Genomic DNA, 144,179 nt, shown 5'->3' on the forward strand with positions numbered 1-144,179 from the left:
AGCTGTAAATGTTGCCTTGTAGGTCCAGTAGAGTTCAGGAATGCCCCTGTTTAGACTGCTTTGTATTTTTTGTTTTAATTGTTCTCACAGCTCTGGATGAAAAAAATGAACAATAATAGAGCTGTGTGAGATTTGAAATATATGAATCCATAATAATTTCCCTTGGCGTTCAGGAAAGCTAAAGAGTAAATATCAAACCTCTCAGAATTAGTGAACTTTAAATCTTCTGCCTCATCTGACCCTTTTTAATTCTGGTCTTACATCATAGGTGCCACATTGCCACAAAGCAGCATTTAAAGTGATCTGAGAGCTGCTGTGGTGTTTTTGGGTCATGAGCTACTGAGAACTACTTTTAGGCCAGCGATTATTCACTCCCTCTGTCTCCCTCTCCTAGTTCCCTTTCATTTTTATACATAGTTACTGTCTTTTGTACAATATCTCCATGCTCAAGATATAGAACTTTAAGCTGTCTTCTCATTCACTCTCATTATTTCAACTTTAAATAAAAATCAAACAAAGAAATAGAAACAAAACCAAAATAAATAAGCTACTTCTGTCGTGAAAGTAACTCAAGTGACTCTAGTTTCACTGTTTCAGGTAATGATATAAACCCCAAACATTTTAATTCCTTTTAATGAAAACCCTTATTTTATGGGTCAGAATGTTTTTTAGAACAGGCATGTTAAAAACAAATGTGATTCAGGTAAGACTAAATGTTTTCTGCAATCACATTAATGACAAGCCTCCCTCTTAGGGCATTTTTAGAGCAGGTAAAGTAAAAACAAACAAACCCCTTGAAGGCTAAACATCCCCCTCCAAAACAACAACTCAACTTCTCCTCAGTTTAAATAATATTTATCCTGCTGTAGCTTCTGCATTTCAGGAAAGTCTACCTCTATTCCCTTCAGTGCAGTCAGCATCTCTTTAATTTTTCCAATAATATTGCAGTACTTCAGCTCTCATTTTAAAGATAGATGGATTTTTTTTCTTATAAAGAAGAACATTCGAGGGGGGGGGGGGACGACGCTGGATGTGATTTCAAAAAATGTCAAAATATGTCAAACGCAGATACCACTCAAGGGTTTCATTAACTGAAGCTTTGGTGATAAGTGTCATCTTGTCAAAGACCCACCCATCTCTCCCAATACATTACCAAATGTACTAATTTCCTTGCTGAGCTTGATGTTTATTGTATAGCTGAAATTGAAAATGGTCGGTAATGGAGTGAGCTTCAATCCAAGACCAATTCTGAATCTAAATTACTTGCTTCTTTCAATAGCATCGACAGAGGAGAGCTTTGTGCACCTTGTACCTAATCAACACTTACTGTGACCCTAAATTCAGCAGTCTTCGGAGATTAATAATAAAATCCTCAGTTCAAACAATTATTTGCCCTGAACAAGTTGCCCATTTTTTATGCTGAAAATGAAAGAATGCGACATTCTTTTTTTTTTTTAAAGGTCTGCATGTTGTGGGCCTTCACTTATTTTTGATCTTTGACCCGTAAATGCAGTTTTATGGCTATAAGATTAAACTATGTTTTCTGAAGGAAAACATCTTTTGGTGGGGGATGTAATTTTAATATACGTATTATGTCATTCTGTTTTACAATGAGAAGTAAACCAGGTGGATTTATATTCACAGATCAAATAGATCTGTGTAGTCTTCAGGGATGATAAAAATATTGTTGTCCTAGTGCAAAAGATTCTGCATTAGAAGTATGATTAATTAACAATAAACACGACAAAATAGTTTTCTAGGCCATTCCATTATAATTTCTTACCATTTCTTTTTTGAGACAATAAAAAACATTCAAATTAAAGATAAGCCTGAGCCCCAAAGTTTGCACCAGGATGCAAACTTTGCTAACATTTGGGGGTATTTGGACCTGTGCTTTTGGTTTGGTTCATCATACAAAGAGGGATCAATTGAAAAGTTAGGATCTGAATTGGAATTTCCCCAGACATAAGAGGTGAAATCTTGGCCCCACTGAAGTCAATGGCAACTCTCACTCACCCAAGGGGGGTTTCATTTTGGTCCCAGTTAGATCCCAGCAGCTTAGCAATGTACAGTTTCAGTGCAAGACCATGTCATAGGGAGAACCTCAGGACCTTGTGGAGTTGGTAGAATTTAGGCTGCAGTAGACTCTGGTGGGAAATTCAGGGAGTAGCCCAAAGAAGAATCAAGTACCAGCCATCTGAATATGTGTGAGATTAGGATGATGAATGGGCAGTGGTGGAAGAAGAGACAATATTAAGATATGTCTGTTAAGGGCAGGGCCGGCGCTTCCATTAGGCGACCCTAGGCGGTCGCCTAAGGCGCCAGGATTCGGGGGGTGGCATTTTGTGCGCTCCCCACGGGGCACACAGGAGCTTCCGGTTCTGCTCCAGTCGCGCCGCCGAAGAAACAGCGGCAGGCAATTGAGCAGCTCAATGATTGCCGCTGTCACCTGCGGCATTTCGGTGGAGGGTCCTTCTTCGGCGCGTGCGATGGGAGTGGAATCGGAAGCTCCCGCGCACCCCGTGGGGAGCGCACAAAATGCCGCCCCCCAAATTCTTCCTAGGGCGCCAGAAACCCTGGCGCCGCTACTGGTTAAGGGCTGGGAAGAGGAAGGTGGAGAGAGATCATATAGGCCCATGGCTAAAGCTGAAACCTCCCTGCACAGTCAGATGTTGCTTAGGGCCTGGACAAGGCTCTGCCATCCCTGTCTATCTTGGGCTGCTCTTTGCATGTCCTCTCTGTTGTTAAGGCCCATATCTCAGCAGTGTTCATAGGAGGGAGTCTTTCACTTGGCCCATTTTGCATGTTCCTCCAATTGCCGAATGGCGTGCCTACCATGGAATATTATGGGGAAATCCACTAAAGTCAATGAGGGTTTTGTCATCAGTTTCAGTGGGGCCAAGATTTCATCCTGTGTGCCTCCTTCCCTCCAAATAAATTCAAAACTCTGTTTTCTGTAATGTCTCCCTGAGGTTAAAAACAAAACAAAAAACCTATAGTATATCTTTAACTATATTTATGCTAAGAAATGGTAAACAATATACCATTGTTCCAAATTGCAGTTGGAGCATGAGGAAATATTTCCATTCAAATCTAACAACGTATTCACGCAACAAAAGTCTTTAATTTAAACTCTGTTGACTTATGGTACTATAGGAAGCAGTGGCGTCTACATTCCTCCGGCTCTCATGATGAGGTGCTGCTTGTCATCAATAAGTTGCAAAATGTATTTGGAGAAAATGGTTTTGAATCCAAATGTGCTTTTTAAAATCAACTTCTGGTGGTGAACATTTTTCTGGTAAATTTAAATCTTTCTTCCCAATCCAATTCTACCATGATGCCCATAGGAAATTGGCAGCTGCTTATGGCTAAAGGACCATTATGGGAAAGCTGATATTTATTTATATTTTTGAAAAATCTTTTAAATGACTTGCAATGAACAAGTTATGCACATAGGCCTTGATTCAACAAAGTTGTTTCGCATGTGCTTAAGTTGCGCTGATTTCAAAGAGATTTAAGCATGTACTTAAGTGTGTTGCTGATTTGGGGCCATGGGTAGCCTGTGTAACTACATGATCTTATTTAGTGTTTCCCTCATCCTTTCACTTTCTGTGTTTTGTCTTAAATTAGATTGTAAGCTCTTTAGGACAGGGATTGCATCATCCATCATATCAAATTCTTTTGGAGCAGTGCATGGTACAACATAAGTGCTGAACTTGGGAGGTGTGTGTGGGGGGTGCTGCTGCACCCCCTGGCTTGAAGTGGTTTCCATCATATACAGGGTATACTGTTTGGTTCAGTGGCTGTCAGAATCCCCACTATACAAATTGTTCCAGCACCCCTGTAGTACAATGAGGGAGGCCCTGAACCTTCTCTGAGCCTTTGGGTGTTCTCACAATACACATATATAATCATGATGCCAGCAGTAGAGGATTCCAGAAAACAATTTCTGTTCTGTTTTTATCAATCAGAAGAAGTTAACTGTGTAATATTAAACATGGATCTGGGTGAATAACAATGAGTAATTCAAGTGATGAGCTTTGTGTTCTTTGACTGTTCATGAAAGTGTCTACAAATTGGAATGTTTTCCTAAGTCAGGGTTCTAATTCAGGGCAGTACATGCTTAAGACCTATGGATGTCAAGCATGTGCTTAAAATTAAGCATGTCCTTGAATGCTGTCCTGAACGGAGTGGACAGAAGCATGTGCATGACTGCAGTGGAACTTAAGCATGTCCTTAAGAACTTTCCTGAATTGGTGCCTACATTGTAATTTAATCATATATATTCTCTTGAAAATATTCCTCAGAAAATGTTCACTTACTTGGTTTACTCTGTGGCTTGCTGTCCAGAAACAGAAATTCAAGCTTGGTTGCTAGTTGATTAAAGCTGGGCTGCAAACTGGTCACATGGGTATTGTTTCTGTTCCCTGCTTGGATGAGTGTATTTCTTTTTAAGTGTATGCACCTAGCTCTAATTAAACATTACATTTCTACTACTCATTGTTAAACAGAATGGAAATGGGTTCGGTCACCATTTGTACATGGCAACCATATGAGGGTCACACAGGATATCAGTTTTCCAGCGATGTGAGTGCTGCCATTTCTGGGATCAAAAGTCTCAAATTCCTTGGTCTTCACAGCCATAGGCTATGGAGGCAGGGCAGGGCTGGGGGAGCACCTGGACTGTGGCCTGACCACTTTTTGGCTGGCCCAAACCTGAGTGGTGCTGTGACCCTGCACGCCAGGTTGCAACACCACTCACTCAGATTTGAAGGGGGTGAGGATAGAGGCTCATGGGCCAGGAGCATCAGACTGCTGGAGGTGAAGGGGCTGAGAGGGCTGAGGAAGAGGGAGGGTGAGGCAGGAGAGGGGGAAAGAATCTATGCCCCCCACTTTAAATGGCGCTGTGCAGCCCCTGAGAGGGATCACTGGGATGCACAGCATGGCTACGGTGAACTTACCAGTTGCACTGGGGATAATTCCTGCTCTAAAAGCACAGCCCCCCATGCCTCTTGCACTGAAGAAGAATCTCCATTAACTGCAGTGTGGGACCTGACATGTAGTGTTAATTCCATCCAGCAGAGGGCAGTGATGTTGCATATTAGCCAAATCATTAATATTTATACATTTATAAATTGAAAATAAAATAAAAAATTGAGGTTAACAGTTCTTCATGCAACTGTCCCCTTCAGAGGCATCTGCTGCTGAGTGAGTTTGTGGGTTTGTGAAGGGAGAAAGCATTCAGCTCATCTCTGTGGAGCTCCTGAGGATGGGCCTCCCAACCCATGCCTCATTTGTGACCTCCATACTCCTGCCATGGTATGCAGCCTCCAGCCAGGAGGGCAAAATGCAGTGCTAACTCCTGTGGCTTGTGCTATTTAATTAATTGGCCAACAGTGATTGTTCATTTAGCACATTCCTAATTCCTTCTGGAGACCACTTGACTTACCTCATGATTTGCCTGATTTCAGCATGGTCACATCTCGCATGGACTGAGTTTAACCTTGCTGGACATGTTATTGAGTCTTGTGTTGCCATATTAAATGGACTGTTTCATTCAAATCAAGACACTAATAATAAATAGCATCAGGAGCTATTAGGCAGGTCCAGCAACTCTCTGCTGGATGTACCTGGCACATTAGGTAGCTGTGAAATAGCAAATGGAAATGACATCTAATGGCAGTTGCAGGATATGCTCCTGTTCTTTCACCTTACAAATGATAGTGGATAATGCTGTAATTGTGCTGGGTTGCAGACCTTTCATTGTGTACTCAATTGTCTCGTTTGTGACTGTTTTATCATGGGCTTATAAGTAGCTTTATTCAATAACTCAGCAAAAATCACAAGCTTGTTTCCCTTGTCATTTGTAGTAGCCATTTGACTAGTGATGTTTAGTCACTCTTGATCAAAGATAACGCCGACCCATCCTCTATCTAGAAGAGCAGTGATTGATCTTTATTGCTTGTCAGTTTCCTTCTCTTTTGAAATTCTCCTCTAAGATTTTTTGACCTGATTTTTTATTTTTTTATTTACACTGGTGCAAATCAGGAAGTAAATCTGTCCAAGTCGATGAAGGCACACTGGGATTATAACCGATATAAGTGCGGGAATAGTCAGGATCACTGAATCTTGTGCCATCTTGTTAAGCAAGGTGAAACACACAGGGCCTGTTTCTCCATTGCCAGTCATTTACACCTATAGGAAGTAGGTGCCAAATACTACCAAATCAGAGCCCCCACTTAATTACACTAGTGGTAGAGTGTTACTCTCACTTTATACAGGTGTAAATGATTAGACCATGTACAGGGCAGTGGAGGATCTGGCATAATTAACTACAAAATGAAAACTTCTTCAGTCCTGGGGCAATCTTAGAGGCTACCTGATGGGGTGACCCTTGAGTATTCCTTAACAAACAAACAAAAACAAAGAGACAGAGAGCGAGCGCGAACACCTTGTCTTTTTGCACACAGCTTTGAATATATATCTCAGTATATGTGCTTATTATTCATTTTTCTCATCTGTGAATTAGGGATTTACTTGTTTACCTCATCAGGATGGTGTCACACTTAATTCATTAATGCTTATAAAGCAGCATCAGATATTTGAGGGAGGAAGATGCTGTTCAAGTGTGAAACATGTTAATTATTTTATTATTAATAAAATATGTAAACCCCTTCCTTTTTACTGGATTATATAGTGTCTCTGAACTTCAACTCAGTACATGATCATACCTTTACAAAAATACTATGTAATAAAAAAACCACCCCCACAAAAGTACAAATGAGTCCCATTATCAACAGTAAATGGCTAACTTATTTTTCAAAGGTTCTGTGCACCTACAGCTCCTGTTGACTTCAACTGGCATTGTGTGTGCTCAGCACCTTTGAAAAGCAAATAATTTCTGCTCAGGGCCTTGCCAGTCTTTGTGACAAATTTGACAGATGTGGTGATGAGTTACTTGGGGGATCACTAGATGGCGCTGAAGTGCACCTATGTGTTTTAGTATGTCTTTGCTTGATGGTAGATGTTTCTATAGTACAGTAGACTGTTCAGATGTATGGAGCTATTACTCTGTCCTAATTACAGCATATAGCAATGTGGACACTCATTCTTTTCATGTGGCAAAATCTGTTTGTTTAACATTCAGGGGATCCTTGCCCCTTTGAAGGTTCTCTACTCACCATTCCTTTTTGAGGCGATGACAAGTCACTTAAGGCTCTTCTACCTTCCCTATCATGCGCTGAGATAAGTCTTTTCCTGACCTCTCAATCAGTGGTGGATTGGCCACTGGGCCAATGGGGCCCGTGCCCAGGGTTCCCGGCCAATTGGGAGGCCCCTGGAAAAATGGGCAAATCACAACCCACTCCACCTGCCCAGTGCTCCTGCAAGGAGCGGGGGAAGCCTGTGCACCCTTACCCTCCTCCCTGGCAGGAGTGCCGGGAGGGAGGGTGAGGGACTGCAGGCAGAAGGGGGTGGGAAGGAGCCCCCCACTTTCTCTGGCCCAGGGCCCCATAAACCCCTAATCCACCTCTGCTCTCAATTCTTCTTGATTTATTGGTGCTTCGGCCTTTCCCTGCTCTCCTATTGCTCTTTTGAATGATAAGTAGCTCAGGTAATCTATGCCTTCCTAAAACTGCTTCAAAACTCATGTCACATGCAAGACTAAACCCACACACTGTCTTCCATCACTGAGGTGACAGGACACTATGTATTCCAATAAGCCTACAGCACTATACATTAATCAGGCATCAGTACTCACTTCATAAAGAATAGTTATTAATACCTTTTTCCATGCATCAAATATCATGAGTTTATTATTTGCTTAATTTGTAGCTGCTCAATGTATCTGCTGAACATGAGAAGTATTTTGTTGTTGTTTAAATAGTAGTAGGGTATTTGGATATTAAGTGCTGCGTATTTCTCTGTGCTAAAACAGATTGCATGTAAATGATAATTACGTTGGGCCTCTTTAGGGTTATTCTCAAGGAATCAGAAAAATAAAAACATAATAGTATGTACAGAGCAGTGGTCGCCACTGAAGAGTCAAACATTTACCAAGAGTTGCCAAACAGTAGTATATGAGATGTTGTGTTATTTCCTTACATTTATAATGGTAAATAACTTCAGCACCTCAGATGTTAGTAACTGTTATCACTACTGGCAAATGTTGACTTTTTACGGTTACCAACACGAGTTATTGCATGACACATGAGTTAAAATAATTAGCAGTTAAAGGGTTTTCTGGGCTCCTTCCATTCAAAACATATTGGCTTGTCTACACATACAATGCTGCAGCAGTGCAACTGTGCTGCTGCAGCAGTGCAACTGTGCTACTGCAGCGTGTCTGGTGAAGACGCTCTATGCCGACAGGAGAGAGCTCTCTTGTCAGCATTATAAAATCACCTCCGTGATAGGCGGTAGCTATGTCAGCGAGAGAAGCTCTCCTTCTGACATAGCTCTGTCCATGCTGTCGCTTATGTTGGTATAACGTATGTTGTTCAGAGGGGTGGTTTATTCACACCCCAAGTGACATAAGTTATGCCGACATAACCTGTAGTGTAGACATAGCCTTAGTTTGGCTCCAGGTCCTGCTAGTTCATCCTTATAGAGTGAATATTTTTCTTTGTAATGTAAGAGTACAATACCCACCCAGATTAAGTAGGGGGATTTTTTGATGGAATTTAGGTGCTTTTGAAAATTTTACTCAGTCTCTCTGTTTCAGTTCCCTATCTGTAAATTGGGGATAATGTTTTGCCACCTCCCAGGGGTGTTGGGAGAATAAATACATTAAAAATTGTGAGGTGCCCAGATACTATGGTAAGTGGGGGAGTCATATAAGTACCAAAGACTAGACTAGGACCCCCCCCAACACACACAGAGTAAAAATACTTCAGATATGGTAGGTTTGCTGTTCTATTCTCTTGCTACTTCTGAAGCACTAGTACCGTAGAAATGATGACACATTCTGCAGCAACTTCAAATTAGGTCACTTTCCAAATCAGGACAAATATCTGATCTTTTGTATGGTATTACATCATTTATGTGCAGCGTGTTTAACCCAACTACTGTATGTTTAGATGGCACAAAACAAACTGTAGGTAATGTAAAGTGAATGAATACCTACAACTTTAGTACTGCTACTAGTAATACCTAGTTCTTTTCATCCATAGATTTCAAAGCACTTTACAGAGGAGGTAAATTGCATTATTCCTGTTCAACAGATGAGGAAACTGAGGGACAGGGAGGTGAACCACTTGTCCAAGGTGACGCAGAAGGCAAGTGGCAGAGGTAGGACTTAAACCCAATTATCCTGAGTCCCAATTCAGTGTTTCATCCACCTGTCTTAGCACATGAAGGATAAACACTTTTCATATGGGATTGGATTGGTTTTATCAGTTCCTGTGAATTTATTCTGAAATGTTGGTTGCTGCTACCTCTGCAAGTGCTTACAGATATTGTAATGATGGTTGTTCATGGGGGTAGCAGCACATTTTCATATAGAATGAAGGGGAGTAAGTACTGTCATTGTAGAGAGACCTGTGTGGAGTCCACTGATCCTTCCCTTCAAGGCTTCTAGAAAGTTGGAGAAAGTTTGGCATGTTGCAGAATCTTGTTTGGCAGTATCTGAATGTAACTGACTGTTTAATTTATACTCTAGCCTGGACTCCTGGTGCTTGGGTTACAGACTCCCCCTGTAAAGGACATTACTGTACAGCCTAATGTGGGTCTTGAAACCACAGTCTTGGGATTAAAGAACTAGATACTGTTTTGTCCTAATCTGTGGCGCAGAGAGGTATTCAAACTGCTGCCATGGACCACCCCAGAGGCAGCTGCATTTCCATGGTGCAGAAAGCAACTCCTTGCCTTTCTCAAGGATGTTGTGAAGCTTTAATTCACTGAAGCTTAATCAATATCTGTAAAGTGCTTTGAGAAATTATAAATCCTGTGTTCCATCTAGTGAGCTAAAATTTCTGTTGAACATAACGCTGCATGCCCTAAACAGTTTGTTAAGATATGCAATTAAATAAAATTCTGCACATCAACTTTACATACTGGCAAATGGGGCAATGTGCCATAATAGATCTGATTTCTAATCTATCTAATCACTTAACTAAGCATCCTCATGGACTGTACTGCCCAATAATTGATCATGATATCAATTGTGCTTCTAAGCTGAAGACATGGGTGGTTAGCAGATGTCATGGTCAATTTCCTTGTAACAAAACCCGTAACAAAACAGGGCTAGTGTGATTAGAATACAGTAGGGAAAAATGACATTGGATTAGATTCATCAAAGGGATAAATAACAGGTGGATATTTTACAATAGATAGAATATTGTACAAGTTCTTCTAGTTCTTTTTCTCAAATGTTATGGAATCATGGAAGGCTAAGAGATATCTTCTCGACATTGGAAAGATTTGGCTAAATCTTAGCTGTGTGCACTGGTGGAGGGCATTTCAGCCCATATATGCCAGCTCTTCTTATATGTTGTTTGCAGTGTTGTAGCTGTGTTGGTTCCAAGATATTAGAGAGACAAGGTGGGTGAAATAATATCTTTTATTGGACCAACATCTTGTAGCTCTTCTTGTACACAGCCATGTGTGCACTCATTTTTATATCACAAGGTGTTTGAAGAGTGATTTACATTCTAAATGAATATAAGGTTAGCCAGCATTAATGAAGAGTATCAGAATTGTACAAAAGCTTCAAAGAACTGTCTGTAACTAGACTAAATCTGGGGGAAATAGACCTGGATATGGGGCCAGATTGGATGATAGCTTTATTTTTCCTTTAATTTTCTGTTACCTATTGCATTTTGTGTGTTCATTTGATGTAGCATCTTTTAATAGTTTCAGAGTGGCATAAATGTACTTATTTTGGTCCATTTTAATGTATGAGACTTACATTTCCCCCCATATTATGTTTCATTGAGTGTCAAGCTGTTAGTGAATGTAATTAAAGAACAACAAATATTTATTTTTAAAAACCTTTCATTTTTAAGTAACAGGTTGTGAGCCCCTTATTCTTACTGCTAAGTATTTATTTGTTCATCCTACTAGTTTCATTGTACTTCATTTCAAGTAAATGAGATTTACTTGAGTGAACAACTCAGTATTATGGGTAAATGGCTTGTAATTTGGCCTTAAATCTTGCTTTTACTATGCCAGTGTCACTCCCAGCCAAGCAATGAGGCTGTTCAGGAACGGAATAAACTCTTAAACTATAGTAGAGGTAAAGCTGCAGAGAGGAGCTGAAAAAGTTACGGGTCCATCCAAGAGCCTAGGTTCACCTTCTAAAAAAAAGTATTGGTATTTATTATTTTTATTACAGAAGCATTAGAGACCCCACCCGAGAATGAGTCCCTGTGATGCTAGCCATTGTACAAACACATAGCAAGAGATGGTCCTTTCCCAGAAGAGAGGAAACCGGGGGACAGAGAGGTGAAGTGACTTGCCCAAGATCACACAGTTATAAACTGGGTATAGATCCATAGTCCCAGTGCAGTGTGCTAGCCAGTGGACACCAATGCTTTCCCAGACTGACTAAATTAATATTTGCCCTTGAAAAGGTTTTGATTGTCTTAGACCCTGATCTAGGAATTCCCGATAAACAGTGATGTTGTGAATGCTGAAGTGACGTTAGCCAAAACCGGAAGCAGTTTTAAAGTGATTAATTAACTTGCCTTGAGTCAATTCTCTCCTGCATCTGATTTTTAGTCCAATCACCAAATAATTACCTCAGATCTCACCTAATCTTAAACTGATGCAAAGCTGTGTTATTCTCTGTTGCTGGAATATGTAAAGAGATGACTTTATTTGTAGGTCCATATGGACAGGGGGAAGAATGGATTTAAAATTGTACCTTGGAGTTCTCTTTAATTTCTGTCTGTCAGGATTCTTAGTATTGATTGAACACATTTATTTTTGTGACTTTAAATGAAAATGTCTTGAATAAATAGGAACAGCAGTGGCTACATTTTGTGGTATTTGTGGTTCTTTACAGCTGTTCTAAAGATATTTACAACTGTTCAGCTAATGGTAATGTTTACAGATTCTGTCACACGCTTACCAGGACTTCACTTATTAAAAAGCCAAAAAACTTTAACAAGAGGTTGTACAATAAAAACTAACACAAAAAGTGTTCTTATTAGCGCAAGAGTATGCATTCTTGGTACAGTAATTCCTGGGAGAATAATTTAAACACAGGACTTTGCAATGAATTTAAGGCTCTGACTTGTAAATTTCTATTCATGCTGGTAATCTAGCACTTCAAATAACAACTAATGGAAATATCCTAAATTTTTCTTATTGCTGCCATTATAATGTAACTCGGTATTTTAAATACACTGAGTTAGATCCTCAGCTGGATGGAACTGATGTTCCATGAATTGGCATGGCTCTATTTACATCAAAGCCACAATGATGATTGGCTGATGATCTAGACCTTTGGGTCTAATTCAAAGCCAACTCAGGTTTCAGGTACAAACATGCAGTGTTGAAATACAGCATTAATGTGAGACTAATTTCTGTCATGGATGTGGCCACTTGCATAGTTCCTCAAAAGGAGGGCCAAATTTTCATTCCTTCTATAGCTCCTTTGCATTGCTTGAGTAGTGCAAAAGGACTATGAAGCTATCCTAACCTACGCACCCACAGCACCTAGGTAGGACATAGTACTCCCTTTGTCCAGCCTGTCTAAGCTGGGGTAGGCAAACTTTTTGGCCTGAGGGCCTCATCGGGTTTTGTAAATTGTATGGAGGGCTGGTTAGGGGAGGGGGTTGTGGCCTGGCCCCCACCTCCTATTTCCTCCCCCCCACGGGACTCCTGCCCCATCCAACACCCCCCATTCTCTGATGGCCCCCCTGGCTCCCCTGCCCCATCCACACACCCCTGCTCCCTGTCCCGTTACCGCCCCTGACCCCGCCACCCCATCCAACCCCTCCTCTCATTCCTGATGCCCATCCTGGGACCCCTACCCCATCCAACCACCCATTCTCCCTGTCCCCTGATTGCCCCCAGAAACTCTGCCCCTGACTGTCCCCTGCTGCCCCATCCAATCCCTCCTCCTTCCCAGGGGCGGCTCTAGACATTTCGCTGCCCCAAGCACGGCGGCATGCTGCGGGGGGTGCTCTGCTGCTCTCCCGGCGACCGGCAGAGCGCCCCCCGCGGCATGCCGCCCCAAGCACGCGCTTGGCATGCTGGGGTCTGGAGCCGCCCCTGCTCCTTCCTGACTGCCCCCCTGACCCCATTCAACGCCCTGTTCCCTCCCCCTGACCGCCACGACCTCTTATCCACACCCCTGCACCTCAAACTCCCGTGCCTTCTATCCAACCCCCACCTGCTCCATGCTCCCTTACCGCGCTGCCTGGAGCACTGGTGGCTGGCAGCGCTACAGCCGCACTGCCCGGCTGGAGCCCGACCATGCCGCCGCCACCACACAGCACAGAGACTGGGTCAGGCCGGGCTCTGCAGCTTCGTTGCCCCAGGAGCTCTCAGCCCCGCCGCCCAGATCATTGCGCCGGCAGCGGAGTGAGTGAGGGGAGGCTGCGGGGGAGGGGGACAGCAGCGGAGGGGCCGGGGTTAGCCTACTGGGCGAGGAGGTCGGGGCTGGGCAGGATGGTCCCGCAGGCCAGATGTGGCCCGTGGGCTGTAGTTTGCCCACCTCTGGTCTAAGCATTACTTTGGTGCTCATCACTGTGCGGTCTGGGCACCAAATACAAAAATAAGAGTTAATCCTAAAACCCCTTTCTCATGTAAATAGTGGTCTGATTGAGTCTGTCAATTCTTTGGTTTCTACTTATTTTCTCTTAGTTTATTGTTGTTCCGCATATTTTCTTGAAAACAGGATCTTTAAGAACTTATCCTTTTCTGTTGCTTACTCATTCCATATAAAGCCATAATAATCCTTTGCTGGTAATTGCAACAGCAACTATCTGTGATACTACAAATGGGAATATGATTATGGTTGGGGGGAAATACACAGATGATCTCTCTAATGATTTCTTGGAGTGTGCATGTGAGGGTTGGGATGGGTGAAGAAATGTTCTTACATGGTCTTACAGAATATTACTGTTTCTTTTTCCTGGAGTTTCTCAGTTGTTGTTTATCTCTTGCTAGGTAACATTGCTGAGCTTGAATGGTTAGGTACTTGAAGGTAAGATTCCACCCAAAAGAGTTGTTTGCCCAGCCTCTACTGAGGGAAGTGACGGATGTTATACCCTTCACTTCCATTAGTATCCGCTTCAAGGGCTTCTTTAGAATTAGTCTTGATTTCATACACAAATGATTAGATGGCACACAGGGATCCACAGAAACCATTGGAAGTACAGATTTGAGAACACTGGAGACAGTGGGCCAAATTAATCCCTGTTGGAAACTTCATTGACTTCAAAGGAATTTCAACAGGGGTGAATGTGGCCAAGTCTCTCTAGCAGTAACCATGACCTCAGGTCATACAGAGGTTATTAAAGGTTTATGCCTAGATAATAAATGGTTGACTAGCAAGATAGAGGAAATAAAAAATAAATCCAGGATTAAACACATGGGGATAATTGGAGTCTCTGAAAGTGGCAACCTCACTGATTTGCCCAGGGGTTGGGTTTTTTTTGGCAAAGATTGATAGACTTGCTGGCTAAGGCAACCTGGTAGATTCGTCTCATGTGATCTCTGCAAGGAGTCTTCAAAAGGGGGAAAATCCTGTCTGTGTACCAGCATCACGTGCTGGATTTGTAATTGGTAGGTAGGTTCCTGCCGTTCTAACACAGAGCATTAGAAGATGCCAATTTATGAACTACGATGACTTCAGAATAAAGCCATTCCTTCCCCTTCCCCAATCCCACACTGTCCTGTACTGAAGCTATGTTAAGATTTTGCACCAGCCACAGATCTGTTGAAAAAGGTTGGAGTGAAGACCCCTTGATTTCTTAAATACATTTTCTGTTCACTCATTTTAGTAGCTGCATTAATATCATGCTATTTAGGGTAAGCATTGGAGAAACAATAGTAACAGATACATCAGAAATATTAGTATTGATTTAAACGTTCCTAATCCTTGCAAGAGGTGTCCTTTTGGTACACTAAAGTCAGAGCATTACACAACTCGTGTGGCAGCTTTTCCTTGTAAAACACTTGTGTCTGTCAAGTGTTTGCACTTACGGATGCACTCATGTGGAAATGCCAAGAGAAATCTTAGCTATCTAGTATCCTCCAATAGGTATATTTTTAAAGTCTCAGCAGTTTTGTTGACTGATTTAATTGAGTCGCTTTTCCATGTTTTTGCATAGGGAGCATCTTTAAGATGCCTTCCAATCTGTCTGTCAGTGCTCCTAGAATACCAAGCCACATGCTGGATGGATGGCTCAGCTCTTCAGGGATGACCAGGGCCGCACTGCTCAAAATCTTTGGATGGGGCATTACCATTGGACTACCATGTTGAAAAACTTGGGATGTTTTTACCATACAATTTTTACTCTGTATTAGACTAATTTAATTATATGAGGCTCTCTTGATAATTAGCATGAAGATAATTTTGTTATGAAATAAAAGGACATAGAGAGTCTTCCTTTTGACATTATGTGACTCTGTGTGCATAGTCTAATTTTACAACTTGTCTTGAGCTGACATATCGGGACAGTTCTTTGCCTCAGTTCCCTTTACCCCCCCTCCCTCCCACATCCTCCTAGGCATTTCTACAGTGCCCAACACTGTAATATCTAGGTACTAAGCAGGTATATTGTTACAGTACGATTATGATAATTCCTGGCTTTTCTCCTGACTCTTCGGATATGTTGAGCTCAATTTTTAAAGCCTGGTTATGGTCCCTGGCATAGGGAGACTCTTGGCTGGTACAGCTGTACCACTGCTGTGCCCAGCACCTTAGTAACCACCCAGTGTGGAGACTGTCAGGGAGAGGGAGGCGATGTGATGGAGCTCTGCTCTGATTCACCAATCCTCCACAGGTGCAAGTTAGGACTGAATGTCAGTGACATATGTCAGAGCTGCCTGGCAGCAGCTCTAAATCGCACCAGAACCAGCTCCCAGACTCTGACTCCTCCTCTCCTGCACTGAGCAGTGTGCTGGGGCAGGAGAAAATCTGTTATCTTTTTGGATTCTAATTACGAGGGAAGGCTGTTGCAAAGAGGTAAGCCTCACATTGTGCACTGAACGTGGCAAGCCTTGAGTTCAGCCTGCTGTCTGGTTGCAGGATGTTCTGAAGCTGAGAGCTGTCCACCGGGACCCCTCTGTCCCCAGCCACTGGACTCTGTCATCTGCACTGTTCATGCTGAGTATACGGGTAGAGAGAGAGGTAGTTGGGTGCTACCCTACTGAAGATGAGGGCCAGGACCTTGAAGCCAGTGCAGAATTGGATGGAGAACAAAAGTAGATCTTGGAGTATCAATGTGGTAAATTAAAGAGAAGGGAAAGCACAGAGTCCTCTGATCAGAGTTCCCAAGAGGAACATGTTGAGACTTGTTCTTAGCTTGTAATCTTGCCTTCGCAGTGAAAGCAGATATAGGAGGGGAGCAATTTATGTAATTAAGACTGTGTTAAGCTGTTTGGAAAGCAAGAGAGTGAGAGGAAGATTCTCTTTAGGAAGCTCATTGTCAGTCTGATAGGTTTAGGCTTGAGATGGTTCCTATCGCCATCTACAACCTCAGGATCTTATTTTTAAAAAAATAATTAAAGAACAATATTAAACCTCATTTAGTTTAGGAAATTATTACATGTGTACAGATCCTCAAAACACCGAATCTTCTCTGGTGTAACAAGCTCTTTGCTTACGCACAGAGCCGTTAACATTCACCCCAAACCTGCACAGAGTGAGCTTTGGATTTGAGGTTTGTCACCTTTGTGAACCTCTGCCCATGATCAAAATTGTTTGGATTGATGGTATTCTCATTGCTGGAAAACTGGCAAACTTCCAGCTCCTACCAGCTGTCTTGTCACCCTCCAAAAATCCTGGGATCTCCTGAAGACATTTAAGGAATGGGGGAGGCTTGTGTAGGGAGAAAGAAGGTTGGGGAGAAGCTAGCTTAGTGATCCCCTTGGCAGCTGCGTTAAACTGTAACCAGATAGCAAATCCGCAGAAGTTGCTTCACTTTTGGCCTCTGAGAAACACATAGCAAGGTTCAGTTCATAAACCCATTCCATTCTAATAGCCCTTCTTGTGGGCTACAGAGGATAGAATCTTCCTAGCAACAAGAACATCATCTGAGTGTTCTCACATATACTGGGCCATCCTCCCATTTTCTCTCTGTCTTTCACTCTTTTGATTGGAATGTCACGGATATTTGGACTCACTATTTTGCTTATCACTGTGTACTCACTGTTCTGCCCGTGTTGCTCACCACCTGTCTTCCTGTTTAAAACACTGCTACCATTGTTTCCAGTGTGATGGACAAATTAATCAGGCATTTCCCATGGTCGAGGAACTGGCCATAAATGTTGGCCACTGTCCTCTTGGATACAACTATTACTCTGCCCCCCATTTCTAATCTGATTCCTAGCTTATAGGGCTTTTGCACATATGCTCCTATGGAGTATCAGACACCTGATGTCCAGTTTGAATCTATCAGGCAAAATGAAGCAAGAAGAACAGGAGAAATATAATCATGTTGTTTTCTATCTGGCAGGCCCTTTGTGTCTTGCTGTCAATGGGATGACTTTAGACTCTTTGATTATAGTTGTGCTGTTCCACGTTTTCATTATACACTCATATATTCAGAAACTGCTATATAAAATTTACTCCATGCTGATAATGGATTGTACAAAGTAGGGGCCTACAAGTATTTAAAAATAAATAAATGAATAAAATTCTCTGGACCACCACCCAATTGTTTTTAAGAGTTCAAAATAAATTAGTAGTTCAAGTATGGGTTTTTTCTTGTTTTGTTTTTGAGCTTCCATGATTAAAATGATTTGTTTCATATGTGGCAAATTTGCAGCCCTAGAGTCAGTAATATGGATTTAGTGCTGTTGGGAGACTTTGGACTAGAATGTGGTTATGGTTGACTTAGTTTTTTGAAAGGATTAGCAGTTTACTGTATAAATTTTTCAACCAAAAATTCTTACAGGGAATCTAGTCTCCTCTTAATGTATTGTGGAAATATCCTAGTTAAATCTTACAGTGTTAATAGGAATTAAGACTCCATAGGGTATATAGATGGTCACAATTGACACACAGACATTTGATGGGACCCCTGCCAAAGCAGCTCCATTGGTGTCACGCTGTCATGGATAGGAGGGTGTTGGAGCAAAAGAGTTGTCATGGAGGCACCAGGGTTTTGATGTAGATGGTCCTCCTCTCCCAGTGACCCCATGACAAGCTGCCCTTTTGATGGAACAACTGGGGACAAACCTCCATAAGGAACCTCATGGAGACTTCCTTCCATTTCATTTCTTCCAAAGGGTTTTACCATGAGAGGTGACAACTGGAGTACTCACAGGATATTCTGTAAAATCTGCATAGAAACTTTTGAGCAAAAATATGCATTAAAAGTAGAGATGGGGCTGAGCCACAAAATTCAGATCTAAATTTTCTCAAAGGCCGTGGGTCTTTGGATCTGGGGTTTTAATTCAGGCCACTCTCAAGTACATAATTACTCTAGTTAATGCATATGTTGATGATGCAATAGTATATATTTATACTATAGATCAGATAGAGGGTGATAGGGACTTAGAGAATTTTAGAGGTTTTTGCTGCCTATTAGGGCAAATACACTAATTTTTTAAACTTTTTTGTTTAAATATGGTGCTAAAAACAAAGCCACTTAAAGGTGACTTATACTTGGGCAATCAAAAATGGAGGCATCCAAAATCAATGGCCACTTTTGAAAAGGTTGGCTTAAATCTTGCTTTGTCCTAGTTTAACCATCTGAAATGCTTTGTCCTAGTTTAACCATCTGAAAAACAGGTAATATTTATCCACCTCCTAGGTCGGGGTTGTCAATTATTTTTGGTCAAGGTCTAAATTTCTTGGTCAAGGTCCAGACTCCAGAGAAACATTTTTCACATCTCTGTAACAATAATTATAATGATAAGTAAATAAAAAGATTTCACTGTCTGTTCAAAAGTGTTTGGTGGTCCAGATTTGGCCCGCAGTCGACCTATTGATTACCTCTGCCCGAGGGGCATCGTGAAACTCAGTTAATGTTGGTAAAGTACTTTGATGTTTTAAGATGAAAAGTGCAAAATATTATTCTTATTGTCTATTAGGAATAAACAGGTTAAACAAAAACCTGTCAGAATGGTCTAGATAATACTTAGTCCTACCTCAATGGACTAGATGACCTATCAAGGTCCTCTCCAGTCCTACATTTCTGTGATTCTATGATTAAGGATAGAATGTCTCACAATGTATAATATTAGTAGTCCATATTGTATTTGCTAAAGAATGAATGATTTGAGATGAAGCTAAACACTAGGTGGGACCTTTATGATTATCTCTTGCTGTTATGTCTTTTGTTCTTTTATTCTGTTTACCCAATACTGTATCTCTCAGGTCAAACTTTTGTTGTTAACTCTGATTTTTCTTGCTTTCTTAACATTCTCTGAATGTAGTCTTTTATGATCTACACTTCTTTGAGCCTGATTCTCCACTGATCTCCACAATATAGTAATGTACACCAATGCAAAGTAGATCTCTCAAAACTGGGTCACTGGGCAACAAAATGGCAGATGAAATTTAATGCTGATAAATGCAAAGTAATGTGCATTGGAAAGCATAATCCCAACTATAAATATAAAATCATAGGGTCTAAATTAGTTGTTACCACTCAAGAAAGAGATCTTGGAATCATTGTGGAGAGTTCTCTGAAAACATCCACTCAATGTGCAGAGGCAGTCAAAAACGTGAACAAAATGCTGAGAATAATTAAGAAAGGGATAGATAATATGACAGGAAATATCATGTTGCCTCTATATAAATCCATGGTACGCCCACATCTTGAATACTGCGTGCAAATGTGGTCGCCCCATCTCAAAAAAGATATATTGGAATTGGAAAAGGTTTAGAAAGGGCAACAAAAATGATTAGGGGTGTGGAACGGCTTCAGTTTAAGGAGAGATTAATAAGACTGGAACTTTTCGTCTTAGGCCTGGTCTACACTAGGCGTTTAAACCGGTTTTAGGAGCGTAAAACCGATTTAACGCCACACCCGTCCACACTAAGAGGCCCTTTATATCGGTATAAAGGGCTCTTTAAACCGGTTTCTGTACTCCTCCCTAACGAGAGGAGTAGCGCTAATATCGGTATTACCATGTCGGATTGGGGTTAGTGTGGCCGCAGATCGACGGTATTGGCCTCTGGGCGGTATCCCACAGTGCACCACTGACCGCTCTGGACAGCAATCTGAACTCGGATGCAGTGGCCAGGTAGACAGGAAAAGCCCCGCTAACTTTTGAATATTTCCTGTTTGCCCAGCGTGGAGCTCCGATCAGCACGTGTGGTGATGCAGTTAAAAATCAAAATAAAGAAAGAGCTCCCGCATGGACGATGCGGACATGATTGCTGTAAGGGCAGGCAAATCTGTTCTATCAGCGCTCCGTTACAGAAGACGAAATTCAAAATCATTTTAAAAAAATCTCCAGACAGATGCCATAGCAGGGACTCAGCGCACTGCTGTGTGACAAGCGTAACGGAAAGCCAAAGAATCAAATGGACGCTCATGGACTGGAGGACTCAAGCTATCCCACAGTTCCTGCAGTCTCTGAAAAGCATTTGCATTCTTGGCTGAGCTCCAAATGCTTCTAGGGTCAAAAACAGTGTCCGCGGTGGGTCAGGGCATAGCTAGGCAATTTACGCACCCCCCCCCACCCCAGAAGTGAAAGGGAAAACAATCCTCTCTTGACTCTTTTACATGTCACCCTATCTTTACTGAATGCTGCAGATAGACGCGATGGTGCAGCACTCAACACCAACATCCTTGCTCCCCCCACGCTATGGATGGCTGATGGTACAATATGGCTGGTATCCATCCTCATCATCAGCCTATTGGCACATGGGGCAGTGCAAAAGGACTGGTAACCATGCTGACTAGCATCGGTAAGGTCAATCAAGGGCGCCTGGTCCTAATTTTTCATGGTAGATGGTACAGTATGGCTGATAACCATCGTCATCATAGCAACAGGGGGCTGAGCTCCATCAGCCCCCACCCTTCATGTGTAAAGAAAAGATTCAATTGCCCCTGGACTAGCAGAGGGATGCTGGGCTCCTCTCCTACACACTCCTTACTGTCCTGTCTGGACTATCATAGCAGCTGGAGGCTGCCTTCCACTCATATCTCACTAACAAGTCACTGTGTCTTATTCCTGCATTCTTTATTACTTCATCACACAAGTGGGGGGACAATGCTACGGTAGCCCAGGAAGGCTGGGGGAAGAACGGAATCAACAGGTGGGGTTGTTGCAGGAGCACCCCCTGTGAATAGCATACAGCTCATAATTTCTGCAGGATCTGACACAGAGCAGCTGTGCTCTCTGGTTCTATGATACAGTGGTTCTCTAGTACACTTGCCCATATTCTAGGCAGGACTGATTCTATTTTTAGATACCAAAAAGGAGGGATTGACTCAGGGAGTCATTCCCAATTTTGGCTTTTGCGCCCCTGGCTAAGAGCAGCCAGGGGCACTTATGACAGCAACAGATGGTGCAGTGCAAAAGGACTGGTAGCCACGATCATCTTATTACCAATTTATGGCATGGTAGATGGTACAATATGGCTGGTAACCATCTCTGCTATCATGCAAAAGCAAAAGCATGCTGCTGTGTAGCGCTGCTGAATCGCCTCTGTGAGCGGCATCTAGTACACATATGGTGACAGTCACAAAAGGCTAAACAGGCTCCATGATTGCCATGCTATGGCATCTGCCAGGGCAATCCAGGGAAAAAAGGCACGAAATGCTTGTCTGCCGTTGCTTTCCCAGCGGAAGGAGTGACTGACGACATTTACCCAGAACCACCCGCGACAATGATTTTTGCCGCATCAGGCACTGGGATCTCAACCCGGAAATTCCAAGGGGCAGGGGAGGCTGCGGGAACTATGGGATAGCTACGGAATAGCTACCCACAGTGCAATGCTCCAGAAATCGACGCTAGCCTCAGACCGTGGACGCACACCACCGATTTAATGTGTTTAGTGTGGCCGCACACACTCGATTTTATACAATCTGTTTTGTTAAACCGGTTTATGTAAATTCGGAATAATCCCGTAGTGTAGACGTACCCTTAGAAAAGAGGCGGCTATGGGCTGATGTGATTGAGGTCTATAAACTCATGACTGGTGTAGAGAAAGTAGATAAGGAAGTGTTGTTTACTACTTCTCATAACACAAGAACTAGGGATCATCAAATGAAATTAATAGGCAGCAGGTTTAAAACAAATCAAAGGAAGTATTTTTTCACACAGTTCACAGTCAACCTGTGGAACTCCTTGTCAGAGGATGTTGTGAAGACCAAGATCATAACAGGGTTCAAAAAAGAACTAGATAAATGCATGGAGGATAGGTCCGTCAATGGCTATTAGCCAGTATGGGCAGGAATGGTGTCCCTAGCCTCTGTTTGCCAGAAGCTGGGAATGAGCGACAGGGGATGGATCACTTAGAATAATAGAATCATAGAATATCAGGGTTGGAAGAGACCTCAGGAGGTCACTTGATGATTACCTGTTCTGTTCATTCCCTCTGGGGCACCTGACACTGGCCACTGTTGGAAGACAGGATACTGGGCTAGATGGACCCTTGGTCTGACCCAGTAGGGCCATTCTTATGTTCTTATGGGTATAAAATGTTACCACTGATGTGACTAAATGGAGAATGCTGATTTTGATCCACTTTGCAATCATTTTGCACGTTTGTAAATGACTATGCAGGGTGCAAGGAAGTGGAAAATCAGGTTCAAATTCTACATCAGAAACTTTGTTTTAAACTGTTTTACAGAACTCTTAAATTGTTTAATTTTGTTGAGTGAACTCTGATAAATGAGGCAATTAATAGTCACTATAAGATCACTGGATTAATCACTTGTTGTTTTAATGGCCATGGGAAGTATGTAATAAACTGGCTCTTACGTGTGTTTCTCTGTGTCCTCCACTGGATAGAATTAGAACTGCCCAACTGTGTATCATGGATTATTTACTGCTAATAGTTAAAGGAGTCTCAAGTCTTAAGGGACCATTGCTTTGGGAGTAAGACGAGCTGAGTTCTGTTTCTGTGTTAGCTGTGAAGTTCTGTGTGGTCAAGCTGTGCAACATAGTGACAACTGTGAAACCTTACTTTCCTATATATTTGTTACAATATTCACCAGGTAGCAGCACAGGATACTTATTTTAGTATATTATGCAAGTTTCCTAAACTTTAGATAAAATTTGCAAATCATTTTGCACATGTTATATTCAGTCAGGCAATCAATTCAGATATTGGCTTGTATTTTCCAGCTGTCTGCAAAGAGGTGCACACACAGGTATCACCAATAATTGTCCTCAACTGCTGTCTAGACCAGTTGCTATTTGTAGATTTGGAAAATTGGCAATGAAATATCTCGGAAAATATTTGTAAAGGTAATGAACTAAACTTCACATTTTAGATGAGGAACTGACCCAAACTATTGCTTTGAGCATATCTAGTATTTTGTGCCCTCTACAGAAAAGTTAGTTCTTCAGGTAGCCTTATGAGATGCACTGATGGTGCAGCTTTGACAGTGGGAGCTTCTCTTACCAGTGCCCATGGGAATACTCCAGCACCTCAGTTCTTTACAGCCACAGTAGCAGACAGACCAGTAGCCACTCCAGGCTGATCTCACCCAGATCCTTCACTTCAAAGGCTCAGCGCCTTCGCTAGTTACTAGTTAGTTAGGATTAGGTTAGTTTAACTTCATTTTATTTGATTTGTTAAGAGTTATTTTATTCCATTTGATTTTGTTAGCTTTAGTGTTTTCTGGTCCTCGGTCAGGCACTCGGATCACGTGGTGGATATGAAGGGGAAAAGGACAGGGTTCAAGAGGTGGTTTGGATGCCAATAAGGGGTATCTGGCTTGCCTGGGAGAAGGGTGATCTCCCTCATGTTGTTCGATTTGCAGCACTTTCACACTGTGGGCTCATAACGAACACCTACATAAACAGGCTCCAAGCCTTTGCTGATTCAGGAGGTGCTTTTGGTCAAACCCTCTGTTTCTGTAACCTCTCAGAGGGTCCGTGAGTACTGTTAGACCTGTGTTAGCCTTTTAACACCATGGGTGATAAAATCGCCAATCTGTCAGACAGAGAAGGCAGAAAGATGGCTATTCCAGGCAGGAATATTTTCTTTTCAGCTTCACTGGGCATTATGGTGTACAATTATCAGGCTGTAATGTCCACATATCAGTACCATCTTTGGAAGAAAATGACTATATTTAGTAAATTCCTCCCCGAAGAGCAAAAGGAACTAGCCCAATACCTGATAGCGGAAGGACAATTGGTAGCTAAATATGGACTAAGAGAATCATTTGACTGCTCAGATGCAGCAGCAAGAACAGTAGCTTTATATCACATTAAAGCAACATGCATGACTCAGGTCATCTGGTCTTCCACCAGAAACAAAAGTATGGGTGAAATACCTTCCTTTCAAAGGTGATGGCTTGTTGAGCATCAGAACAAACAAGATCCTGGAAAAAATGATGGACAGCAGCTCCTTCAACTGCCTAGAGGAGGGTAGCAGTCTCTGCCTGTGACCACAGATCATTTGACTCTGCAGAACAGCTGGGTTTATCACTTGGACACTCCTCACTGCACTCAACAGCCTGGGCCATCGGATTCTGACACACCTAGAAAAATCCTGCTCACTGGAAGTGCAGCATGTCTTGACATATGCTAGAAAAGTCAATTGGCAAGTGGTGTGACCTCAAATGGAAGAGATTTCTGGTTTAGGAAACCAATGATAACATAACTCCAACCATGGCTCTTATCCAGTCTTTATTCAGTTTGAAACTTTCAGGTCTCTTTGTGGTCTGTAAAGGTTCATTTAATGGCTATATCAGCTCACCATTCTTTGTTTGAAAATAAGTCCGTATTTACTCATGACACACTAAAGAGCTTTTTGAAGGGGCAGTCGATATGTATCCACCAGTCAAAGATCTAACTCCATCTAGGGATTTCAATCATGAAGCTTATGAAGCCTCCCTTTAAGCTTATGAGGGAGTGTTCCTTGTTCTACCTCTCAATTAAAATGGCATTCATCAGAGCTGTAACATCTGCGAGAAGAGTGTGGGAGCTGAGAGCCCGCATGGTTGACTCACCTTTTTACAGTTTTCCACAAGGACAAATTAGTTCTCCATCATTGTTTTAAATTCCTGCCCAAGGTTATAACTGACTTTTACCTTAATCAATCAATTTTCCAATATGCTTTTCCAGACCTCATTCACATGCAAGTGAAGCAAAATTGCACGGGGCTATGTGCTAAATTGGCTTTAGACTATCACTTAAATTGGACCAGATAATTTAGAAAGTCACCAAATCTTTTTATCTCCAATACAGATAATAAAGGACAAGTAATTACATCACAAAGGCGGTCTAAGTGGGTTAGGCTATTTATAGAAGAGAGCCATAAACTAGCATCTGTCCCCGTCCCTGTAGGGATTAGGTCACATTCCAGAAGAGCAAAAGTGGCCTCCATAGCATGCCTTAGGCACATTCCTATTGCAGAAATTTGCAGAGCTGCAGCTTGGAGTTCTATGCATACATTGACAGAACACTACTCATTCGACCTAGCATCCTGGCTAGATGCTCAGTTTGGGATGCCAGTACTCCTTGGTAGGGTAATTAAGAGTCTGCATCTCATCTCCCGTAGATAACTAGCCCATGAATGGGAGTGTGCAGAGGCTACTCAAAGGAAAAATGAAGGTTATTCACCTGTAACTGGAGTTCTTCAAAGTGTACTTCACACATTCACACTTTCTGCTGACCTTCCCTTCTTCCTTGGAGTCCTACATTCAATCTTAGACCTGAGGAAAGAGTTGAAGGAAGTGAGGTGGCCATGCCATGCCCACTTTTAAAGCCACACTCTTAAAACATTTAGGTGCTGTGAGGGAAGGTGCAGGAGCACTGCAACGTTTACAGCTACAAGAAGGGTCCACCAGCAGAGCTGCACTATCAGCACATCCCATGAGTGTGGATGTGCTGAATCTGTCTTGAAGAACTCCAGTCACAGGTGAGTAACTGTTTTATCTCTGTAAAAGTGCAAGTTATTAATTTAAATGATCATGTTTGTTTTATGCAAACACTCCCTATTTAATAAAACATTTATTTTGATTTAACACAGATGTTATTGTGGGATACTCGGGAGAGTCTGTAAATCTGTAAAATCAAGAGATTCTATTCAGTTGAGACAGATTGTTATAGTACATTGGTTTGAACAAATGTCCATTGGGGTTTGATTGGTAGCTGCTAGATTAAAAAAAATTTTTTTGTATCATCGCAAACCTGCTCATCAACAAAAGGACTATGTAAAGAATACATTAAAAGTACACATTGCATTTACCATGAACATGATAACCTTATTGTTACTAGAACTACCACATACCATGAACATATACATCAGCAGCTACCTGATGATTTTGTTGAGCATATTATTTGACTGCAATTATATCCTACATCTGTCTCAGTGGTGCAACCATATTAAGAAGTTGGCAGAGAGGAGGGAGGGGAAACCAGGAGTAAGAATACACAAGCCCTGCAGATGCAGTGAGGAGAGTTAAAAGTTGGGGAATATAAATCAATCTTCTCCCCCTCCTGACGTTATCATCATGCTCAATCTACAACTATCAAAACTTCTCTTAAACCCATACAGACACATAGTGAATGTTGAGGGCGGGGGGTATAAAGGTTGCTTTAAGATCACCTTTGTTCTTCTCCAGTCTCGCTACCACTGCTTGCAGGGCTGGTCCCCATACAGTGAGTTAAAGCGCCCTGAAGGCTGCTCTAACTTACATCAGATGCTAATGGTTGATAAGAACCACAGAACCAGAACCACAGCTGGGGATCAGTGATGTGTCGGGATATCCTGGTCACACCTCCTTTCCTTTGCTGCACTGGCAGCAGGGAGGATGTGTGGTGTAAAATCCTCTCCATCAGCTCCATGCCATCTTACACTGGGATGATCCTTTTGGGGTCAGATGCATCAGTGTTAAGGTCACATTCCACCAACTGCGCTGCTCAAAGTGGCCACAATCACACGAGAACCCAACCCAGTGCTACAATTTGGCCTAATACTAGTAACTTCCTAATTGACAATGTTGTTATATTTGAAAAGTATGTAACACAGCACACATCTCACTAATTTTAAGCACTTCATTCGTTTTTAGTGTGAACATTTAAAAAGAAACTAGTCAATGTCTAAAATAAACTCTAAAGTCTAAATTCCATTACAATGGAGTTTTGCTTTATTTTGTCATGTGACAATAATCTGATTTAATTCAGTTAGTTGATCTACTCTAATGTAGTTTTACATAATATTTAGGGCCAGATCCTCAGCTGTTTTAAACTGGAGTTTAATGTTAACTTCAGTGCAGCTATGTTGATTTACCTCAGCCATTAATTTACTAAAATGTCTTTATATAACAGTACTCTGGATATGTGATGCAACATTTTGCTGTTAAAACCTGAAAAATCTCACGAAGAGACAGTACCTTGGTCAAATGTTCAAACCAAAACCAAGTTTACTGTACAAACTAAATATTTTCCAGTTTATCTCTAGTACACTAACAGTGCTAGGGTCAAAAGAAAAAAATATCTTGGAACATAAAATATTACCACCACTGTAAACATAACAATCAAGTTAATATACTGTACTATTATTTTCAGAATTGCTTTTGTAAACATTGCTTGGTGATGAGAATTAATTTTATATTTGTTAATTTTTTTTGACTGTCGTTTGGTTCTAATAACAATTTGAATGAGGTATTTTACAAAAAAGAAGTGAGGTTTGCCCAGTTCACCTCTTGGAGGTTACAGTATGTTTAAACAGATATATTTTCTTTTAGTCTAACCTTGTCTGGAAGATATAGGAAAACTAATTTGCCTTATTTACATATGGCACAATCTATCCAGTATTCAAGGGTTTGTCAGAAACAGGAACATTGTGCATTTCCATGGTAACAGATGGCATGCTGACAGTATCTGGCTCATTGCAGCTTCGTCTAGGCAGGCCAGCAATTAATCAGCCATCTACATGCACAAAATTCTTTGTGAGTGAATGGCACTGCTCCTCTGTAGTGCTGCCTATGCTTTTACAATTTTTGTATTCCTGCAGGGCGAAGTACTTTTTTGTCTCTGGTGCTCATTTTCTGTAGCTTCCAAAAAGCCCTGGTAAAGAATATGAAAATGGAAACAAATCTGCACGTAATTTAGAAATGACACTGTTTCTTCAGAGTATAAAATACGCCAGGGTCTGTTTTCATTACATTGCTTTCCTTGGCTTTTTCTTTCCCCCCCTTGTTGTTGGCTTTTTGTACCATGTGTTTTCTTCAACCTATTTAACATACACAGGCAAGATTTTCCCATAACAACTAAGTCTCTGAAGGTGTGCTGGAATTAAAGTTGTTCATCAGAATGGTTGGTCCAGGACTCAGTATGCCAGTGAGAGGCAGGTGGCTAAAGAAAGCATGGGGGTAATGTGCTCAGTGGTGCTTCTTGTTGCCCCTTTAAAGAACAACCCCTTGCATCTCCACTGCACCTCCTGCTGACAGCTGCATGCACACAGTAGGCCTGGGGATTTGCCCTTGTCCTCACATCAGGATTATGGGACAGTTAAATTAGCAGAGCTCTCTCTTTGTTCCTATGTGAACGTACGATGGGAGAGAACAGGCTCCTGATAATCTCTTTCCCCTTCCTAACATTCACGCAAGATAGGGCAGGATTTTCCCTTAGACCTTTGCTGCTGCCATACATGATTGCCCACTGACAGTACTTCATATATAGCTCATGACACACTTTTTTCTGTTCATCTCCTGGAGGCCATTCTGATGGCTCTTCCCTTTAAGGTTGGGATTTCATGACTGCTGTTCTACTTTATTAGGTTCTGAATTGAGCAGCATTTACCCCTATCTTGTCCTTCTGCTTTATGAAATATGAGATTTCATAGAGTCCTGTGAATGCATTTGGGATCCAATGGCCTCTGGAATGTTTTAAGAGGACTATATATATATCTATATATCTGTCTCAAATGTTTTATTTGTTCTTTCTAATCTGACTGATGTTTGCCAAAGTTTGATCCACGAAACAAGCTATCATAATGTTTATGGGACTGAAGCCCCATTGTATGTTTCATTTGTTCCTGATTGGGTATAAATTGATATCAGTTTTGTCTTTCATTACAGAATTCACCAACTCAGACTTCAGCAGATTTGAGAAGGATTTTATGATTCTCACACACAAAACTGTTTGTACAGTGCCTAATGTAATGGGTCCTCAATCTCTGTGCTACTTTAATACAAATAATAAATAGTCATCATCAGTGCGCAAAAGGGATGAGAATTTTTGTCTCGGTTGGAACAAAGTTCTGCCTGTATCACTTAAGAAGATGAAACAAATTAAAATTCAAGATTTCTTATATTTCACTTCCCACTGATTCTGTCTGGGCAGATTTGAGTTACAGGCTCTGAAGTAGTCCTGATTTCTCAATGGGAAAGTTTTCTTTGATGACAAACTTGGTGAGACTGCATTTAATCTATATCAGCTTGTCATGTCATAGGATGCTTATGGTCAGGTGAGGTTGGGCAGAGTATGTGTTTCTTATGGTGTTTATTTCTTTTCTTCATTGTAACTGTTGCCCAGAACCAGTGCTTAATTAATTAAATTAAAATGAAAATGATAATGAAAATGGTACCGGGGCTCAAGCAATTTTTTTACATTCATAAGTGATGCTCAGCTCTGGCACAAATTAAGCACTGCCTAGAACTTCAAGAAGAGTCCAAAGAAAATACAGTAGTTATTGAAACCCAAGTCCAGGCTTGTAAACCTTTTATTCTAAATATCTTTCATTTGAATAGGTAACTTGATGGCTACATTAGACAAGGGGAATCTGATTTCCTACCCAGTATCATCTTCTCTTCACTGTTAATGAAACAGGACTAAATCTTATGAGAAAGAAAACATGTAGTGTGGCCCAAAAATTAGCTTTATAACTGACTTATTTTGTGGGTAGTTATGTAAATCTGCATCAAGGAAACCTTTGGGTATATTTTCTAGTTGCATGATGGTCTGGATCCTGTAAAGTGTTGTGAGTCCTAAACTTCCACTCAAGCCCATGATAGTGAAGGGTGTAAACACTCTTGCAGGGTTGAGCCCCATGTGAAGAATGGAAAGTAAAGATGACCAATTCTTTGTCATCTTGATCATTTATTTGGCATAGAGATCCTAATTCAGCAAGGTTCTTAAGCACATGCCTAACTTTAAGCATAAAAATAGCCCCAATAGCCAATAGTTCAATGGGGCTACTCTCTTGCTTATTAAAGTTAAACATGTGTTAAGAACCTTGCTGAATTGGGGCCATAATACTTAGAGGAGCATTGTCAGTCTCATTCATTGTCCAGTACAACTGTTGCATACAGGACAATTCTTAGAATTCTAGACAAGGGATAATTGATGTGGGCAATATTATAATAGGGTGTTAAACACTAATCTCTTCATTACTGCAGTTGTATATCATTTGATGTCCCTCATTTATCATATAACTTATTAAAACAGACATTCTTTTCACTTACTAGCACTAATAGTTTGTTTGGGATATCTGATGGTGTATAATAAACAGCCAAAGAGCATTAAACTAAGTATGTTCACAGATAGTCATGCAGTAATCAGGAGAATGTTCATTACTTTTTTGTTGAAAGAATGTTCTTTATAGTAATTTGTTCATAGCTTATTGTTCATCTACCTCTAGTGTACAAAGGCACTAAGGTTTGGACAGACTACATATTTGCTCCCCTTACCGATAGCTTCCCAAATCACCTCAAAGAATATATTTAGTCTGGGATGATCTGCTTTTTCTAAAATCATGCTTGTTCCCATTTATAGCTCTTGTATCATCATCCATTTCTGCCATTTTGTCATTTAATTACCGTTTCCAGAATTTTAAATGGAACTGAAGTTAGACAATCCAACCCACGGTTTCTTGATTCATGCCTTTCCCCACTTATAGATTGAGTAACATAGCCACTCTCCAATCTACTGATCACAAGAACAAGTTGCCAGATCAGCAGAGTATTCTGGAGTGTATGAAACCATCTGGACATGGTTATTTACTTTTAGGTTTGCAAGGAAAATGCTACTGGCTTATTAAAGCTTCGTGTTGGTCAGATAGGCAGCATATTTCATTTGGACATCTTTGTTACCATCTAATGTGAATACTTAGAAAACTTTCTTCCACTCATTCATTCTCAGTCAAGCTCTCCTCCTTGCCTTTGGTTTACTGTGCTTCCAAAGCAACCTTTCCTCCCATTTCCCCTTGCTCTTTTCCATTTCCCCTTGCTCTTTTCACACGGTTTGCTTTAGCAAATGTGCTTTCTTTAATGGGCTCTAGAAAACACTAGGGTGAAATCCTGGCTCCATTTATATCAATGAGAGTTTAGCCATTGACTTCAATGAAGCCAGGTTTTTACCCACTGAATCTAGACATCTTCCCTCTGCTCTTCAGTTCATTTTATATAAAGCCTTTTTTTCCTGTTAACATACTCTTAATCTCTCTACTAATCCAGAATAGCTGTTTTCTACTTCTTCTTGGGTTAATTAATATTAGGATAGCTATACTTGGAGTGTTAATTAAGACCAACCAGAATATACTCAGCATGCTTTTACATAGCTGGCTTTAAAATAGTCACCTCAGTTAATCCTTATAAGCATAATCTGGTAGGAGAGAGAAAGGGGAAGATTGATTTTACACATACACACACATATGTGTGTGTTCAGAGGAATATTATATATATTTCTCTCTCCCTCTCTCTCTCTCACACACTCACACATTCTCTCTCTCTCTCTCTCTTTCACTCACACACACACACACACACACACACACACACACACACACACACACACACACACACACTCTGTGTTCAGAGGAATATTATATATATTTCTCCCATATATATATTTTTTCTGAGAATCTCAAAATGTTTTATAAAGCTTGGTAAATAGTCGTCCCACTTTATAGACTAGGAAACTGAGGTATTTTTCTCTTGGGTACACCAGAGGTCAATATCAGGGCCTCCTCTCAGGCCCATAGATAATGCTGCCTGAGTAGTAAATATTATTTCTGTTTGGCTCTTCTTAGCAAGAACAGTATCAACATCATCATCATGAGTTCTCATATCTAGAGATACCTTAACCTTCCTACGTGATTAACAGTTACAGGATCCCATAGGACCTTTCCTCTTGTGAGTGGTTCTACTAACATAATAACTCAGCAAAGTTCAAACTTTTAGGGTTTACCTCTGGATAGTTAGTTAAAGTGGCCTATGAAGATGACCTTCCCTCCTTAGCTACCCTTCTTATTCCAGGTCATTATTCTTTAGGATAAAGCAGAGACCTCTGAAAATCTAGTGACGATAAATTGGCTTGAGGGTGCAATGGCACAAAAATCTTGAAGTAAACCGGGATGATTTTGGACTGAGATCTTAGTGACGGAAATTCATTTCTAGGTGAGTATTTATCTGGTATGTATTCTGCACTCTATGTAACATATATCCTTATTTTTCAGAATCCCAGCACCCGAAGCTATTCTCGGCTGAGTGGATGAAGGTGATTTAAATACATTTAATCCTCTGATATTTTTCTTTTTCTTTTGATAGATTCAGTCAGCTTGTTTAGTGAAAGGTCTGTGTGTAAAGGAAAAAATCTTTAATCAAAAAATAATCTTCATTTAAATGTACAGTAGTATTACTAAATACTTTATCTGCTCCTGAACTAAAATAATAATACCCAGGCATGATTACTAAAAAATGTCTTCTAGTAAAATGATTAGAATACTTTGTGCATATAAAAAAAGAGAAAGAAAAAGAAAAAAAACAAATCCAAAAGTATATCCCAGCTGGTCACAAGACATCTTAAAGGCTACATTTTGATGGCATCTTTAAGATTCCTTACACTTTCACATCTACATTTCCAGACTTCCCACTCCTCCTGCTTTAGACATCATTTAGCCCTGTGGGAAGACAGGGTTTCCCGTGCAGTCAGCTTGGCTAGGGGAAGAGGTGGGGGTTGATTCTGCTGTATGTGGCCAATTATGTTGACCTTTGTGATACATCAGGTCCTGGCAGGACTGGGATCTTGAGTTTCCCTCCTATTTATGTCTCCTTCATGGTAGCACAATACATTGCTGCCATGTCAGTTTGTGGTCTAATATTTTTACTACCCAGCAATGCACATTTGGAGATTGTGATTAGCATCCTTAATTCCTTTTTTTTAAAAAAATTGCCTTGTTAGAACTAGAAAGCTGAAGTCTAAAATAGTCCACCTGCTGTTCTAAAGAGTATTATTTTAGTGCCCTGGGGACATGCGAAGTTGTAGCCTACTGGTGCCAGGATTAGATTTAATGTTTTTTTTTAAAATGTGTTTTTGATAACTTGGCAAAGCATTTTCTGTGGGTCATTTCTGTTCAATGTTTCTTAAAAACCGGATTCCAAGAACCTTAGAAAAAGTAGCTTATAAAATGGCTGATCACCCGTGTAAGATATTGATCCTTCATTTGAAAAAAACATTAAGATGATTATCAGAGAATCACGCAAGAAAATTGTACCTGCCATGATTAGAATTTTAGGCTAAATCCTGTTCATTTTATAATTCTATATGTATTGAATGTAGTGGGTTTGATTTTTTTTTTATTTATTTTCCTATCCATGTCCAGTGTTAAGCATAGAAGACATTTTAGAACTCTAATATTTTATTTTAACAATTACTTAGACGTAAGTAATTGTATGGACATATCTGGTTTGGTTTTCAATATCTGTTTATGCAACTATTCCGGTCTGCCTTATTGTCAGTTGTAATAACGTATACTTTGCAGCTGTACCCTCTTTGGGGCAGTGAGCATTGTTTTATTTTGTGTTTGTTCAGCGCTTAACACAATGGGGTCCTGGTCCATGACTGGAATGCCTAGGTGCTATGTTAATACAAATCATAGTACCACCTTGAGCTTGGTCAATACTCAGATGAGACCTTCAAGGAAGTGAAACACAAAAGTACTGCAGGAAGTGAATCAGGTGCTGCCATAGAATTAGTAGTGAACCAGTTGCCCAGGATGGCTGTTGAGGCACTGGAGTCGTTGTGTTTCTGCTAAAACTTAAAATTGAGGTTTTCAGCCCTGCTTGACATCATTAGTTTTCCTACATAAATTTAATTACGTTCTTCCTAAAATCCCCATCACCCAGAAACTTCTCTTGTCTTCTCTAGTCTTTTCATTTTCTGCACTAAGATTTTTATTTATTAGTTATTTCTTTACATTTCTAAAATGCAGCTGTAGGCTCCTATTCTGTTCTCTAGGTTCCTCTTCCACAAATTAGATCACAAAATTATGCAAAAGGCTTGCCCATAAATGTATCTGCCTCAGCCTACCCCTCCTCCCCAACAGTCTTAGACAAGAGTGGGGAATGGGGTTTGCAGCATGCACTGGAGTAAAATTGATCAAAAATCATTGAAATTGTGACGATGTTTTCCTCTATATTTTGCTAAAAAAAATGGGTGAACATTTTTATGAAAGTGTTCACTGAATTTTCAACCAGCTTTATCTATCATAGGTGATTATATTGCCTCCATTACCACAGTACCTTAGCAGGTGCCATATTGTAACTCAGTCTTCAATGTATTTATCCTCACAACACACCTGTCTGGCAGGGAAGTGCTATTGTCCCGTTTTGCAGATGGGGAACTGAGGCACAGAGGGACTGAATGAATTGCCCAGAGTTGCACGGGAAGTCTGTGGGAAAGCAGTGAATTGGACCCAGATCTCCTGAGTCTTGAGATAGTGCCCTGGCTGGGGGACCATTGAAAGTTTAACACATCTACCCAAAAGGTTAACAAATCTGGGCTCTGTCAGACCAAGGGGAAAGATTGAACTCCAATTGAGAGAACAGCCTGTCAGCCTGTCCTCTGTGTATATGCTGGGGGAACTCCAGCCTGAGCACCTCTGCTGATCTCAGCTGTGGTGTATATCACAGGGAGAGAGGTGTTGTGTAGTGAAGCTGTGCACCATTAAACAGCTGCTGTGTTCTTCCTAGTGGTGGTTTCCTGACAGGATTCATGTGCAGGCCTGAAGGATTTGAGGGGGTGTTGCCCTCAGACCCACCCTCAGGTTTGCAGAACCTGAGGCTGTTGGTGCCCGATTGAAATCTGCAGTGGTAGAGCCCTGCCAGGTAGTTTGAGGAGTGATTCCCCGTTGGTTAATAGTTTTGATAAAGTTGTGGTCTCTGCATTTAACCATACTAAGGCGTACGTCTCACTGTATCCATGTCCACATCAATACCCTGACTTTCTAGGATAGTTGTATAAAGCAGACACAAAAGTGGTCTACAATCTTAGCTAAACCAAATGCACTTAAACAAACAGACAAATAGTCACGGAGTATTTTTTTCAGGATATGCCCAGCTGTATCTTTGACACAGTTCAGCTGATCATTCTTTTCTAACTGAAAACCATTAGAAAAATAATCTGCAAGTCTTCTGCACACCTAAAAAGAGAATTTTAGCAATTCCAATTTATCTGAGTGCTTAATTAGGTATCTGTGGGTTTGGCCTATTGACTACTGATGATGGGGCTTCTCAGGGAGTCCCTATTAAGACTAAAATTATTTAATATTTTATTAATCAATTACCAACTGTTTTATGCAGATGCTGCTGCCATGGATGGTCCATTTATAAAATGTATATTAAAACCTCAGAACAATTTTCCAGATGTTGAAAAATGACTGATTAATAATAGACTCCTACTAAATGTTAAGAAAACAAAGTGTACAATTTTTTGGCACTAAAAGAAAATTACAGGTAACTCTGGATGAAATGATAATTAGAACAGCAAGTGGCACCATGATGGAGCAAATTAAATCCTTTAGGTATCTTGCGGTTATTTTGGATGAATCTCTACTTTCTCTAATCATTTGGATTATATTGTTCAGGGAGTAAACTTGTGATTGGGGGTTTGATACACATATAATTTCACTCTGGATGCCAAGCGAATTGTAGCTCTCAATGGTAAATATTGTTAATTACTGATTCAGGTTGTGTAATTTACAATGCAGCAACCTTATATGTTCTGACTCTAATCTCATCAGTATATAACAGTTGTTGTGTTGATTTGTTTTGCTTGGTATGAGATCACATCATTGTTCATTGTAAGAGAGATGGATAAGGGAGAGCAGGAGCGCTGCTCTCCCCTCCCCCACTACCTGTTGTTTAGCCACCGCTGCAACATGCTACTTGGGAGCTCTTTAAGGTTCTATGGTGCTATCTTCTCTCTCATCCTTCCTCAGACATTTGAAGATTATTAGATTCAACTATTGCTGAGAGCACCACCACCTGCAGGGGCTTAAGAACCCCTGGCCATGCTTACTAGTACCAAGCACTCCTATCTGTCACTAGATGAGGACAGAGAATCATTGAGCAATGAACAATGGTCCACATTTTTAAAGGTTTTTAGGTACCTAACTCCCATTAATTTTAATAGGAGTTAGGTGCCTGAATACTTTTAAAAATCTGGGCGTACTCGTCTTTGTTTTCTTATAAGGCACTTGGGCCCTACTTTAGCAAAATACTTAAGTGAACAATCCCAGTGGAATCAATAGGATTTAAGCTTTGGCACATGCTTAAGCATCTGTCTGAATTAGGGCCTCCCATACCAGAGTAGAAAGTGGTGTATAAATGTCTAGCTAGAGATGATGGTTTATTGGGTTTTCTCCTATATTATATGAACAATATTTTCTTGAGCTGAAAATCTGATACAGGATATCCTCAGAAATTGAATCATGAGATTAAAAAAGCTGATTTTTGTTTCTTGTCACTCGGATGGAGTTCATTGGACCGTGGCACCGCTAACTTAAAATTCACAAATTGTTAAGTATAGAAGAGATGATTATTGAAAAATACAGGTATATAGATATGTCACATGTCCAAATTTGGCATGAATGTGAAGAGATGCTGGTTCCAGTTAACTAAGTAATTGAGGCAACATTACCTTTTCTGAGGAGGTTATAAAATTAATGTACCAATGCAGTGCTATTGTCACCAATTTTTTCCTTTAATAGAACGGGGCTTTTCAGTGTGATTATTAAATGGAAAAAATTACGGATTATGACTGGTTCAAAAGAATCATGTGATGAGTGAGGAGTTTTCTGTGTATCTCATCAGAAGTCAACAATACTGTAGTCTGGAATAATGCTAATGAATCAGATAACCCTATTGCCTGAAAATTACTATTCACTGCTGCTGAGTCGTTAAGAGAACACAGAAAACTTGTGACACAAAACAATAATTCAGGCCAGGTTTATTAACCTTGTAATACACTTGGGCTGAGTTTTGCATATGTAAGGAAACCTCAGACCAGGGGGATTTCAGGTTGTGTAACGAAATAAAAGCTCTACTTGCAATACACCTTGATGTCTAGTTAAACAAAAGCCAAAATCTGTTTGTTAAAGATGCCTGTTGGTGATGAAAACGTCCCATATACATTAGATCCAGGGTTTGGAGGAATTTGGATCTGGGGTTTTGGTTCAGTCCATGACAGGGTTAGGGAAGAGCCACAAAATATCCATCCAGATCTGAATTTTCCCAAAGTTCTTCAGAGTTCAGCACTGGGGTTTGGTTTGGGCCCAATTTGGGAGTCAGGTTTTTAAATGTTTTGGTATCTACTGGTGTTGTTTATTCAATTGCAAAATTCCAGTGGTTTAAAAGAAAGAACACTCTTCAGAACACTGAAGCACCTCCCACATGTAAATAAATTCCTGTGGCTTAAAGGGCAGAGGACGGAACCCCAATATGTACATGCAGGGGACAAGTCTCCGACTTGTACAGCCAACATTTGTTCCCTGTTTAAAAATAAATAAGTGAATGCATAATAATCTACTTCCAACAAATGATAAGAAAACATTGTACAATTCTAGCACAGAAAGAAAATTGCAGGTAACTCTGGTCAAAATGATAATTAGAACAAGCAGCAGGAGCATGAACTTTGAGCATGAACTTTTGTTGATAGTTTTCAGCTGGATTTTTCAAGCTGCCTAAGGGAGTTAGGTGCCCTATTCCCATTGATTTCTATAGGCATTGGGTACCTAACTGCCTTTTGAAAATCGTCCACCTAAATCCTCCTTGTTTGCTATATATTTGTCGCCAGCTGTGTTCTTGTCACTGAGCCTGAAATCGCCCATGTAAATGGAATATCGTGCCAGTATGTACTTGATTAACATAACTAAAATAAGTGAAGAACGTGAAAGCTATTGATATTCCCCATCATATTGTTGAATTTCCTGTTATGTACTCATCTTAAGAGAAAATCTGAATGCTCTAGTAAATTACTGTGTGGTAGTTGCAGTTTTGTTCCTGCACAAAATCTGTTATAGTGAATACTGTTTGCAACTGTTTGATTAATGACTTCTGTTCCCAGTGTACTGTACAATAGCACAACCAAGCAATATTCTATGAGACTTGCATAATTCCCTGAAGACTTATTGCCATGATGAAATATTTTTCACTTATTATGCAGTTTTCTGTTTTTCTTTTGGTAAAAGCAGGCTAATATTTACCTATTTGATAAACAGTCTCCACAGCTCATTTTGTTCTAACCCGTGTTACAGATATACGGGAACGTGCAAGAACTGAATGTTGCACAAGATACAAAAACAAATTTTAAGGAAAGACTTTTAATGTAAAACAATTAAAGCAATGCACATTGGTATTAATGTAAAATACAAATATTTCAAATTCTCAGAAAGTGAATCTATACCTATAGAAGCTTATAGTATCAGAAACTATATGTGGCTTATTAGTGATTGATGAACTAGACTTTTGAATAAAAAAATTAACTTTTAATATTTTTAAAGGAATATTTTAAAATGCAAGTGTGTGCATGTGTAGAGGGGAGGATAGTTTTGCAAAAGGCGACTATTATCAAGGTGCTGAAATTAATTGGCCACTTTAATTGAGGTAGATTACTAGCTAATGCTTTCTTGAATACAGTAATTCTCCTATTAAATTATCTTTGAATAATTACCTGAAATTTCTCAGCTGCAGGGACTGATGGCTATTTAATTGCACAACGATGTTGCTATATAATTACTTAACAAGGTGTCCTTTAATAGTTTAATTCCCCTTTTACAGAAAAAAATATAAAATAACTAAAAATACTACTTTTATTTTTTAAAAAATTGCCGTGGTTTTATTTTTCTTCTCAGTTGATTCAGTGTCTGAAGCAGTGAATATGAGATATTTGTAGATACCTGTTTTTTAAAAGTAAACATACTAATACACAAAATAGATTTAGGTTTAGAGGGGTAGCATAAAATGATTATGTATTTCTGACATTATCTATGGATCTCTTTTCTGCGACAGAAGTGGGCAGAATGGGAGCCAAGCTGGAGGAAGTTGTTGAAGGGCCGATGTGTGTATGTGTGTGGGGGGGGAGGGGAGGGCTGAGGTGATGGGGCATCAGGGGGAGGTTAATGGCAAGCTGGACAGCATGGGGGAGCCAGCCCCAGGCCTCATGCTCCCAGCCCCAGGCTGCCTCAGACGCTGCTGACCATTTCCCCAAACATGTCCCCTGCCTCCTTCTTCAATCAAGCCCTTGTCTCTCTCCAGTACCCTCTCCAATGCTGCTGGCTACTCCAGAAACTCCTTAGTCCCCTGCAGCTCCCCAAGCAGCCCCAGGCTTTGCCCAAGCCCCACACCTCTGTAAGACATGAGAGATAGGTTTCTTCCTCTTCCAGCATCAATCCCACTGCTTAGAAGCAGCCTGAGTATTTCTCACTGACAAGAAATGTCAGCGACAGGGCTCCCCAAAATTTGGCAGCTGTGAAGGACCTTGTTCTTAGCAGCAAATCACAAACATCAGAGTCAAGTGGGGGTATTGGGCAAGGCACACTGGCAGATGAATCAAAGACGTGTTTGTGGTACAGTTTTTTTATATTTTTTTTTTGGCTGCATAAGCCTCAGAGTTGGCCCTGTATATTTTAAACTATACATGTCGACATCAGTGTATCTAGTATACGTTTAAAGCAGAATTTCATATACTGCTCTAATAAGAAAATGACCTTTATTTATTTTATTGTCTTCTGTTTTGGTAATAAAGGATATATGCCTATGTAGCTCAGTGATCAGTGTGGATTATGCATCCTCACATAGAGGATGTGAGCCTGTTACAACTCACAGCTTGGGAGCTTGGCTCTGTAGCTCAGCGGTAGGCTTGTGCATTTCACTGTGGAAGTCCCTAATTCAATTCAAGATGAGCTCCCACCCATGAGGTAGCTGACACCAAGGCTGTGAATTGTAACAGATTCACATCCTTTATGGTTCAGGTACACATTACACACACTGAGTAGTTGGCTACATATGTGTCAGGACTAGCTTAGAGGAGAATTACAATAATATCCTAGTTTGTATATATTGTACACATACTACTTCTTACCCATGAGATGAAACTCCTCCATGTGTTTTAGAAGTGGGTCCTGTCCATAGTGAACATTTTATGTGTAGTCACTCAAGACAGAATCGAAGTTGTAAAACAAACGACAGAGACGTGCAATATTCCTGGAGTCTCATGAATAGCACTTGTTGTACCTGCAGTTGCTATCCATAGAGCAAAACTTAACCTTAGTGGCAATACCTTTGCCACATCAAAAGAGAAGAGAATGAAATTAGATCAAACAAATTGGATTTGTGGCAACAAGATCGGAACCAAACTAAATTTGATCAGACCTTTCACTCCTTTGTTCTGTGATCACAACTTTGAAACAGTATCATAATGATTACTATTGTATTGAAAAATATTGTAGTTTACTGAGTATATCTGAATTACTCAGAAAATACATGTTTGAAGCACATTTTTTGATTCTGAGACTAAAACTGAGAAGAGCTTTTCCAAGTTGATTTTGAATTACTTGAAGTCCAGAATTACAAGAAGGGCAAATCTTGCACTTAAGCAAAGAATAGAAAAAAGTATGTGTTCTGTATTTTTATATTGAATGCAAGGTTAAAGTTCCAATAAGCTATTTGTTTATTTCAGTCCTATTCTTGTTACCAGCCTTGGCCCCAGTCCTGCAAACAAGTATGCACATGAAGGACTTTCCACACAAGCAGTCTCTTTTAACTCAATGGAACTACTTTACTTAGTTACTCATGAACATAAGTGTATGCAGGATTGGAGACTTTCTATCTCCTAGATACTTTATATTGTGACTTACTGTACACTAACACCATTAAAGCACTATATTTGCATAAATTATACAATATCTTGAGGGAAAGAAAAGAATAGTGAATGTGATGCAGGTGCTCTATCAGTGCTGTGAAATTAAAATACAATATAATGAATAATAGCAACGCTGTCAAAAGTTAACATTGCTGGTATAGAAATGAACTATGTACATGGTAGTAGTAATAATCCTTTTGCACTCATAGCACCTTCCTTCTAAAGACTTCAGTGCATTATACTAGCATTAATTTTAGTCTCACATGACCCCTGTGAGGTAGGTAAGTACTCTTGTCCCCATTTTAGTAATGATGAAACTATGGCACAGAGATATTAAGACTAAACATTTTAAAGTGTCCACCAGTACTGTGAGCCCAACTTGAGATACTTATTGCCTATTTTCAGAGGTTCTGAATATCCATAGTTGGCACTTGGCATCAATGAGACCTGGAGGTGCTCAGTACCTCTAGAAATCAGGCTGTAGAGAACAGATCTTTAGCTGGTGTAAATCAGCATAGCTCTATAGACTTGGACAGGGCGTTTCCAATTTACATCAGCTGAGATTCTGGTACTAAGTGTCCACAGCTGAACACCCAAAACTGGAGACATCTAAAATGACCAAACACTCTTGAAAATCTTTGCCCTAAGTCAGATAAAATTTTGGCCTCTGTTTATGACGAGCCCAGAAACAGAGATAGACCTCTTGACTCCCATTGTCTTAGCACATGTCCATCCTTTTCCCATGGCTTCTTCACAGTAGTCATAAGAATGTAAATAATGGCCATACTGGGTCAGACCAATGGTCCATCTAGCCCAGTAACCTGTCTTCTGACAGTGGCCAATGCCAGATGCTTCAGAGGGAATGAACAGAACAGGTAATCATCAAGTGAGCCATCTCACGCCGCCAATTCCCAGCTTCTGTCAAACAGTAACAGTAACCCTTCTTTGTTTTTACTTATTTGCACTCTGGTAGTGCCTAGTCAGTGACTTACGCAGGAGAACTTCAGATCCTTATGCTGAAGCAGACTTGGGGTTGTATCTTCTTTTGTCTACATTGATCACATTCTTTGTTTTATTGGCACTTTTTGTGGAGCATCACTTGTAGTTCAGAGTGTAGTGTCCAAGACTGCTGCTATGATTGTCAGGAACCATGAACAATGTATATGTAAGCCCCCTTGTATAATCCTTTGTTGGGCCACTCCTTTACACAGAGGGCTCACTTTTCCTTCCCTCCCCCTGCCTTTCCCACCATGGCTCTGTTAGCACTGTAGCGCTTTGAGACACTACTGCACTCATGTTCTCATTAGGGTGACTAGATTGTCATAACAAAAACATGAGATGTTTGTCTCATGGGAGGACTTTTTGTTTGTTTCGTTACTTATTTGTACTCTGTACTCTAAATGCCCCAAATTAGGATGGGGGCCCATTGTGTTAGGCTCTGTACAAACATGTAATAAAAGGTAGTCTATAAGACTAAAGTGTTTATAATTTAAAGATCTGATCCTTCTCCAATTCCATCCCCCCATGGTATTCAGGACATACTACAATGGAGTGCTGGCACTGAGAGTTAACAGTAGTAACCACTCTGTGTGTCCCCCCTTTACAATGTTCTCCCAACTCCAGTCCCTTTACTATTTTCTATGCAGTTTCTGCATGAGCAGCTCCTTTATAATTTAATTATTTTTTTTATCTCTAGCTGCTCCAAATACTACCTGATTTCCTGCTCCATTCCTCTGCTCTGCTCCTCTTGTTTTTCCCCCATTATTCTTACTTTTCTGTGCCTCTCTTTTCTTGTTACTCTTCTTTGCTCTGACCTTTGCTTGTTCTTCATCTCTTTCTATCCCATTCCAACCTTCCCTTTCCACTCCCCCACTTTTTCTATCTCACTTATCCACTCAGTCATTCTCCCTCGCACACAGTGGCAGCACTGATACAGTCAAAAGAAGAAAGACACAGAATTATCCGTCGCTAAATGGGGGCTGTTGATGGAAAATTAGGGAGGCAGAAAAGAGAAATTAATTATCTATAATGGAAGGTTGAGAAATGAGATTCTTCCAACTCACACTGATATCTGAAGGTATCCCAAGCTTGGGAGAATTTTGAACACCTGTCATGGAAAGGTCCATGTATACGATGAATGGCAGTGTTGTGTATAATGGTTAGAACAGAAAACCGAAAGTCATGCCTCATGGTTTCTAATCTCTCTGCATCTGATTCAATTGTGGGCCCTTGAGCAAATCACTTCTGGACTGATTTTTCAAGGTTACTGAGCACCTGCAGCTCCCATTGCAATCAATGGGTGTTGCAAGTATCAGCAGCTTTGAAAATGAAGCTACTAACTTGTCTCTTCCTCAGTTGCAGTTAACGTGGACAGATTAGTCCCTGACCATTATAAGGGTTAACCCTTTCAAACTTGTCTCTTAATATTTGTTTTGTTTATTTTTAAAAGGGTGAGCTACTGATATGGATGATGTGTCAAGTCAACCTGATGAGTCAGCCGAGGCAACTTAAAGTGAGTTCCTTTAAGAAAATAAAGACTTTTAAAAAATCAGTTTTAAGAAGGAAATGGCTTAAAGTATATAGGGTGAGGTTCACGCAGGAGACTTAGGTGCTGTAAGCCCAAGTGTTGCAGTGCCTAATTTGTAGTGTTCTGCTGCCTCATGGAATTCACAACCCTGAGTCAGGCACCCGGGCTTCCTGTACAATGTATGGAGAGAGCTACGTGCCTAAGAATGGGATTCACAAAAGTCAGCATGCTAAGCAGGTAGCTGGTTAAGTTAGTCAGCAGAAAATAACAAGGATAGTAGTGTGGCCTAAGCCCCATCCCTCAAAGGGACAGAGAGTGTGTCTACAGTGCAGCTGGGAGCGAGACTTGTGTTAGCAGGTCTTGCATTAGCACGCTAAAAATAGCTGCGTGGATGTTGTGGCTCAGGCTCTCAAGCGCCGTCCCCCATGACTTGAGAGCCCAAACTCCAGCCCAAAACACAATGTCAAAGCAACGTCTCCACAACTACTTGTAGTGCACTAGTGCAAGCTCTGCTAGTGCAAATTTATGGACTCAGGCTAGGAGGCTCGGTCCCAGACACAGTATGGACCATACCCTTAGGTGCCTATCATCACTCAGGATTCATGGCATGAACAATAATAACAAAATGTTTTTTAAGTACATCAGAAGCAGGAAGCCTGCTAAACAACCAGTGGGGCCCCTTGATGATCAAAATACAAAAGGAGCGCTTAAAGACGATAAAGTCATTGCGGAGAAACTAAATGGATTCTTTGCTTCAGTCTTCACTGCTGAGGATGTTAGGGAGATTCCCAAACCTGAGCTGGCTTTTGTAGGTGACAAATCTGAGGAACTGTCACAGATTGAAGTGTCACTAGAGGAGGTTTTGGAATTAATTGATAAACTCAACATTAACAAGTCACCGGGACCAGATGGCATTCACCCAAGAGTTCTGAAAGAACTCAAATGTGAAGTTGCGGAACTATTAACTAAGGTTTGTAACCTGTCCTTTAAATCGGCTTCGGTACCCAATGACTGGAAGTTAGCTAATGTAACGCCAATATTTAAAAAGGGCTCTAGGGGTGATCCCGGCAATTACAGACCAGTAAGTCTAACGTCGGTACCGGGCAAATTAGTTGAAACAATAGTAAAGAATAAAATTGTCAGACACATAGAAAAACATAAACTCTTGAGCAATAGTCAACATGGTTTCTGTAAAGGGAAATCGTGTCTTACTAATCTATTAGAGTTCTTTGAAGGGGTCAACAAACATGTGGACAAGGGGGATCCGGTGGACATAGTGTACTTAGATTTCCAGAAAGCCTTTGACAAGGTCCCTCACCAAAGGCTCTTATGTAAATTAAGTTGTCATGGGATAAAAGGGAAGGTCCTTTCATGGATTGAGAAAGGGGTAAACAGTGAGGTGGCAAAGTTTGCAGATGATACTAAACTGCTCAAGATAGTTAAGACCAAAGCAGATTGTGAAGAACTTCAAAAAGATCTCACAAAACTAAGTGATTGGGCAACAAAATGGCAAATGAAATTTAATGTGGATAAATGTAAAGTAATGCACATTGGAAAAAATAACCCCAACTATACATACAACATGATGGGGGCTAATTTAGCTACAACGAGTCAGGAAAAAGATCTTGGCGTCATCGTGGATAGTTCTCTGAAGATGTCCACGCAGTGTGCAGAGGCGGTCAAAAAAGCAAACAGGATGTTAGGAATCATTAAAAAGGGGATAGAGAATAAGACTGAGAATATATTATTGCCCTTATATAAATCCATGGTACGCCCACATCTCAAATACTGTGTACAGATGTGGTCTCCTCACCTCAAAAAAGACATTCTAGCCCTAGAAAAGGTTCAGAAAAGGGCAACTAAAATGATTAGGGGTTTAGAGAGGGTCCCATACGAGGAAAGATTAAAGAGGCTAGGACTCTTCAGCTTGGAAAAGAGAAGACTAAGGGGGGACATGATAGAGGTATATAAAATCATGAGTGATGTTGAGAAAGTGGATAAGGAAAAGTTATTTACTTATTCCCATAATACAAGAACTAGGGGTCACCAAATGAAATTAATAGGCAGCAGGTTTAAAACAAATAAAAGGAAGTTCTTCTTCACGCAGCGCACAGTCAACTTGTGGAACTCCTTACCTGAGGAGGTTGTGAAGGCTAGGACTATAACAATGTTTAAAAGGGGACTGGATAAATTCATGGTGGCTAAGTCCATAAATGGCTATTAGCCAGGATGGGTAAGAATGGTGTCCCTAGCCTCTGTTCGTCAGAGGATGGAGATGGATGGCAGGAGAGAGATCACTTGATCATTGCCTGTTAGGTTCACTCCCTCAGGGGCACCTGGCATTGGCCACTGTCGGTAGACAGATACTGGGCTAGATGGACCTTTGGTCTGACCTGGTACGGCCTTTCTTGTGTTCTTATGTTCTTATGTTAACCCTCTCCTGGAGTTAGGCACCTACACCAGGTCAGTCCTTTTCTGAGAAAATGGAGAAAGAGGAAAAGGTGGTGATGGTGCCCCTCTTATTACCTTATGTCTCCCAGATCAGTGCCCTTGCAGCTGAGCTATGAGATATTCTGGGGCAGGTCTCTCTCTATCTCCCCTTTAGAAGCTGTTCCATTATGTGTAAAGCATCAACTGGGTCAGAGCGAAAGTTAGACTGACATAGGGTTACCAGATAGCAACTGTGAAAAAACGGGACAGGGGGTGAGGGGTAATAGGCGCCTAGATAAGAAAAAGTCCCAAAAAACAGGACTGTCCCTTTAAAAACGGAACAGCTGGTCACCCTAGACCAGGGGTTCTCAAACTGGGGGGCGGGACCCCTCAGGGGGTCGCAAGGTTCTTACATGGGGGGGTCATGAGCTGTCAGCCTCCACCCCAAAGCCCACTTTGCCTCCAGCATTTATAATGGTGTTAAATATATAAAAACATTTTAATTGATGGGGGGTCACACTCAGGGGCTTGCTATGTGAAAGGGGTCACCAGTAAAAAAAGTTGGAGAATCGCTGCCCTAGACTGACACTATAGCCCAGAGATTATGGCACTGTCCTGAGGTGTGGGACCCAAGTACAAATCTCTTCTACACATCAGGTGGGAGAGGGCGAAAAGAGGGGAATTGGACCTGGGTCTCCCACACCATCTGAGTGATCTAATCTCTGGGTTAAAAGTTACCGGGGTGCACTGGCACCACTTCTTCTCCCATTTTCTCCACCTGTTTTGTGTGGGTTTAGCTATGCTCTGAGCCTATCTACTGGATCAGGCCCTGAAGGCAAGATAGGTGGAAGAATGCCTAGTTTGTGAATCCTACTGGGGTTTAGGCATGAGTTAAATCCTGGACAGTGTTAGGATTTAGATGGCTGTGTGCATGCACAGGTGCCAAAATTTAGGTGTCTTGGGGACTTTAAGGTGGAAAATGTTAGATGCCAACAGGGTTAGGCGGCAGGTGAGAAGGGGTTTTGTGAATGCCAATGGTGCCTAAATGTTGGTAATAATTGAATTAAAAATAGACACTAATATCTGCTGTTTGTTCCTCATTTCATGATCATTTAACTTTGAGGAAATAACTGTGTTAACAAAACAATGCAAGTTACCCATGTACATAACCAGCAATGTGTTTAATCCAGCTTTAATAGCAAACTTTCAAGTAGGTGCTTGCAAAAAATAAATGAAGTTCTAATGGAGAAGAATTTGATTCAGATAACTAATCCCATTAGTGATTTTCTATTTGACTGGTAGAATATTGCTGGAAGATTGTAGTATTTCTGATACTCTTTTCTTTTTCCTTGTGGCAAGCTCTATTTTTTCAGACCTCAATCTCTAATTCACAGATAAAACGATGTTAAACTGGAGTAAAGGTTGAGAGTACATATCAGTAACTTAAGGGTGAAAACATTACAGGGATGTTGTAATTATTCCAAAAACAATCATTACAAGCCCAGGAAATTGAGAATTAAAGTTTTCAAAAAAATCCAACTATATTAAGGTATGGAAATGCTCAGTTAACAAACCCAACCAACCTTAACTCCATATGAGTATTACTCTTCTAAGTATAACCTTAATTGAAATCAATGGGAGTTTGGTACCTAAGTGCTTTTGAAAATCTCGTAAGCACTTATGTGCATCTTTAGGCACCTAAATAACTTTAAAAATCTGTCCATAAGTGCTTGTCACTTTCCAAAATGGGACTTAGCATCCTAAATCAATTGTTTTTTTAAAATTTACCTCATATTCAAAGAGGCAACTTAATTCAAAGAGGGAACCACATAATGTATCAGTTTTTTGGCTCAATCTTGGCTGATTTTCTCCATCTCTGCATGTGAATGTGACTTGCTACATCTATAATTATAGAGGTATAGTCTCTCCTTAGGGTTTATCTGCACAGGATGCTAGCATGTGGCAAGCTAGGGCGTGAAGCTACAGTGCATTAGCTTGCTGCTCAGTACTGTACTATGTGGACACTGCTTAAGTGCACAAAAACTTCCATAGTGGCCACACTCCTGTTTCAAATGTCATTACATCAAAGTTCTCTACAGAATGTTTAGTGCACTGTAGCTGAGTACACAGGGTGAGTTAGTGCATGGCAATCCAGGGTATGAATGTATAGAGCACTAACTCACCATTTAGACAAGCCCTAAAATTATTTAAGGTTGTAACTGAGTTTCCATTAAAGATCTGAATGATAAATCCCCTTATAACATTTAGAAGTATAGACATATCAATCGCAAAATTGGTGGGTTAGCGATTGATCTAGCGGGGATCAATTTATTGCGTCTAGTCTAGAAACGATAAATCGACCTCTGAGCACTCTCCTGTCGACTCCTGTACTCCACTGCCACAAGAGGCGCAGGCAGAGTTGATGGGGGAGCGGCAGCTGTCAACTCACCTCAGTGAAGGCACCACGGTGAGAAGGTCTAAGTACGTCGACTTCAGCTACGTTATTTACGTAGCTGAACGTAGCTGAAGTTGCATAACTTAGATCGATTCCCCACACACACACAGTGTAGAGCTGGGGAAATGTGGGGCAAAAGTGGAATTTTTGTATTTGAAGTGAATTGGACAAAGGATCCCTGACTTATATATGACATCCTCTAGTAAAGAGACAAAGTAGATGAGGTAATATCTTTTATTTCAGAAACTTCTGTTGGTGAGAGAGACAAGCTTTTGAGCTACACAGAGCTCTTCTTCAGGCCTGGGAAAGGTACCAAGAGTGTCACAGCTAAACACAAAATTGAACAGATAGTTTAGCATAATTAGTTAGCACATGTTCTAATGGAACATTCCAGGTGAAGTGGCATATTAACACCCCTGTCATCATAGGACCAAAAGGGGGATTAGTTAACCTGAAAACATATCTCCACTGCTACAATAATCACCTCCCCTCACAACACACCTTTCAAGATCACCAGGTGCTACATATGCTTATCACAGCATGTGGTGTACCTCATGCAGTGCCCTAAATGTTCCAATAACAACTATGTGGGTGAAACCAGACAATCACTACACTCTTAAATTGGTGATTCCCGAACTTGGTTTGTGGGTAAGCCCCTGGTGGGCCGCGAGATGCTTTGTTTACCTGAGCGTCCGCAGGTATGGCTGTTCGCAGCTCCCAGTGGCCGAGAATATGTGCTAACTACATATGCTAAACAATCTGTTCAATCTTGTATTTAGCTGTGACACTCTTAGTACCTTGCCCAAACCTGAAGAAGGGCTCTGTGTAGCTTGAAAGCTTGTCTCTGTCACCAACAGAAGTTGGTCCAAAAAAAGACATTACGTCACCAACCTTGTCTCTCTAATATCTTGGGACTAATAAGGCTACAGCAACGTTGCATGCCCTCTAGTAAAGGTGTTCATGAGCCTTAATAAAATCTTTTTCTAACTTAATTTATATAGATTCATCTAGTTGAGATCCAGTTTCCAGGCCTAAAGATTAGAGATGAAACCTAGCTCCTTTGAAGGCAATGGGAAAACTGCTATTTATTTCACTGGGATATGGATTTCAACCTTGGTTAAATTTTAATTCTGAAAGTTAAGATTGTAATTAATAATGTCAGAATGACAAATGGGCTCCAGGAGCTTGAACTATAGAATCAGATGACTACTGGAGAACTTGGTTTTGGGAAGGAAACTGTGTCTCTAGCTCTGTTACTTGATGAGATGGACCTCGGTGGCTGGGGAGAAAAGTCATTGGACAAAGGAGATTCTTCTAACAGAGCTTAAATTAACAAACAATTTCATTTTGTCAGTGACCACTGAACCGAAAATGGTTTACTCTTAAAGCTGGGCAGGTCCCTTGCTGACACAGCTCATTTGGCTGACAGAGATACAGGACCAGCTATTCCAGTCTGGGTCTCAGGAAAGAATCAAATCTTAATTCATCAATACCATATCAGGACATCACACAGCCCATTTTGTTTCTATTTACAACTTCTTCTCTTCCCTTTAGATCGTTATTTCAGCTTGTGTATAGAATCTTCTATTTCCTGAATCCTGCAGCCTCTTACTGGGGATACTTAATATCGCCTTTGATTCCAAAGAAGGGGCCCTCAGCTGTTGATTTTCACTGGCTGATGAATTGTCAAGGCCTCTGCCTCTGTTTGTGTTGTGTTTCACTTTCAAAACGCTCAGCAAATACTCTTTCTTTGAGTTTGGCTTAGATTATATAAACTTCTTTACAGATAAAAAATTAAAACCCAGGCTATGGTACTTATCTCAAATATAATACCTACAGTCATTACAAAGGGGTAAATTTTAATTAGAATCATCCTTAAACTATTATAAAAATTGCATACTGTATTAAAACTACTCTACAACACCATCTAGTGATGCTCAGAGGCCCACATTAGAACCAGTAATGCTTCACAGTAATGCTGTAGTCTTTGTTCTATTACCAATCAAGGAAGTTCATTCTTTTCATTTATAGATATGGGGCTGATAGCAATGTCCTATACTGAAACTAATTGAATATAATCCTACTTACTCTGATTCAGGACAGACACTTTCCTTTCTAAATGTTTCCAACTTTGGTAAAATGCTTTTAAATCCTTGAATTAAAAGCGCTGATTATTTTATTTTAATATATTCCTTTTGGAAACGTCAAGGTACTGTTACTTGGTTTGAAAATCATTTGTTACATATTATTGTGAATGCAGTTAAAGCAGTGCTATATAATGGAGAAAGGCCAGGCACCGTTTTTGGCATTCTTCTTGGAGTATGCAGTCTGAGCTGCAACTAGTTGGGCACAGGGAGAACCACTTGTTTAGCTGATCATGTCATCACTGCTGGAATTTATGTGGGCTTTCATATATTATCTTTTTTTATTGCATTCCCAAGACACTAGTGAAATAGTAGGAAAGGAAGGAACTTTAGTGCTGCATAATAGTACATACATTTTAATTGTCTCTTAGCTCTCAAATCTTCCATCCTCTCCTTTTATACATCTCACTTCATGCTGGGGAAAGTACGAAAAACATTCTTAAAAAATGATTATTAAAGACATAAAAAACCACAATATTTTCCCTCTGATCATAATAGAAAGTGAAGAGGTTCACTGGACATGTAGGAAAACGTATTTCTCCAATACTTTATATCTGAATTAATATAAATCTCAAGTTGTATAGAGTATCACATATAGACATGTCCCATGAGAGAACACAAGGTGTGGTCAGAACACCAGACTGGGATTTATAAACTCCTAAATTCCAATTTTAGCTTTGACACTGATGTAGTCATTGGCCTTGCATGAGTCCCTTAGGACATGGTTTTCATACAATTTAGGAACTTATATGCACAAAATGTGCCTTCAACTGCTACTGCATGCATAATTTGCATAGATAGGTAACTACACATACATAGGCACATAATTAGTCAATTGTATATGCAATTACCTGGTTTGCACAGATAATCCTATCACTTTTGTGAGTACCCTCTTTCTCACTTTGTACAGTTGTACAATAGGGATAATATTTTATTAAAGGCATTAGTGAGAATTATTTAGTGATTGTAAAAGTGCTCAAATACCGTGGTATTGGACACAGTATAACAACAGAGACAGCAAGGTGGATAAAGCACTTTGACCATGTAAAGTACTAGACATGTACTAATTATTTCTTATTACATATCAGCTGGTATTTTTAAAATGTACCTTTGTTGCTGAATAACTGAGAAACAGTTGCGTCTAAGCCTCAGATTTGCTGATTTATAAATCAAGATTGTGTTATTCTATGCAACTTCCGCTTAAGCACTCCAACTTTGCCTAATAGTTAATACACATTTTTAATTTGGGACTTCAAGATCCTAATCCAAAGCCCACTGAACTCAATGAGAGTCTATCCCTTGATTTCACTGGGCGTTGGATCAGACTCTTCGGACACAACAGTCATCAAGGGTCACCTCGAATGAATGAATAAAGCATTTACAATCATTTATTGTAAAGTGCACAGTCCCCGTAAATGGGATGAGGGTTTTTTTTCTCTGAACTGGATCCTTTGTGCTAAAATGTGTGGTTAGCACAAATATTCATTCTGCTCTGTTGTGCAAACCTAAAGAGTTCAGAGGAAACTATGAATGTGCAAGTCACGCTGACATTTTACTTCTCAGTCCTGTGCCCTGATATTGTACCGTCTTTATTTATCTTGAGGGACATAAGGGGGAATGTGTCCAGTAGTATTTTACAAAAAAATATGTCTCTTTGTGAATGATCAAATTCAGATTTTTAAACAGTGACATTATGTTAATGAACTTCCCCATTTTTTATCTCTTAGTGGATTTCAAGAGCATGAAACTCGTACAGCTAGGAAGGAATAGAGATTTGTGTACACTACTTATTTTTTGAAAACCAACAGTAAAGTGCTACAGGACTTACAAGGGAACTGTAATTGCTCTAAGCTTTTCCTCTTCTGGGATGTATAGTACTCTCATCTTCATAATCCTTGGTACTGAGAAACTGAATAACAGTCTTCTCATTTAAAGTGAAGAGAAAAGCATCAATTGTTGCTATCCTCTATGACTCTTAACCTTTGGCAGTAATACCTTAAAAAACTACTTTTCTACAGCAAGCTGACATATCAGTTAGGGTCCGTACTAATTAAGGTGTTGACTAATCTTTAAAAGTGCAAAAAGCAAATCATCCAAAATTCAATTAGTTTGAATATCTCATGTAAACATGTAAATGTAAGATTATCCGTATAGGTTAACAATAGTGTTTATCTTATTAAAAAAACAGCACAATGATGTGCTATAGCATACCAAAAAAGTTATGTGGCGGAATGCGTGTTTAACTAGAATTAATCCTGCCTTGCTGAAAAACGTGTAGAATCCTCTGATATATGATGCAGCTATAATAACCCTCCCCCTTGTGAAAAATGTATACAATCCTCATATTTGATACTCTAATATAACTCTAACTAGCATCTATATATGTTGTTTTTTTAATATACAATATATTTCAGCTGGTATTTTACTTATGGTGCATTTTAAAAAAGTAAAACACAACTGAAGGGCAAAATCCTTGAACACACTCTCAAAAACAAACAGAACAAACAAACAAAACCCCCACAACACTCATCAAGTAATTGTCAGACCATGTCAACAATTCAGTTATGAGGATCACATAATCCCATGTCTTATATATTCCACTCAGAATTGTTTTAAGGTCCTTGTACGTATCGAATTTTGAAATATATTATTTGAATATAAAAGTAGATTATGTATTTCCCCTGTGGCTGGCCAAATGTCTTTCCAACAAAGGGTAAAATAAGAAGGCTATTTTTTTGTGTAAAAGAGTGATCTTTTTAGTCATGCTTGGCTGCTTTTTCAGGACTGTCTCCATTTATAATGAGATATTCTTGGACTCATTTGAACTAGAAAGTTTAGTAAAATTGTTACATTTTTACATAAAATACCTTGAATTATTTAAAATGGTTAGAGTTTGAGTTTAAATATATGTATTACTTATAGGTTTGATTTTTTCATCTGTGTGAACTCAACATGAATCTTGAAATGGAAATATATTTAGCATATTTGCAAGAAATATTTGTTTTAATCTTTCTACTTGTTGGCACTTCACACTAATTTACTCTTATCTGCAGCTAAGAAGATACACAGTAAAGGATGCACTTGTTATTCAAATCCCCATTAATGTTCCATATCATTTCATAAGAAAGCTGGGACTATATCAGACTATGATACAGGAAAGTTTTAATATCTATACTTTTTAGAGAACTTGTCCTAGAACATCTGTGCCAGAATATCCAGAATAACATTCAGTTCACTTTCATCAAATGTTTAGAATGCCTCTGTGTAAGTACTAAGTATTATTATTTTTAAAAGATCTGGCTAGTACTGAAATGTGTATATATATAGTACTTTGAGAGAAAATATATTTTGCAATGGTTGCAGCCCTCAGTTAAAATGTAAAATCTTTTAGATTTTGGCAATATTCAGGTTTTTGTAGTTAAAAGATATATTCAAATAGATCTTTAAACATCTGAGTTACTACTTTACATTTTTTAAATATATAGTAATAGTTTCATATTCAACCTGATCCTGGTTCGTCCTTTAATCTTTATCTCTGATGTTTTTTAATATATCTGGTAAGATGTTTTATTATTGTAGCAAAGAAATTACTTAAGAGCTTCTTTACTTTACATGTGGAAATCTCTTTATCAGTTTCGAAATCTGCTAGCAGAAACATTTAGAAATTCCTTTTAAATCATTGCATAATAGTATTTCAGTGGACTAATAACTTGCTTGATATTCACAATTTTGTTTTGCACCATATTCTACAGGCAGTATATTAAGCAGCTCTTTTACTTCTGAACCCACAGCTAAGACTGTCTCATCTCTCCTATAATTGTCCATTCTTTTTTATAAGATTTATTTTTGCCTGTGGTGCTGAACTGAAAAAGTCACCCTGCTAAAATGTAGTTACTTCATTTCCAAGTAAAAACAATAGTGTTTTCATGTCTGTACTTATTATTATTCTGAGAATGTACTAATTTGTTACATCCAAGATGACGGTTAGTTTGGTCCATGAAAGGGGCAGCGTGCCAACTACTGCAGTTAAGTAAAAGGACTTCTTTCATTGAAAGTAGTGGGACAGAAAGTAGCCTGCAGTGCATGTGGGTATGGGAAGGCAGATTGCCAACAGAGTCATCCTGGTATCAGGCTTTGCTGTGTTCGGTTCTGAATGAAGCTAAAACTATGGTTTCATTAAATGTCAGTATGGGCAGCCAAATTTTCAAGCCACTAGTGCTCTAAGGAGCAACTGATAAATGTTTTATCCCTGCGGGCCATAGTTGATGTTGCACAAGGATTTTGCATGTGCTCAATGCATTATCATTCTTGGCATTAAGCTTAGATAATTGTCTACTTATATTGAGCCTGTAATAGCAAAATACAAGTGAAGAGGCATGTTGTACAAAGTAAAACTATGAAATAGGTTTAGCTATATTACTATGGATTTTTTTTGTTCTATCCTACTAAATTTGAATGAGAATGAAGTATGATTCTATACCTTAATTCTGTTCAAACCAGGGTGGTCTCATAATTTTGTTTTACATGCATGACATTGCTTAAGGTCATTAGTTGTAAATCTTAGTATAAAAAGACTGAAAATATATTCAGCACTTTGTAGTTACCGAATACATATTTAAAAGCCGCTATGAAAAGTCGGGACCTACATGGCAGATTTTCAGTTACTGAATGGTCAATTTAGTGATGTAGATTAGCTGTATCTAAACAGTAAATGAAGATAGACTGTTACAATGCTTTGATGAAATCTCTCTGTTGATGCATATCCCAGTTGATCAATTTTCTTATTTTTGAGATTTGTATTCTGCCTTTCAATCCTAATATAGTCTCTGGTTACATTTTCTTTAGACACCCAACTAAAATGAGGAATAACTTTATTTTTCTTTTGTTTTGCTGTCACTAATCTAATAAACCAAATCCAGTTTGAATTTGGCCTATGTCTCTCTTCAAGGACTAACATAAGGGTTTCCCACTGAAGATCACTTTTTTTCCCCCCTGAATACTATCTATTCTTTGTACTTAATTGTTTTAAATCATTGTCATCTACAAAGGAAGAACTTTCAGTTGCAAAAACATTAGTATTTAAAGTAGAATGGATTCTGTAGGAATACAATAGATAAGAGTTTAACAATTATAACTTTACAGAGACATTTTTCTTTTCCTTATCATATAGAGAGTTGTTGGAAAAATCTATGAATAATAGGACGAGCCTTAATTTACTTATTAATTGTCTTTATATATTATTAATTCAGCATGTGCAGGGAGATATCTGTCTGCGGCTAATAAGGCATACATAATATTACACTATTCGTTTATGACAAATTATGTTTTGTTTCTATTATTCACTTTCTTGGATCTGCACTACTTTCTGCCAGTGAATCATTTACCATTTTTTAAAAATGCATTTTAATTTTATGGCAACTAATATTGGTCAATATTTTAATAAAACCTCTCTTAAACAGATGTAAAACTGAATAAGTTATCAAGTATGTTGTTAATTTCACATTTAAAAATGCTGACTATTTAACATACAGAATAATTAAATATTTGTAATAAAGCTGTTCATTCAAGCAGTTTATTGCTGTGATTTGCAAAACTACATTGAGCTGCTTTCTTTTCAATTCATTGATGGTGGAACAAACATTTCTTTAATAAGACTACAGCGCATTCTAATTTTGTTGCAAAAGCTTAGATAAGGATCAGGCCCCCACTGAATCACTGCATTGACCTATGACATTGAAAGTGCTGAAGCGCTTTGGCAAAAGAAGAGTTAGGCATTCATTATTATGCACAGGACTTTCCAGTTCTAAAGGGGCTCTGTGCTTTCTCTCTGATAGACTTTGTTTGCTGGAAATGAGAACTGTATTTTGGCAGCAAAGGACAAGAACTGAAGCAACTCTGCAGGCAGACTCATTATGACATAATCCTTTATTAATCCTTATTCTCTATTAATAGATCTTGACAGAAGTTTTGCTTTAGTTGACCATCTTCACCAACAAGCTCTGAAAAAGCATTAGTTGACAAAGGTTCATCCCCAGCTTTTAGGGATATCCATTTCTCTACAGTTTTAAGAAAATACGTATGACTGTATTTGAAAAGTAGAGATGAGCTCCCTTTGGACTGCTAATGAAAATAATGATTCTTTGTTAGCATGCAAATAACATTTGATACCCTAAAGATCCAGTGTAACTGCCTGGAGATGGCAAGCTTAAAAAAACCTCACCTGGCAAATAAATATACCTTTCAAAAGTAAATAGTTATCACTCAGCAGATTTGCAGCTTCGAGACAAATTTAGGGGCAGATATACACTGCCCTCAATCCATGGTGGATTTCCAGCTGTATTGATAGGAGATATTCACAAACAGAATAAGAACAGTTAGGGTGACCAGATTTCACAATTTATAGGGATAGTTCTGATATTCAGGGTTTTTCTTATATAGGCACCTATTACCCCCTAGCCCCTGTCCTGATTTTTCACACTTGCTATCTGGTCACCTTAAAGGCAGTACACAGGATTAGGACTGTAAGTAAGGACATCTATCCTAGGCAGCATTACTAAAATATTCATCTTCTGGGGGGAAAGAGAGCATAAGGGGAGTGTAAAAAGGATATGGAGAAAATGGAATAACTGAGAAAGGGGAAATCTAGGTTCCAATAACTCAGAAAGAGATTGGGAGAGAGATTGGAACGGTAAAGGGGGAGCTGGTGTGTCTTGGAATGTCTTCTGGTAACAAAAGAATAGGAAAAAATAAAAAAAAATACATGGAAAAGAAGAATGGGATGGCAGTATCAGGGAAGTTCATAGTGGCTGGGTGTTGGGATGTATAGATGGACAAAATGATACAGCAGGTGGGGAACAGAAAATGGTAATGAGCAGAAAGACCTGTAGGTGAGAATAAGAGGAAAATAGTGAAGTAAATTAGAAAGAATCACTAGAGGTTCATGACAGGAGTGATTAGATTGGCCATGAGAGTGGTTGAAGTATAATAGGGTGCTCAAAGGGGACAATCTATAGTCCACTTTTTCATGAACAACAGAAACGTTGGAGGTGTTTGTATGCTTACCTAACTAATTGGGTGAACAGTATGTTGAAGCTCTGTACTTGATAATCAAGGATTTATTATGAGTTTTGTTACCATATTTGAGCTAGTGGCCTTTTCTTTATTTACTAGGGATGTGAGGAAGTTTCATTAGTTTGTGTCTGTTTTCTCACACAATTACTATCAGAATATGTGTTGTATTGTAAAGAAAGTCCTTGTAGTTGTGCTATCTGCAGTAGTTGGTACTGCAAGGACTTTCTTCACTGTACAAATAATAACTGTTAATGACTTAGCACATATGTAGGGTGACCAGATGTCCTGTTTTTGAAGGGACAGTCCTGTTTTTTGGGACTTTTTCTTTTATAGGCGCCTATTATCTCCCACCCCCGTCCCATTTTTTCCACAGTTGCTATCTGGTAACCCTACATAAGGAATCCTTTATGACTAGGGTGAATTGCCTGAACTCCTCCTGGATGGATTGGTACCCCATTATTAGGAAGTTATCTATATAAAACAATTAGTGGATGTGAAGTTTCCCCAATATTCAGCAAAGCATTTCCCCGAAGATGATACTATGTATGTACAGGCTTGGATTCTCCCCCACCCCCCTTTTTTTCCATTGTGTAAGTCTTAACAATAACCCACACATATTACAGTATTGTGCACCAAGAGCCTGCCTTTAGCAGCCTGTGGTTTCCAAGTACTTAGTATAGGGCATGAGAACTGCTTCAAGTGTCTAATTGTACAAAATCTCACATTAATGACCACTTTTGATCTTCCAAAGCTCTTCATCATTTCTATTGCTGATGCCACTGCACACTCTTGGGCTATGAGTCAAGATGCATGCTAGGAATCCTCAAATGCCAAGATTAGAAAAAGAGAGAGACAAGGTGAGTGAGGTAATATCTTTTACTGGACTCACCCACCTTGTCTCTCTCATATCCTGGGACCAATAGGGCTACAACAACGCTGGAAAGAAGATTAGAAAAATCAGTTTCAGTGCCAAAAGGCAGAGCTACTATGCCTGGCATTGGTTATCTCTAATCACAATCAATGGAGTCATAAAGCAACTTTTTAAAAAAATGTAAATATGAAAAGAATTCAATACTGCCTGTGACTGGTATAACACCACCTTCATTTACAAAAGAAAAGCCAAAATTCACTGATTTGTCATCCCCCATTGCAATCTCTCATGATTTGGTATGTCTGTTGACCATGGCCTAAATTGTGCTTTCTTGGCTCTGGTCGTTGGTGGAGCTGGACCTGCTTACACTAGATCTTGACTTTGACATATTACATAGAATTTCAGGAGCAGTTTCCTTTTCTGTTGAGATATTTTGTAATGCTGATGATGATAAACTGGGCTGGTGTAATCTGTTGTATAAGTGTCTGTGACATGTATTGATGTTGCTGGGGGAAATTTGAACACGAGCCAATTCTCAGCTGCTGAAATTGTTTAAATCTTAGTTTAAAACTTGTACTGTTTGTTCATTTAGGCTATAAAGTTCTGTAATTTAGAAGACGGTAATAATCAGCTGGTATAAATCAACGTAGCTCCATTGTCTTCAGTGGAACTACAATGATTTGCAGCCACTGAGGACCTGGCCCTAAATCTTATTACATGTTCTTATATTTTGCTCTTTTTCTCCTTCTTTGGAATGATACATTCTCTCCAATACCCCAGTGAAAAATCAAGCTGATAAATTCCAGTTTCTTAGAAGTTAGATAGGGGAGAGTTCTGTTCTAACATGTAAAATGTTGGACTTGGAAGTACTTGCAGGATTAGGCACTTAAAGGTAGTCAGGAACCACAAGCGTAATCTGAAATTTAATGCCTGTGTCTCTTTAAAATATATTAACATGTAATATTTTGAATGATATTAGCAGATTAAGCATTTATACTCAAAACACTCCATATGTTGTCTCTCTGTGTAGCCTGGGAGAATCTTGGTCTTTCAGTTCATAAAGATATGAAACGTTAATAGCAGGGATGATAACATTTTCTTTTTGCAATAGGAAGGTTTGTTGGTACAAATAGAAAAGATAATACACTGTGATTTATAATGGCATATTTTTATTGCCAATTAATCTAATGCTCTACACAAGCAAAACATTGTGCAGTAGTCCACATTTAAGGACTCTATTAATAAAAAATACTGGGGGGTCATTTCCATGTGAATGTGGCATTTTTGACAGAATGTCAGCAAGTTCTTTTTCCCTTGTGCAAAGAATGATTTTCAGTGGTTCATTCTTTCTCCACACTCCTAAGTGCACTTTTCTAGGTGATGAAGGAAAATAAAAAAATAAATATTAAATGGATTAAAATCAGCTTGGAAAAGAGGTCACATCTCACATAAAGGCTGAGAGCATTAGTAATGATTTATGGGTACATGTGACCTAGGAACCATAGTATTTTAGTTCCTCATAAATGTTAATGTATTGCTGTGAAGTAGGAAAGTAATTCAGACTCAGAAACACTGAAACAGGACTACATCAAAGCGAACTAACAATGTGTACAAAACACCTTTGGTTTTGTCTGCATGTGGACACTCAGGAAAATTATTGGTTTAGTTCAATTCACTTCCAAAGTGAATTCATTCAAACCAAATTAAGACCACTTTATTTCTAAATGAGAGTATTCTCACAGGAGTTTAACTAATCTACTTTTAATTCACACTTTAGACAATTTGAATTAACTTTCCTGAGGCCATGTCTACAGTACACACTTTGATCAATGCAATTTACGTCGTCATAAAGCTGCTGCAGTTAATATCAATCATGTGCTTGCCAGCTTGTGTCAGTGCTGCATATACTCACCAGGAGTGCAGTGCACCATGGGTAGTTATCCCAGTGTGCAACTAGCCACTGTCCTGCTCACCATCTTTTGGGAAATTTTCACAATACATATTGGGGCACAAGCAATTTGCGCAGGAATGACTGGGAGCAGCGGTTCAAATTCCCTCATGCGACTTTCTCCTTTTCTTAAAATGCCACAAACCCACGTGGCACTGTTTGCTGCCCACCATCTCTGTCATTAATGTTGCAAACACAGGATGAATGATCCTCCTGTATTTGCAGAGCTACAGCAAGAACCACAACAACAGGAGACATGATGATTTCTTCAAGGTCAGATAGTTAAGGGACATAGCAAAAAACAATTCAAGGTTGTTGGTGGTGGTCATGGAACTGCTGCTGGTGGTAGAGTGCTGATTCTGGGCCTGACTAGTGGAATCACATCATAAAGCAGGTTACAAGGAGCAGTAGCTGCAGACCTTTTGGATGCAAAAGGCCACATTCCTGAATCTGTGTGCCAAACTCGCCCCAGCCCTCCAATGCATGGACACCGAATTGGGAACTGCATTGACAGTAGAGAAGCAGTGACATTTGCACTTTTGGAAGCTTGCAGTGCTGGATTGCTACCCATCAATGGAAAATCATTTTGGAGATGGAAAACCCAGAGTGGGAGCCATTGTCACGCAAGTGTGCAAGGTCATTAATCATCTCTTACTATGCAGGACTGTGACTCTGGCAATGTGTAGGACATATAGGATGCACTTGTAGCAATGGGGTTCCTGAACTGTGGTGGAGTGATAGACGGCATACATATTCCTACCCACCAACCCACTTTGCCACAGAGTATTGTCAATAGAATTGGCTACTTTTCAACAGTTATGCAAGCACTGGTGAATTACCAGGGACGCTTCACCAGTATCAGTGTGGGCTGGTCATGGAAGATGCATGACACGTCTTTAAGAACACAGGACTTAAAGCTGTGAGCAGGAACACTGTTTCCTGATCAGTAGACTACCATTGGCAATGTTATAATGCCAATAATGATCCTGGGGGACTCAGCCTACCCCTTTGCTATCCTGGCTCATGAAGCCATACAGTGGCCACCTTGACAGCACCTAGGAAAAATTCAACTACTGGCTCAGCAAGTGCAGAATGAGAATTGTTTTGATTGTGCTTTTGATAGATTAAAGGGACCCTGGCAGTGTTTATTCACAAGATTGGATCTCAATGAGAAAACTATCCCAATGGTTATAGCTGTCTGTTGTGTCCTACATAATATCTGTGAGGCAAAAGGGGAAAAGTTGTCACCAGGGGGAGAGCAGAGGTGGAGCGCTAAGATGTTGTTTTGAAAATAACTGCTTTTTAGTTTTTACAATTCTATCACTTGCTCAAGAAATTTTGTGTTTAGTGTACCATGCAATTATTATTATTAAGAGTTATGTTTTGTGTTTTTTGTTTTGTCTTGTGAGGTCTTCTGGCCAGAATTGTTGTTGTTGTTGTTAAGTGATGTGTTTTTAACAGAGAAGGGAAATACCCCCCCATCCTCAGTGTCAGTTTGATCGCCTGACATCTGAGGAATGCTTTGGTAAAACAGAGAGGGGGGAATCCTGTAAAATTCACATCACTTGTTTGTTGTATTTTGTCTTTGTTTGTTTGGTGTTTTTGCGGTTATATGTTAATGATTGCATGGTTATATAGTTTTAATTTTTGGCTTGTGAACAGATTATTTATATTGTGATTTTATTTGAAGGCTCTGAGGACCTGCACCTATCTGTTTTAAACATTATTGTTCTTTACACCATAATATTTATTATGATAATTTAAACTTCTTGGACAAGACTAAGATAGATTGTGGTGTTATAAGTTGGAAATGTTTTGTGAATGTTTTTTATCCTCTTTTCCTTTCCCTCTTCTTTATTTTGAATAGAGGGGGGAGATGTGGGATTAGAATGTGAGATACTGAGCTGATTATGCTGGGAGTTGTGTGTGAAGGACTGGCCTTGGGCTTGTTCTCATTGGCCAGCTAATTGTAAATAGGATACAGGTGTGTAGGATAATTACCCTATGGGTTACAGCTGCAGCTGTGTTGATTTGATTAATCAATTAGCCACCATCTTGTATATAAGAGCATGCTGGGAAATGAATAAAGAAGCATATGCATATACACACACGCTGTTTCTCTCTCTCTCTGCTTGGGCTCTGTTCCTGCTCGAGTGTGATGCAACAGAGCGCTATCTGCTGAGTTTGAGCAGCCAGACACAAGGGCCATTAGAAGCATTCAGTGCAGTGTTATGCAGCTGAGAGCAGCCGTGAAAGAACACTTTAATGGTCAGACACAGTAACGTGATGTGGTGGACTGTGCTCTACCTGATCCTGAAGTTTTGGGAGCTCTTAGGAATTGCGTTGTGCTTGGTGTGTGTTTATGACTATCAAACTGTTTTTAACACACCTATGAATTGTTCAGTGCTTGCTGTACATTTATAATTATTACACTGTGATTTGCCCTGAACCTGTGAGTTTGGGAGTCCTGTACAATTACAAGTAGCAAGTTCTTTAAGTAGAGCTAGACATTCTGTAGCATATGTTGAGAAGTAATAAAGATGAATTATTAAAAAAAAGAAATCTATTACATAACAAAAACAATGCAAATATAACGTGCAATTAAAAAAAATACAATGCAAACTTCTAAAATAAATTAACGGAACAGAACTCTAAAATTAGAAAGGTAGAAAACATTACTGTCCATTTTGGCTACACATACACCATGGCTCTCACAGGTCAGTGTATATGAAGCTCTGGCTGTCCTTACTGTAGCTGGTTTGGAGTGGTAGCAATAGGAATGTGGCACCTGATGCCATATGGAATGTTGGGAGTGTGGGGAGGTGCTAAATTTTAGTTTTCCATTGACTGCAAAAGGAGGTGAGCCCATGATTGTTGGAGTCTGCAGTGTTTGTTTCCTATATAACACCATTATGTCCTAATGCATCTCCCCCTCCATCTCCTTTTATTGCTTGGTCTCCTGAGTGTTTCTTCTGTCCGTTTTTTCCTTCACCGTGCTGTCTGCCGTATTCAGCCTCCGGGCCCTCTGTTCACCATCTGATGCAGCACTGGCTGGCAGGATCTCGCTGAACATATCCTCTGTAGTCCTCTTCTTTCTCCTCCTCATCAGGGTCAGGCGTTCCATGGGTGTGGAGGGGGAACCCTTCAAGGCCACAATAGCAGCAGCTGCAACAGACTGAGGTATCATTTATTTAAAGTCACAACCAAAAGTGAAAGAGATGTTTCAGAAATTCCTTCCCTGATTTCTTTAATAATTTGATATAAGACATGCTTATTGATACTTAAGCTTTGAAGTGCCTATACACTGTACTGCTCTTCAGTCTCAGCCATGGTGAGTATGGCCTGCCAGGGATGAGGGGGAGGGAAATGAGAAGGGAATAGTTTGGCCCCTATTTCAATGGGTGTGCGTCAGGGCAATAGCACAGGGTACTGTATCATTTTCCATAGGTGGGTGGTGATTTTCGCTGATCTCTAATTCCTAAGGGTAACAAAGGCACAGAGCGCAGAGCTGGAGCTGGCGTCCTGAAGCTGCCTGGGAATGTATGCTCTTAGCCCGATTTGTGCAATGACACCTGACTAAGTCATCGCATAGGGAAAGCGTCCTACTGCGGATGAAGAAATAAGGCTGCCATCTCTAGAAACTTTTGGCAGAGGATTGCAGAGTACTTCCATGAAAGTTTTATCAAGATCTCTTAGGAGGATACAAGGGACATCCTTGTGTACATAAACAAACTGCTCCACAAGTCCCCTTCCCTGCATAACCCTGTAGGAGAATGAAAAGCTGATCACAATTCTACCTCTGTTTGTTGTACTGCTACCTCTTCTCATATGAGTAAAACAATGAAAAGTTGATACCTGTGTCCTGCTAACTTAGGATTGGGCCAGGTGCTATCTTTATCGTTAAACATGTAAGGAAAAATACATACATACACTTTCCCAAGGTTACCTCCCCTTCATCATCAGGCTTGTCCGTGCTTGGCTGATGGGACTGGGTAGACTGCGGTGGAGTCTTGAAAAGATCCTGGTTTGTAGCATAGTTGGCCCCTCCACCCTCTGTCCCCATCACACTTTGCTGTTTATTGCAGGGCCTGTAACCCAGGAATTAAGGGATGTGTTACCCCAGAATTTGATCAATCCAATTGCAGCCACATTGTATGCATTGAGCCTCCATGAATTAATAAAATAGAACACCACATTGTTGCGGGTTAATTTAGACAAGCAGGGCTTTTGGAGGCAAGGTCAAATACTAGCTGCAGGCTTGTAGTTTCTGCTAATCAGAATGGAAGGAAGGGGGGAAAGAGCTAACAAATTATGAGACTGAAAGAAAACAAGTGGATGGAGACCTTGAGTTTGGGTGCTTTTGATATAGAAGCTTATTATGGCTAAGATTGTTAGGAATGCTGTATTGATAAGTAGTTGATTGAAGTTAAGAGAAGTGATGACCCAGTAGGGGTCACTATGTGCTACGTGTATTGTAAAAATTAGTTATAAAAAGACTAGATAATAGAGTGTATTTGGAGCAGTTCTCTGAAGCTATCCTGAGAGACTTTTTTGTGACACCCTACTCCCTGACAGGGAAGTGACTGGCCATAGCTGACCTGCTGCTAATTACGTGATAATACCTTAGATTTTAGGTCATTATTTGAGATGTCCTGCACCTATTGCTCATGTCTCTGTGCTTAAATCTAATAAATAGTAGTTTTAGATAAGAACACACTTACTTGTATCAAACTTTCATCAGCCGGAAGCACTGTGTTCTCATTGATTTATTCCTGGCACCGCCTGGAGTGAAACAGTTAAGTTACCACTGCTTTGGGTTCTAAAAACCCTGGGTAACAGGCCCTGTGTCTCAGGCTCCTTGGAGATACCCATGATGGTCTACAGAGAGCTGGTGGCAGGTCTGCAGCTTGTCACTGGATCTGTTGTTGGCCTGCCTGGCCTTGTGATATGCCTGCTGGAGTTCCTTCACTTTCACGTGGCTGATCCCTGTCATACCCCTTCTCCTGCATCCCCTATGCAATCTTTTCCTAGATGTCCACATTTCTATGACTGGTTCGTAGCTGTGCCAGCACAGCTTCTTTCCCCACAGGCCCAGGAGATCCAATACTTCCTGTCTACTCCTGGCAAGAGTGTGTTTAGTGCGTGGAGCCAGCATGGTCAGTCAGGCACTTGCACACGACAATAGAGAGATGCTAAGTGTGTGTGCCAATGTGGGCAATCAGGAAAAGGCATTTCAAAAATATACAAGGGCTTTAAAGGGAGGGGTGGCTTCCAAGCTCTGTGACCCCAGGGCAGGAGAGTTCACAATTGTAAGCAGAGTGATCATTTTTTGGCATTGTGGGACAGCTGCTGCAGGACTGTTAGGGTCAATATAAGTCTCACAGTCTGTACACTGACACTGCATCCACCTATGTTGACCATGGCTCAATTTTGTTTGGGGAGGAGGCATTACTGTGTCATCATAAAAAGGTACTTATGTTGGCTGGAGAAAAATTTGAGTGAAGACATATGAACAAATAGGTCAATGCAAGGCAATTTACATTGACATAACTTTGTAGCGGAGACGAGTCCTTAGTTTCCATGTGTAGACAAGATCTTTGTTGATTCAGGTGAATTCTAAATTTTACATACCTTTCCTCAGATCTACTTAAAAATGACCCTTGCATGCATCTATGTCTTGATATGCTCCTTAGAAAAAATGTTTTTAAGATAAACTGGTTCCTTGAAAACTATTACTTTAATGATAAAATGGGAATAGAGCTGGGTTGATGACTTGACTTAATCATGTTGTTGTTCTTTGGTACCTAGGTTTGTGAATGACCTTAGGTTGTCCATTCCCCCAACTTAGTAGATCTGAGGCATGCTGCAGAGATGATGCACTTAGTATCTGTAGTAAAAGATATGGACGACTCCATCCCAGACTATATTGCATAGATTCACTCACAGAGAGTCTTAATCATGGCTGGAAGGGTAGAAACTACTTGCACTGCCATGTGAGATGGAAGTTAAATGCAGTGGTAGTGGACAGAAGCAGACTGGGAGCTCAGAAAAACAAATCGGAAGGAAGTTATTGGCCAGTCTCAACCAAGGTCCCCATAAAGTGTCTGGTGCAGTTAGTTGACAACGAGTTTTGATTTTGACTTAGGGAGGCATAGTGTTTACTATCAGAAATGGGGCAGACAGGTTGGAAGTAGAAGAAATGGAAATTGCAATATAAAAGGTATACTCCCTTATATTTTTCTTTCTCTCACATTCCTACAGGGGAGTACACAGTAAATGAGTTAACCAACTTCTGAGTGTACTTTTGCTTCCTCTCATTATACTACCCGTATGCACACACAAATTGTCCATAGCTTTGAAACTAGCCTTGATTATTGCACACGGGTTCAAGCCTTAATTACTGCACACGGGTTCAAGCTCCTATGCTTTCTGGGAATGAGATGTCTGGTAGTAGATGACTCTTTAATCTAGCAGAAAAAGGTTGGTTCCCATGGTTGGAAGCTGAAGCTAGACACATACAATCTAAAAACAAGGTGCACATTTTTAACATTGAGGGTAATCAACCATTTGAAAAACTTACCTAGTAATGTGATGGAGAATCTATCATTGGTAGTCTTTAAATCAAGACTGATTATCTTTTTAAAAGATATGCTGTAACTCAAACAGAAGTAATGGGCTTGATGAAGAAATTATTGGGTAACGTTCTTTGGCCTGTGTTATGCAGGAGGTTAGATTAGATGACAATAATGGTTAAATTTGGTTTTAAAATCTGGGAATATAACCTCAGTCATGGACCAGGACCCCACTGTGCTAGGCTCTGTACAAAAAGACAGTCCCTACCCTAATCTGAGTATAAAACAAGAGACAACAGGGGATAGAGAGAGGCAGATTGGGAGCACAAGGAAACCATGAGACAGTTTTGGTCAGCATGATAAGGCAGTGCTATTACTTACATTAAAAAACATCCCTTCACAGAATTGCCTTTTCACTAAAGTGTCTTTACTTTACATTGTTACTTTTGAACCTGGGTTTTCTACTCCTGGAAGCTTGTAGCACTGCAGTCATAACAATCCTAGTACTGAAGAGAGCTAAAGATTAATGCAATATAATCTATTTTTGTACAGCATCTTGAAATATACCCCAACATTTCACAGCCAATTAGAGATTAATTTATTTTATTGCACACATTTATAGGGCACTCATCACTGTGATTTGGATGTCTTAACTTGAGACAGTTAACTTATCCAGGAGAGAGAAGCAGATATACCATGCATCCTTCCTTGCATCTATTTTACCAAGAGATATTTGGTCAGTCAGCGAGTGCCATGGGTTTCGCATTCATTTGAAAGCCTTCTCAGAGAGATACATCTTGCAACTCTTTTTAATGTGGCCAGATTTCAGCTTATATGCTTTCCTAGTGAAGGCAAAGTCCTGCTAACTAGACAGCCGTACTTATGGTTTCTTGGTACTTCATCCTTGGGACCAATGTTTCAGCATTCCAGATGAGTGCAATGCATCTGGCAGACTTAAATTTAGATATGCATCCTACTCATAGACTCTATTAAGAATAGAACTGTACAAGACTTTCCTTCACTTTGCAGAGGTTCACATCCCTATGACCCTATAAACTGAAAGCAAAATGAAGCTGAAATTGCCACCTTTCATGTCAAATCTGTTGGAAAATTAGTCTTGTATGATTTTAGTGTAAAACTACAAATCAGTCCAGATTTGTTGAAAAGGTTTGCAAACTTTTTAGTGAAACTTTCCATGATCCTGGGATGAATTTCAAATTCTAAGACAAAAAACAAACTAAAACAACAACAACCAATTAAAAACAGATGAACTTCCTATAATTTCAGGTTTTGTAACAAAACTTTTGCACAAGTCTGATTAAGATCCCTGCCTTCAAATGCTTTTGCAAGCAGCTTTTTTTCAACCTTATTCAAGATATGCTGCTTATTCCACACATACAGACACAGACATTAGTTTTCATGGTACAGAGGGAATCCCTTTGTTCAAATCTGTTACTTCAGACAATGATTTAATTAGGCTGAACATTTATGTAAATTTTGGACATGCTCTATGTACTGGAAAAACTCTCCCCAAAATACACAGCACATCAATAATGTGGTTTGTGTTTTTGGTTGTTTTTTTTTCTTCTTTGCCTTGTGCTATTCTTAGAGATGTAAAAGTAAAACATCGTGGGTTTCCTCCCCTTTTTTGCACACAGCATGGAAATTGCAGTTATAGCATAGCTTGTTATGCTTGTGGATCGGTGCCAGAAAGCAGTTTTGAAGGTGTTTTAAAAATGAAGACATCTGGCAGCTGGCATACTTACAATTCATTTGCCAAAGACAAGTTGCATGCTGTTGGAATTTTCAATTGAAGGTCACGCACCAGGTAAAAAGCAGTCAGGTGAAACTAATGTGTAGTGAACCACACACTGAAGAGTTGTTGGCTCAGAGATGTGTGGGTGGGCTAAACTGAGAAGTGTGTTTGTCTAATTTTTCCCCTTTAAAAATGTGAAACTCAAGCCAAAAAGAGGTCAGTAAAGCTGACAAGGAATCACAGGGCTATGACATGTCAGTAGAAGCACCAGCAATTAGTTTGAGCAAAGGGTGTTGGGGGAAAAAAAAAGATAAATAACAGAATCTGACATAATGTTGGACAAACATGCTGCTGTCAAGTGAATGGTCACACAGCTTTTACTCTGATTTTTCAGTGAGAAATGGCCTGTAGGATTATTTGTGTACAGCTTTCTACTGTCAGTGAATTAGTAACAGTATGTCATTGTACATTCAGTTATCCAGTGACAGCGCTGAGACCCTAAGCTGTTTACGTTAATTGATGTTTAATGGTATTAATGCAATATGGGTTTTCTGTTATAAATTTACTCTTTATCAGTATGGTTACTTAATAATGCTATTAATACTTTCTAAATCAAAGGATCTGCTCTCACAATGATTTACACATGTTTGGGGGAAAACACATGTATTTTTTGTCTGACAGTGAGAGCCTGCTAGTTCATCATTTTATTACTATAATAAAACATGAGGGGGCTGATTCTCCCCTCATTTACACAAGTCTTAAAGTACTGAAACTCCACTTTCTTCAGTGACATTACTTCTGATTCACATCAATGTATGCTAGAGGAAATCAGGCCCAGGGCATAAGTATTCAGCAGTTTGTAGATATGTAAATGTAGTAAATCCTTCTGTGTTCTCTGAACCAGAATCTTTGTGGGACAGGCTGGATACCTTATACCCAAAGTGCAATGGAATGCGTAACTGAAAACCATTCCTTAGGCATAATGTAATTATATTAGCAAATATCATTGCCAATGTTAATTATGTCTGATTAAAGTTGTTAATAACTTATTATCACGCATGCTCTCAGTTTATATATGTTTAATAACGTTCCCCTCATTGGATTGAGAAGCAGTTACTCTGTGTTATATTAATATTTATTCTGTTTAGCCTATAAATGAGCTAATTCCATATGAGTTTGCCTAGTGGTAGGAAGATGTATATGTTCTGTGAGCCATTTAGATTTTGTTCTGGAGGAGAGGAAACGGTGAAGAGTATCAAGGAATCCTGTGGCACCTTATAGACTAACAGACGTTTTGCAGCATGAGCTTTCGTGGGTGAATACCCACTTCGTCGGATGCAAGGTGAAGAGTATGTTTACCACTATGTCCTTTTCTGAATCCATGGATGTAATGGGCAGCATTGCAGACTTTGGAGATCATGTCAGTGCTACTGTGTCAATTAGCAGAAAGTATCAATGATTTGCTTGCTTTTCTATCTAAAGTGTGACCTTTCTCCACCGTTCAGACACTAGGGGAAAAAATCTAATGATATACAGTGCATCCACTTGAGTTTAAACATTTTAAACTTCAAGGAACTGTACTAATATTTTATTCCAATACAATGTGGACCCTTATGGCTGCAGCATTAAAGAATTAATTCTATTTAGAAACCCAAAATGAAATCTCTGTAGAACATTATAATTATTTATTCATTTCAGATTATACTACAGATGAAAAACTACCTCTTTCCTGGCTTACCTTTACCACCTGTTAAACTAAAATCACATAAAAGAAATCAATAGACAGCTGTTCCATTCCACAAAATCAGAAAATCTGGGTACTTATTAAGTGAAATCCAAACAATATTCTCCCCCCTTACCCCAAATATCTGCTGTCATCATGGCCCTTAAAAGCCTGGGTATATAGATGGGCCTTGCAGCATTCGCTGCAGGTCCTCATGTGTTTGTATGGCTCCTAACACAACAGGACCCTGATCTGGCTGAGGCCTGTAAGCACTACTGTAAATTCACATAATTAGTATTAATGATAGCATATGTGAATTATTTAAGACTAAGGTATTTAGGGTGGCTTCGGGGATTGATCTTAACATTAAAGCTTCTACAAGAGGTACATTTATTTAGAGTAATTACTCCGAGGGGTACTGAGCAAATTGTGAAAATATAAACTAATGTAAAGTACTAGATAAATCTTTTATTTTATCTAATCTAGGATGCAGACTCTAGGGATGAAATAGCAAAGAATCCTGTGGCACCTTATAGACTAACAGACGTTTTGCAGCATGAGCTTTCGTGGGTGAATACCCACTTCTTCGGATGCAAGACGCAAGGGATGAAATGTGAATCTGCTCAGAGAGGAGGATCTATAGACAGTGTTGATGATTTGTGATAACATTCATCATTGCTTTAAACCTGTTTTCTTCTTCTGCTCAAATTCATGATAAATAGTGGGAATCAGACAGTCTCATTGTTTTAATTTTTCTGCAAAAATGATCTATCGATATAAAGGGCGGAAGCCAAGTTGTTTATTAGATTGCAAGAATTTTAGTCTCTAAATTGTTTTGAAGATTTATTTCTGGAATAACATAAACTGTTTCTAGTGTATGCATGTAAATGTTTTGAATTTACTTTTGTTTCATACTGAATTCCATTACCATGCTAAAGGAGCTTGAGCAGATTCCATTGGTAGCATTGTCTGCAGAGAGAAGAGATGGCTTCCTATGCCCCTACTGGCCAGTAGAAGAGAATTATAAATAAAGTGTGTGTTATGAGAACATTTTCCAAATGGTGTATGGCAGGAATGGATCCACAATTACTTTTATAAATCTCCATTTTTGCCAGTGCTCCTTAGGCTTTTAGATGATTTTCAAGAGCTTTTTTTTTTTTTTTATCATCTATGTTTGGTGTGACGATTGCAGCTATTTTGCTAGGATGTGGCTTTTACCAGAGCCATCAGTGCCTTTTTAGGGTGACCAGATGTCCCGATTTTATAGGAAGAGTCCCAATTTTGGGGTCTTTTTCTTATATAGGCTCCTATTACCCTCCCATCCCCGTCCCAGTTTTTCACATTTGCTGTCTGGTCACTCTATTGTACCATGTATTATTGTACCATGATGCATTTTATTTGGGGCTAGTCTGAATTTTCAGCTAGTGCACAAGGCTGTGGGCCACTTGATGACCTTAGAAAGTATGTTACACTAGTACTGCAAGCTCTGCATTTGGGGCTTCAATTCCCATTGAAGCCAATTGGGAGGGGGCAGGAGAGGAGGTCTTTCCATTGACTTCAGTGGGAGCTGGGTCAGACCCTGGATTTCTCTTTGCATTCTGGTATAATTTAAGGACTTGATTGTGATCTTTAAAGTTCTACTAGTTTCAGATCTTAGGACTCTTAGGCTATGTCTACACTACTACAGTAAGTTGACAAGTTACGCTACTCCAGCTACGTGAATAATGTAGCTGGAGTTGATGTAGCTTAGGTCAACTTATTGCAGTGTCTACGCCACGCTGGGTCAACGGGAGATGCTTTCCCTTTGACTTATCTTATTCCTCACGTTCCCGGTGGAATACCCGAGTTGAACAGAGACCACTCTGCTGTCGATTTAGCAGTTCTTCATTAGTATAGACATAGCCTCTGAGACAACTTCTCTCCTCGTGATCTGTTATGGAAGTTGAGATCAGCTGAGTTGGTTTGTTAATAGTCTATGATGATGCTGACACGGTGTTCTCAGTGGGAGAGCCTGTGATTCTGGAAATCGCTTCTCCCAGGATTCCAGAGGAGTCAGAGTTTAACCTTCAATGCACCATTAAGTGGTGGGTGTTTTGCATTTAGTTTGCTAAGCATTAGGTCTGAAGATGTTACCCTCATGTCTGTGTTTCTATTATGGCAAAGGGTTAGTTGTAAATTCACAGAATGTGTTTATTGCAGCCATTTCTTGGCAGGATAATAAATTTTGTTTAGTTGTGGTTTTGTTAATTTAAATGTCCCTTGCTGCTTAGGAAAAGATGCATGTTTTATAAATGGCATTTTAAATATATTAATGGATACAAATTCTAGTTTATAACAGAACAAATATGGTAGATGGGAGGTCAGACATATTAGAAGAAGAATGCAATACTATTCTCTGGACCAAAACAGATCAGGGAGACAACTAATACTGCTAGAAATGTAATCACAAATGTCTCCAGCTACTCAAATACTGGGAGCCTGATTCTCATTTACATGAAGGCTCTTTACACCACTCTGGCAGGTAAAGGGTGCTGAGAGATGGTAATGAGTGTGGTATAAGAACTTATATAGAATAGAACAAGGACCCTCAAAGCAAGTGTAAAGGGCCCCAAGAAATGAGAATCACGCTCTAAGCTGCAGAAAACTTTCCATGACCTTTTCCATTTATATTTTTAAACTAATTTGCTTTGACTGTATTTATTTGTCAAGGGATTTTTTGTTTGTTTGTTTGTTTGGGTTTTTGCCTTCCATGCATGTAATAGGAGCTCTGAAGATATTCTAAGGTTTGTGCAATCCTGGTGGTATTTTTGGTCATCTTTGGTAAATACCGTATGTTAGTTGAATTGAAATCTCAGAAAAGATAGAGATAAATTTGCGAAATAGATGGGCCACCGGGTCTCATGAAATTTTAGTTTCAAAATTCATTCAGATTGGCTGAGTTCTGAGCACTGTCATATAGATTGAAAATTGGCTGATGACCATTAAAAGAGAATTAATAAATATCACTCTAGCAAACAGGGAGAGGTGTGTACTGGATTATTCATAGAATAATGACCACTGTAAACAATATTGTTTCTACCTAAGATGGAGAAGAGAGAAGCATGTTAATTCAGTTTGCAGATGATGCAAAATTGAGAAGCATTGTGAACACCATTGAGGACATGGAAGTAATACAAAAGAGCTTAGTGTACTTCCATCTAAAAATCTTGCAAAATGATATTCAGGTGCAAAAAAGACAGGTTAATTTGTCTGGGAAAAATCATCCAAACACAGATGTTTATCAGTAGGTTGAAACCTGGACATTGACAGAGAGAATTCTGAATTAATATAATGGAAATTTACTGACAGTGTGATATATTAGATTGAATAGTAGTCTTCCAAGGTGAGGGAAGCCCCTTGGTGTGGCGAATGTAAGACTGAACTGGATAAAGCCCTAAAAAATACTCTGTAGAGGAACAATCTGGCATTTACAGGAGCAAAGATTTGATGACTTAGTAGGTGTTTTCCATTATTATCATTTTATTATTTCTATTGCAGTTACACCTAAGGATTCCAACTGGAGATGATTAAGACTCTATTGTGTACTAGGCATTGTATACACAAATAACACAAACATCTCTCATTTATATAATGATGTGAAGAAAGAATGTAATATTTGTATTTTGTGGATTTCTGGATGCCATACACATAATCCATGAATCTTTTCTCATTGTGTTCTTACTTATATTTACTTGGATTGAGTTAAAATAACTTTAAATATTAAGGGAATCGCCTTGTCTATGTGTTCCAAGTGTTCATCCCAGTTTGCATTATACATAGTCATAGTAGCAAGGCTTGTTTAAGGAAAGTTTGCTGGCAATTTAAATAATATTTTTGGTCCTTCTAGATATATCAAAACCACCTACAATATGTAGTTCATATTATTTGGAGTTAATGATATATTACTTTTGTATTTGGGAAACTCAGAAAAATGGGTCTGAGAAGGTGAAGACATGCTGTGACTCTTAGGGTACGTCTACACTACGGGAGTATTCTGATTTTACATAAACTGGTTTAGCAAAACAGATTGTATAAAATCGAGTGCGCGCGGCCACACTAAACACATTAAATCGGTGGTGTACGTCCACGGTCCGAGGCTAGTGTCGATTTCTGGAGCGTTGCACTGTGGGTAGCTATCCCGTAGCTATCCCATAGTTCCCGCAGCCTCCCCCGCCCCTTGGAATTTCCGGGTTGAGATCCCAGTGCCTGATGGGGGAAAAATCATTGTCGCGGGTGGTTCTGGGTACAGCCTCACCCCTCCCTCCCTGAAAGCAGCAGACAACCGTTTCGCGCCTTTTTTGCTTGGTGAACTGTGCAGACGCCATAACACAGCAAGCATGGACCCTGCTCAGCTCAATACCGCAATCGTGGATGTTTTAAACACCTCGTGCACGCTCGTGCAGTATATGGTGAACCAGGACCTTCAAACCGAGGCGAGGAGGAGGCGGATACGGCAGCGCGGCGATGACAGTGATGAGGACGTAGACACAGAATTCTCTCAAACCACGGGCCCCTGCGCTTTGGAGATCCTGATGGTAATGGGGCAGATTCTATCCATTGAACGCCGATTTTGGGCCCGGGAAACAAGCACTGACTGGTGGGACCGCATTGTGTTGCAGGTGTGGGACGATTCCCAGTGGCTGCGAAACTTTCGCATGCGTAAGGGCACTTTCATGGAACTTTGTGACTTGCTTGCCCCTGCCCTGAAACGCCATAATACCAAGATGAGAGCAGCACTCACAGTAGAGAAGCGAGTGGCGATAGCCCTGTGGAAGCTTGCAACGCCAGACAGCTACCGGTCAGTCGGGAATCAATTTGGAGTTGGAAAATCTACTGTGGGGGCTGCTGTGATGCAAGTAGCCAAAGCAATCACTAAGCTGCTGCTACGAGGTTGTGGCTCTGGGAAATGTGCAGGCCATAGCGGATGGCTTTGCTGCACTGGGATTCCCTAACTGTGGGGGGGCAATAGATGGAACCCATATCCCTATCTTGGCACCGGAGCACCAGGGCACCCAGTACGTAAACCGCAAGGGGTACTTTTCAATGGTGCTGCAAGCACTGGTGGATCACAAGGGACGTTTCACCAACATCCACGTGGGATGGCCAGGGAGGGTTCATGACGCTCGCGTCTTCAGAAGCACTACTCTGTTTAAACGGCTGCAGCAAGGGAATTACTTCCCAGACCAGAAATTAACAGTTGGGGATGTTGAAATGCCTGTCGTTATCCTGGGGGACCCAGCCTACCCCTTGATGCCGTGGCTCATGAAGCCATACACAGGCAGCCTGGACAGTGGTCAGGATCTGTTCAATTACAGGCTGAGCAAGTGCACAATGGTGGTGGAATGTGCATTTGGCCGTTTAAAGGCGCGCTGGCGCACATTGCTGACTCACTCAGACCTCAGCCAAACCAATGTCCCCTATGTTATTGCTGCTTGCTGTATTCTCCACAATCTCTGTGAGAGTAAGGGTGAGACCTTTATGGCGGGGTGGGAGGCTGAGGCAAATCACCTGGCCACTGATTACGCGCAGCCAGACACCAGGGAGATTAGAAGAGCACACCAGGAAGTGGTGCGCATCAGAGAAGCTTTGAAAACGAGCTTCATCAATGGCCAGGGCACAGTGTGACTGCTGTGTTTGTTGATGAACACCCACCCCCCTTGATTGACTCATTCCCTGTAAGCAACTCACCCTCCCCCTTCGATTACAGCTTACTTATGCAAATAAAGGCACTATATTTTAAAAATCATGATTTATTTATTAATTCATTATAAAAAGAGGGAGAGAAGTAAGGGTGTGGTTTGGGAGCAGGATAGGAGGGATGGAGAAGGGCAGTAAAAAAATTTCACATTAATGACAGCCTTCTGGTTGGGCTGTCCACGGGGGTGGAGTGGGCGGGTGCACGGAGCCTCCCCCCACGCGTTCTTACACGTCTGGGTGAGGAGGATGTGGAACATGGTGAGGGTTGAGGGTGGTTATACAGGGGCTGCAGCGGCACTCTGTGGTCCTGCTGCTGTTCCTGAAGCTCCACCAGACACCGGAGCATGTCAGTTTGATCACGCAGCAGCCCCAGAGTTGCATCCCGCCACCGCTGATCTTCCTGCCGCCACCTCTGATTTTCCTGCCGGTCTTCCTGCCGCCACCTCTCATCTCGGGTGTCTCTCCTGTCCTCACGTTCACTGGCATCTTTCCTGTAATTTGATACCACGTCCTTCCACTCATTCAGATGAGCTCTTTCCTTGCGTGTAACTTCCATAATATCCGAGAACATTTCATCTCACGTCTTCTTTTTCCTCCGCCTTATCTGGGCTAGCCTTTGGGATGGAGTAGGAAGGCTTGAAAAATTTGCAGCTGCATGAGGGAGAGAAGTATTTTAAAAGATACATTTTACAGAACAATGGTTATACTCTTTCACAGTGAACAGCACTATTCACCTTACATAGCACATGTGATTTCCCTACAAGGTCGCATTTTTCATCTTAATACTGAGTGCCTGCAGCTCTGGGGTTACAGATCTCACAGACACAGGTCCGGGCATCAGAATTCAGCTTGCATGCGGCCATGGTAAGCCACTGTCTTTTGGCTTCTGCAGTGATTTACCCCTCCCCCCAACGCATGGCTAATACCATGCTAGCTCCCTGCTAATCAACACCCTTCCCCCCCCACCCCCGCACTGCCTGTCTGGTAGCTTGGGGAAGATCCCCGCTGACCAAACACGAAAAAGATCATCGGCATTTCACTCCTCCCCTCCCCCCGCTTGGCTACGTGCAGGAAAGGGTTTTCTTTTAAGCTGCTGCAGTCCACGAACCCAGTAGGAAAATGGGCATCCCCCTTACTTAAATTCCTGATTTTCAACCAGGTTACCCTGAACGATATCACTTTGCTGAGGATAACACAGCGAGATAAAGAACGGATGCTTCTTGAATGCCAGCAATCACCGGGACCATACGCAGCTATGCTTTGCCATGCAATGATACCTGATTACTTGCTACATGCATGGCGTGGTAAAGTGTCCTACCATGGTGGACGGAACAAGGCTGCCTTGCCCAGAAACCTTCTGCAAAGGCTTCTGGAGTACCTCCAGGAGCGCTTCATCGAGATGTCCCTGGAGGATTTCCGCTCAATCCCCAGACATGTTAACAAACTTTTCTAATTAACTATACTGTCAGCGAATGCATCCCAAGTCCTCAGGGCAAATCAATCATTAAAAAACGCTTGCTTAAAAAACAATCTTTGATATTTGCAAAGGTACACTCACCAGAGGTCCCTTCCATGGCGTCATTGTCTGGGGTAGTGGGTTGGGAGGGTAATTCCGTCAGGGTGAGAAAAAGCTCCTGGCTGTTGGGGCTCACGGAGTGCTGTGTGCTCTCTGCAAGGTCGTCCTCCTCACCTTCTTCATCGTCATCTTCCCCGTCCGCATAATCCTCAGCCATGGCAGAGATTACAACCCCCACCTCGGAATCCACGGACAGGGGTGGGGTACTTGTGGCGCAGCCCCCTAAAATAGCATGCAGCTCAGCGTAGAAGCAGCATGTTTTTGGCTCTGCCCCGGACCTTCCGTTTGCTTCTTTGGTTTTCTGGTAGGCTTGTCTGAGCTCCTTGACTTTCACTCTGCACTGCAGTGAGTCCCTGGTGTGGCCTTTATCGTCATAGACCTTGCAATTCTTTCAAATACTTTTTCATTTCGTCTTTTTGAACGCAGTTCTGTTAGCACTGAATCCTCTCCCCAGATAGCGATCAGATCCAGTACCTCCCATGCAGTCCATGCTGGGGCTCTTTTTCGATTCTCAGGAGACTGCATTGTTACCTGTGCAGATGAGCTGTGCGTGGTCACCTGTGCTGATGAGCTCTCCACGCTGGGGAAGCAGGAAATGAATTTCAAAACTTCGCGGGGCTTTTCCTGTTTATCTGGCCAGTGCATCAGAGTTCAGAATGCTGTCCAGAGCGGTCAGTGGTGCACTGTGGGATACCGCCCGGAGGCCAATACCGTCGATTTGCGGCCACACTAACCCTATTCCGATATGTTAATCCCGATATTAGCGCTACTCCTCTCGTCGGGGAGGAGTACAGAAACCGATTTAAAGAGCCATTAAAATCGATATAAGGGGCCTCTTAGTGTGGACGGGTGTGGCATTAAATCAGTTTAACGCTCCTAAAACCGGTTTAAACGCGTAGTGTAGAGCAGGCCTTAGACAGGACATCTTGGGAACAGACAGAAGCCAAGAAACTCCATACAGAAGCATTCCTTCCTTTGAGTTACCAATTTAATCAAATACCTGTCCTACTAGCTCTAGAAGCCATATATGCTTCTTGAGCTTTCTGTTGCTATTTATAATACTGTACTGTAATATACTTCATATGTTATTTTTTTCTCAGCAACTTTAGCACTGTATGATATTCACTTGTACAACCCCATTGATTTCAACATGGCTGCACAGGGTACAAATCAGTCCAGGTACAAATTTGGCCTCATTTCAGTGTAGGAAAGTCCACCAAGATTGCTTAGGAAATTAACAATTGCTCTTTCCCTTAAGTACCATGCTTCTTTTTTTACAGTATTTAACATAAATTCCTATGTCCTTGCATTTCATTTCTGTCTCCTTAAGAACAGTATTAATATCAGTAAGATTGTCCTAGTCTGCTCTTTCTCACAGTATCAAACCTATTTTTAATTAGAATAACTTCTGTAAATTTCCTGACATTTAAAGGCTCAGTACTTTGTATGGGAACGTTTTGGTGGCACAGGGTGGAGATTCAACGATGGGAGATTTGTGTCTGTTTTTGCCTCTGACCAGATCTGTTTTTTCACTTTCATGAATGTTGCTATGAAAAAAGATTCCCTAATCATTAGAAACATCTTTTAGTTATTATAAGTACCATTTGCTCAATGCTTTTGGAGTCCTGCCTTTTTACAATCTTCCTTAGAGCCATTTTTAAAGAAATAAAATAAAATAAAATTGAGATCATCTTGCATGTATGCACTCAGGATTGCTTAAAATGGAGCAAATATTCACAGAGACTTGTGCTGAGGTTAATTAGAAAAGGCCCTTTAATTATTTTTAATAGACAATAGGCAAATAGAAATTAAGCGTGTGGTCAGATGGAAAGGAATAAAGGTTGGACATGGAAGAAGGAAATAAAGTATTGATGATTTAGTGCTTCATCAGCAACTAACTCTGCAGCCATGAAGACAACCTGGCTTTTGGCAACAGTGCGGCTTGCTGTGTATAAACGGGCAGAGGTGAAAGAACAGCAGCTCTCTGACTCAACTAGTTCCCTTCGAGAAGGGAGGCAACACTTACTGCTGTTCTTCAGTATGTCCAACCAGCCAACATAAAGCACAGAATAAATGGCAACCCTAGAGGATGGGCTGCCATGTTCTGCCCTCCTTGTCAACAAATGGGTACAGAATTAAAGTTTATACCAGCTAAAGGGAGTTGGAGAGGAATTTAGATGGCTGTGAATGATATTTGATAAAGGCACACTCAGGGCAGGTCTACACTATGGGGGAAAATCGATATAAGATACGCAACTTCAGGTACGTGAATAACGTAGCTGAAGTCGAAGTATCTGATATCGAATTACTTACCGTTCTCACGGCGCAGGATCGACGTCCGCGGCTCCCCATGTTGACTCTGCTACCACCGTTCGCATTGGTGGAGTTACGGAGTCGACATGAGCGCGTTCGGGGATCGGCATATCGCATCTAGATGAGACGCGATATATCGATCCCCGAGAAATCGATTGCTACCCGCCGATACGGCGGGTAGTGAAGACGTACCCTTAGAGACCAATGGTGGTTCATTACTTGAAACCTAAGTAACTTGTTTGTGGAACCAGTTATATGTGGTTTGATTTTCTGTTTGAATACAAACTCTCTGATATTTCCTAAATGAAATACATATATAAGTAGTAGAATTGGGGTTACCGTGTACCAGTGTTTACTTTAACAGACCTAGGAACCAAAAGTAAAGCAGTGCAGTTCTTTTCAATTGCTTATTTGTTTATAAGGAGACTTTACAGGCGTTGATAGCACTTTGCTTGGCTGTATCTCAGCTTTAATTAGATTGCTACTTAGTTCTCCTACGGATCATTCCTATGAGTTGGTGAATATTTCAGAGAGGTGCTGAGTGCCTTCAGCTCCCAGTAAAGCCATTGAGAATTGAGGGACCCCAGCATTTTTATTCAGCACTTTGCAGGATTGAACAGTTAGGTACCTTCACCACAGTGGTGATTCTGAGAAACTTGACAATTTAGGACAAATTCCACTTTCTCACTCAACACCTTAATTGTGTCTAAACGAGCTACATGTGGATATCTCAGGGCAGAAATTGGCTCTGTGTGATTAACACACATACCTTAATCATTCATAAAACCTATTTGAACACTTTTGGAATGAGTGAGGGAAGTTTGGGATAACTAAATATTGTTGTAGTATCTTTACTACAGAAATTTCTTATTACAGGCAGCCGTACTCAAGTACATAGTCCTTTTATGAATGAAAGTCTTTTGTGCGTCAAGATTAAAATCCTCTGCCGCTCTATTACCAAGGGAAAAAATTCCTCTTTGAGAGTGTAGTGCATGTAAGCCATTTCTTTAAAAACAGAGCCCTTAAATGTCTCTAAGTACATTGCTGTGTATGACACATAAATGTCCACTAATTGCATGAAGGGAGAACTGAGATTCCAATAGCAAATTCTGTTTATAAAAAAAAAAAGTAGATATACAAAGAAAAGTGGAAGCATCTGTTTAATATATACGACATTAGAATTTAATTTTACCTCTGTGATGCTTTTGTGTAGCTGCAGTGTTACAGAGGAGCACATAAGCATAGTAGTGCAGTGTCAGCAGGTGCATGCCACCAAATTACTGCTTTTAATTTGCATATTCATCTGCTAAGAAGCATGTCATTATCATATCAAAGGGATACTAAGCAACATCTAGCTTCGAGAGATGTGGCATAGTTTCAATACGAGCAATTAATGCAAGATGAGGACTCTCTTTCTGTCATGTCTCCTAGGGCTAGCTGTAATCGGGCTTATTATTGGATACCAATAAGACTGAGGTACCAGTTGGCAGAGAATGAGAGAAGTACAGAAAAACAGAGCTGTATGAGGCATCTTAACTATACACTTGATGGCAAAGCAATTCTCTGGTCACTTTTTAAAAACAAAAGCTGTTACTATCTGTTGAATAAGTCTGATCAAAGATAAACATTAGATGTAATATATCATTATGAGGAAATGAAAGTGAGAGAAAGTTAAACCAAAATAGGCTAAATTCTCCATGAAGTGAGTAAACTGGGGATCTGTCCACTGAAATGGAGGCTCAGAATTTCACAGAGTTCTCACCTCAGGACTAGAAAGACCAGAAGCTGACAAGCAAGCTAATGAATTTAGAACCATCCAGAAAATGTCATTAAAATAAATCAGTCCAATGATGTTGAGTTCGTTTGTAACTGAACAGACGTAACTATTAAAAGAGCTAACCCAATACTCAAAGGGAAGAGGAAGGTGAGCTGTGGGCTATTACAACTGTATAATGTCAAAGAAAAGGAATTACGGGGTAAATAATTTTTTTTCTAAAGATGTGCCTACCATAATAGATCTCCACTCTTTGAAACCAAGGACTTAGATGCTGAATTCATGTTCAAAAAGAGGACAAGTCTGAACATGCAGTTTCACGTGATGTATGTTGCTTTGAAGGGTACACCATACAAAAACGGGTGGAGAATAAGGGGAACGATCAATTAGATAAGCAAATCAAAAATTCAGAAACAGTTTTCATGGGCAATGGTCATCCTGGGTAGCAAACTGAGAGAATGAACCCAAGCAAAATTAGATGGATCGTCAATTAATTAAAAAAAATGCTGCAGGAGATTAGGTGCAAAAATTCTTTTGGATGGTGAGTTTAGCAAAAAGATCCCCATGAAGTTTTGGGGTCAATATTCCATAGGAACAAGCTGATCCATTAACTAATCTATATCTGATTTTGAACAGGAACAGAACTATGAATTTTTTTTATCTCAGCAGATTTGAGAGATACAGAGCAAGATCCTCAGGTGTTGTTAATATTTTATTTCAATTAAACTGTGCCAGCTTACACCAGCTGGAGATGTGGCCCATAAGGCTCAGGATCTTTATATGGTCTATAAGGCGCAGGATCTGTGTAAAGAAAACCCACAAAATGTCCAGTCTTACTCTCATTCTTTCTGTCTGTCTGCCTTTCATTACCATCAGATCTGAGCATTTATAACATATACAGCTTATGTAGAAAACCCTCTGTGCATATTATATGGCATGTTCATATTTCATCACTCCCAGTGAAGCCAATGGGAGATTTGCCACTAATTTGACCAGGGCCAGGATTTTAGCCCATATGTCTTAGAAACTCTAAAGATGAACTCATAGTGATAGCTGCCTCAACTTCATAATGATATAAACCTGTTAGTCAATGGCAATCAGTCAGTCTATTCTTTAGGACTGAAAGCAGCCTGTGATTTTTAAATATCATGATTGTGATGATACTGTCAGTCTTCCATGATAAATTCAATACGTGTTGATACAGTCACATGTGCTTTGTGTGAGCTCTTTCAAGATAGATAAACACAAAGGATGTGTTTATACCTGCCAAACACACAGTACAGTGGCTTTTCTTAAATATATATCTTAACGTCATGTTGCCTCATGTTAATAGTAAGGATTGCATATAGTTTTTTACAAAATATCTCAGATATATTGAGGAAAAGAGCACAGAACTATTAGTCATGTGCACAGTAATTTTATTTAAAAAGTAAACAAAATGGCATAGCCTTTTCAGCATGTAGCATGTGAATGCGTGCATACAGCCCCAGTGACTTAGCATAACCCTAACCATGGACCAGTAATCCTTATGTTAGGGATTCCCTGCAGTTTGCACTCTTGGGGACAATATATGGAGCTGTTCCTAGTGTTTTGTGTCAATAGTACACACATTAAGCGTCCCTAAGTGCATATTTTCATGAGTGTAGCATTATGATCTATTGTGTCTGATAATATGCAAATTAAAGGAGCCTTAAGTACACATTAGCAGGTACTGTTCGTTCTCATGCACTTCTTCATTGGGTTTTATTAGCTTCAAAGGAGCCATTCAAATCTCATAGGCAAAGTTAGAATGTAAGTGTCTGAAACACTGCCAGTGAGATTTGCTTAATTTTTTATCATTACTGTGGAAATGAAAATTACAGATGGAAATTAAACATTCAGGATACTTTGAAGCATCCTTAAACATCTGATTTGAACCCACAAAAGGAAGGAAAATCAGAAGCAAAATACAGTTCTGCTCTGAAAAATGAGTGCAAATGGCAGTAGAGTTGGCCAGATGTAGTTTAGTTTGCAGTAGAAGTATTATTATTGGTGGTAATGCATAAGAATGAAAATATATATATGAACCACACTTTACAATTAAAACCACATCCTTTATTCACTATGTGCAAAGTAATGGCAGGTCTCTCTGAAGAAACAAAAACAATCCCTCCCAAATTATTTCATCCTATGAATTGTGGTACCTTGACCCACAAGGCCTGGCAAGAGGAAAACTGCAGGGGCCCGATCATTCCCTCAGAGGCATGTGCACTGTTCCCAATGAGGTTATAACCCTATACAATGTATTAGAGGATGGAGACTGTTATTTTCTTAGGGGGTAATCCTGAGGAAACTCATGCTCTGCTTGGCAGTGAGGAGGAGAAGCAAGAGATTTTTGAAGTGGTTTCAGGTAGGAAACGTTTCGGTGTATATTGTGTTTTAAGTATATGGAGTTCTGTTGTTATTTCATTTTTCTGTGGATGGTGACCAGGATTTTTAAACTAAGAGTACACGGGTTTTCTACTGCAGACTGAATTGCTCTGCTTTTACAGATTTAAGTCAGACTCATGATCTAGCAGTTCCTATTTCAGTGAAACTTCTTCTGAAACTGAGGGCAGTTTTACTTGTATAAGCACTACAGGATTGAGTTTATTATTACAAAATGTTATGGCCAAGATTCTGATCCCATTTAAAAGGAGGCAGTGTTGCCTAATGAACAGAGTACTGGGCTGGGACTCAGGACACATGGGTTCTATTCCAGCCTTGACTTGTCTCAGTTTCCTCATCTGTAAAATGGGGATAAGGATAATTACATCCTTTCCAAAATGCTCAGATGAAAGAGATAGGTGATATTATTATTTTTATGATGACATAAATACAAGTAACTCCATTGGATTTATGCTGGTATTACTCATATGGTGAAGTTAGGCTAATGTAACTGAGATCTGGCCTTCAGACTTTAACTTAGGAATGGGCTCTGCATTTTGAGTTGCTCTTCTATTATTTTATTTTTTTGCATGCCATTTTAAAAAAAATTAGCCAAAAAATAAATTTAAAAAGGAGCTCTGCACTTTTCAAAGATATCTTTAGCTATTGAAGTATTTGTGGTTTAATAAGCTTTGTAATCCACATTTAGTGAACTCTGACATGGTGAAATGCAGACAGCAAAGTAGAATGAAAGTCCTAGATTTGTTTTTCAATGCATTACAATGTGTCAATTGTAGTTCTGGTTATAATGCAATATACCCTCTTCTAATTATGATGCTAAACTATCTTTTATAGCAACAGATGAATAGATATTTAATATATTCCATTATTCTACAAAGTATTTGGTAATACCCTTGTGGAATATTTTGGTTTATGCTTAGTAGAGGGTCACCATAGATAAAACAACTCCAAAGTGTTATAAAGCACAAACAGAGAACCCCCTCCATGCCCAGAAAATAAGCTTTATAATGTATTTATATTTTAAATTTAATCTCAATGATCAAATTAATATTTTCCTTGGATATGAAGAAACAGATTTGGGTTACTTCTTTATCAAAATTATTCCCTAAATGAGCTATTTAACAATCCTATCTAGTTAATCATTTGACTGATACACACACATTATATGGACGTATGTAACATTGCTGTAATTAAATGATCCATATGAAGTGTTGATAATAGAAGCAGCTACAGTTACGTTTCTCTCCAGGAATAAAGATGTGGTACAAACTATATGTTCATTCTTAACATTTTGTGAGTAAATTCATACTGAAATTTAAGTGATCAAAGTATAGTAAAGGCTGCTGTAGTGCAAGCTTTATCATGCTGTCATCCTGTTTTCTGAGGGTGAAGAGTAACTGATTATGTTTTCATTATCCTGGGCCCCTCCTGAAATGATTCGGTGAATTGTAGCAGATTATTTTATGTACGTTTTAGATGATACTGTCATCTAAGGATTAAATTGACGTGACTAAACACATTTTTTTAGTGATGTTTTAGAAATGGGGATTGAAACAGGAGCCCTGGCTTGAAAGGCCAGTGCCCTGTCTACTACAACACCCCCAGATGATAAACAGTAATACTTAAGGTTGATCACTGTGTTATTGCAGTAAATATGTTCACTGGTTCTGGACATTTTTCTTTACAATGCATGATCAATGTGACTCTATCTCAGAGTCTTATTGTTTAGACTGACGGTTGGCCACTGCCTACTCACACTTACATGCATCTTTGCTACTCTCTTAGGGCCCAGTTCTGGATGGTGTTGAGCACACTCAACTGCCTTTGATTTTAGGGTAATCAGTGCCTCCCAGGAGGGTGCTCAACACTTTGCAGAATCAGACACTTATAACTGAATCAGGCAGGCTAGGGGTAGAAGAAAACTCTTTTCTTTACATTTTTAATCTTGGAAGGTCACTGCGGTATCCTACAGTATGTTTGTAAGTGCCTCGGGGTCTGATCCTAGAAGGTGCTGAGTGTCTTTATTGGGAACTGAAGGCACTCATCGTCTTTCTGGATTGGATCCTCTTATTATGTTTTTCTGTATTTAACAATGTGGACAAAACTGATGCTTCTCTCCAAACATATGTGAAGCCAATACTGTTTGTTGTAAAGCTCTTCAGATGATGGTAGTTGAAGAAAAATGACACCACAGGCTGTGTAATATTAGAGATTACTATTCATAAATAAAATTTAACATGCATTTAAAGAGAAGCAGAGTTTAAGCAAATTATAGCCCCAAACTTCCTACAGATTTATTTAGAATGGCTGGGAAATGCTTTGGAATAATAACTTGCTAGTTAAAATGAAAAGATTGATGTAAGAGTGTATTAAATCATATAATTTTAAACATGATCTTTTTAATACAAATAGAATTACTATAAATAGACTGAGGTTATATTGTCGAGTAATGTGTTCAGTTATGCTAGACTAATAACACTCCAGCTATGTATTAATCTACATTGTTTTAATGTCAGTAAATGTTCTAATCAGCTCAGCTGTAGCTCATGGACATAACACAGTGGCTAAATATGAAAAGTACATTTTAATTTATCAGTTTTCATTTCATGTGTCTGGATTTTTAGCCTTTATATAGGACCTATCGAGGCTTCTAGTAATTTTATAAGCTTTTTTTCAGTAACAGATTACTTTTTTGAAAACTGTACTGTGGAAGTCACATCTGACTTTGCAATATCAAATGTTTCTGGATCTTTTCCTTTCAAACAGGGGGCTTGCCAAAAATGATCAATGAGAATTTGGGGATATTGAATAAAGTATTATTTTCTCTGTCGTCTTCCTCACTGTCTTATCTCTCTATCATTGTGTGCAAGAGAGTTTTCTATATTTTCTCTAAAACTCAGTAGCTGAGACTACATACCCTATACCACTCTTATCAGTCTCTTTTCTAGTGGAATTACCCTCTTCTTCTAGCTATGCCCTCCTTTCAAAGGAAAGGTAAAGCTTTCTTGGAACATGAGATGTGTATGATTCCAGGAGGAGGGAGGACCCAGGACACCGTTTTGATAAGATCAATACAAATTACTGATGAATGAATGAATGCTGAGAATTCTTGGCACTTATTGCTTCATATCTTCAAAACACTATTCAAACAGGAACTCTCACAATAGCTTTGTAGATGTTTTGTCATTTACATTTTGCAGAAGGGAAAAATTGAAACATAGATGTTGAATGACTTCACCAAGGCCATACATGTTGCCAATGACAGAGCCAAGATTATAACTCAGGAGTTACTGAATCTCATGTGCTTAGACTATACTACCTCTCAAAATATTGGAAAAAGAGGGATACTAACTAAACAGACATCAGGAAGCATTTCATTCTTGCACCCAGAAGAGAACAAGATGAGCTTAGCTTAATATAGGCCACCTTGAGTCAGCAATACTAGGGGGGTGGTTGTATCACAAAATCCTCTTTTCCTGCTGGCACCAGGGACCCTAATAAAGATGTTGGCACTGGTATTAGTATCTCTTCTGGCACCAGGTAAGACAAATCCCATAAAGAAGAGACACTTTCATGCTGCAAATGCATTATGCGTCTCCCTAGTAGGGTTATGATTGCCAGTCTCCTGCTATAAATTGGGATACCTGGAGATTTCTCCTAGGGACTTTTTTTTCCCCAAAAATCTGGGATAATCTGACTGGAGAGTACATAGAAGAAAACAAATAACAAATCCGTATAAAATAAAAGCTCTTTCCCTGCACAATGGCCCTTGTAGAGAAAGTTACAAGAACAAAATCATAGCTATCATATGTATTAATTCATATAGCCTCTGAACCAACTGTAGCTACAAACTTTTTCCAGCTATATCCAATCTCTCCCTCCCCCACCCAACCCAAAAGTCATTTGAATGGAGACAGAGCCAAATTAAGATGTAATGTGTAAGGAGGCAGGGGTGTATCTTGGATTCCCAGGCCAAAATTTCATCCTCAAGATCATAGACCAGATGGAGCTGTATTCCCAGAGTGGCAGCACAGAATTGTGTGTATGGGTGATCCCTCAGTGCCATTGCTCCAATGTGACAGGGATGCTCCACAATCTTTAAGATTTCCCTGGGTAGTTTAAACGCCATGCCTTTTACCCCCTTTTATCCTCAACTTCACCATTACTTTTGAACTCACAAGTAACCCTTCCCTCTTACAACTCTTTCTGAGTGAGCATATGATCTGGCCTAAGAGCACTGATGGTTGTTACACACTATCAAGATTTGGACAGCCACACAAGCTGACGGTTGCAGAGGAATCTCCATGATCATTTGCAAAAGGATACTCACTGTTTCTTCCCCATTTCCACCATCCCCTTCCCTCCTTCAACACGATTTCCCACCCAAAAGAAAAACCAAACTTAAAACCCTTATGTGTTCTCAATATAACTAGAACACTAGCTAAAAATACACCACAACTACAAAAAACAAGAACTACGGAAACTCTACAAAATCAACTAGGGTTTTTCAATTGTTATTGATTTTACATAGAGGGTGCTCAGATACTGAAGTGATGGGTGTCAGTATGAAACCTCAGATAGATTTTAAAAAAAAACAAAAAAACCCTCACCATGTAAAAACCCATTCATCTCTAGGCAACCGTGCAATCCTTTTGTCACTGTTGTCCTCATTTCACCATCCCTTCTCCCTTTATTTTTCTTGTGTCTGTTTGTAATGGCATATCTTTATTTACACTGTAAGCTCCTTGGATCTGGGATCACATGTACTATATGTTCAGTAAAGGGCCTACCATACTTTTAGGTATTGTAAAAGAAATAGGAGTAATAATAAATATTCATAGTAGATACAAAACTAGCAGTAGCGCATAACACTGTGTAAACTTGGAATGAAGATTTAAGAGTAGATCTATCTTAGAGCTATTTGAACTGAACACAGGATGGCTAAGGGGTAACATTATGGCTCTGCGGATAACATATGAACCTTGAGCTAAACAATGTGCATATTGGAGCTAGGCTTACAACTGGCTAAATAACTTGCAAAAAGAAGCTCCTTCAGGTAATCCAATAGTTTCTACCAGAGATAGGACTAAACCACAACCTTGGATCTGAGCTTCAGGTTAGTTTTGCTCTGGTTATAAACATTATAGGTGGAGCCACCTCTCATTTACTTTCCCTGTAAACAGTGTAATATTTTGAAAATCTCTTCCATTTGACCCTATAAGCCGAAGAGTTGACTTTTTCCTGGCATACTATAGGATGGATTAGTACAGTGCTACCCTAACAGACGTCTGGTACTGACTCAACAAAATCCACCAGGAATAGGGGGAGATTATCCAAACAATAAGTATCTATTTTCTCTGTTTATATGCCATCTAAGGAAACAACTGACTTGCCTGCCACAGTATTCTCTCCCTTTCAGTGTTTTCAATGTTTTTCTACCTTAAAATCAAACTTCCTGCAATAGTCAAGAATCTACTGTTAGCAGGCACAGAGAAGGGAAGAAAAACTATAAGGTAGATATCATTAAAACATTATGTCAAATACCTGCCACAATTTAGAAAAACAACTGATTTGTCTACTGGTAAGCAACAGAGAATGCTGCAATAAGAAATAACCCTTTTTTTTCTTGCCATAACTTTTTAAAAGAGCAATACACTAATTGAATCATTTCAAGAACAGGTGATGAGTCTCAGTATTCACTGTAACTACCTTTTCTGTACTCAGTGATTTTGGTGAATGTTATTTTTTTCACTGTATCCAGTGCCCTTCATTACTGAAACTATCATTCAGGAATGGTTGTTATCCTTGATTTTAAAGCCCAAGAACCACCCAGATGATACTGAATGGGGGAGGGATGCTGTCTGGTTTTGTTCTGGAGGTTCTTGTCAGGGTTACTGGGAAGAGATACCTGAGTTCATTCTCTAGTACCAGAGGACATGCCTACGAGCTGGAAATTATGGTCACAAACAGGACAGACGGTAACCTCACACATCGCTCTCTGACTGGATAAACTCAGCATCTTTGGGATGTCTGAAATTAATTTTTTCAGCACTCACATCTGAAATTGTGGCTGTCTTTCTGACTCCTCTCTTTCAGAGTTTCATTATTGGCAGGTGTAGGATAAGAAGCTGATGAACTGCTTGGCCTTTTAAAAGGCATCATTTTCTTGAGTCATGGGGTTTCTTTTCTTTTCTTTTTTTTCTTGTGGTTTTTTTTGTTTTTCTTTCTTTCTTTTTATTATGTTCCTTCTGAAAAGTCTGGTCTTGTTTATGTCTGAGAATATGATCCCATGCAAATTCTTCAGAAGGTTCATCTTGCAAAGGCTTTGGGCAAAAATAGTTAGCTTCACTAGAATAATTCAAGTATGCGAGATAAATGTTAGGCGTGCTGACTCCTACCCTCTCAGTATTGGAGTTCATTTGCACTCCCTGTAGATCAAGAGTAAAGATCTACAATCTCTCTGTCAGCAAACAAATGCATTTTTTAGTTTGTGCTGACATCCCATTTCTCTGATAATGGGACTCTTAATAGCATGCATTTGTAAATCAAAACTACAGTAAATATATCAACTCTGCAATACTTTCCACGTCTAAATAAACAGGGTGTTTTTTTTCATTTTCACTTTTTTATCTTCAGGATGTCAAGCAAGAGATTAGAAGGCAGTTTTCAAATGAGGAGTTGGGGGGGGGGAAAGCATGATGTTATTCTGTAGAAGTTACTTGATTGCTGTTCATAGTCTTTTCATTACAATTGGCATTTAGAGACTCAACCACACATGCCGCTCTACACCTTTCTACATGATACTGTTTCTTCCTGTTCTCCTTATCTGTAACTGTGATGATGCACAGCTTTCTCCTATTTCTTTCTTGTGGGTTTGTGCGGTTTCTTGATGTTTGTGACAGGCCACGATAGGGGAAGCTTTTATCACTGTGGGGTTTGGAGGCCTCAGTAAATTGAAAATTGCAAATGAAATCCACTGGGCTTGAATTCATCAGCTATTATGTCAGATGACCTTTGGCAGCTGCTGATAAAAATGAGAGAATGTTAGCTCTGATCCAATTTTCAGCACTAACCATTCCTTTTCAAATCCATTCACAGTCAGGCAGCAGACACATGGGAAGTGAAAATGATAGGGTTTCAAGAGAGCTGCATTGTGTTGCAGATTAAGATTTTCTCCCCCTATTTCTAGAGGTCGGCCCCCAGGCCCCTGTCTGGTATCTACCTATTGTCCAATCAGTTTCAATATCTGCTTCAGAGGACATGTTAGCCATCCTTACAGATAAGTGCTTACAGGAGAAAATGTTGGACTTAATAGTTTTGCTTAGGAGGCATCAAGGGTCACAGTGTACCAATATTGACTGGCACATGTTAGTTTAATCTGACATTCTAAGGAATGTGACACTAGATTCTTTCAGAGTTGTTGTTCTCTAGGAGATTTTTGTTCCCAGGTCTGGTTTTATAAATTTTATTTTCCCATAGCTATTTATATTCATGAATCAGTGATATTCAAAAAAGTCTATCAAAGAGAGACAGGTGCGGCCCTTCGTTTGTATAGGTAATGTATAGGTTGACTAAATTATGAAACCTGAGACATTACATGCCAATACAATGTCTTGTTCTTGCAATCTGGTTAGATATAGCCATTTTAACAGCATTTTCCAACTACTACTGGCAGAGCTAAAGTAAGCAAACACTTACAGGATATAGGTTTCCAACCAAATATAATGAAAGTATCTTTTAATTCAGGGAAGGTGAGTGAATTCTTGCTTTCCATGGGCCTCATCCTGCAACATACTAAGCATCTTCAGCTGCCATTGGTTTCAATGAGAATTGAGTGTGCTCTGCATCGCCAGGAATTTCTCCAAAGCTTGAAGGATTGAGACCCAATCCAATATGCACCATCAAACTAGCATTAGTGAATGTATGCAATTCCTCCATCCTCTTTTTTGGGCTTTTTTAATAAACTTCTCATCTAATAGGAAAAATGCATACTAATGTTTACAGTTTTATAATAATTAATAATAATAATTAATCACATGAAATATTCTATTTCATTTAATGCCTGATCCTGGAGTTTGACGCAGGCACAACTCCCATTGAATTCGATTCTTTAAGAGGGATAATGAAGATACGTAGATGGGACATGAGTGTTGAATTCCTTTTGTCCAATCAGATTTCTTGTACCCATAAATGTCATTTTCCAAAGCATTGATATTAAACTTTCAGAGGAAAAGGTATTCTCAATACTTCTATCAAGATGTTTGAGGAGCAAAAATAGCCACTAATTTTGAAATTACATATATGTTGCAGACACATTTTTTGTTAATGTCACATGCCTCTATGTACTTTTGAGTGCAGAATGGAGGAATATTTGATACTTCAATAATAGGGCCCACATAAGAACATGAATAGAGATAGTTTCTCTGTTTATTGAGTAAATCAAGTTGTTTATGATTAACTTGTATGTGGTGGGTAGAAAAAATCTCAAGGCTGCATGAGGAAAAAATGTAAAATAATTGCAAAAATATTGGGAAAATGTAAAGGGATGATTCTTGCTGAAATTAACTCAGAGATTGTGCTCATATTTTTTGGTGTTAAGTAATAGAAAATATATTTTGTTTTATTGTGACTGTATTTATTAGTTTTGAATATTGACGCATGAGGAACAGCATTCATTCTTTTGAAATATGAACCTGAAATAATGCACCTACACTGGTTTTATGTTTTTGTGAATGGAATTAACTGGGATGGGTGACTAATTTTCAAAGATTCCATAACTGCACACAATATAGACTGTTTCAATGTGCTATGGGTCTAGATCTGCCATTTTTTTTCTGTAGCTATAACTTAGATTAGCTCCTGAATCACTTCACTGGAAATAACATTTTTTGCATTCATGTATTGAAGTACCTTTCATCTGATGATCTTCAAAGGTTTTATAGATAGTAATTAAGCCTCACTTCATAATAGGCATTATTATCCCTGGATCTGAACACTTCTGAACTTTTAGGAAGTTTGGCTCTAGAACCAACTTTGTGGCTTGGTCCCATCTCTGCAAAGAATAAAATCCAGGAGTTCTGATTCCCAGTTCCCTGGTCTTGTTGAATAAAGTTCTGATTTCCCAAATAGTACTCCCAAACTTTTTGAAGTTTTCCCATCACAATAAATAATGACAACCTGTCAGGTTGGTGTAGGTTTTGTTAGAATGTTTTCATGATTTTTGTAATGAAATTCCAATGGAAGCAATTGTTTGCCAAACCAGCTAGTGAAATGGACTAGAAAATAACTATAAAAGGTTGGAGTGGTGCACTTAAAGGTAACTTTAATTACTTAGGTCTCTGCAATTTGCTTCTTCCATTGCATGGTAACATCTATTTTTATTGGCCCAGAAAACAGTTTCCTAGTGATTTAAGAAACTGTTGCTCTGGTTTCATGATAAGGATGAAAAAGATATAAAGTTAGGGGAAATATTTTTAGTTAGGAATGTCTCATTTACATAAAGTGAATTTGAAGAGGGGTCAAATGACTAAAAGTGAGTGCAACATTTGGCCATCTCCAGCGGGGTGTCATTAAATAGAATGGTTTGTGCCATTCCGTGGTTGTTGGTATTTATACCACTATGTAAATGTGCATAGTGCTTTACTAGATATAGGATTGATTCTCCAGTCACTTAGAACAGTTTTATGTCTATGAAGTGTCATTCATTTAGTGGTGTTAGTCCTGATATACACTTGTGTAAAAGAAAGGAGAGTCAGGTCCAGGGTCTCTGCCATGATAAGTTTACAATCTGTGTTAAGACCTAACATGATGATAAACATGGGAGATAGTGGGGTGGTTGTAACAATCAGATTGTGTTTTTGCTTCATGTAGTAATGCAACAGAGCCTGGAGGTCCACAGTCTTTATAATTGTATTTAGTTACTTAACTTTTGTTTTTTTTTATTAAAGGACTAGGATTTATGTGTTTGTGAATAAAGTGTGTTTTCAGAGAAGAGTAGAAGTAAGAATTTACCTTGGGTATTTTCTTTAAAACTCAGCTGAAGGAGTTTGACCATTTATTCAAGGAATGCATTCTTGCTTCAATGTGTCTATCAATGTCACTCTTTTACCAGCCATGGGGCTTGTTTTTGAGCAACATGATAAATTCTCTTGTGAATAGTGTATGATCCCTGTACCTCTTCCCTTATGGAAAAGTCCTATTTGGGTTTGTCTTGACTAGGAACTGTGCTCAAATTTTGGTAAGGCTTAGCTAGCATGCACTATTTAAACCCCAACTAAACTGGAGCATCTACTAGTGTAGATATAAAGTAGCACCCCTTTACTTTGATTTTGTTTCAGATTCTAATCCAGTTAAGATTATGAGCAACACAAATCAAGATAAATCTGATACCCTGCTCTCATGTTATCTAAGCCTGACCTAAACTTAATTGCATTTCTTAGTCGAGACAAACCCTAAATTATGTTAGGGATTAAGCCAAAAGGATTTTAGGGACATTTAAGAGGGTTCTATATAAATTACTCCAGAAACCTATAGAATATAATAGAGAATTAAATCCTTTCTATATGTTTTTGAACCATCCTCTAGAACTCTATAGCAGGGCTATAATTTTTTATTAAACTTTCAAGGATAGTATAGTACAGATTTATAGAAAGTTTATTATATTCTGTTAAATTCTATAGAACTGTTCCATAAGGATTCCACCTGTGTTCTGCTTATTTAGAAGAGAGCCCAGATTTGCTAAGCAGTTTTAAAATTTTTATTTCTAGTCTGTATTATGAAGGCAAACCATGCTTAAACTGTGTTGCTGAAGCTTTCTTAAAACCAGATTTTAAAACAATTTTGCTAGCATGTTTAGCACCCAGTGTAGATTATACTGATTTTGATTACTTTTACCTAATCCTACCTCTCTAAGCTCTAAAAAGAAGATCCATGAAAATTAAGGCAGTTTCTAGGAAATAATGCTGTGTTACATCATCTGAAAACTACCCATCTATCATGTAGTTGAGACGTTGAGGTTTTTTCTGGGTTTTTTGTAGTGTTTGAAACACCTTGAGGAATAGAATGGAATGGAGGGATTTCTCTAAATGGTTTTGGTGTGCAAGCAGGTCCATTTAAGGGATGAATAACAATTATGTAGGAGTACTAAGCAGGAGTGACCAGATTCTGACAATAAAGTTCAGTCTCTAGGAACCTTCTTTCAATCTCCTTGTGCATCTACACAGCAAGTGGACATGAGCAACTGTATGTGAGTTTGATGGGGTATACAAATCCAACACTGAGCAGTAAGGCGTTAAGAAACTACTCTGGGCTCAGCCAGACCTACCCCGTGACACATATAGCTAACGCACCACTTGGAGGAGGAGTTAAAAGGCAGAGGAGCAGCTCACTTGGTGGCAGACCAAGGAAGAGAGCAGACCCGCTACCTGCAGCTCCAGGAGAGACGAGGTGAGGGAAGGCAGAACCTCTCCTTAAACAACTGCAAACAACTTCAAAATATCCTTCCCTGAGGGAAGGGAGGGCCTGCTGCAGAGACAGCCTGAAAGGGAAGCACTCCCTCTCATATGAACTCTGGACTTGATTGATCCCTTTTATTCTTATTTGGACTACCCCAGCGGGGGAAAGCTCTTGGAGTGAGTTGGCCCAGGAGGCTGGGCCACGCCACAGGGGGAGGCAGTTGCTGCCCGAGAAGCAAGAACGACCTCGCTGCATGCTGCCACCAGGAGGTGCCTTGTGGTGAGAAGACAACCCTCATGCTGCCTTATCCCAGACGCTGACCTTGGGACAAATGCAGGGAGGTGGTAGGAAGTGACCCAGGGAGGGCCACCTTAAGCATCCCCAGCTGTCAGATCTCTGATAGCACTCAAAGGGCCCTGGGTCGGAGCCCGGTGGGGTGGAAGAGCCTGGGCTTCCCTACTAACAATCTCCCTGAACATCGTCTGCCTAAGCCCTGATTACTAGGCAGCAATTCACTGCCAGCCAACCCTGAGCAAGGGCTGTCACAGTGAGGTAGCAACATTACCTATTTATTTCTTGCCCAAGTTGACTAATTCATTGCTTTTGGTAAAAGAAATCTAAATATTGGGTGTTTTTTTTAAAACAGTCGTGTAATCAGTTTTTATTAACATTAAGATGACTTTGTTACATGTTGGTCATACTCTGCTGCATTTTTTGCTAGGGTGTCCTGACATGACTCATGTCCATGAGACCCAAAAAGACCTTGTTAACAATGCCTTCCTCACCCTGATATTAATCAGAGGAAAAAATGCTCTAAGACAGACTCCTCCAGTGTGTGTGATGCTGTCTGTCTACATAGGCTGTTTACTGCTAAGGGGCAGCGCTCTAAAATATACTGGTGTAAATGCAGCTTGAGGTCTTCAAACCACAATTTGAAGACTTCAATAACTCAGACATAGGTTAGGGGTTTGTTATAGAAGTGGATGGGTAGGATTCTGTGGCCTGCGTTGTGCAGGAGGTCAGACTAGATGATCATAATGGTCCCTTCTGACCTTAGAGTCTATGAGTCTATAAATGCAGATTAACTCTGTTGAAGCCAGTGGAGCTATTCTGATATACACTGGTGCAACTAAGATTAGAATTTGCTGTCCTCTGTATCTGAGACAGTTCCAAGTATGCTGTTATTACTTAACAAATACTAAATAATCACACATACACATTTGTAATTAATCCAGAACATTGTCATATAAGAAGTCTGATAAGATTATTTCATGCTATAGAATGTTTAACCCTGCTGACTGCATTGATGAACGTTAATATATTTGTTCACATCTCTTTTGGAGTGATTTATCCGTGATGATACTCAGGGGTGCTGGAACAATTTTTATAGTGGGGGTGCTGAGAGTCATTGAACTAAACTGTAAACCCTGTATATGATGAAAACCACTTCAACCCAGCACCCTTAGTTCCAGCTCCTATGATGATACTTATATTGGCGCTTGTAGAGCAATTAATGTTGCTACAGTTAAGAAAATGTTTTTGTATCTCTCTCTTGAAGACATCTAGGGGAATACCGATCCTTCTGTTTGAAAGATTTTTCTTTGAGAGTTGAACTTTTTGAAGTGTAATATTCAACACTCCTGTGTGTATGGATTGGAAAATATATGGAAAATTGTGAGGCCTGCAGAAATATTACCTCGCCCGGAGAGTGACCAGTCATTCAGAACTCAGTCACTCTGTTGAGCTTTGACTTCTTTGCTTAAACTGTAGGTTTGACCTTACTGAATAGTGCTTGTGTCTTCTAACATGACCGAAGTTTAATTTAGAATTGTCCTCTTTTGTAGAAGACCCAGAAAGGGGGAAAGGTCACCACTTTGTAGTGTCCTTCCTATTCTCCCCGTTGAGGAGGGGTTTCCAATCTCATGTTTGGGACCCAGGCCATATGGAGTCTTGTGTTCTGCAGGGAAGCAAGGAGCTTTCCTGCAGATTTCCTTGTTGTAATATGGGAGAGGTAGGCCACTCCATGATGCTCCCTTAGCAGCCTCTTGTTATTGGCAATGTAGCTCCCTAAAATATCATGCTTCCAGTGGGTTACCTGCACATTTCCTTCTTTTTGTAGAAGACACAGGAGATTTAATGCATTAACTTTTGCATGGGTGTTTGCTTGGAATTTCACCATAATCAGAGTGAAGTGTGCCCCCATATAATGGCTGTACCCCAGGTTCCATCCACTCACTACCCGTGAATCTCAACATGAGGAAAAATATCTATAGGCTCCAGAGGATGGGGGATCATGCACTAATGCTGCTATTTCCTCCACCAGTGCAGCTGGAGAGGGAGCAATGCAGCCCTATATGATTTTGTAAACAAAAGTTGTTTACAAGGTGTCTAGCTAAATTTATCAAAACTGTTAGATTATACAAGCTGATAATTTTTCATCTTCATCAGGTGAGTCACAAAAGTTTGCTCTTGCAAAGCCTCTGCATCTTCTAATAGTTTGTGAAAAGGAATTAGCCAAAGGAATCAAGGCAAAATCTGGAGTTGGTAGTGGTGTACATTTATTTCACTGAAATTAACACAACAGAGTCTTGTGTGTATGTGGTGATGGTGTACTGGTGCAATTGTATGGTAAATGGTCTAGATGAGGAAAAAGAGAGAGAAGAGAGTGAAGAGTCAGGAAGTCCCAATTTTAAATTCTGCAACAAGAATTTTTGCAGGTCTTTTTCAAGGTGACAAAGAATAAGCAGTAAGCAAGAGAGAGGGAGGAACCCATGCTTATTTGCCCTGTTCTAATTTTATTCTGATAATTATTGCTCTGGTTTGTTAGGAACCAGAGCTTAAGGGACAAGTTAGAGGTGGAAAGCAAATGAGTCATATGTGATCTGGAGTAGACTTCTAGTAGAGATTTGTGGTACTGTGACCTAAGAGACCCTTTGTGCCAACTCAAGATAGTCTTTTTAGAATATTTAGCCAAACAGTGTCATGTAAGGTATCATATAAAAACTGGTGACATGCTGGGCATGAATATCACTGCATGATGTACATATGGGTTGTGTATAGAGAGTTATGTCTATGTGCTGGGAATATGTTGTTATTAAAATAGATTTTGGAGGCAGTGGATAAACAAGCCTGCCTCAGACAAAGGAATGTAGATTTACCTGTCTGGGTAAAGCTTTGTAAGCCATAGACAATGAAAGTACATTTACATATAAGGTAAACTGAGCAATCAAGCTAACAAGCAGCAGGGGAAACACCTTGGTGTGCACAGTAGGGGACACTGGAGTCTGAACCCCCAGGAGAACTTCGTGGCTCTTAAGGAAAAGACAACAGACTTTGGGAAATGTAAGGGCAGCAATATGACAATCAAGTTGTCCTTCACTTAGGAGACAAGGGGAATCACACTCTCCAGTTCTGTAAATGTTGGGTGCTTTTGCCTGGAGTTCTGGGGATGTTGGTAACTTGATTGTTTTAGGTAAGGCATAGCTTGCAAGAATTAAGTTTTAGGCACTAGAAAGCATGTTATTTTTGTTTGTTTGTAAACCTTTTCTCTCTCTTTTATGCTTCCTTGGTATCACTTACATCCACATTATTAATAAACTCGGTCATGTTTTATTACACAATCATCTCAGTGCTGTTACACCTGAGTAAAGTGTGAGTCCTCAGCTAAACTAACAGGCTGGTGTATGTACTGTCTCTTTGGAGGCAGCAAACTTAATAATTTCTGTAAGTGTCCAGTGAGAGGGACTGGACACTGCAGAGAGATGTCTCTGGGGAACTTGGGAACTGGGGTTTACTGATTGTTACCTGCAAGGCAAGGTAAAGACTGGCAGTGTCTTGAGGAGTTTGCTGATAAGATGAACAAACTAGGGCATTGACACACAGTTCAAGCCCTAGCAAAGTTCATTCTTGCTGAGGCAGAGGATAACATAGTGGCTTATGGTACTGGGTGTCCTGAGGACAGTGTACAAGATACCAAAATTCTCCACTATTCTGAGGGACAGTAACATATGTTGCCTCTCTTATTTGGGGATTAATGGAAAGAGATGGGTTTCCCAATACTGTAAATTTGTGTCAAGATAAACTGCATTTGACTTTGTTTTCTGGTGGCCAATTACTTATTGCTATTGTGCTATTCATAGAGGAAATGGAAATGGTATATGGACTTTTAGCATACTTGCTTCATACAGAAATTAATTTATTCCTCTCAGTCTTCAGATCTGTTCCTGCATGTTCTGAGATCAGTGGATATGGTTTACATTTCTCTTGTGAATACTGGCATTTCAGAGATTTAATAAAATTACTAACTGTTTTCAGAGCAGTGGTATCTAAAGTTGAACCCTGTTTATGATTAACTCAGATGTAATGCAACTTAATTTATAGTAAAATACAATTTAAATCCCACATTGTTTCAGTTAGAGTTAAGCGAACTATTTTCATGACAGGTTTTGGTTCCTAGCTATCAGCTACCCATCCATTCCTCATCTTCTTTCCCGGGATGCTGGCTGTGCTCTTCATCCTCACCTGAAGATACTTTGTCTCAAAGCTTGGCTTCTCAATGGTTTGCATGACTAGAATCAACTTGCTCTAAGGAAGTGCAACAGGTATTATTGAACAGTAAGAAGGAGTCCATGAGATACACTTACCTCCACAAAAGGAAAATGTTCAGCCTGTGGTGTGTCCAAGGAGGTGTTCCTCCTGTTTATTCTTCCCTCTCAATCATCCTTGATTACTTCCTACAGCTAAAAAAAACAGGATTATCGATGAGCTCTATCAAGGTCCACTTGGTGGCAATAACAGCTTTTCATTCAGCGGCTGAGGGATTCTCAATCTTTACCCTTCCTACAACTGTAAGGCTTCTGAGAAGATTAGGGAACCTTCTCTCCAGAATTAAGGAACCCATGCCTATCTGGGATTTGAATCTAGTACTTAAATGATTTTAAGTCCTCCCTTTGAGCTAATGGCAACATCTTCCTCATTAGTTTATTTAAGAATACAGCCTTTTTGGTGGCTATCACCTCTGCTCATAGGGTGGGAAAAACAGGGTCTCTTACAGGTATCCTCCATTTATGGTATTTTTCAAGGACAAAGTTTAATTTCATCCACACCCTAAATTTTTTCATATCAACCAGATTATCCACCTTCCATCTCTCTTCCCCCGCCCCTCGCCTCAAGCCTCATCAGTCCAGAGAAGAGGCAGTTTTGCACACTTAGGCTGTTAGGAAGGGTGTAAGCCTTTTATTTAGACAAAACTAAGTAATTTAGGAAATCGCTCAGTCTGTTCATGACTATTACACATAGATCCAAGGTTTGTCAAGTTCCACCCAGAGAATATCCCCATTCTGGACATTTCTAAGTGTGCCACTTGGTCTTCCATACACACCTTCTCCAAGCATTATGCAGTGATTCATTCTTCTAGGTCAAATGCTGACATAGGAAATTCTGTGTTGTCTTCAGTCTTGGACTTGGCTCCAAATCCCACCCCCTCCAGCTGGGCATACTGCTCGGTAATCACCTGAAGTGAAGCGCCCACAAGGACACTACTTGAAGAAGGAGAAGATTACTCACCTTGTGCAGTAACTGGAGTTCTTCAAGATGTGTCCCCCTATGGGTGATCCACTACCCATCCTCTTTCCCCTCTGCTTTGGAGTTTCCTCTGGGGACGTTGTGGTAGAGAGAGAACTGAGTGAGGTTCATTCACGCAGCCCTATGTAGCCTCAGAGCAGGACACAAGGAAGAGTGGCCTGCACATGCACCCTAAACAGGCACTACTACCAAAAATCTCTGGTTAAAGGTACAAGAGGTGTGAAGTGGAGCACCATAAGGACACACATCTCAAAGAACTACAGTTACTGCACAAGGTGAGTAACCTCTCCTCCTTCGAGTAGTATGCAAAATCATGCAAAATGAATGGGCAAAAAAACTGCATGAATTTTCACAACAACTGTTTCATCAGCTTTTAGTTTCAGTTCACTGCAATGAGGATATTGCGATTTCGGTTATAATGAGAAACTGCTTATAGGGAAATTGTTTTACCATAAAATCTCTTTGTTATGAGAGAGTTCCACCATATGTGGAATGTGGTGCTGTATTTTCTTATCAGTTGTGAGCATAGAACTCTTCATGGTCTTAAAACCCCTCTAAAAATTCATTGCATGGCATGCTTGGCAAAAGGAAACCTAGATGCCCCAGAGTGTCTCTATCAGTGGCATCTGGATGTGAGGTTGGCCTCCTTCCTAGACTCTTGGCTAGCTGCACTGCTGCCTATTCAGATTGCTATGTATCTGTACTGGCAAATTTACATGTATTTTGCATAAAGCATTCATGTCATTACTTCTTGTCTAAGATTTCAGAATATTTCAGTAAAGATGCGTCAGAACACAGAAAAGTGTGTATTCTACCTATTAAAGTTTTGCTTCACAAAATGTATTCCTTTTTTAGAGATAATAAATCATTCAGAAATTGTATGATATTTCTGGTAAAGGAAGTATGAATGGAAATGGAAGAATGAAAATGACACCTTGACTATAGTTAAAAAGTTCTGAGGTTATGTTTTCATTTAGTAGATTCTCGGGATTATGCCCAAAAGTGTGTTATCCATGGAAAAGTTATTAGCTGTACCTAGACAGTTATTTGAGTAATCAAGAATATTGGCTTGTAGTTTGAATACTCATATTGTTTTCTGTGTTTAAATGCATCCAGTGTTTTCATTTCTTCCACTGAAAGAGAGAGGCTGAAGTTTATGGAAACTCAATTCATGTTAACCATTTTTTGGTTTGCTAGAACTCTGTCCATTGATTAAACCCATCCCTCACAATTCTCCTCCATTGAGAAAGGTGTTTATCAATCAGTTTAAGTTGCTTCCACTTATTTTTTAAAAAATAATTAATTAAATGCAGCTTTGTAATAAAAATTAAGTCCTGGAGCTAAAAATGCTGATCCTCGTGGCATTTACAGGAAAACTGTGCTGTAATATAAAAAAGATTCTAATTGGAACAACTAAAAAAATCCTTCCTTCCTTCAGGTAGGAGAAAGTGTGATACATTTTCTATTGGCTTTTTTCTCAGGCTACTGTCACATGTAATGATACATTATCTATCTATCATTTCTAATGTTCTCACCACCATAATACCTAGGTATCAAATAATATATACCAGTGTGTGTATATCTATATCTACATAGATATAGATATGTATGTTTATAGCAAAAATTGGCTTCTTTTGAGGTAAAAATATCAAGGTTTATTGACCCAATAGGCAAATATATTTACCTTAAGGAACAATAAATCTGATGTTCACTGATATGAGAAGTATTGCGATATACAATCTGAATACTTTGAAATTGCTCCATTAGCACTGTGATTTTTTCAAAAGTGTAGGTTTTCCTTTTAAGCGAACATTCTAAAGGGGAAATAGATATGTTTAGAGGGCCATAAAATACAGTTATTTAGCTCTGGGAGAGGTAAGTAATAGATTGCTTTATATGTTGCTTATTTGATTACATTGTTCCTTACTTCAGTTTGACCTCTGTGTAGTAGTGATCATATGACTGTGTTCAGCAAGTCACAAACCCAGGATTTTTCTCATGTATGTATCAACACTGTTCTTGTAAGATAGAAGTTTTTCTTCAACATATGAATGGTGGAGTTGGTAAAAGAATGAAATTTTATTTGCTGGTAGAATAACTCCCTGTGTAGGGCTTGAGAATGCCCTCAGATAAGTGGGCACATGTTACTCTACATTTTGCAAGATCAGCCACCTTGCCTTTAGCTGATTCCATTGGCTTCTGGCTGGCCGGTCCATTTTATTTGCACACTGAGGATGAGTCTGTGACTTTTCACAGATCTTTGGTCATAATGTGGTCACAGCAATTTCTTAGTCTTATGGTAGATAACTTTTTTACATAATGTATGTCATATATATTTAATCTAAGCAATGTCTTATGTAACCAAGGAAAGGAGAAGAGCAGAAGGTTTTATGCAGTCCAGTAGGACATAGTTCTAATAAACTGAATTAAATAGGCTTCATGTCCCATTATTATTTATCATAGGGATTTTCTAACTTCAAGTCCTGTATCTAGTAAGAGCCAAATTGTGTGTGTGTGTGTGTGACTTTGACTGTATTATTATCAGGAGTGTGTGGATTAAACCATATGTGAATCCTTTACATTTGGTTGCTTGCAGTTTTGAACTCCTCCAGGTCATCTTGTCAAAACAGAATTTTAGTTCTGAAATTAACAAAGTAGAAACAAACATACTGAATTAATGCACTCTTCCAATGTTGTCAGATCATTGCCAAAAAGAAAGTGCCTGCACTGGAAATATCAATAACTTTAATATGTGAGATTTGTTAACACAAAAGCAAACAAGCAAACTTGCTCTCCACTGACTGTCACTAATATTTATTCGTCCAGTGACTGTTAATCACACCAAGTTTACAGTCCTGTATAGCACCTGTCACAGGTGCTGATCATTAATCAGCTATTACAGCAGTTTATTCTGCTGCTGACAACTTGCAATTTTCTACTGATTCAGCTAGTTTGTCAGGTGGGAATTATGGCATAGCACATGTGACAAAACACATCACACATTTTTTCTCTCTCTCTCTCTCTTTTTTTTTTTTTTGCATTTTCAGGCTTCTCTCTCTTCCTCTCTCCCCCCCTTTTTAGACAAACAATATCTGGGAACTCAGAAGTAATAAGGCGGAATGTATAATTAATTACCCAGCTTGCTCTAATTAGGGATGAATAAGTTGTGTCCCTCTCATCATCACAAATGTGGTGATGGGTAATACCAGTTTATGCTGTATTAACTGCAAATATGCAATCCTTCTGAGAGCACTTTTGTTGATGAATTTGATGAATGTGACAATAATTAGCAGAGACAGATGAGAGCTAAATTACTACTGACAATGTAATGCTATCCCGCTCGAGGGTCTGAGAACGTGGCAGGCTAACATGGCAGGGACCGAGGCCTCGTTTCTAATTAATAGTCTTCTTCTTCTTCCTTTTTTTTTTTTTTTTTTGCTAGTGGGGTTAAAAAAAAGGAGGAACGGTAATTGTTTTCGTCAAAGGCTGCAGGGAGTTATCAGGGTAATAAAGTTAATTAGCAGAACAAACATCCTTTCACTGCCTTACCAGATTGAGGAAAAGAGGGTAATTCAAACTGCAGAAAGATATGACTAGATGAGCTGATAAGGAGAAAAATTTTACACAGGAGGCCAACAGAGAAGAATCAATTTTTTTCTTCATTTCTTTTGGCTCAGTGCATGGAAAGGAATTACACGTTGTCTTCTTTCAGCTCACAAAGTTGCTTATGTATAAAACTTTATTGTTATGATTTCTGGTTTTGGATGGGAAATGAAGTTAAGAAAGATCATATTACATTGTTTAATTTTGTCAGGGTCTTTCAAATCATGATTGTTTTGTTGCATGATGTGCAATTTTATTTTTATTAAAGTGGCTTTTTCCTAATGTTCACAGCATTGTACTGAGTTGGTAATGTTCTTTAAAGAAAAAACAGGTTTTTTTAGTTATCCTTGTCTTCAATGGACCCACTGAACATGGCCATTGTACCAGGCTCTGAAATAGCTAGATCAAAGTTTGAATTAGTTGAGGGATTTCTTTGAGTAATATTTCTGTTACTACCCTCTTCTAATATAAAGGAAAAAAACCCAAAGGCTTTAATTCTGCAAACACTCATGTATATGGGTAACTTTATGTATGTGAGTAGTCATACTGAACAGAACTACTCATATCTGTAAAGTTACTTGTATACATAAGTGTTTATAGAATCAGGGCCTAAAAGAGTAGGTTGTCTAAAAAAATAACATTAGGTTATTCCTGATGACTACTTCCATTCCCATATATTTTCGGTTCTAGTCTTCTAAGGATGTTCCAATTTCTCTTGCATATTTTTTGCCCATGTTCAAAACATATCTGGTGTCTACTACATATATTATCAGTTATTGTTGTGTATGGAAAAATCACATTTTGTAAATCCAAAGGGATCCATCCGGACAGAAATGGGTTAACCATTTTATTCTTTCAGTATATTCTGTACTCGTCTTACTGAATCACGTACTCCAGGCACAGAAGAGATCTTCCCCAAGATACTCTGCTGCTGCATCAGGGAATCTTCGTACTCCCAAACAAAGTCCTTTGGCCTCCTTCCTTTTTTTATTTAGCCAAAATGAGGTGGTTGAAAGAGAGAAAAAAATGTTTATAAAAACTGTCATAAAAATGATTTGGTCCAGGCAATCGATACCTGGAACAGGAAACTTAACAACCTGTGGCCTCAAAATGAGTAAAAAAAAAAAAGACTGAAGTTGTGTGGATGACCAAAACAGATGAATGTCAAAATCGAGGGCCAGTGCCTAAATCAGCTTACAAGGTTAAAAGTATGTTGGGGGCTGGTTAGAACCTGACAGAGCACTGCAAGCAAGGCTGTTGAGCATGGGGGAACTCTGGCACAAGATAAATGGAGTGATTTTATGATAAATGGATGCCCAGACTAATTAAGGGGCAACTATACACAACCATGGTGAGACCAGTTCTTTTGTATGGATGAGAGACATGGGTGACAAAAGAGAGACACTTGAGAAGATTTGAAGTGAGCAGGGCAACTTTGCTGGACCACAAGTGGAAATGAGGTCCAGGAGGTTGGCGGTATCAGGGAGAAGTTGGAGGCTGACATGGTATGGGCGCATACAAAGTAAGGATGTAGAGAATCCTGTTAGGGAGGCCTTTGAGACCAATGTGTACGGACAAAGATCAAGAAAGTGGTGGAAAGACTGTGTACAGGAGGACAGAGTTGATATGGACTGAGTGTTTGACTGACAATCCTAGAAAAGTGTGATCTGGAAAAAGAAACTGTCAGGAAAAACACACATACTGCATACTCTTCTATTGTAGAAAACTATTCCTGCTCATCCAACAATCTATGACTAACTCCCCAAAAAGGTCTTGAATAGATTTTTTTGGGCTCATACTAAGGCTCCAAGCAATCATCCTCTCAGTGGTGGATGCAACCACTCACCTCCAGCATCACTGCATATCCTCTGATCAAGCCAGAAAATGACTTACCTATGGAGTAACATAAGCATCATCATCATGGAGTTCTAAAGTATCCTGTGACTGCTTCTTTTAAACTATTCTTTCTTGAGTTATGAGTAGGGTATTTTAATGCCCATATGCTGATGGTCATTGCACTACTTAAAATATTGCAGCCTCGCTGAGAAGAACGTAGCCCTTCTTACCTCACAGATTGGGGGGAAAACTTGGTTTCACACTTATTATAGAGAAACTAACAATCTCAGAAGAAGCAATTGGGGTTTTGCACTGGATGGGTGGTCCAGTGATTTAGGGCACTTGGACTTGGAAAATCTGGGTTGAATTCCCTGTTTTGTCATAGATTTTGAGGTAGTTTTGCACAAGTCACTTAGTGTAAAATCATAGAATCATAGAATATCAGGGTTGGAAGGGACCTCAGGAGGTCATCTAGTCCAACCCCCTGCTCAAAGCAGGATCAATCCCCAACTAAATCATCCCAGCTAGGGCTTTGCCAAACCTGACCTTAAAAACCTCTAAGGAAGGAGATTCCACCACCTCCCTAGGTAACCCATCCTGACTCCCCTCCCCGCCATTGAAATCAATGGAAAAAATCATATGTATATTGAGGGCCAGAATTTCACCCTTAATCTCTTTAGACCTCAGTCCCCTATTTGTAATTAGTGGTTTCCTACCCCACCAGGGTGTAGTGAACGTAACTATATTAAAGATTCTGAAGTGCTCAGAGACTACAGTAATGAGGGCAATGTAAGTACCTGTGACAGATAGATGATCTCAATCCAGAGAAAGTTAACAAGATATTAAGGCCACTCAGAGAAACATTTCTCCGACAAAGAACAAGTTTCTCTAAACACTTGGCACCTCTCCTATTCTGCTTCTCACCCCTCTTTCTCAGATTAACTTCAGCCAACCCCTTCCTTCTTTGTTTCTGCTCTTTGCCCTCCTTCTTCTGTCTTCTCATCCCCTCCTGGATTGTTTTCTCTTTCTCATTTCTTTTTCCTTTCTTTTGACATCATGTGACAACTGGTGCTGTATAACAGATGCTGACAAATTGATTTAATCAGGTCTAATGCTTTATTTTACTTGTAAACAATGAGGGGATTATTTTTATTATATACTCAGTTCAATACTACTTTTTCTTATTTGTTGTTTGTTAATACAGAGCAGAGATTAGATGGATTTTTGATTCATGTTTGGGGTGGATATCTCAGAGTTCATGTATTTTATATAATGTAATATTTGAGTGCCGTCGCTCATCTTTACCAAGGGGGAAAGTCAGGTTATAAAGAGTAGAAAATAGGGATGATGTTGGTTTGCAGTAGATGCCTTCCCTTTAGTTATGGCCTTTATTCAGCACATCCAGGGTAACCTCCATTGTTAGCAATGGGAATTCTTTCTGAGCAGCAGTGTTGTGAACAGACTTTTTATGACACTGGGGTGGATTATTTTCTCTAATGACTCTTCAATGCAACGTAATAATTCACCAGTGGAGGGTGCAGTAGAGTTTTGTCATCTATGTCCCTTTTCCTGCCTTCAAGTTCTATTTGGCCAGCAAGTAGGAGAGATTGGGGTGGGAATGGGAAGAGAAAAACAATGATGTGTTCAGTAGGAGGTAGACAGAACTTTATTGGGTTTGGTGTCATACAGCCTACTGCTGAAAACTGACTAAACCCTTGTTGAAGTGTTCATGTGTGGTGTTCGCAGAAAAGCAAGCATGATATACACCCATCCTGTTTCTCCTGCTAATGAGGTCTGTTACAGCAGGACAGTTGATAAGTGGATCACTGTGCATAGCACCTATATACTGCAGTGACGGGTGTCTTAAAACTAATTAAGAAAACTAGTTATAAAGAGCAACATCACTGTCCCCTCGGTTACCCATAGTCTGGGATTTATCTTTGATTCCTCCCCCATTCCACACTTCCCAGTCATGTCCAAATCCTGCTTCTTCTTCCCCCACAACACCTCTATGATCTGTCCACTATTTGCCATCCCGTCAGCCAAAATTCTCATTCAGGCCCTTATCATTTCCCCTCTTTATCTCTGTCACCTCTTCCTTTCTGGCCTTTTCAACACACTCATTTTCTCTTTCCAGTCTATGCAAAAAAACTGTTTGTAAGATCATCTGGTTGCTCTGACCCCATCATCCCCATTGTTTAATCCCTCTGCTGAGTCCTCCTACTCCACCACATCAAGTTTAAGCTTTGTGTCAACCTGTTCAAAGTCCTTCATAATTCTGCTCCTCCCTATTTATCTGCCCATGTCCTATTTCATGTCACCCACTGCCCTGTCCTGCGCAACCATTTGTCAGCTTCTCACACTAATATCTGTGGCTTCTTCCATAGTACCCACAATGCATGGAATGCCTTCCTGGGCTCATCTGAATAGCCCTTATCCTCTCTGCATTCATGTTCCTCATGAAGACCCATTTCTGCTCTGATGTATATGGGAAATGAAAAAGATACTATGTTAATATAAATAACTTTATTACCAGATGTGGCCAATCATCATTTTGACCACTCTTTGTATATGTTGTACTCCTTCTCCTTACCCTTTGTCTGTTTGTCTGTAGAGTGTGAGCCCCTTGGGGACAGGGACTACGCTATTTTCTTTTCAGGATGTGCCTAGAAGGTGCTGTTGTGGGTGCTACCAGAACCAAACAACAGCGGATAGAGTGTGTTCGTTCAGCGATGCTAAGATTCCCTTCAAGTAATTCTAATTGTTTCTATGGCATATGGGAAATTGATTTGTTATTTCATTCTTGTCTTTCCACCTCAGCTAACATCCTTCACTGAGCCCAGACTTGCTTTTCTGCTTGACAAAAGGATGGAGGAAACTGTCTTGTTCAAATTCACGTATTATGGAATTCACTATTTAATATTTGTGTGCCTCACCACTTGCCTTTTCACTTGGCTCATGAATGGACAACCTCAATGTACTTATGATTGGACCTGTTTCATAGCAGTGGATGAATACTAGGTTAATGTTTTGAAGTGAGTTGCATATTTAAATATGAGCAAATTGGAGAGTGTTTTGGGGAAAGTCCCCCTACGTGGAACAAGCTGGGGTGGTTTCTCAAAAGAGCCACCAAGTGGAAAACAGGCTTTTGAAGTTGGCTGAACATGCTGTAATTATGAATCCAACCTTTATCGGTACTTTAGAAATGAGTTTTGTTACTTTATTGAACTACTGTGCCATTGATTCTTAGTGTTTATCCTCGTGAATACAAATTGTTCCCTGTGTATGGCAGCTTTACTTTTAATCTCAGTGCAGGGGAGTGTAACAATGTGGTTGATCAAACACAAAAGGCTAAAAGTTAAGAATTTTTTTAGATTTTTGATTTACAAAATTATTTAAATGTTCTTCTTTGTAATTGAGGGGCTCTGTTGCTGCCTAATGAAATTACATTGCTGCCTAATCACATTACAAATCTGCATGCAAAAAAATATTTGTACACAAGGTGGTGATGTTAGCAACCAACTATTTTTATTCTTAACAACTCACAATAAATAACAACATATTGTTTTATGTCTGAGACCTCCTAAGCTAACTTTGGATTTTCATATAAAGACTCAGATCAGAGATATCAGCAAGAAAAACTGTGAACTGAAGGTCTTCCTAATAAACACAGATATCAGTGAAAATAGGTGTTGAGCTTTAAAAATATCTTCATATCTTCCAGGGTTTCTCATTTTCCTCTGACATAATTGTACCACGAGAATCATAGAAAACTTCAAATACAATGGTGGAAAGCGCAAGGTGTATCAAAAAGGTAGGTAACACAACCGTCTATTAAAGCTCTCTTTCATATTTTAAATACTTCTTCTCAGGCTATAACTAACTGTAAAAATAGCAACAGTTAAGATTTGCTGCCTAGAAAGTGAAGTGTTTGTATTCAAACTGACAATAGGACAAGTATAAAACTAAAACCAAGGAAAGGGGTAATAAATAATGACAACAGATGTTTGTAATCCTTGTGCTCCTATGTTCACTGTTTCCATGTGTTTTCTTGTCTTGATGTGCTGTCAGCCTCCTCTCACCTGGGACTAGTGATATCTTATCAAAGCCTAAGCAGTTCCTCTTCACAACAGGCAGATAATAGTGCCTTTCAATTTATCATACTAGAAGTCTAAAAGAACCATGGGAACGATTGGTCAGGTGACAGTTTGATGGACAGCTTGACAGCCCTTAAAGCATCATGGGAAATGGTTGTCACCTGATTTTTCAGAGCAACTATGGAGATAACCTTCAGCATGACAGGAAAAACAAAAATCTGAATATTTGTATAGGGTTTGGTAACAGCCGTAATGCTCACCTAAGTGACAATGGGTATGAATTTGGATTACGTGAAATGGTGTAATCTGAATGGGGATCTGTTCAGCCCGTAAATGCTTTTGACATCTTTAGCTTCCTTTGAACACTTTTATTTAAATGTATATTTTGCAAACAATAATAATGTGAGGGTTTTAACTTAAGTAAATCGTTTCCTGTTTCTTTTTGTCAAACTATGTATATAATGAAATGTATGTTTATCTGCTGAATGAAATCAGACTGGAAAACGTAATTTCAAGAAGGTAAATATTCATTTTAAAACAAAAGGAATGCAAATGTAGAAAAAGTCTTGGTTTTGTACATTGTTACTGTGGTTGATTGTGGGCAAAAATCATTAGGTGGCCACTGTAAAATTAACTCATCTTTTCATGGACGGGTGTTCACATCAGAAGCCCAGTATCAGAGGGGTAGCCGTGTTAGTCTGGATCTGTAAAAGCAGCAAAGAGTCTTGTGGCACCTTACAGAAAATTTCCACTACATGCATCCCACGAAAGCTCATGCTCCTAAACGTCTGTTAGTCTATAAGGTGCCACAAGACTCTTTGCTGCTTTATCAGAAGCCCAGTGGCTGTTGCTGTGTACTCCTGCTGAGTTTGCCAACCAACAGGTCACCTATTGACTGGGATGGAGAATATGCTACTCTCAGGTCAAGACTGGTGCCCTTTAAAAGGAAAGTGTGAGAAAGCTGGCATTGCCATGACCATTGTTTCACTTGTTCTCTGGATAAATGCAGGATGTCATTTTCCAGGACAATCCATCTAGAACCTCGTACAAACACTAAAATTCTCTTTGGAAAAAATGGCAGATTCTTCTGAGGAAGACCATAAATGTATGTGTTACAAGGAAGGATCTAGATGGCGTACAGGATTAAGCATTAGTTCTTTACCTCTGGAAACCTGGATTTAGGAGCCATTATCTCTGTGATGAATGAAATGAATTTGTAGGTCTCAATCTGCTCTCCCAAAAAGCACCTCACAGTTTGGAATAACTATAACTATAACCTTCTTTTGTGAAAGGCCAAGGATAGGAATCAAATACAGGGTGCGGGTTAGGATGAGATGCTTTGGCATCCTGTCCTGTGAAGTACCTGCTTTTAGTGAGTCATGTCAGTGTCTCACTTTCATTTTTAAAACTGAGGGTTCTTTGAACATCCTAGGCCCTGGCTTCCTTCCTCCTTCAATCCAACCAAAATGTTGCCACAAAAATCATTTGCCTTTCCCTCCATTCTATGTCAGGCCCCTCTTCAAACTCCACCTCTGCTTTCCATTTACCTCATAAGTAAGTTCTTACTTTCAGCACCCTCCACAATTAGCTCCTGCTTACCTCTCCCCTCTTCTTTTTCTGTGCTTCCCCATTTGCTCTTCTTCATGACTAAGAGCCCATCCGACTCCCATTGACTGCAATGTCTTCTTCCGTGCAGCCATAGGCAGCAGGTTTGTATAATTTTTGGTGGGGCCCAAAATGGTGGTGCCCCCCCACTCCCGCCCTGTAAGCCGATATAAAATGAAGCTACAACGCGTCAGTGCCACAAGATTACAAGGTTGGAGAAGGGGTAGGGGGTTCCAGGGGCCAGTCAAGGGACAAGGAGCAGGGGGGGTTGGATGGGGCAGAGGTTCGGAGGGGCAGTCAGGGGACAGGCAGCAATTGGATAGGCATGGGAGTCCAGGGGGTTGATCAGGGGACAGGTAGGGGGTGGGGTCCTGGGGGGAAGTTGGGTGGGGTCTCAGGAGGGGGCAGTTGGGGACAAGGAGAAGGGAGGCTTAGATAGGGGCTGGGGTCCCAAGGGGCAGTTAGGGGCAGTTGTCTCGGAAGTGGGTAACAGGGAACAAGGACCAGTGGTGCTTAGATAGGGAGTGAGGGTCCTGGGGGGCAGTTGGGGCAGGGGTCTGGGGAGGGGGCAATCAGCGGCCAGGGGCTGGGATTCAAAGGGCTCTGAGCTGCTGGCAGCCGCCGGGAGCCCTGAGCCCTTTAAATCCCAGCCGCCGCGGCTGGGATTCAAAGGGCTCTGGGCTCTCTGCCCCTGCAGACCTGGCCCAGAGCCCTCTGATTCCCGGCTGCGGCTGGCATTTAAAAGGCTCTGGGCTCCCAGCCGCTGCCGGCAGCCCAGAGCCCTCTGATTCCTGGCCGCGGCTCAGATTTAAAGGGCTCTGGGCTCCCCGCAGCAGCGGGCAGCCCAGAGCCCTCTGATTCCCAGCCGCGGCTGGGATTTAAAAGGCTCTGGGCTCCCATTTAAAAGGCTCTGGGCTCCCCGCCGCAGCGGGCAGCCCAGAGCCCTCTGATTCCCGGCCGCGGCTGGCATTTAAAAGGCTCTGGGCTCCCAGCCGCTGCCGGCAGCCCAGAGCCCTCTGATTCCCGGCTGCGGCTGGCATTTAAAAGGCTCTGGGCTCCCAGCCGCTGCCGGCAGCCCAGAGCCCTCTGATTCCCGGCTGCGGCTGAGATTTAAATGGCTCTGGGCTCCCCTCGGTTGCAGGCAGCCCAGAGCCCTCTGATTCCCAGCCGCAGCTGGGATTTAAAGGGCTCTGGGCTCCCCGCGGTTGCAGGCAGCCCAGAGCCCTCTGATTCCCAGCCGCGGCTGGGATTTAAAAGGCTCTGGGCTCCCCGCCGCAGCGGGCAGCCCAGAGCCCCCTGATTCCCGGCTGCGGCTGGGATTTAAAGGGCTCTGGGCTCCCCGCTGCTGCCGGCAGCCCAGAGCCCTCTCATTCCCTGCCGCGGCTGGGATTTAAAGGGCTCTGGGCTCCCCGCAGCAGCGGGCAGCCCAGAGCCCTCTGATTCCCGGCCGCGGCTGGGATTTAAAGGGGCGAAACCTAGCTCCAAATATTGGTGGAGCAGAGCCCCTGATTTTGAATATTCCTGGGGCTTTAGCTCCACGAGCCCATATAAGTTGGCGCCCATGCGTGCAGCCCACAATGGCTAAAAAGCCTGGTCCACCATACCTCCATCTTCTCCATCTTCATGTCTATCTTAAAAAAAATACATCTTCCAAAGAAGCTTATAAACCATGTCTCCTCCTCAAAAAGTGTGAACAAAACACGCTGTCTGTCCCTCTCCTCCCCTCCGTCTCTCAACTCTTTCTCTGATGAGAAAGTGAAAGAGATGGTGTATACATATATCAAATATTTACTGTCACTGAGTAATGTACTGGTGATCTAAATAAATAACAGCCTCTATGGCATTCAATGTGTGTGTGTGTATTCTCTCCCTCCTTCCCTTCTTCATGGCAAATTGTTAGATGGCAATGGTAACTATTTCTGGACATTGTAAGTTTACCTGTTAGAAATTTCCCAATGCAATTCAGAGAATATTTTGCATTTTTAATGCCATGCAGGATTATTTTTAGTTAAATCACCAGCCACAATATGTTATCCAGCTATTTTTGCACATTTCATAGTGTAATTTTAAATTGCAAACAGGAACTTACCCCCAAAACTGACCTGCTTCATAATCTGAAGCCAGCAAATTACTGGAATTGCATTTTAAAATAATAATTTTATGCTTGATTCTGGCCTTTTGGCTTATGCATATATACATGTGCATGCACACACACTCACACTCACACACACACGCATCTCTTTATTCCCCTGTGGATTTTCTGCATAGCAGAGTAGAAGACCGCTGCATACTGTTTCGGCCCAGAGATATCCAGAATACCCAACAATATACCAGCTCCGGGCAGGGCTTGGCAGATGGTGTATTTAGATGCGGATTTTTCAAGATGAAAATGGGGAGGATTCTCTTTAGGCTTTCACAGCTTGCTGTCTAAATACTATTGTTCTGGTCAGCTGTGAGTTACATCAGAGTCTATGGTAAGATAAAAAAAAGGAACCCTCCCTTGTGTCCCAGAGACCCCTTTGTTGAAGTTCCTTCTGTCAAATAGTTCACATTCAGACTCAGGGTTGTTGTTTTTTTCATTTCTAGATTTATTTTCAAGATTTAATCCTGCGTTTCCTTTACTGAGGCAAAATTCCCATTAATGGCAATATCAGTATTTCCTATAAGGCGTGCAGGATTAGGCCTTCTGTTTTAAACAGATTTGTTTTCACTTGTGTACACCAATCACTGAAAATACCCCTTGAGGTTTTTTTTCTTATGCACTTCTGACTTTTTTATCCTAGTAACATCATCCACTGTATATGAATTTAAGAAAATAGCCCTATGTATATCTGGAGCCTCTACAGAGCTCAAGTTGCTACTTAAGATTTTTTCCTGTGGCATTTTTGCAAACAAACAATGTGGTTGTAAAAGAACCTAATCAGTGTTTGAGCTGACAAACAACCAAACAAAAAAGGTATTTAGAAGAGGCCTCTGATTTCCCTAATGACAGGATATACCCGTCAAGTAAACTCAGTAACAGCTGCTCCATTGTGTTGAAGATTTTTAAGATGTCTTTACTATTTAAAAAGGTTTTTTTTATTTGTATTTACTTTCTCCAGAGAAGATGTACTGAGGTATTTAGAATTCCTATTATATCTTCTTTTTGGAAAAAAAGGAATTAGCTGATTTACCAATGGAACACTGCTTTCCATGACTGTAAAATATGAAGTTGCTTAACTTTAAAACTGGGTCTTAAGTTGTAGGCAGAATATGATGGGTTGATACAAATAGTTTTGCTGATAAGAAATAAGAAATGCCTAAAAAGCTTTTATCAAACTACCACTTAAGAAGTCAGACACTGTCTTCCAGTGTGGGCTCTGGAACAGCATACGGAACAGCTGGGACACTTCAGCTGACAGAAGCCAACGTACTTCTTCCAGGGGCTAGACGGGGAGCTTTCTCAGGTAGTGATCTGTGGCTCTTAGACCTCTCCTGTGGAGATGAGTGGTCAGACGCTTAGTTTATTTTACAAACTTCTAACTCTGTCTCCTTTTGCAGATGCGTATCTTCATCTCATCTTAGAATATTAATTGTGGTGGCATTGTTGATGATGCTGTTCTGATTTAAATTAGACCTATTATATTCATGACTCAGATTTCCAGAGAGTTCTAATAAATATATTCTGAATGTACATAACACTTGGGTTCATGTTTGATGTATTGTCCCTAGAGGTAAAAAAATTGATCTTAGCTTCACCTGGGTCAATAGACATTGATATCTAGTTCCGCTGAAGTCAATATCTGCTAATACTGGCTGCACAACTCTGACAGGGATTGGTAAGAGAGGTGGATAATAAAAGGAGTTAAACAAGAATCAGATTAGTCAGAGAAAAGAATAGAAAGGATGATGGATCATAAATGACTGAATGAATGATTTCATTAAGAGGCGGGAGGCAGGAAAAGCCAAGAGCAGCCATGGAAGCTGAGGGGTAACACAAAGTGGCTGTGAAGAATGAAACAGCAGAGACTAGAATGGCTTAGAAGTAGAACAGCTGTGTTGGAGGTAATTATGGGTAATACATCCCCAGCACAGTGTAAGGGGTTGATTCCATTCCACTCTTTGGAAATGGGGATGTGGGTAGGTCAGTACTAATCTTCTGGGGAAAGGTCTGAGAAAGTGGCAAAATGGAAAAGAAAAATTAGAGAACTCAGGATAGAGTCAAATATAGAGGAGAGGGGTGGAGAAGAGATGAAAGGGAAGAAAGAAATAGAGAATGGAAAGGGACAGAGTTAAAAGTAAGTGAGATTGGGAGACAAAAGAGGGCATGAATAATAACAATGGAAACAGAAGAGTTCTATGCTTTATAGATTCTTATAGCAGCCTCATCACTGTAGTATCTGAGCACCTTCTACAACTAGTGCATTAAGTTATGTGACTGACGTCTTTCATACGTAGTTTGTTGTCTCCTCTCCCTGGTGGCAAATTATGTGTGCAATCTAGTGTTTTGGTGGGTGTACACACATATATATGTGTGTGTGTATGTGTACACCCACCAAAACACTAGATTACACACACACACATAGATAGGTGTGTGTGTGTGTCTGTATATATATATACACATATATATATATATACAGACACACACATCTATCTATCTATCTATCTATCTATCTATGTGTGTGTTTTTTGAGAGCTTAGCACCATCAATAAATCTAGGAGCACTCCTAAACTATGCACTGAATTGACCTGTTATGTGTGTATACCATCAATCTAAGTAGATTACACAGTGACTGCAAACTCTTTAAAGTGCTTTCTTCTGTCCACCAGACAAACTTTTGTCTTGCTTGGGTTGAGCTTCAACCTGCTATTCTTCATCCATGAGCTGGATGAAGGTTTAGATTATTCTGGTGGTAGTGATGATGTTGTATGTGGTGAAGGATAGGTAGAGCTGGGTGTGTCATTGTTGGCATTTGAGTCCGTGTCATCTGACCAGTTCCCTAGTGGCTGCATGTAGATGTTGAGTAGGACCAGTGAAATAATTGATCCTTGTGGGACTTGTTGACTTTGACCAGATCTTATTTTTATGGTGATGTTCTATATTTCTGATCAAACTACAATCTGTCTGCAACGCATGCTTATAGAAATAATAAGGAATTTTATTAAAGCTGTAACAACATGTGAAGAACTAACCTGTGTGTATAGGTTTGACTATTAAAGGTTATGTGTTATGGACTTAGAGTGCAGGCTTGAGTGACAGGTCTGATAAACAGTTAGCCAAAGTAAGCCCCAGGGTTTGACCTGAGGTTATAAATTTCATACTGGCATGCTGCATAACAAAGTAAGTAACTATAGAAGAATAGGTACATCATAAAACTGTGTAAATAACAGAATGTTTGGGGTATTTTGCAATGAGGTAACTATAGTGGTGACCCCATTGATGTATGAGATTTGTTAAGCATGTGATTGATGCAGATAGGTGATGTCAGTGGTTGGAAATCTAATTCTGGGCACCCGAAATACCACACATGGGCAAAGGGCAGGTCCCAGTTCATGGAATAGGTCAAATATGGCCACGGATATCTGGTGATGTACTAAGATGAGGGTATAAAGATCTAAGTTTTGGCCCTGTAATTTGCATTTGTCAGATCCTGAGACAGTACAAACTGAATCAGGACCTGCTTCTTCCGTCTTTGTTTATAATGGTCTCCATAGAGTTGTAAGCATGAACAATCCAGGAAAACACTTTACTGAATTTATCATATTCTTATACTTATTATATTTGTCTATGATTTCAGTTATATTGCCTGTGTTAACTAAAGTTTATGTGTGTGTTCCACCCCTCTCATCTTTCTAATTTAACTCTAAGTAGCCATCTGAATAAAGAGCATGTTGTGATGAAATGGGAATGTTCTTAATGTTTTCTCTGAATACCGTGTGGGTGCTTGTGATGCAGCAGGGAGAGGGGAGTATTGACCTGGGAAGGTTGCAGGGGAGTTTTGCTGGGACTGTCTGCATTGGAGATGGGAGACTTTCCTTAAAACCAGATACCTGAGCATGTAACATGAGAACCAGGGGTGGGGGTTGGAGCCAGGTGACACCTTTGCCCGGAAAATGGACAAAGGCTGGGGGAGGCTGGGCGAGATGGCTGGAGGGAGTTTCAGTTTGGAGCTGGCTGGGAAAATGGAGGGGAGCCCAGACAGGGCTCTGGCCTTCCCGGGATCCCCCAAGATGGACCTGACTGAGGGGGTCCTGTTTGTACCTGCAAGACCTGTCTTGGACTGTGTTTCTGTTGTCTAAATAAACCTTCTGTTTTACTGTCTGGCTGAGAGCACGGTGAATCACAGGAAGTCAGGGTGCAGGGCCCTGACTCCCCCACACTCCATGACACATGTGATAAATTATTTTATAATTGCAATAATTGATCAGGCTACAAACTCTAAATGTGAGACATCTAGTGGAGGCATGCAATTTCCCATCACTATTGTTCGGGTGCATCCCTCCAGAAAAGACTTAAACCATATTAGCTCATTCCCCTGGATCTCTGCCATCTTTCTTGAGCAGGACAGCAGTTTGTGTGATGGGTTCAGTCACAGAGACCCCCTTGGGACTGTCACCTGATGTGCTGAAACTACCTCTGAGCCCGTTTTCTTTGTCAGCTTGGGACTCCAGAACCCTGTCTTGTTGAGCCAGACACGCTAGCCTGTTGCCACACAGACCCAGGGTCTGACCCACGCCCCAAAAGCTGCAGACTTAACTGAAAACAGCTTAGCAAGTACTCCTGTCTCCAGCACCCAGACACCCAGTTCCCAATGGGATCCAAACCCCAAATAAAGCCATTTTACTCTGTATAAAGCTTATACAAGGTAAACTCATAAATTGTCTGCTCTCCACAACACTGATAGAGAGATATGCACAGCTGTTTGCTCCCCCAGGCATTAAGCACTTACTCTGGGTTAATTAATAACAAAAGTGATTTTATTAAGTATAAAAAGAAGGATTTAAGTGGTTTCAAGTAATAACAGACAGAACAAAGTAAGTTACCAATCAAAATAAAACAAAACACACAAGTCTAAGCCTAATACATTAAGAAACTGAATACAGGTAAATCTCACCCTTAGAGATGTTCCAATAAGCTTCTTTCACAGACTAGACTCCTTCCCAGTGTGGGCCCAATCCTTTCCCCTGGTACAGCTCTTGTTAGTTCCAGCAGCCATCTTAGGTAAAAAGCAAGGGTTTCACATGACTGGGACTCCTTTGTTCTGTTCCAGCCCCTTTTATAGCTTTGGCATAAGGCAGGAAGCTTTTGTCTCTCAAGGGTCCCCACTCCTCCTTCTAAATGGAAAAGCTCTGGGCTTAAGATGGATTCCAGTATCATGTGACCTGGTCACATGTCCTGTGAGACCTATTCTTCATTACCCCCTCACATACACAGGAAGGCGTGCAGGTAAACAGCCATTTACAGCAATTGTCTTAGTCAGTGGGGGCCATCAAGATTCTAAACCACCATTAATGGCCCACACTTTGCATAAGTACAATAGGGTCTCAGAGTTAATTTCATATTTCTAGTTTTAGATACAAGAATGATACATACATACAAATAGGATGAACACACTCAGTAGATTATAAGCTTTGTAATGATACCTTACAAGAGACCTTTTACATAAAGCATATTCCGGTTACATTATATTCACATTCCAAACATATTTTCATAAAGCATATGGAGTGCAACGCCACAGTATGCTAGGGTCAACAATATTGAATGCTCCTGAGAGGCTCAGGAGGATGAGAATGGATGACTACTTACCATCCACTGACTGCAGGAGATCATCCATTAGTACTACTAAAGCAGTTTTCATTCTATATGTCCTGGCCTCAATGCACATTATGCCACGTCTACTACATTAGCTTCAGTTAGATGAACTTTTTGTTGGCCTTTCGCTAGCTCCTCTATGAGCTTCTTCAGGAACAGATGATAGTTGGCTAGAAACCGGATATCTAGGATGGGTTTCATCAGTGCCAGTTGCACTATTGCGTATTTGAAGGAGTAGGGGAAAATCCCTTCTCTGAATGATATGTTGGCTAGTTCAATCAGAAGTATCATCAGTTCCCATGACTTTTTCACCAGCCAGGAAGGGCATAGATCACATTCATAGGTTTGGGCTGAGACTCCTTTAGGTTTTCTAATACTTCTTAAGGAGTGTATGTACTGAATTCTGGGAATGCAGGTGGGCTGTTTGCTAGCTGGTATAGCAGAAGTGGCTATATACTGTTTGAGAAGTCTTCCGGAATGTGTGAGATCTTTTCACCAATGTATAATAACTCTTCACAGTGCTTGGTTCTGTTGTGTGCTGTAGGTTTTTGTGTCATATTATGCAGTAAACATATTCAAAAAATTTTGTTGCGATCATTACGAATATTATTTGGGTTGCACCCAGAACTGTCAATCAGAAGGGCACAGATTTGTTAGGTGCTGTACAAATTTTGGCCCCAAACCAAAATCAAGACCATTTTATACCACTCTACGGGCCTGAAATGGATCCTCTTTGCACTACCAGAGTGGTTTAAAGAAGCCTTAGAATAGATGAAAATCGGACCCGGAAAATTCTACAACACAAATAGAAATGCTCTAAATACTTGTTGAATTATTGTGATTGTTAGATATTTTGCATGTAGAGAAGGTTTTAATATGAGGATCTTGAATCACTTTACAGAAGTTAATTAATTAAGACAGAGCACTCCTGCAAGGTGAGCATTTTCTCCATTTTACAGATGGGTAAGCTAAAGAATAGAGAGGTTAATTGACTTAGCTGTCAGACCTTGGAGTAGAATTCAGGAGTTCTCACCTCTAGTCTTCTCTTTTAGCCTCTACACATCTTCATCCTCATGTTAGATTTTGTTTTTATTTTCATATATTTTGGGTGATCTCAGTTACTCCAAATTTACACCAATGTCACAGATTCTGTTTTACAAATGTGTCCTAAATCTAGGTGCATAGTTTCAAATTTTATTAGATTTCAGTACAAGTCGTGTATACAAATATTTTACATATTCAATATTCTGTTTCCATGACTAAGTAGTTTAAGATTATTCCATACTTTTTGCTAATACATTATGTCGCATATTTGATTGTAAGCAGTTTCCCATCTGTGGCTGAATGATAGAAGCTAAAGCTGATATGGATTTTCTGTTTTCCATCACTCCATATCATTGTAAACTCTCTAGTTCTGTAAAAGATCTGCTTTAAATAAATAAATGTATCCTCACTAATCCTCTTTGAATAAGTGGAAAGCATTTAATCCCATGATTCTATAAATCCAGGGTGGCTGTCAAATTGTGTGTTTATTTTTCTGTATTATCTAAATCGGTTTGTATCAGATCATTCATTGACAACAATAGTTTATTTGGATTAAACACCTCACCTTTAATTTAAGAGCCATCTTCATCCTCCCTCCCCTGAGTTTGTTACTTTAATCATCTGTATTTTATTAGTCCTTTTATAGAAATATTTTTACTGCTAAATTTTCATGCTGCATTTTTTTTTAACTAAGTGTTAACACTGACTCCTTCCGGATCTGGAATTCAAACTATTTTTGTTTGTGTCATCAAGTGGCTGAATTCATCAGAAGTATTTATCAGTTTGCAATTTAAAAAATTAAAAATAGATGAGTCATGAACTTCATTTTGAAAATTTAAAAAGTGGCCCATTAATTGAACAGCAGCTGGGGGGGAGGGAGAGCAGGGGGAAGGAACTAATCAGTTCATTTCAACCAAAACGGCTCATTATCATTTAGGCTGATGAAATCTTTGGAATCTCATGGGAAATGGGTCCTTCAAGCAGTTGCCCTATCACCTGCCTGCCAAAAAAAGTCATTTTCTCCGTGTCCAGTAATTAAAATTAATAGTAAAACATGTAATTGTATCTCTAAATTGGTAGATGTATCAAAGTCTCTGATTGCCTTTCAGTTTATGGCAAAGGGTGTGTGTGTGTGTGTGGTGAGGGGTGGTGATGGTTTGTTTTGGCTTTTTTTCCACTTTTTTAAATTGTTTTTCAGTAGTTCAGGATTGTTGAAAACTTGTTTTTAACCACAGTGTAAACATTGGAAGCCTCGTACAAATAAAGAACTACTGAACTATTTCTGTGCACCAGTAATTTGCCCCACCATGTTGGCCCAAGGGGACTTGACAATTAAATCTCTGTTATATCTTAGGGTATGGCTACACTTGAGAGTTGCAGCGCTGGGAGTTACAGCGCTGGTCGTCCAGCTGTGCAGGGACAGCGCTGGTGTGTGGCCACACTCACAGCTACCAGCGCTGCAGTGTGGCCACATTTGCAGCATTTGCAGCGCTGTTGGGAGTGATGCATTATGGGCAGTTATCCCAGCGTTCAAGTGGCAGCAACATGCTTTTCAAAAGGGGGGGGTGGAGTGGAGTGTGACAGGGAGCGGGGGAGAGAGAGAGAGAGTGGATTTTTGGAGCCAACACTGTGTATCGGCTCCCTGACTTGCAAAATCAGAAACTTTTTCTGACCCCTTACTCTTTAACTGCAAAAGCCTGCAGACCAGATAAGCAGCTGCCGACTCCCTTTCTCGCTGCTGGTCAAGCAAAAAGCAAACACTCAACCCCTGTGAATCACGCAGGGAGGGGGATATCTCATTTGATTGTTCACAGATTGATCACAGCAAACAGGAGCTGTGTTTGTTTTTTTAGATAAGCAGCTCCCGGAGCCGCGTTCACAACAAAACAAAGAGAGGCTATATAACAAAACAAAGGGAATAATTTAGTTAAAAGCATTCTGGGATATCTCCTAATACCCTGGAGGCCAATAACAGCGCTGGTGTGTGGCCACACTTTACGACCAGTGTTGCAGAACCAGCACTGCAATGCTTATTCCCCAAGCAGACCCAGGTGTACGGCCAGCACTGCAGCCAGGGAGTTGCAGCGCTGGATGTGCCCTTCAGGTGTGGACAGTTACTAATTGCAGCGCTGGAAAGCCTCCACCAGCGCTGCAACTCTCAAGTGTAGCCATACCCTTAGTGACCCAAGAATTAGACAAGACTACAGATATGGAATCAAGGATGTCACTCAGCTGGTTCACGTGTAGTAATGCTGTACATACACACTTGAGTGCAACAGGCCTAATGCCTTCTCTGTAAGATAGGTTTCAGTTTTTGAAATATTGCCTGAGAAATGAATACAGATTTATATATAACTATAAGTTAAAGCAGGGGACTAGCAGTCAGGATTTTTGGAGTCTGTTCTCAGCTCTGTACTTTACGTGGTGTTTGACCTTCTGTCTCATTTTGAGTTTTTGTAAAACATGTAATAAAACATCCTTACATCCAAGACTGCTTCATTAATCTCTGAAAAGTTCTTTGAGAACCTTGGATGAAAAGTGTGAGAGAAGGGCATAGTAGTGGTATTTTAAAAATTATCTAGTATTTGTAATGATTTCATTAATGTTCAGTTTTGCAACACAGTAGCGAAATCACAAATGGTGCTTTTAAAGCAAGTTCTCACAGTAATTTATTGTTGTGACTTTATAGCCAGACAACTTCCATACATAGTTATATTGTAGTTCTGTTGGTTAAGAAGAATTCAGATTATTCACCTGATGCTTTTGACATTTTATAGTGATATGATTATAATGCAACTTGCTTCTCCCCTCCCCTGCAAAAAAGAACCCCTTAAATAAATCTGCAAGGTAAAGTATAAGCAGTAAAATGTATTGCTCTTCCAACTTTTCTCTGAATAAAGAGCATGTGTTTTCTGTCTACTCAAGCTGTGCATGGCAAGATGGCATTATCAACATAGCACAATAATAAAATTTAAATTTAAAGAACAGAGCATGTTGACAAAACACTTAGCAGATTAAGGTTATTAAACTGTGAGGCTGGTAGGCCAGGTGTCAGCTCATGCCAGGGTCTCTAGGCATAGGTTTGTTTAATCTGGACTGAGGGGGGACATAATAACAGTTTTCAAGTACATAAAAGGTTGTTACAAGGAGGTGGGAGAAAACTTGTTGTCCTTAACCTCTGAGGATAGGACAAGAAACAGTGGGCTTCAATTGCAGCAAGGCCGATTTAGGTTGGACATTAGGAAAAACTTTCTAACTGTCACTGTGGTTCAACCCTGGAATAACTTGCCTAGGGAGGTTGTGGAATTTCCATCACTGGCGATTTTTAAGTGCAGGTTAGGGATGGTCTAGATCAGGGATCGGCAACCTTTGGCCCGTGGCCCACCAGGGTAAGCCCCCTGGCGGGCCGGGCCAGTTTGTTTACCTGCCGTGTCCGCAGGTTCGGCCGATTGCGGCTCCCACTGACTGTGGTTTGCCACTCCAGGCCAATGGGGGCTGCAGGAAGCCGCGGCCAGCACATCCCTTGGCCCGTGCCACTTCCCACAGCCCCCATTGGCCTGGGACGGCGAACCGTGGCCAGTGGGAGCCGCGATCGGCCGAACCTGCGGATATGGCAGGTAAACAAACTGGCCCGGCCCACCAGGGGGCTTACCCTGGTGGGCCACGGGCCAAAGGTTGCCGATCCCTGATCTAGATAATATTTAGTCCTGCCATGAGTGCAGGGGACTGGACTAGATGACCTCTCGAGGTCCCTTCCAGTCCTATGAGTCTGTGCTTCCTAAACATAAACACTTGATCCCCAAGATTAACCTGGGTTAGCCCTAAAGGACTTACAGAGCTGGCATATTTCAGCAGCTCTATCACCATCTGAAACCTAAGCCTGCAACTCATTTGCGACTCAGTGTGGGGTTTGTGCCCTGCTTCTTAACAGTCTGCCCTGATATTCTTGCTCACGAGCCATTCCAGCGAGCACGACATTGACATCATGCATAAACGGGGTAAATCTTTGGTAAAAAATCCTCAGCGGATTCTGCACTGGAAAATTACAATACTGAAAAATATGTTCTCTTCTATAGCTCATTGATTGAACTACCAAATCAGCACACATGCAGCACACTAACTTTGTCCAGAATGAGGCTAAGAGGTAAGTAGGGCTGGTCAAAAATTTTCCAACAAAATAGTTTTTTGACAGAAAATGGGGTTTCCAACTAAAGATCTTTTTCATGAAAAGTGTCAGCTTTCTGCAGAACATTTGGAGTTTTCACCTGAGTTGGTAAATTCAGGATAGGGAATAATTGTGAAGTCTAGAGTTTGGTAACTAGAGTGAGATACCGTGAACTAACAGCATGTGCTTAAATCTAGTCCTAGCTGTGGCCATGTGATCAGGCTAAACCTGATAACCCCACTAGCCACTTCCACTTCATACTCTTCCAAATATACTAGATATTAAAGGAGTTCTCGCAGACTTTCTGGTTATCGGGGATCTGCTTTGCTTTGCATATATGAACTTGTCTCTCAAAAAATATATACTTGAGCTCTATGTAGTCACTGAAACAAGAATAGTCAATGCTATTCAAATTCTGGGAAAATAAACAAGAACCCAAATGTTTGCAAAATAAACCATCAAATTAGTTCTGCATCTGTTTCACCAAAAATAATCTGCCTGATATATAATTTCATTGTCACGTATACACAAAATCCTGCTTTACAATGAAGTGGCTTTTCTGTCTTGCAATAAACCATATACTTTGATTCTGCCCTTGATTCAGCCAATTCAGAGATGTATCTATTTTACTTAGGTCATGCTCCTCGAAACACAGTTTCTTGTGCTTTGAGCTTTTTTCTAATGCTGTATTTTCCATAAATGTTGGTGTTGTGAAAAACATGTTTGAAAAGAATAGAAAACCTTTCAATGAATAGAAAGTCTTTCAATAATTTCTTAATGTAACAGTTCAGAGTTTGAACTTGATTCTCCCAGTATAATGACTTTGATCAAGGATAATTCATGCCTGAGAGTTCCATATTAGAATCAGTTTCATACTCTGATGAAAGTAAGTTTTGTATAAGTATTGAAACAGTCAAAATATAGTATTTCAAAACACTCAGAAGGTAATCTTATCACAAGAGGCAACTACTGGTACCTGATCAATGCCACTGCATGAGCTAGAATAAAGGCTGTTGGTGTTGATCTCTCTTTTGTGTGGAGATGACTAACCCAGTTCATTTATCATTTCAGTACAGTGAAAATTATATGTTGTGTTAAAATGCTATGCTTTCACCAAAGTATTGCTTTATTTTAACATAATGTCTTTTCTTAGCATTTTGAAAGTATTCAATACAGAAATCATCCTATAATTTTTTATTTTTGTCTTGGAGGCCCACAGGGCAACATGAGTAATGATGACATTAAAAAGTGAAGTGGTTTAATAACGTTCTGCTTTATTTATTAAATATGTATGAATCCTGATTCTGGGCGTCTAAAATCCCTTACTCATAAAATGGAACTGTTTCTATTTAGAGTGTTTACTTTTGCTCCCTTTAGTTTATAACACCCTTTTAGGAGTTTAACAACCAATGCCAACATTTTCAAGGTTGGGTACCTACGGTCTCTGTCAATATACAGTGCGACCCTCAGTTATCCAAAACCCCATTTTCTCAAGCTGGGTCCTCTAGGCCAACTTTACCTGGGGATATTGCCACACTTCAGATAATAGAAGTGTTCAGCTGTTTAGTTAACTGAAGCTGAGCAAGGAGAGGTCCTGGGGAAATGGAGTATGGAGGGAGCCTGAATCAGTGTTCCTTTGGCTTTTGGAGCACCACAGAAGCAGACCTTTAGTTTTGTCGAGCTCCTAGTTTGTGTGGAAGTGAAGCTCCACTCCTGCATGTTTCAACTCTGTAGAAGTCCGGCTTCAGTCTTACGTTGCTTAGGAACACCTGACGAAACCTATTGGCTAACTCTACCAATTATGGACACATCTAGCTGTCTTTTCTCAAGGGCAGCTGACTCAAGAAATGGAGCTCATAGACTAGAGGAAGTTGTCAAATTCTGCCCCTGTGGTGATTTTAACCACCCACACCAATGGGCCATGCCAAATGCTACTGGAGTTGTTACATCATGCCCATATATAATACATACACATGTTATAATGATATATGGAATAATGACAATAGTGACAGAAAAATACATTATATAAATAATGCATACATATATGCATATAATTATAATGATAACAAATACTCTTTAAAGGGCAACATTTGTAGCTAGTTTCTCATTTTGTATATCCATTTTTCATGCACAAACCCTACATGTTCCCTGGACAAATGGATGGTTACAGATCCACTTTTGTATAACTAGTAAGTGGCATGTACACATGTTGTTATCTGCATCGTACTAGTGCCCAAAGGCCCTGATCAGTGTTGGGGCTCCGTTGTACTTGACACAGTACAAGCATGTAGGCAAACAGGCATTCTTCCAAAGCGTTTATGATCTAGTGTAAGTGGACACTAATTTGTAGGCCTTGACTGAAAAATAGGCCTACAATCTTGTTTTTACAGCCAGTCACATACAAAGCAAGAGGAGTGTTGCTATTTCACAGAAGTTCAGGAAGATGCAATGAGGAAGCTTGATTGAGCACTTCCTACACAGACAAAATTGTCACTGAACAAAATGGATTTTTTTTTTCCTGAGGGCAGAGGCTCTGAATAAGACCCTTGCTGTAGCTTACATTCCTACTTATTTTCGGGGATTTTATTTGTTTTTGGTTTGCCTTGGCTGAGATTCCTATGATTCCTCATTCCTCTTAAGTTGAACACTGGTGCTAAATAGTTCTGCGTTGTTGCAGATTACCATATGTTCATTAGCAATGATGGCTGAGGGAAGTATCCCCTTCCATCCAGAGTAAAACATATCTCTAACAGCCACCCTGGCCTGCCTCTCTAGAGAGCAAATACAAGCTCTTGGTTGAATTTCCTAAGGAAATAATAGGTGGGTGTGATATTTTGTTGCCGTTGACTATATAATACTGGTCCAGCGTTTTCAAGCAATTAATGGAACAATAACATAATAAAACAAACACCCTTTTCCCCAAATCCCTGTCTAATGGTAAATTAACAGCATAAGGCTAAGTGGTTCACTTTTAAATGTAAAGATGCTCCAGAACCACAAAGTTATCTGGAGCCAGAAGTTCGGATTTTCATCTACATTCTTAAATGGCTGTTTTATTAGAGAAAGATTTACTGATGGAAACCCATTCAATAGTAGAATGCATATTCTGAACTGCATTAACACAAGTGTAAATTTCCCAGTGCCTAACACTTTGTCATCTTCCTATTATTTGTGGTAGGCAGGCAGTGTGTACCAAATAAGTAGAGGTGTATGTAAATAGTCAGTTTCAGTTTGCATGCATTTGACTAACTTTTTCTTTAAGTTTGGTTTGTGGAGTTTGACACCCTTGAGAATTCCTTAATAAATGCTTTTATTTTAGTAAGAGAAATTGTAAAGAGTGAAACATGAAAGAGCAGTATAATCATTTCAGAAACCATCAATCTTCTCCATCAATACTCTCCTTAGAGTGTTCAGATGAAAATAGATACAGGTGCAAGTTATAACACTAATAGCAACAATGGATCATTTTTGTCTGTTCCTATACACTTTAGACTTTCAGAAAAAATAGCACGTGGTGTTCTGATTAAACTCATTCTCAACTTCAGAACTAGTTTTAACCTTTTAATTGTTGGATTTAAATATAACATGATAAATCATATATCAAAATGTTCTGAACTAATTTTTTTACATGTAAGTATTATTTTCTGCATCCCATTAAACATGTTTCTTGCAAAAGTATTCAGAAGAATGTCTTATATAGACCATGAATCTTCACGGTGAGAGGCTTGTGCTTTGTATATTACTGATAGATGAACCTCAAGTTGTGAATAAGAAATCCAGCATCTGTTTGTTTACTCCAAATTTTCCTAAATAATCTGAGCCATCTAGATTGGCAAAAGTCATCTGAAATTCTTATGAGAAAGAGGTTTTCTCTTAAGATTTTCTGAGCTTTTTTGTTTCTGAAATACAGGAAGAAAACTTTTCTGGTGTTATATTTAAACTTCAGTTTCTAGTTCTTGTCAGAAGTCTGAAGGCTCATGAAATTGGAAAAACAAGTAATACCAAACCTTTTATAATATTTATAATTTATTATAAAGCTTTGGTCTGAGGCCTATTGGAATTCTGGAAAAAAGTTTTCTGGGATTTCTCTTTTATCCCACGTCCCTAATGTATATATGTGTCTATTTCTTATCTGTGTATCTTACTGCTATATGATAAGAACAGTTTACAATCCAAACTTTTTCTTAGCTTGTGTAATATGTGAAATGTTCTCATTCGAATGCACTATGTAGTATTTTGTATGTCTAAGAGAATGAACTTGATGGTAAAGTTAGGGAGTATTTATGGGGGTGGCTATGTCACTGGGTCTAAAAAGCTCCTCATATTTTAAATTCTAAGTGAGCTAATTATTTTTAGCACATTTTTCACCTACATTCTCCTCAAGAATCTGAAAGTGAAACAGACCATAAACAAAAATTAAATTTGTAATTATTTTCACTGTTCAAACTGAAAAAAGAGTTGAAGAAACACCAGGGTCTGGAAAAAGTAAATTTGATATAAAAATTATTTTCATTTGAATAATCTAGGGTGTAAATAAGAGATGAAGGTTTGATACAGAAAAACTCTTCTGGTAGGCTGTGTTGGGGATGGAGTTATGCTAGGGGCTTTAAAGGGGTTGCTGATGGGGGTTGTTATATTGGTGTTTTAAATAATGTCAAAGGCACCCAGAGTAGTAAATGAATGTCACTTTATGTTGTCTTATAAATTGCAATAAATAAAATACAATAAAATATTAGTAACTTAAGTAAATACATTTTGTTTTCAGTTGCATTGAATTTTAAGTTAATGGTGCCTCTTCAGTGAATGAGTCCTTTGAGAATGAAGCTTGTCATTAACACACATCATCAGCATTTTAATAATACATAGAGTTGGGGAAGAGAGGAAGTGTAAACTACTGAAGCTTGCAAAAACCAATCCCCTGAAGCTTTCATGTTTTATTTGAGCATATGTTTTGGAAGTGGTGGTGTTGACACTGGTGGCACTAATCTCCTCTTTATCATGTTTTGATTAAAATGATATTTGAATTTTATTTTTGGCAAACTTTTATCAAGCCTCAGAGGGGTTCTGATGTAGCAGCTACAGAGAAATGGCTATAATAAACACATCATATGATACTCTTATGTCTTGCATTATAGCTACTGTTTGGCACACCCCAGGGATGTGAAATGTTCCTGAAGAAATCCAATGATCATGCAGTCGGTGCCTGGCAGGGGAAAATATGAAATAAAGTCCTGCAAATTTTGTTTGTTTGTATTCTTTTTCTTTTTGCAATCCAAGCTGTATGAATTATTTCAGCTGAGTAAAAGAAACTGTATATATAGCTAGGAGTCTTAAAATAGAAATATATAAATTGCAGTTTTAGGATTCAAGTGGTTCCTGCAATTTTATGAGCTACTGCTATAATTTTATTTATAAAACTAGCCATACATAACAGTTCTTTACATCCCATTTATCTTCTGCAAGTTATATGCATTAATAAGTCAAACCTAATTTCTTAAAATATATATTGCTAGTAGTGACATGAAATTTAATTCTCAAAATATACAACAAAAATCCTCCCTTAGCCTTTTGTATATATTTACACAATATGCATTATTTCCTCTGACAAAATAATATTTTAAGAACTAAATCTCAACTTTTGTGGCTTTGTATATATCGTCATATATGTGGTTGTAATAATCACATACACTTGTATAGGGAAATAACATGACACATTGGATAAAGAATCAGACTGGGTGTCAGGATACATCGGTTCTATTGCCAAGTCACTGAGGGGCCTTATCCTGCAGGCATTGGAGTGCATGACAAAAGCTCTGTCGATTTTGTTGGTGCAGGATCAGGCCCTCAGTCCCTGATTCAGCAAAGCATTTAAGCATGGTCAGCACATGTATAGTTCCACTGAAGTGCATCCATGCTTTGCTGGATTAGCAATAAATTTTCAGACATAGCCTCTAATTTTGCATGCCTCAAAATGTTCAGTTTAAGTGCCTCTCTGTCTAGAGATTAGTGCATGTATGTGAATATATATATATATACTATACATACATGTATATATTTGTGTATATATGATGTAAACAATTATTTTATTCTATTTTGTTTTATTTTTGAAATATCATATATAATTTCAACTATTTCATCATTGTTGAAATGTTATAATTTCTCATTTGATATCTGTGTGTGTGTGTGTGTGTGTGTGTGTATATATATATATATATAAAAATTTTGTTGACTATCCTTAGTGCTTGCTATAATCATATTTCATGTTTAGTAGTCTTTCCTACCAGAAAACTGCAGTGTTTTAATGTGTGATCTTGTATAGCTTTTGTACCAGATTGTGTTTAAAATTCATCTATGCCCCAAATGTGGTTCTCCACTGGTATTAATCAGACTCTGCACAGCTGCAGGTGTTCATCAGTATGTTGTAAATTGCAGGATCGAGGCGACAATTAACAATGGCATAGGGTTGGAGGATTGTTGGTACTTTCTAACCTTTTTGTCATTATAACCATGTTACTTTCTTGAACACTGACATAATATTAATCAAATAAAATGAGAATATATACATATATAGCTATTTTAACGTACATATGTGTGTGTGTGTGTAGTGCTGCACCAATGAAAACAGGATGGTTAGACTAGAACTGTTCTGTTGTTTTTAACAGTTTACTTGCATATAGGCTTATCTTATCTAGACATTTTTACCACATTCAGAGTTGTGAACACAGTATTAGTTGCTTAGTTTGAATATGTATATCATCTGTAGAGTCTATCCAAGTTAAATATTAGCCCAAGCCACAAAATTCAGAACTAGATCTTTAGAACCCCAAACTTCAGGTTATTTAGATCCAAGGTTTTGGTTCAATTCATATAAAGATTACAAAATTCAAATCTCGATCTAGCTAACTCCTCACCCTCAGACATTCTATGGTGTTCTGATCTGCTATTTGGTTCAAGCCTTTTTCGAATCAAAATACAGACTTATTATAATGCTTACTTTCTATGTAAATAGCAAAAATGAGAGAGGGCTGAAAAGTGGCCTAGACTTTTGCTTCTACACTGTATTTGTGAAGATGCTGTGTAATGTTTTGTAGCAAATGTCATGCAGTATAAGAGGCCTTATGATTAAAGATCAGCTATGAAACAAAGCAGCCTATTTTCAGAAATATGAACTAGCTTTTTCTGTGGGATAGCTCAGTGGTTTGAGCATTGGCCTGCTAAACCTAGGGTTGTGAATTCAATCCCTGAGGGGGCCATTTAGGGATCTGGGCAAAAATCTGTCTGGGGATTGTCTTGCTTTGAGCAGCGGGTTGGACTAAATGACCTCCTGAGGTCCCTTCCAACCCTGACATTCTGTGGGTACGTCTACACTACGGGACTATTCCGAATTTGCATAAACCGGTTTTGTAAAACAGATTTTATAAAATCGATTGCGCGCGGCCACACTAAGCCCATTAATTCGGTGGTGTGCGTCCGCGGTCCGAGGCTAGCGTCGGCTTCTGGAGCGTTGCACTGTGGGTAGCTATTCCCTAGCTATCCCATAGTTCCCGCAGCCTCCCCCGCCCCTTGGAACTTCCGGGTTGAGATCCCAGTGCCTGATGGGGCAAAAATCATTGTCGCGGGTGGTTCTGGGTAAATGTCGTTAGTCACTCCTTCCTCTGGGAAAGCAACGGCAGACAAGCATTTTGCGCCTTTTTCCCCTGGATTGCCCTGGCAGATGCCATAGCATGGCAATCATGGAGCTTGTTTTGCCTTTTGTGACTCTCACCGTATGTGTACTAGATGCCGCTCACAGAGGTGATTCAGCAGCGCTACACAGAAGCATGCTTTTGCTTTTGCATGACAGCAGAGATGGTTACCAGCCATACTGCACCATCCAAACCCTTCCATAAGTTGGAACTAAGATGATCATGGCTACCAGTCCTTTTGTACCATTTGCTGCTGTCATAAGTGCCCCTGGCTGCTCTTAGCCAGGAGCGCAAAAGCCAAAATTGGGAATGACTCCCTGAGTCAATCCCTCCTTTTTGGTATCTAAAAATAAAATCAGTCCTGCCTAGAATATAGGCAAGTGTACTAGATAACCACTGTATCATAGAACCAGAGAGCACAGCTGCTCTGTGTCAGATCCTGCAGAAACTATGATCTGTATGCTATTCATTGGGGGTGCTCCTGTAACAACCCCACCTGTTGATTCCGTTCTTCCCCCAGCCTTTCTGGGCTACCGTAGCATTGTCCCCCCACTTGTGTGATGAAGTAATAAAGAATGCAGGAATAAAAAGACATGGTGACTTGTTAGTGAGAAATGAGTGGAAGGCAGCCTCCAGCTGATATGATAGTCCAGACAGGACATTAAGCAGTGTGTAGGAGAGAAGCCCAGCATCCCTCTGCTAGTCCAGGGGCAACTGAATCTGTTCTTTACACATGAAGGGTGGGGGCTGATGGAGCTCAGCCCCCTGTTGCTATGATGACGATGGTTACCAGCCATACTGCACCATCCACCATCCACCAGAAAAAATTAGGGCCAGGCGCCCTTGATTGACCTGACGGATGCTAGTCAGCATGGTTACTGCCCCATGTGCCAATAGGCTGATGACGAGGACGGTTACCAGTCCTTTTGTACCATCAGCCACCCATGGCATGGGGGGAGTGAGGATGTTTGTGTTGACGGCTGCAGCATCGTGTCTATCTGCAGCATTCAGTAAAGATAGGGTGACATGTAAAAGAGTCAGAGGATTGTTTTCCCTTTCGCTTCTGGGGGTGGGTGGGGGGGTGAGTAGATTGCCAAGCTATGCCCTGACCCACCGCGGACACTGTGTTTGACCCTAGAAGCATTTGGAGCTCAGCCAAGAATGCAAATACTTTTCGGAGGCTGCAGGAACTGTGGGATAGCTTCAGTCCTCCAGTCCTCCAGTCCATGAGCATCCATTTGATTCTTTGGCTTTCCGTTACACTTGTCACGCTGCAGTGCGCTGAGTCCCTGCTATGGCGTCTGTCTGGAGATTTTTTAAAAAGGATTCTGAATTTCATCTTCTGTAATGGAGCGCTGATAGAACGGATTTGCCTGCCCTTATAGTGATCACATCCGCATGGTCCGTGCTGGAGCTCTTTCTTTATTTTGATTTCGGACTGCATCGCCACCCGTGCTGATCGGAGCTCCACGCTGGGCAAACAGGAAATATTCAAAAGTTCGCGGGGCTTTTCCTGTCTACCTGACCACTGCATCCGAGTTCAGATTGCGGTCCAGAGCGGTCACTGCTGCACTGTGGGATAGCTCCCGGAGGCCAATACCGTCGATCAGCGTCCACACTAACCCTAATCCGATATGTTAATACCGATACTAGCATTACTCCTCTCGTTAGGGAGGAGTACAGAAACCGGTTTAAAGAGCCATTAAAATCGATATATGGTGCCTCCTAGTGTGGACGGTTGTGGTGTTAAATCGGTTTTACGCTCCTAAAACCGGTTTAAACGCCTAGTGTAGACCAGGCTTGTGTTTCCCTTTCCAGGGAAACATGGACATTCTTATTTTAGTGACATGCTATCAGGTCTCTAGGCTCCTGAGTTTGAAAATACTGGCCTTAAAGTCAGTAAAGTTGATGGGAAATGGTGACAATTTATCACTGAACATTTTAACAGGTTTTTGAAAATGTTTTGCTGAAATTTCAACCTTTTAATTTTTTGGGGGGCTCTCTCTAAAAGTTAGATGCCTCAAACCACACTTAAGCACCTAACTGCATGACCAGATTTTCCCAGGTGCAGAGCACTTGCACTCCCTATTGAAATCAGTGGGAGTTGTGGACGCTAATACCATTGAAAATGAGGGGCCTGCTTTTGCTCCCATTGAAGTAAAGGACAAAACTCTCATCAGCTTCAATGATACAGGATCAGACACCCAGTCACTTATTCTGGTGTCTTAATATGGATTTAGGTGCCTAACTTCAGGTTTTAAAATTGTTGAGCGGCTGCAGCATCCATTAACATCAATGGGATCTACAACTGCTCAGTACAGAAAATCAGGCCACCTTTTTTGTGTGCGTAACTTTAGGGAACCCACTTTTGAAAATGTTGGGCTTGTAATTATCTAATGCAGAAATACATCCCTGCCAAAGGCCTGTGGTACAGGCCCTTTAATATTTTACCATATTGCTGTAGGGTATTAAGCTATTGTATCTGTTAGCATATAACTGGAACTATTGATTCCAATTTGTTTTAACTTCCATCCTTGCTGTATTGTGCTTTTGTGCTAAAAGCTTTCAAACAATTCATATTTCAGTAGAAATAATTTATATTTCTTCCTCTTCCTCATAAAGATACAAGTGATTTAATCTCTCCTGTGGTCCTCTGCTTTCTACAGTCCAGCTGTGTCCACAGTGGTCATGTTACTTCTGCTCCTCCTCGTGCTAGGGCTCATACAGGAATGTGGTGTTCAGGAGATTCTGTTCCTCCTCTTCCTTCTCATTTTCCTTGCAGGCCACACACAGAGACATAGGGCTCAATTGATCCTGCCGTCCATCCTGCTGTTTCATCTCTTTCTCATAGAGTGTATACAGGATATTTTGACCCTCCTGCTGTTTCCCCTTGTCACAGGGTACACAGGGGATCATGGTGTTTACAAGATCCTGTTTCTCCTGCTGTACTTCTTCTTCACATGGCACATAAAGGGACATGATCTTCTGCGGATCCTGTCCCTCCCACAGTTCCCTCTCACTGTCGCATGACACACTCACACTCAGGGGCATAGTGTTCTGGTGATTCTGTCCATCCTGCTGTTTCCCCTCATCATAGGGCACAAACAGGAACAGGTTGCTTCGGTGATTATGTCCCACCTGCTTATCCGTCTCATAGAGTGCTCCTAGGCTTCTAGTATTTAAGTGGTCTTGTCTTACTTGCTGTTCTTTCTTGGAGGTTCCAGGCAGGGACAATGTACTCAGTTGTTCTGGTCCCTTAACTTGTTGCTGCTCACTGTGTGGTACACCTTGGTAGTATTGCTTCTCACTGCAGGATGCACCCTCAGACACAGAGCTTACATGGTCCTTTCCTACCTGTTGTTCCTTTTCATAGGTTACACCCAGGAACCAAGGGCTCAGGCATTCTGGTCCTACAGGCTGCTCCTTCTTGTATGGTACACCTTGACAGTCCTGCTCCTCTTTGTAGGCTGCACCTTCAGACTCAGAGCTCACATGGTCTTCTCCTTCTTTTTCCTGTTCGTAGGGTACTCCCAGAGACAAGATACTTAAATGTTCAGATCCTATGAGCTGTTGCTCCTCCTTGTATGGTACATCTTGACAATCCTGCTCCTCTTTGGAGGGTGCACCTTCAAACTGAAAGCTCACATAGTCTTCTCCTTGTTTTTCCTGTTCAGAGGTTATACCCAGGGACAAATTGTTTGGGTGTTTGGGTCCCATAGGCTGTTGCTCCTCCTTGTATGGTACACCTTGACAATCCTGCTCCTCTTTGGAGGGTGCACCCTCAGACTCAGTGCTCACATGGTCTCCTTCTTGTGTTTCCTGTTCATAGGTTATACCCGGGGATAAATTGTTTGGGTGTCTAGATCCCATGGGCTGTTGCTCCTCCTTGTGTGGTACACCTTGACAATCCTGCTCCTCTTTGGAGGGTGCACCCTCAGACTCAGTACTCACATGCTCTCCTTGTTTTTTCTTTTCAGAGGCTACATCTGGGGATAAATTGCTCAGGTGTTCTGGTCCTACAGGCTGCTGCTCCTCCTTGTATGGTACACCTTGACTGTCCTGCTCCTCTTTGTAGGCTGCACCCTCAGACTCAAAGCTCACATGGTCTCCTTGTTTTTCCTGTTCATAGGTTATACCCAGGAATAAATTGTTTGGGTGTTTGGGTCCCATAGGCTGTTGTTCCTCCTTGTGTGGTACACTTTGACAGTCCTGCTCCTCTTTGGAGGATGCACCCTCGGACTCAGTGCTCACGTGGTCTTGTTCTTCTTGTTTTTTCTTTTCAGAGATTACATCTGGGGATAAATTGCTCAGGTGTTCTGGCACCATAGGCTGTTGCTCTTCCTTGTATGGTATACCATGGTAGTCCTCTTCCTCCTTGCAGGCTGCACCTTCACACTGAGAGCTCACATGTATCTGTCCTTCTGGTTTTTCCTTTTCATAGGTTACTCCCAGAGACAAGATACTCAAGTGTTCAGTTCCCATAGGCTGTTGCTTCTCCTTGTGTGGTACACTTTGATAGTCCTGCTCTTCATTGGTGGTTGCTCCCTCAGACACAGCACTTACATGGTCTTGTCCTCCTTGCTTTCCCCTTTTACACCGTGCACCCAGAGACAAGTTGTTGAGGTAGTCCTGTCTGTCCTTTCTTTTTTGCTCCTCACAATGAACCTTCAGGGACACTGCACTCAGAAGTTTTTGCTCCTGCTTCTGTTCATTGTGGTGCACATCTAACTGCACAGTACTTAAGCTGTCTTGAGTCTCCATGCTGTATGGTTTAGCAGCCAGAGTTACAGCATCTCCATGGTCAAGTTCACCCAGGGACACAGTGCTCCAGTGGTCTTTTCCCTTTCTCTGCTGCTCCTCCTTGTCAGACTTATCCAGGGGTATGGCTCCAATGTGGCCCTCTTCCTCATTTCTCTTATTTCTTTTCGTTTTCCCCCTCCTTTGTACAGAGTTTGTTTCATTTCTGCAGAGATATGAGGGGGGAATTAGGAATTGGGGATGGATGGCAGATGTAAATATTTTTGTCCCAGCCTCATCCTATATCCTAATGGCTTAATAACCACACAGTGACCTCAAATAATATGTATAATTCCTCTCCTCTCACTGTCTAAACAGTGGATTCTATTGTCTGGTAAGCAATATTGTCTATTGTCAATTGTCTATTGACTGCTTGCTTAAATCCCTTTGTCCACCATATTTGTGGGGCAAATATAGTCTTGTGACAGCAGCCATGCTTACCTCCTCCGAAAGCAGCAAACACAACAGAACGTTAAAATCCTGCAGGAATTGCTTTTGTCCTTAAGACACACACTCTCTTCCATGTTAGCAGTTGCCACTGCTAAATCATCACTAATGACACCATTCCTCATGCACCCAAACAGAAAAAAAACAAGTCTGAGAATTAAAAAAATTAAAAGTACAAAAAATTAACTGCCCCACTTGAACCAAAAGGTTTCTGAAGACCTCTCACACCAGCTCAAAGCAGATGAGATTGCTAATCTGGTAGCTAATGTGATAATTATGGCAACTGTGAGTTCATCTCCTGTTGGGTTTGTCTTTATGACCTCATCAGTGCTGGGAGGTGAATGAATGGCTGCTTGGCAACCATGGTGTGACAGATATGACAATCTCCTCCAATAGCACGGGCAAATCTTACTTAATTAAGTTATACCTTATTGAATTAAGTTTATAGATCATTGTGTGCCAGGGATTGTATGTAACTCCATGAGGAAGAGGGACTACAGCCCTCCAGGAATTAAAAGGGCCCAGAGCTCCTGCTGCTGAGGGAACCCCGGAGCCCTTTAAATCCCTGCCCCAGCCCAGCTGCCGGAGCCGCGGCCGGGATTTAAAGGGCTCTGGGCTGCCCACAGCGGCGGGGAGCTCTGAGCCCTATAAATCCCAGCTGCCGGAAGGATTCAAAGGGCTCTGGGCTGCCCGCAGCGGCGGGGAGCTCTGAGCCCTTTAAATCTCAGCCGTGGCAGGGATTTAAAGGGTTCAGGGCTGCCTGCAGCCACGGGAAGCTCTGAGCCCTTTAAATCTTAGCTGCGGCCGAGATTGAAAGGGCTCTGGGCTGCCCGCAGCTGCGGGCAGCCCAGAGCCCTTTCAATCCCCGCCCGCCGTGGAAGTCGATGCGGTCCAGCACGGCGTACTGGCTCTTGCCGGTACACCATACCGGACCGGACCAGCTTACTTTCACCTCTGACTGTATGTATGTGTATGTGTATGAATGTGTCACAAACAATGCAGCTGCAGCCTGCCACCAACCAGCAGCGACCCCAGCAACCGGCCCCTGTGGGCTGCTGCCTGCAGAGAGCCAGCAGGTGCTGCTGGGCTGGGTCTGCCAAGGAGTAAGTAGCCAAGCCAAAAACCACAGCCAGCCAGCCAGGGAGGGAGCCGGGGAAGAGGGGAGGGGGAAGGGGAAGTCAGGGGTGAATGAAGGACAACTGGAATAGCCTTCATGAAATATACAAGATATTTAGAGAAAGTTTTGTCAATTTCAGCCTCTGCACTCTGCAGGCAGGACAAAACAAAAAGAGATCTGAGATTGCATCCGATGTTCTAAGGACATTTCAGGTGTTTAAATCAATATATAAAGAGGGTGGATTGGAATGAAAACTACTATTTCTTTCAGAGGAGGCACAATAATTTCCCTGAATATTCAGTTTTCCCCTCCAATCCCTTTGTGGTTTGTGGTTTGTGGTCTATGGAGGCTATTTGCTTTCCCTGTGAATCTTTAGTTGCTTTAGCAAAATTGCTTTGCCCAAAATAAACCCTAATCATCATGACACATCTTTCCACCATGTTCTCGATGTTTTTTGTGTTTTTTTTTTAAACAGTAACATTTCAAAGAGGATCTGCTAGCAGTTTGGACATCACAACCATGATCCTCTGCTGGGGAGGGAATGGGATAGATTTGAACTTGGAAATGGTTCCTGATATTGATTGTGTTTAGGAGATCCCCTCATCCCGGGGGCAGAAAAGAACTGCCCCTGCCATAGTCACACACACCCAACAACAACTGGGAGTGAAATTAACAAGGATGCCAGAAACAGCTCCTAACTCTGGGCACCGAACTGCACTGGGAACAGCTGAGTTTAAACTGTTCTTTTGCAGGCAGCAGCAGCAGGCATCTCAGCCAGTCTCCCTACTGCAAGCTAGAGCCTAGAGGAAAACCTCTGCTGGGGAGAGCGGGGAGGGAATGGGGAGGAATGCAGAGCCTTGTCTGCAGCCTGGCTGGAGGAGGGGGAGGGAGGAGACGAGAAACCAATGTGACAATGAGTTTTCCCCTTCCACCTGCCTTTATTAGCTCTGGATTTAAGCTGTGCAGCCAAATGCTTGTATTTGTTGTGTATATTAGTATTGGAAACATCCCCTCATCCCCAGGGGCAGAAAAGGACTGCCCCTGCCATGGTCAAACACACCCTCCCCTTGACCCCCTCCCCCCACTACTGTGAGTGAAATTAACAAGGATGCCAGAAACCTAGCCCTGGGGGCTGAACCATCAGGGAATAGCTGAGTTTAAACTATTCTTATGCAGGGAGCAGGCTTCTCTCTCCCTCCCTCAGTCAGTCTCCTTTTCTTACCAGTCCTCCATACCGGCCCGTACCAGCTTACTTTCACCTCTGTCTGCGATGCACTGTTTAAGCCCAGTCTCTTAGTGGAGGTTATGTTCTGCCAAAAGAGTCAGCTCATTAGAAGATATAACTTGGGGTACTAATAAGCAGAGTTGTTCTTTCCTGATACTATAGTGGTTTAACTTGCTGTTCCATATGTTTTGAGAGCCGTGTTGCAAGAAGAGGAAAATGTCGAGGTGAAAACTTGGTAAGACTGACTGGTTGAATGAGAATTGGGCATAGCTATGAGGTGTTGGATAATTTACTGGTGCACCCAGTTTTGGAACAGATATCTTTCCAGAAATCTTAGGTTCTATATCACCTTGTTTTTTTCTGTTTGACAGAACATTAGTGTTTAATAAAGTAGCATTGGAGGTCATGAAAATATTTTATTTAATCATCTCATCAATGCATTTGTAATGTCTACCTTCAAAAGCATAAAGGGGATGAGAGATTAAGGGTGGATTATTTTTAAAGACATTTAAATGTTTTTAAAAGCTAGTTCATGTGAAAGAGAGAGCTGCACGTACTGAACCCATTACTTTATAGGTTGCATTGGCTTTCTATGAAATAGCAGATTATTTTGCAGACTCATTCACTGAGTTATACAGCATTTCAAGAAGTTTGTCTAATGTATCTCAGGCTCTCAGAAACTATGCTGATTAGTGCTAATAAAAGGGCCTTGATAAATGGAACCTTTGATGATAATATTGATAATACAGTACTTAGCACTTATAAATAGCTTTTGGCTTCCAAAGAGCAATGCCTTGTCTAATCTACGCTTATCATTTAGATCCATAATGTAGACTTTTATTACTGTAGGTCTATCTATTAGACATACATGTGTTGCTGATCGTGCATTTTGGGTGGCAGTATTTATTTTAGGAACAATCATTACGATGGCTGTCAACCTGCCCCCACCAGGATACAGTAGATTTAAGATCACTTGCTGACACTTTCCTTGTGTGATAATTTTCATCTTTTCCACAGTGACCTGCCCCCACATGCAGTCCCTGAAGAGTAAACATTTTTATTTACATAGAGTTTTTATAGATTGAGGTTACTTTGGTGATGTGGGTCAATATATTTCCCATGGCTTGAAAAACATAAGACACTTGAATGGTTACAGCTAAGTCACACCTGTATGTTAAAATAATAAAGGAACTGCTTCTTCAAATGCTGTGATGAAACTTTATTTATCAAGGGTGTGCACAGGAATTGGGTGTTTATTTTATAGGAGATGTGTGAAATGTTTCGCGTCAACCATGAAACCAAATGAAATATCCCACCAGAAGTCATGAAATGATGATGGTTTTTGGCTTTTATTCAAAATTCACTTTATGGTGTAGAACAGTCATGATTAATATGTAATACCAAAAGGAAAATCTCTCTTTATTCTATAAATATATTTTAATCACTGCATCCCGTTACAAAGAAGTTAAGCGTGTGTGTGTGTGTGTGAGAGAGAGAGAGAGAGAGTAGGCATACACATTAGGGTTGTCAACTTCCTAATCACACAGAATTGAACACCCTACCCCCTGCTCTGCCCCACTCTGAGGCTCCACCCCATCCTGCCCCTTCCTCAAGGCCCTGCACCCGCTCATCCATCCCTCTCACTCTGTCACTCAGTCTCCTCCACCCTCACTTGCTCATTTTCACTGGTCAGGGGTTTGGGGTTTGGGAGGGGATACCGGCTAGGGGGATGCAGGCTCTGGGGTAGAGCCAGAAATGAGGGGTTCAGGGTGTGGAAGGGGCTCCAGGCTGGGGCAGGGGGTTGGGGCGACATGTTCCTCGGCTCTGAGGCGGAGGTGCAGCCAGGCAGGCTCTGTGCGATGCCTTCACCCGGAGGCGCTGCCCCTGCAGCTCCCATTGGCTGCAGTTTCTGGTCAATGAGACCTGCAGAGCTGGCACTCAGGGAAGGTGCTTAGGAGCCGAGGGATATGTCACCATTTCCACAGAGCCGTGCAGAGCCTGATAGGGAGCCTGCCTTAGCCCCGCTGTGCCACTGACCAGACTTTTAATGGCCCGATTAGCAGTGCTAACCGGAGCCACCAGGATCCCTTTTCAACCAGGTGTTCTGGTCAAAAACCAGACACCTGGCAACCCTAATACACATACAATGTCTCCTTCATCCCCACAGGCAGGGAATAAGGGTCAGGCAGGGATTTATGTTGAAGGAGGGAATGCTGCCCTAATGGCATAATTCCCTGACCCTGAGGAAGCTTTCTTCGGTGGTAATGGGTACATACAGGAGAGAGGAGAAACAACAATCTCTGTGTGATAACATCTTATAGGATATTAGCAAGTAATTTCAATAACTCTGTTGACATTAACTTGCCATGTTCACCTTCCACAGCATAGAATCCTCTCATACAGGAGTTGGGCTGCCATGGGACGAGAGTGGAGGGAAGCATCAAACCTCTGTTGATCTCAATTGTGTACAGGGCTACTTCTACAGGAGGGTAAAGTGTCCATGCCCCAACTTTCCTGGCACTTACAAGAAAGTAGCCAATGCAGTGGATGTGTGTCTTAAAATATAGTAAAAGAGAATCATTAATAACCAAAGAAAAAGCCACCATCTTGATAATCCAATGATGCAAAGTAATATTGATGTAACTGTCTTTCCATTAGAAAGGACTGGAAATCAGAGATTTACCACTATGAAGAATAAATTCCATTATATTCATTCTTATTAGTTAACTTAAGCTTTTTAACTAATTTTCAGAGTAATGAAAACTTTTTCTTAAATAAAAGTATACAATTACTGTATAACATTTTTGAAAGTCTCTGATTTCAAATGCTTTTTACTGGGAAAGCCGGATGTGTCATTCCTACTTTGCATCATCAAACTTGTTTCTGTCTGGGAAGCATATCTTCTTTTTTTTATATTTTACTTCTTGTTTTTTTATATTTTATTTTATACATTAGATAAATTATTTAGTGAATATTTGAGTCTAGTAAGTAAATGTTTATTTGTTA

The 144,179-nt window shown here is 40.3% G+C and overlaps 1 protein-coding gene across 1 annotated transcript; it reads right to left on the reverse strand.

The window, feature by feature from the left end:
* Positions 1-136,170: 136,170 nt before the first annotated feature.
* LOC123378077 (involucrin-like) lies at positions 136,171-139,125 on the reverse strand. The gene is made up of 2 exons (XM_045031557.1): positions 138,826-139,125; positions 136,171-138,550 (listed from the first exon to the last, which is right to left on the reverse strand). Exons 1-2 carry the CDS (start codon positions 138,954-138,956, stop codon positions 136,300-136,302), a joined length of 2,382 nt encoding a protein of 793 aa, XP_044887492.1. The 5' UTR covers positions 138,957-139,125; the 3' UTR covers positions 136,171-136,299.
* Positions 139,126-144,179: the final 5,054 nt, after the last annotated feature.

This window comes from Mauremys mutica, chromosome 9, assembly GCF_020497125.1.
Source record: "Mauremys mutica isolate MM-2020 ecotype Southern chromosome 9, ASM2049712v1, whole genome shotgun sequence".
Classification (NCBI taxonomy): Eukaryota; Metazoa; Chordata; order Testudines; family Geoemydidae; genus Mauremys; species Mauremys mutica.

What these genes read in the sequence shown, in the direction of transcription:
- LOC123378077 (XM_045031557.1), bottom strand. Translation starts at nt 138,956, where the DNA reads ATGAGGAATGGTGTCATTAGTGATGATTTAGCAGTGGCAACTGCTAAC. An exon ending in GTTTGCTGCTTTCGGAGGAG is followed by an intron (nt 138,551 to 138,825) that starts GTAAGCATGGCT and finishes ATATCTCTGCAG; the next exon opens with AAATGAAACAAACTCTGTAC.